General features: G+C 38.6%; 1 protein-coding gene, 1 long non-coding RNA gene and 1 pseudogene across 5 annotated transcripts; 1 reads left to right on the top strand and 2 right to left on the bottom strand.

The window, feature by feature from the left end:
• Positions 1–601: 601 nt before the first annotated feature.
• PJA2 (praja ring finger ubiquitin ligase 2) lies at positions 602–69,741 on the bottom strand. Of its 4 annotated transcripts, none has more exons than XM_070462678.1 (11): positions 69,620–69,741; positions 66,255–66,367; positions 50,112–50,229; positions 46,490–46,690; positions 43,791–44,841; positions 32,136–32,321; positions 23,279–23,464; positions 18,904–19,015; positions 6,808–6,922; positions 6,297–6,418; positions 602–3,721 (listed from the first exon to the last, which is right to left on the bottom strand). In XM_070462678.1, exons 3-11 carry the CDS (start codon positions 50,140–50,142, stop codon positions 3,578–3,580), a joined length of 2,148 nt encoding a protein of 715 aa, XP_070318779.1. In that variant the 5' UTR covers positions 50,143–50,229; positions 66,255–66,367; positions 69,620–69,741; the 3' UTR covers positions 602–3,577. The 4 variants fall into 4 exon arrangements, with proteins under 4 accessions (XP_070318779.1, XP_070318780.1, XP_070318778.1 ...); XM_070462679.1 differs by lacking the exon at positions 66,255–66,367 and adding an exon at positions 68,583–68,675; XM_070462677.1 differs by lacking the exon at positions 66,255–66,367.
• LOC110142794 (uncharacterized) lies at positions 60,215–61,646 on the top strand. The gene is made up of 2 exons (XR_002315412.2): positions 60,215–60,286; positions 61,486–61,646. It is a non-coding gene; the product is annotated as an uncharacterized lncRNA (long non-coding RNA).
• A 2,435-nt stretch (positions 69,742–72,176) lies between the features above and the next one.
• LOC139033476 (U1 spliceosomal RNA) lies at positions 72,177–72,328 on the bottom strand (annotated as a pseudogene).
• Positions 72,329–109,751: the final 37,423 nt, after the last annotated feature.

The following is a 109,751-nucleotide window of genomic DNA, read 5'->3' on the forward strand; positions in this document are numbered from 1 at the left end:
TACCAGCAATACCTTGAGGTTTAGCAAAAGAGAATAATGTGATACATGTGCCTAAAAATGATGGTAATGATAATAATACTGCCAACATATACTAGTCGTAATGGTCATATGAGAATCACCTCAATGATGCTAATAATGCTTCTGGATCCTGCTTTAGTCAGACCACAGAACTGTGTTTAGTTCTAAGCGATGCATTATACTTGAGAGACTGAAATAGTCAATGCCAGCTGGTCTAGAATAGGTACCATGCCCGATCTGAGAAAACTATGAAGCCTGAGGGGAGACATGAAGAGGTGGCCACGTAGCTTCACATGTGTGCTGTTTACAGGAACGTGTGGGTGACACTTCTGTAATAATGAAATCCAACTCTTGTAGGGGTGCTGAATGGCTCAACCTCTGGAAGGCCATCAACCACTTCTGTATAGCCGAGTTCTCTTTAAGCCTCTTCTTTCTTAGATCCCAGTGGAAGGGCTATAAAATCATGTGTTCAGGAGCCTATTCCAGACTTCCTGTTAAGACCTGTGTTCTTTGCTATTAACACTAAATGCTCAAGGAGTTTATGTTATAGAAGTGATATGACTACACAATTAAATACTAGAAATGACCACTGGGTATATCCTGTTTATTGTTTATGATTTACACGAAAAATGATGGTCTGGGGTTGTAGAACAATAAACCAATCATTACATTTAGACCTGGGATTTTGAAAAGCTTGCATTCCATTTTAACAGTTCACATATATTTAACAGCTTATATATAAATCCAGATCACAAATAATCTTAAAGAGTTAAGTTAGCTTAGAGATAAACAAGAAACACAAAAGAAAACCACACAGATTTACCTTTAAATATCAGCATTCATATTACAAGAAAGAAAATGTTAAAAAAAAATAAAATTAGGTCAAGTCACTTAACATATAATAGAGAAATAAGAGAAACAATATTTTAATTAATACTAATACTTCTAATTTACCATCATACATTCTTTACTTTTTCAAAATTTAGTTGCCTTAACTTGTCAGCCTCAGATTATACCAGCTTGTTACAATGACAATTCTAAAACCTCAATTTTCTTTTTTACAGAATTTTTAAGCCAGCTCTTATTGAACTTTTCTCCTTCACAGCAGCTGTTTATAGATAGTAGGGAGCCAAGAACGAAGGGTGGAAACAGATGGAAAGCAAAAAGTACAACAGCTATCTTAAGTTCAGCTCTCAACACTGCTGGTTGAATTTGGAACCAAAACCTCTTAACAACTGGCAGATAATAGCTAAATCTTAATAGGCAAAGAAGAAATATTTTCTTTCTGACAGCTGCTATCTAGAAGAAAACCAAGGTCCCATTATACTGCCTAAATATAATGTGTGGCTTATTACAGAGAAACCTGTAACAATGTCAGTTTAACCAGTAAGTGTCACAACTGATCATTATTACTTAAAGGAAACAAACAACAACAACAAAAATCACACTAACCACAAATTTCCACAATATACACATGAGAATTAACTTTAATCTGATTTGACCCCTTGACACTAACTGATTATCAATGAAATGTGGTATGGAAAGATCACAGAGTAGAAAACAAGCAAAGATTGTTTATACAACAGTGACTATATACATCAGAAGAAAACATGCTACCTAATGCAACATTAAGGCCTGAATGTAAGCATTTCCAAGTCACAGATGCCCCAAAGAACCTCTAAATTACAAAGTCACCACATTACATGCATGCAATGTTCAGTTTTGTTTTACCCATAAAAGGATACACAGTATTTTGCTGTAAATACCGACACATTTACAATATATGCAAAAATTAGAATGCAAGTTTTATGTTCCTTATATTTAAGCCTCAAATGTGCCAACAGTGAAAATTCATTTATTTTTAAGAATGGAGAAAAGAGATGGAATATAAATACTCAGAGAAATTACACAAATAAAACGTAAACTTTGCATTTGGGAAACCATATAAACCATTCCTTTTTGTGTCCAAACTAAATTATCAATGTACTACTTGGATGGATGTACACTCACTATGTGCTTTACTATTTTACTTGCTCAAATGTGGCATTCTAAGACCCATCATCATTCTCCGGTCTTGGTATTTAAAGCATCTGTAAGTTAAATATCATGTCCATGTTGATATATACTTGCCTACTGGGTGGGACCACCTAAACAGAGAGCTGTGCAGTCTTAGTTTGGTCACATAATTACAGAGATGACTCTGTGGTCACGTTTCTCTTTAAAAAAAAAAAAATACTGTGAGGAAAGCAGATTTCCTCTCTTGTGTAAAAGCTGATGAACAGGTCTCTTTCAGAGGATAAATTTGAGGTCAGCATCTTTTTTCTTCTATAGACAGGAAATTAACACCAGAGCTGTGTTACCTGTTCAATTCTGTTCACACAGTTACTAGGGAATCATACAATTTATTCCTTTTTCATCCACAGCTTCATTTGACACTATTTCCATTCTGGGTGAATAGTTTTACCAAAATATATTAGTGCAAAGAAACAAAGGCTGATAATGTAATACGAATAATCTCTGTCCAGCAATACTTTAGAATAATAAATTATAACAAAGGAAGGTTTAGACATGCTGTAAAAAGGTATGGTCAAATCTGTCCTGAACTTCATCAGTTTGATGCTTTATATAAGATAGTACAATTAACTTTCTAGTTTTTTTAAGGATTCAGATTTTCCTTTGGGATATAACAGAATGAGTGTTTTAAAACACTTCATGCTTTTTTTTTCAGACTTTCCAAAATATTACAGAGTCAAAATTACCTTTAACTATATCCAATATTTGTTACACAAATGTGCCATGAGTGTTCTGGACCTTTAAGTATAACTTTAGACATACAGAAAGGATCTCATAAGGCCATCTAATTCATCTCACTGCACCAAGCACCGAGTCCAGGAGATTGTTTATATTCTTTACTAACTTTACTTTATGCACATCCACCAGTTCAAATATAATAATTAATTTTCTACCTAACCATTTCAAGACTACAATTAAGACATAAACATTTTGTGATGCTCTAGCCAGAAGTTTTGTTTGGCATTCTAGAAAGTCTTAATTTGATAGAGTAGATACCTTCTTACAAAACCACTCAGTATTACGAACTAAGAGGTTTTGATGAAGCAAGAGCAAAGGGACCAAAGAAAAAGCATGCTTTAGAATTCATTTTTATTTCCAACGAAACCAAATTTTACTACTGTTGTGATCACAATCTTCACATTTGATGCAAATAGGAAAGCTTAATTATAATCACTTAGTGGCAGTACTCCAGACAAAACCAATAATGTGTGCCACACAGATGATTATTTCTTCTGGAGAAAATTAACTGATAAGCTTGACTTTACAATTAATAACATGTTAAACTAAAGAAAATGGATGCACTACTTCAACATTCAGCTTGAAAACGTTTAGTACTTTCTGCAAACCTAACTTAAGTTTAGAAAGGTTAATATTCTCTTTCTAAACTATGGCATAGACTATATATAGCATTTTTAATATATTTATATATAATTATTTGCACATCAGATTTAGAAGGAATCTGCAGATTTACTTTGATAGACCGATCTCATTCCAGTGGGAAGGTTGAGGGGGCTTCTGCAACACTGTCGTTTGCAGGGGGGGCGTCACGATCAGGCTCAGAGGAAGCAGCTGCAGGTGTCTCCATCACAGCGGGCGGGAAGTGCCGGCGGCACACGGGGCAGGTCCCGGACTGGAGGGAGAAAAACCAAGGGAGAAAAAAGCAAGTTCGCAGCCAACAAACGGCAAGGTCTGAATTGCTACCAAGTATCAGAACAGTAGCATTATCCTAAACAAGTCAAATAATGTAAAAGAAAAATGAACATCAGCCTACAAAATACAGAGAAGCAGAATTCTGAGGGGATTTCCCCTCATCCCAATTAGACTCTTACTTTCTTTGAGGGGAACAATGTCTCCGCATCAGTTTTGTATGTTATATGGGTCACTAATCTTTTCTTCAGTGAGTCTTAACTGAGTATCTACTATACTCTCCACTTCGGACTGGTACTACAAGGGTGAGCTAGGAGTCGCAGGGCATGTCCTCCCCTGAAGTGAATTATTATGAATCTATGATGTAAGTATTAAGAGAAAGCAGAGACCTAGTTAATTCACGTATTTATTAGGTCAAATCATCCCCCTAGGATCTTCCACATACATAGTAAAGCCTCACTCTGGTGTGGTAGATACATCAGAGCAGATGGACTGCAGCCCTTCTTTATAAGCCATACACTTCCTTTTCAGAAAGTTAAGAAGAGTTAGGTGCCTTCTGAAAAATAAAACAAATCAATGAGGGAAGGTGGGACAGGGAAAGCAGTTAAGACTGGGAGTACATGATTTCAGGACCAATGGCAGATTACAGAGATTGCCATCTGGTGATAGATAATCCCCTCACAAATCTTCTTTTTCCCAGAGATCTCCCTGGTAGAAAACAGGTTGAAGAAATCATGCTGTTGAAGGTGACAAAGATATGTATCTTGGGAACCTTCGCCCCAGAGGAAAGGCTTCACACTATGCTGCTTCCTGACAGGAGAGAGACTAAAGAAAGTACGACTTTGGGTTAAGGCAAAATCACTGACAATTCAAGACTGTACAACATAAGTAATATTGACAATTCAAGAATTTAATTCAGCAAACAGGTACAGTGCACTTGCCATAGAGATGGAACCAAAAGAGCAACATCTGAGAGTCAAGTAGAGGAGTCCAGTCTCAACCAAGCACATTCCAGGCATGGAGCCTTGCATGAGTGACAGCTACTAGGAAATGAGAGTAAGGACACCAGGATGTTCCAGAGTTGTTATCAGGACTAAGTGGGAAAATGCACATGAATCATCTAGGAGTGACACACAGCAGGCACAGACAACCCGAGAGCCTTCTTGAGGTTCTGATACTATTGTGGAAGTTTAAAGGAAGGGGATGCTAAGAATAAAAAAGGTGGAATTTAAGCTGGACTCCCTAGAACATCTATTTTTATAGTAAGGGGATGATCACACCAGGCTAGGCAGACATGAGTAAAGGTACAGAGGAGTAAATCTGAAGGACAGACTAGATCCCAGAAGGCCTTGAAAGTCTAGACAGAAACTTAAGATATTATAAAGGAATAATGAACACTTCTGAACTGGATTTGGGAGATATTAACCAGAATTTTGACAGAGATGAAGTGGCAGTAGAAGGGGAGCAAAACCAAAGCAAAAGAAGGGAAAGAACAGGGAGGAAGGAGAGGGTGGAAGTGAGAGAGGGGAAATGAAAGGAAGCGGTTATAGAGGAGACAGAGAGCCGTATCTGTAAGTAATCAAGCTGGGAAAGTGATCTGGGAGCTTCTACTGAACTGCATGTAAATATCCTTTATGCAAGAATAGAGTTCACTGAGATTTAAAGAGTACTTTTTAAAGTAATTCAAATATACTTAAAAATTATTGGGTAAACATTAAAAAACAGTATATAAAAATTCACATCAGAGGTACTTGGTCGGTTATTAAATATCATACACATTTTTACTTTACATTTTAAATATTTTATTGAAGTTAGTTGATTTAGAATGTTTGTTAATTTCTACTGTATGGTGAAAAATGATTCAGTTATGTATGTATTCTTTCTCATATTCTTTTCCATTATGGTTTATCACAGGATATTGAATATAGTTCCCTGTGCTATACAGTAAGACCTTGTTGTCTATCCTCAGTTTTGGAGATACCGTCTCATATTAGCAGAATATCTGTACAATGTTACAGTGAGTAGTCCCAAACACTTCCTGGCTTAAGATATTTTTGAAAACATCAAATTTCAGAGATATAATCAAGATCTAACTAGTTTTATCCTAACGTCATTTTCTTATATTGTTTTTTAGAAAACTTTAGTATGTTAAAGGGATTCCCTGATGGCTCAGGTAGTAAAGAATCTGCCTGCAGTGCAGGAGAACCAGGTTCAATCCTGGGTAGGAAGATCCCCTGGAGAAGGAAATGGCAACCCACTCTGGTATTCTTGCCTGGGAAATCCTATGGACAGAGGAGCCTGGCAGGCTACAGTCCATGAGGTCAGAGAGAGATGAATACGCCTGAGTGACTCACACTTTCACACTGAGTAAGGTGAAATAGCTTGACATTACCATTAATCTGTAATCATTAACAGGTAGCCAATTTTAAACACTAAATTAAAAAATATTTTGAGTATGTAGCTAAGTATAACAGGCTTAAAAAACACTACCTATCCTCATTAACTTGTAGAAGAAACCATTAAAATTTTAATTCTAAAAAAGTAAATCTGCAACTCACCTTTTGTAGCCAAATTGAGACACAAGGTTTGTGAAAGAAATGGTGACAGGGTAACTCTGTTGCTATATCATCCTTAATATACTCACTGCAACAGATTGGACAGCACTGCTCCTGACCAATAGCTGAAAACAAATGATGTGATTTGTCAATCCCACAAAGTTCAATTTTAATAAAACTGAAATCCAACACATTAACTCATAAATGATAACTACAGAAGATGAAAGAACCAGAATTTGATCGATTAATTGGCAAATGTATTTCTGCTTAATGCATGACAATTTGGAATTTAATAAACATTGCTTTTGTAGAAAAGGTGACTAGAGAACATTTGTCCCAACCTATCACTTGATAAATTTAAAAATTCCATTAGGTAAGTCTGTCAGAACTAAGTTTCGTAGGAAATCTAATGAAAGTGTCTGACAGTATTTTTATCTTCTATGTGCACTGGTAACATACTTGAATATGCAACATGTCATTTGACACGTTTATTAGACGTAAACTTTGCTCTTACCAGTGTGATCTTCAAGAACAAGCGTCTCTGGAAGACCGTCAATGCTCTCCTTACTGGCTGGTGGATTGGCCACTTCAACATCCACTGCAAGAGACTCTAAGTGTGCCAGGGCAGTCTGAAAATGGAAAGTCATGTCACTTTGTTAAATACACTTTTTAAGCAGCAATGAAAACCATGTTTAAAGGTGTCACCTAAAATCACATCCAGCATTACGCCTCATCCTGTTGGTTTCTTTTGCTGCAGTTCCTGCACTGAACCAAAAGTATCATAAACATAGGGGAAAAACCAAATAAACAAATCTATTTCTCACAAGTACAACAAAAATCTATTTTGTCTCAATAACAATTTATTTGACCATCATACTTTTATTTTCAAAGGAGTGGTTACCTCTTCTACCGTGTGAGTTCTGTGAGAGGTCAACCACATGGAGGAAAGCAGCATCGTGGATAGGTCCCACTGGCGACAGTGGACACAGCCAAGGTCACAGGACGCGCAAGCAGGGAAGCAAACGAGGCACTCCTCAACGGCAGCGCCTGCTGCGGGCACAGAGTCCGTGCACCCACGCTGCCAGGTCACGAGTATTGGCACAACTTGTTTTACTGCTCTTGGCAGATACTGCTTTTTTTACGCACCGAAGATTTCTGGCAGCCCTGCCTCAAACATATCTATAGTGCCACTTTTTCCAACATCATTTCTCATTTCATGTCTCTGTGTCAAATTTTAGTAATTCTCACATTTCAAACTTTTTGATTATTATTATATTCGTTACGATGATCTGAGATCAGTGAACTTTGCTGTTACTACTGTGACTCACTGAAGGCTAAGATAATGGTTAGTATTTTTTAGCAATGTAGTATTCTTAAATTCAAGTATATACATTTCTTTAGACATACTGCTACTGCACACTGAATACAGCGTAGTATAAACCTAACTGTTATGTGCACTGAGAGACGCCAAATTCATGTGGCTCACTTCACTGTAGTGCTCCTGGACTAAATCTGTAACCTCACTGAGACATGCCCATACTCTCAGTTATCTGGGTTGTGAACTTTATCTAGGGACTCAAATGTCTTGGAAAACTCACTATTCTAAGAAAGACAGGAAGACCAGCAGATCATATGACCATCTAGTAGCAGTCAGCCTCATCCTTTTGTGGCTTGATTAGCCCTTTTGACTACAATTAAATTAGAACTTTAGACAGGACCTATACTCACAAGATCTAAAAGGGAGAAACAAACCAAATATCTACTGATGAATGAAAGAACAAACTTGTTAGTAAAGGTAAGTATATCATCAAATTCAGAATATTTTGATAGTGTAATATGGTAGTATATTAACCATCTTACTGAGTATTAAGGTTAAAGGATGTGCTCATGTATGGATGTGAGAGTTGGACTATAAAGAAAGCTGAGCGCCGAAGAATTGGTGCTTTTGAGCTGTGGTGTTGGAGAAGACTCTTGAGAGTCCCTTGGACTGCAAGGAGATCCAACCAGTCCATCCTAAAGGAAATCAGTCCTGAATATTCACTGGAAGGACTGATGCTGAAGCTGAAACTCCAATACTTTGGCCACCTGATGTGAAGAGCTGACTCATTGGAAAAGACCCTGATGCTGGGAAAGATTGAGGGCAAGAGGAGAAGGGGACGACAGAGGATGAGATGGTTGGATGGCATCACCGACTCAATGGACATGGGTTTCGGTGGACTCCAGGAGTTGGTGATGGACAGGGAGGCCTGGTGTGCTATGGCTCATGGTGTCACAAAGAATTGGACATGACTGAGCGACTGAACTGAAATGAAGGTTAAAGGATAAGAGTATTAAAAATAAGTATACTACAATAACTTGCTAATGAACACTCAATGTACAAAGAGAAACTGGGACATCAAAAACCTAAGTGGGGAATAAAAGGGCAGAGTTTTTTGCATGCAACTGAAGCTGTTACCAGCAAAAAATAAGGTTATTAAGATGTCTTATTTAACCCTCACATAAATCATAAAGCAAAAATCTACATTATAGACTTTTGTATAGATAATACATCTACATTATCTACACAAAATTTTGATAATGAAAAGCAAGTCACAAAGAAGACAACAGGAGAGGGAGAAAGGAACGCGGGAGCTGCAAAACAGCCAGACAATAATGAGTCAGAAAGAATCAGTAGCTTCTACCATCCTCCACCCTGGAGAAGGAAATGCCAACCCACTCCAGTATTCTTGCCTGGAGAATCCCATGGACAGAGGAGCCTGGTAGGCTACAGTCCACAGGGTCACAAAGAGTCGGACACGACTGAGTGACTTCACTTTCACTTTACCATTCTCCAATCAAAAGGCATACAGTGGCAAAAGGAGAAAAAGAAGACCCAACTCACCACATGCTACCTCCAAGAGACTCACTTCAGCTGTCAGGAAACACACAGCCTCAAAGTAAAGGGATGGAAAAAGATATTCTATTCCAGAGAAATCAAAGAGCAGGGGCAGCTCTACTTGCATTAGATAAAAGAAACTTTGAGCCAAAAACTGTAATAAGAGGCAAAGATGATTATCATATAAAGAATCAACTCATCAAGAGGATGTAACAATCATAAAAAATATGTACCGAATAACAGAGAACCTAAGCATAGTAAGCAAGTAAAAACAGATCTGAAGTGAGATTAGACAACAGTAAGGTAGTATCAGGGGAGTTTAGGAACTCACTTACAGATACATTACTCAGATACATTACTCAGACAAAAACCAAAAAGGAAACACTGGACTTGGACTCTATTTTAGGTAAAACAGACCTAACAGACAGATACAAAACATTCCACAAATAGCAGCAGAACACACATTCTTCTTGGATGCACACGGAACATTCCTCAGGTTAGGTCCTACCTCAAAGCGAGTCTTGACAAATCTGATAAGACTGAAGTCACACCAACTATCGTTTCTGACCAAAATGGCAAGAAATTAAAAATCAAAAATAGGAAGACACTGGAAAATTCACAACTATGTGGAAATTAAACAAAACACGTCTGAACAACCAACGGGTTGTTCACATGTTCAGTATGCCAAAACTTACAGGATGAAGCAAAAACAGATCTAAGAGGGACGTTTATAACAAAAAAAGTCTACATAAAAAAAACAAAAAAGGAATTACTCAGGCAACCTAACTTTACACATTAAAATTTGTATAGAACCACAAAAGACCCTGATCGTGAACAGCCAAAGCAAAGAACAAAGCTGAAGGCATCACATTTCCTGATTTCAAACTATACTATCAAAGTACAGTGATTAAAACAGGATGGAACTGGTATAAATACAGCACACATACCAATGGAACAGAGTCAAGAACCCAAAAATAAACCCTGGAAAATACAAGACCTGATAAAGGATCCAGGAATACTCTCTTCAATAAATGGAACTGGGAAGACTGAAAAATCACATGCAAATGGATAATCACATGCATAAAACTGAATCCCTAGAAGAACTGATGCCTTTGAACTGTGGTGCTGGAGAAGACTCTTGAGAGTACTGTGGACTGCAAGGAACTCATATTAGTCCATCCTAAAGGAAATCAACCCTGAATATTCATTGGAAGGACTGACGCTGAAGTTGAAGCTCCAGTACTCTGGCCACCTGATGTGAAGAACTGACTCAATGGAAAAGACCCTGATGCTGGGAAAGACTGAAGCTGGGAGAAGGGGACAACGGAAGATGAGATGGTTGGATGGCATCATCAGCTCAACGGACATGAGTTTGAACAAGCTTTGGGAGATGGTAAAAGACATAGAAGCCTGGTGTGCTGCAGTCCATGGGGTTGTAAAAAGTCAGACATGACTCAGTGACTGAACAAGCACCTTACACCACTCACAAAAAGTTAACCTGACACGGGATAAAGACTTACACCTAAGACCTGAACCAGCAAACTTCCAGTTATAAGATAAGTCAGTCGTGGGGATTCAAGGTGGCAAACTGACTATAGATGACAACACTGTATTATACACCTGAAATAAGGTAAGGGAGTAAATTTTAAGTGCTCTCACCACAGGACAGAATGGCAGCTATGTGAGGTGGCAGAGGTTAACCATGCTCCCGTGATAGTCGCTGCGCAATATGTAAGTGTATCAAGTCCACACGCTGCATGCCTTGTGTGCCTGTGTGCCAGCTCGCCTCAGTCACGTTGGACTCTGTGTGGCCCCACGGACTGTAGCCCGCCAGGCTCCTCTGTCCATGGGATTCTCCAGGCAAGGACACTGGAGTGGGTTGCCATGCCCTCCTCCAGGGACCATCCCGACCCAGGGACTTTACCACTAGCACTACCTGGGAAGTCCTACAGCCCACCTTAGACCTACACAATGTTACATGTCAATTGTATCCCAATAAAGCTGGAACAATGTGGTACATACACACAGTGGAGTACAATTCAGCGTTGAAAAATAAAGGAATTCTGATACATGTTAAAACTGAAGGCAATTTGCTAGGTGAAACAGGTCAATCACAGAAGGATAAATACTGTATCCCTGATATGACGTACTTAAAGTAGTAAAATGCATAGGACAGACAGTAGGATGACAGCTGCCGCAGAATGAGAAGCGGAGGGATGTGGTTATTGTTTATGTACTTAATGCCCCTTAAGTGTATACTTAAAAATGGTTAGAATGGTAAATTTTACATTATATGCCTGTTACCACAATACAAAATAAACTAGGCTTTCTAGGCAGGAATAGGATTCTGCCTGATGGTTAACACTGTGTTGTCTTGGATGGCAAACATAGTCTTTTGTATACTCCTCATAATCCAGCCTAGGTATTTCAGCAACCATCTTTCCAAAAAGAATTTGAGAAGACTTATAACAGAGTATAGGGCCAAGGTCAAAGCAAAGTCAGGACTGAAAAAAGAAAAAGCAAAGAAAGCTTTTTTGTGAAAGGTAATAAACACAGTTAATGACACTGAACCCCAAGTTTGACTCTGGATTTGCAGGCAGATACTGCAAAAAGAAAACCAGTGTGCCAGTAATAGAATTATTGCCTCTCAGCTCCAAATTCACCTTTCATTTCCATTCTGTGAAAACAGATCTGGGCCTTTTAAATATTCTTCCTTTGTCACAGGCTCAGTCAATAGAGGGTGCTGTAGAGACAGGAGGAAAGGACTGCTGCTTAGTTCCAGCGGGCTTGCCCCCCCACCGCAGAGAGGAAGCCTTCCTGTCTCTATCCTTACCTTGGTATCTGCACCACGGGCTTCTGCCCCGGCTCCTCCAGTGACAGGCTTCCCTAGCACCTGGCTCCAGAAGCACACGCACTCTCCCCAGTGCCCCACAGCTGCAGGGTAAGGTGGCCAGCAGCCTCCCCTGGCACTCGTCTTGGGTGGTTTTATAGCAGGAGTGCTTCCAGTTAGTCATTTCCCTGGGAACAGCTTCTCGAGCACTCCAAAGCCAGATTTTTGCCAAAAACCAGAGGGCAGATTTCCAGCAAGCTCTGCCAGCCCAGCAGTACAAACACTTCTCTAAGAACCATGGCTGTGTCCTCTTCAACAGTGTCTGGACCTTAACCCTGGGGGCAGAGAGGTAGAGTGCTTCATCTCAGCCCTAAGGTTATCCCTGAAATCTGCTATTCCTATATTCTTCAGAGTTCACTTTACTCGGGCTTCCCAGGTGGCACAGTGGTAAAGAATGTGCCTGCCAACGCAAGAGACACAGGAGAAGTGGGTTTGATCCCTGGGTCAGGAAGATCCCCTGGAGAAGGAAATGGCAACCCCCTCCAGTGTTCTTGCCTGGAGAACCCCATGGACAGAGGAGCCTGGCGGGCTACAGTTCACAGGGTCACACAAGAGTCAGAAACAATCAAGTACACACAGATGCAGCCTTATCTTGTTCAAATTACTGTTTTCTCTCTTGTGACTGAGCCCAGCCTGACAGAGAACTAGTGTCAGGCACGGTTCCATGAAGCAAGAATGGGACTAGTGTGGCAGCATCTTTCAGCTTGAGCTCAGTGCTGAGCTCCTTACCAACTGGAATGGGATGCTCTCAAGGCACAGGCTGCAGTGACATCAAAGTTAAACTATCTGTGGTGGAATGCAACGAAGTGCCAACTGAGGCACGTCTTGGGAACCCAGCTGTCTGCCCCATCTGACCTTATGGCAGTAACAATGACTATATAAACTGTGATGTGTGATGGACCCTTCTGAATGTCCCTGCAGGCTCACAAGGAGAAAAGGACAAACCTGGGCCCACTAACTTTCAAAGGGAAGCACAGTATGAGAACCAGAGTGTGCCCGTGATAGTCTTGGAAAAAGATCTCTTATTTCTGAAAATCAAACATACATTTCAAATTAATTCTAAGTCAAGTTTCTCAAAAATTGTACCACTGACTGGTTAAAAAACAGCATGCTAAAACTCAGAACAAGGATATGTGGCTGAATTCAGATGGAACGGTTTTGAATCCTCATGTCACTCTGAGTGTCCTTTACCAGCAGGAGCAGCTGACCACTTTCCTCTACTTGAAAATTCTGGGATAACTGTGTACAGAGCGCTCATCTCTCAGTACTTCTACCCCCAACAGTCAAGTTACCAGAAGACTAGAGCAACCAGAAAAGGCAAGATGATTGAGGACACGAGAATCCTGAGAAACACAGGTTTGGGTCCCACCCCAAAGTAAAGAGTCCTAACCAGGTAGATCCTTGCTTAAGAAAGGGAAAATAAGGAAAAAGGACACTGTAGCTATCAATTACAGCCTGTGACCAAACACAGAAAGGACTAGCGGCTTTGCAGATTTTCTATCTGCTTGTTATATGTGTATGTTTATTTGCATCTACTAACCATTTTTTCCATCCTTCCCATTTTTATTTTATACAACAATCAACTTTACAATTTAATCTTTATGTAAAAGAACATTCAGTATGACTGACTTAACTTGTGGAATCATTAACATAGCCAGCAATGAATGCAATGACCCTTGGGGCTCTTCATCTGCTCATCAGGGGAAAGAGAGAAAACTTATGTTGCATCCTGTTAGACAGAAACATAACTGCTGTGTATTGGATGGGAGTTCAAATGTTTGCTGAAAGGGGTATACAGAGTCCAAGCAGTCAAAGATACATGGACTGTTCCTATGACCAATTATCATTTCTCGGGTCTAGATTCACTACTTCTACGAGCTCTGTGAGGATGCGTCTGGGCCGTTTACGTACTTTCCCTCCTGACAGCTATCATGAGGATGCTGACGAGCCGGCAGAGCAGGGAAAGGCCTTGGCTCCCGATCCTCGTGAGAAGCCCAACCAGCTTCTGGGGCACCAACAGCCTTCTCCAGCAGCAGATTCCTGCAGTGCACACAGCTTCTCTTGCACCCAGCTCTTGCAGGGCATGCGGCCAGTAGGCTTCCTCAGCCCCCACCACGGACAGAGCCTTCTAGGCAGACACCACCCTCCAGGGCTGATCTTCCCCGAGTCCGGCCAGCTGAGGACCACGGTGACTCCTCTGCTATTCACTGAGCCACGGCTGTGCCGTCTCCACCAAGGTGTGGATGCCAGACACCAAGCCCAGTGCGGACTCTTCCCTAGGTGCTGGCTGCTCCGTGTGTGTGCTTTTTCTATATTCTTTAGAAAGCTCTTTGTTACTAAACACTCCCCTTTCATTCTAATCCCTTGTTATAGTGATTTTTACATATATTGAAATCTCAGGTATTTATTAGTACTACAAATATGCAGTCATCAGAAAGGAATAATTAACGCATTGACACAAACATGTATTAAAGCACAGTTAACCTGGAATAACCTCCCCAAATGGATCTTCCTGTAAGTAGTATCCCTTCTTTTTGCTTATATGTAGCACAGATGAGTTCTCTTTATATGAAAACTTTCCCATAAAGAGAGAGGGAAATGGAAAGTAAGAGGCTGTTACTTGTCTCTTCTTTCTCATGAGTAACTACAGCTGCAATCATGAATGTCCTTCAATTCCCTATGTACTTCTCAAGGTAAACTCTGCAAGAACTCATCTGTAAATTTCAATATATGTAAAAATAATTTATTGTCTTGGCACTTACATATATTTAAGATGACCTTGGGTCACTTATAAGCAACAAGGGCAAGAAAGACCACTTTATAGCCACTGCTATGAAAATCCATAAAAATCTGTCTACATCTAGTACAATATATATTCAAACGTTAGTCCAAGTGTCAGAAAGACAACTGGATGGCCTAAACAGCCTTAAAGCAGCACAATCCTTTGTTAGCACAGAATCTAGTTTCTAAAGAATAAAATAATTTAGTTTTTTTTTTTTAAGGTTTCAATGCTATTCTTAAGTAGATTTTGTTGTTTTTTTTTTTTCCATTTATTTTTATTAGTTGGAGGCTAATTACTTTACATCATTGCAGTGGTTTTTGTCATACATTGAAATGAATTAGCCATGGATTTACATGTATTCCCCATCCCGGTCCCCCCTCCCATCTCCCTCTCCACAAAGAATGAAGATTTATACCAAATGATTTATCACGGACTTTGAAGGACTACTAATTCCAGACTTGTTGGATTATTACCACTTGGCTGACTGATCATTTGAAGGCATTTTTGAATAATGCCATTTACTGAGAGCTTGTGACAGCACCAGGTATTTTGCTATGTTCAAAATTTTGTTATTTGCATTTTGTAGATGAGGACCTACAACTTAAAGAGGTTAAGTCAACTATCCAAGGTCACATTGCCTAAAAGAATTGCTCTAACTCAAAAGTCTATGTGTTTATCTCATTTACTATCTTTCGAAGGCCTACACCCCAGTGTATATAAGTGCTCTGTAAAACTGTAAAGATTTTCCTCAGGGCTTATGGGTAAGGAGAGTCTTAAGAGACCAAATTTCAATTAACTTTCTTATGTAATCTTTCTTCAAAGGAATCTGCCTAACAATGTATCTCCAATCACACTATCATGCTGGCTCTCTTACTCTACATTCCTTTTTTATACTCACCTTTTTTTCCACTTTATAAATAAAAGCATACTTCTTTCCCATTCAGAGGGGCAATCTGAAATAGTGGGGTCAAACTGAACTATAATGACTGAAAAACAAATCTTTGCAGATGACTTCCAATTTTCCACTTTCAAAAAAAAACTGAAGAAGGCTCTCAACAAGTTTTGGGGATTTTGGCAAATACCTCAGAAGAATTCAGTGACAATGCTATGATAAATTCCGTCCATCCCTACCAACTGATTTATCTGAATAAGGTTTCTCAACCTTCATTCATAAAGATGAAAAGTAGAAATAAAGTTCATGCTGACTTATGTCTCATTCTATAAATAAGAAAAATTCACTCAATCAGGAAGGATAAAAAAAGCCTCCATGTCATTAAGAGATGCATTTCTAATGAAAAGTTTACTTTATGTTTAAGTAATTATATATAAAATTTGTATATGTTTGTTCTTAATCAGTAGATACCACAAACAACTTTAACTCAATCTACACCAGTTTTTTTACATTTAAATTCTTGAAGATAGTTTTACTGCAAACTGGTATAATTGGTTAAATAATGTTACTTAGGTTTTATGCTAAAAATCTTGAGATGTCAGTGTCAAGGTGTACAAAGGAATACTTAAATTTTGGGGAGACTGAGTAAAAAGTTTTAATACCACTGTTTCAAACAGTTAAAAATCTTAAATATTTTGCCCTATTTCTCACTCAAATCTGAGAAAGATATGAGGAAAATGTTTATTGCCAATATATTAACCAATAGCTACTACGCAAAAAGAAAGGTCAGTCTAGTGTTGGAAAAATAACAGAAATGAAAACAACCACTGCCAAAGAGAGATAGTGTTGCTAAGAAAACAAAAACAAAATGCTCAGTTTGTCTTATTATTCACTTGTTTTTCACTTATTTACAAAATGTTAGTGTTAAATCTAAAAGGAAAAATCCGAAATTATAAATTATTTCAGTTCATTTTTCAAAATTATTAAACAAGTGTATGCTAGACCTGGACAAATAAAGATTTCTAGAGTCTGACAGGAAGAAGGAACTGTACTGGTTCTCTAGGAGTGAAATATGTCTCAGTCAAATCCAAATAAAGTAAAGCTGAGCACTAAATCTGAAGACACAGTTATGCTGTGGGGAAGGGAGACATTTAACGCCGCTAACCTGAAACACAGATAGGTAAGAACGACTGAGTGCGTACAGCCACGGGGGCCCCCTGAGAACAGAGGGCGGCAGTGAGAGTCTAAGCTCCCTGGACATGCGATGCTCTTCCCTGCCTCCTGTCTTTGCAGCGCGCCATGACCCTCATGACAAGCCTCTCTGGCTCTTCTTTCAAGATGCCAAGCATCACATTTCTCATCAATAACAAGTAATAAAGTTTTTAATTTTCAAAGCTTCTTTCTAAAGATATTACCACATTGTAGGAGATCATAAACCACTAGCATAATGGGAAAAAAACTATCTAAGCACTGCAAAACCAGACTCTAATACTGATGTATTCCATGTGGTCACTTAAAATTTGTTTAACTCAAGGAAGTTAGTAATCTTCAATCTTTATATATTCTATTTCTGATGGAGGTTATCATGCTGTGCCACTGTTTTCATGTCAGCATTTGGCAAGGCAAGTTACATAACCTGGGAAAAGTCCTAAGAATATATAATTCTGTCTCATGATGTTCTAACTTTTCTTCTAGTATAAGTATTTCCCACCCCTCCAAGTTTTACTGCAATATAATTTATATACAGTACCATGTAAATTTGATGCATATAGCATGATGATTTGACATAGATTACATTATGAAACCATTATCCCAAGAAGTCTAGTCAACACCCATCATCTCAATAGATGAAAAATTAAAAGAAACAGAAAAAAATTATTTCTTTGTAATGAGAAATCGTAAGATTTACCCTCAACAATTTTCACATATAATGTTAATATACAGCAGTGTTAATTATATTTATCATGTTGTACATTACATCTCCAGCAGTCATTCATCATGTAACTGGGAGTTTATGCTTCTGACTGCCTTTATCCAATTCCCTCTTCCCCGCAACCCCTTGCCTCTAGTAACCACACACCTCATCTCTTTTCCTGAGTTTGTTTGTTTTCAATATATAATTGACCTACAACAGTGTAGTAGTTCATTAGTACACTACCAACATAGTCATTGGATATTTCTATACATTTCAAAATGACCACCATGATACATAATATTTCTGCTATGATCACTTTGAGAAAAACATACAATACAAAGAGTAACTAAGAACAATGATCTCCATGGGAGGTTACACACGCCTCAGTGGCACCAAAGCAGTACACGAGAGGTAACTTTTGTGTGTACACATGCAAGTGGGCGTGCATATGTGTAGGTAAACAGGTCTGTCTCTTTCTGTTACCTACGTTACAAATCTAATTCATGAGATTTCAAGATACCATTACAGTGTTCCTGAAAAGTTCTCTCAGGAACTTTTGGTTCTTTTACTTTTGACTCATTCATGTTATTACTATTACTATTAGTTATTACTAATCACTATGGAGACTGATTAAAAGACTTCTTAACAATGACATTCACTGGTGCAATGTCAGTCCCCAAACATGAAAAAGCTTGGGCTTTGGATCACAGCCACATACAATTTTGAAGAAGCTATTTGTGTTTTGGTCAAACAAAGCAAAGAAGGCAAGACAAATAGGCACCAAATGTGCCATGTTTATAAACCTGTGTATGTGTGTGGGGATGAGGGGGAGTAAATTTTCCAATTGCATTAAGCAGCTAGATAGATTCAGAAGCCATACGAACCAAAAAAGAGAAGTAATTTGAAATATATCTTTAGATATCTTTAATTTCATTTAACAAATATACTTGTGTGTACGTGTGTAAAAAATTTCAGATTCACAGACCTGTATAATTCAATAGAGGAAATGTATTTCCTAAATGTAAACAAAACAAATACTATATTCTGCAGTAGATACTGGAGAATACTGTAATTTTAGGCAAATAGGCAGGATGCCAAGTATAATTTATATACACACACTGAACCACCACTCGGTAATTGTTATTATATTGGCAAGAAAATTATTCACCTTTTCTTAAAAGCAGTTTAGAAAAATCTTTAATTTTTATCACTGTGCATCCCATCAACCACATATGGGTACCAGAGCACTAAAATACCTCCATAGCCTGGGCTAGGCGCTCTTCCAGCGCCATGTAAGTGAGGAACTGAGGATCCACGTAAGAAATAGCTTCAGCAACTCCGAGTCCATCTGCGAAGCCATCAAACAAGCTGGGGGAAGAAAAGTATAACCGTGATTTGAGAAACCTTTATAGTGAAGATATAATTATATACTAGCATACTGACAAGCCAATAAACACACAAGCAGAAAACCTTAAGAAGAACCCAACAGAAAGTTAAATGCTAGGTGTAAGGATTTAAGATACCATTCCCATCCCTAACAGGCTGCCACACTCACTGCACAAAGTTTTAAGAAAATTCTCTACTGTTTCTAGTTCTAGTTCTGGGGACTGTGTATGGCTAGGATAAAGGCAATACTTTTTCTCTACTAATTCTTTCCCATGTCCTCCCCCTTTATTTTGGTTTCCAATTTAAATTTTGGTGAGAACATGATAAGAATTACTCCATCTATTTTAATTCTATCATTGTTCAAAGCCTTTTTCTTCTCTTACCTTGTACTGCTTAATCACTCTGGGCTTAAGAATACTTTATTTTCTCAAGTTTTTCTCATCAATTTATCTTTTATTTTTCTAAGGACTAGGGTTTCTCCCCTACCATTCAGTTTGAAAAAGATCTGAGCTCCTAACTGCTCACTTCTATTACTCTGAAGGGTTGTAAGCCACTTGAAGACAAAATTATGTCTTAATCTGGTTCTCATCTTCTCCCCTCCACCTTTATATATATACACAGATTCCTCCCTTTCCTCCAGTCTTGGGAATACTAAATACTCCAAGATTCAGAAAACATAAGATATGCTCAGTCATCTTTCTAAATCTTGTTCTGTTGGAATTCCATCCCCTCAATTATCCTTTCTGCAGATAAATCCTAAGCCTCTACCTAATTTCCAAACAGATGAGGCATTCAAGAAACAGCAGAACCACTTCCTCCGTGCAGGAAACATATTGCTTTCTAAGCAGGTGCATGTGGTATAGGAGAACCCTCATTAGAAGTTTGAATGAAGTGCTCTACTTCTGCCTGCTGAAGCAACAAACTATGTCCACTTTCCTCTTTCAAGTGATGAGAGTCAACTATCCCCTAATAATTCTTTTCATGTCTAAGCTAAACAAATCTAGACACTCAGAGCATAATTTGGTTGTAATCTGGTAACTGAGGAATGATCAGCGAACATTAAACATTCCAGTATTGTTCACTTGGTAAACACCATGGTAATAACTGTCTTAGTAAGAACCACCAAGGACACTAGAATGAGTAGTTTGAGAGGAAACAGGTTATCTTCCCATCCGATGCTTATTTAATTATAAAGGTAAAAATGGCAACCAAAGTGATGAGATCTGAGAGACAGTTACCTGCACCAAGTGATCAGAATTAATATCATCCTGGGACAATCCAATACCACATGCCTTCTGAAATGCACTGAGAACAGAACACTGCTTCTATGGTGTGCCTGCTAAAAATGTAAAACTCAAATCTAACTATGTCATCAGATAGAATTAACCGGAGTCATTCTACAAAATAAATGGCCTGCACTTTTAAAAATACCAAATTCATAAAAAAACAAAGACTGAGGAAATGTTTCAGATTAAAAGAAACGAAAGAAAACAAGTTAACTAACATACCCTGGACTGCATCAGAAAAGAATTTCTCAAATGGCATTAGTGGGGCAATTATGGACATTTGAATAGTCCTGTAGATTAGAATAGTACTTGTATCAGTGTTGATTTTCTGATTTTTACAATTTTACTGTATTATATAAGAAAATGTTCCCATTTTAATGAAATTCATTCTAGGTGATTTATAAGTAAAGAGGCAATCATGTCTGCAACTTACTAAATCAATCAGAAAAAAATATAAATAAAGGAAAGAATGGCAACATGAATGTGGTAACAATATTTACAGAATCTTAGTGAAAGGTATATGGGAATTTTCTGTACTGTTGTTTGCCATTTTTCTGTAACTCTGAAATAATTCCAAGAGTTTTAAAAATTCTACTCTTGAACCATGATTACAGCCATAAAGAATTAATTTCTCACAATCTAATTAGGTTAATTATTATGCCTCAACTTATTAGGTTGATTATTAAAAAATAATAGTTGCAACCCAATTTCTAACCAAGAGAAAGCTTAAATTGTTACCAAAGAATAAATAGATGGTACATTTGGGATGTGTCTAAATCTAAAATCTGTTTTCTCCACATCAACTCCTGCCACACAAATCCATGAAATAGTCTCTGTGAGACTATTATTTCTGTGAGTTAATGAAAACAAACACGCAAACTTTTGATAGAGGATTTTTTTCCATTTTCCTTTAAGCTAAAATAAAAAACCAAAGGCTTTAATTTTTTTTTTTCTATGCAGAGGCAAAACTGAAAAAAAAAAAAAAAGTGTTAAATTTTGGAGTTACATAAGAATTGCTGCTGTTTACCATGGCTATTCCTTTAAGATGCCAAAATGACATGCTACTTTAATGTGAAAATCAAACCATATTTTTACCTTATCAACACTTAGCTACTATCACATAAATCAAAGAGAATACCACCAAATCAAATAACGAGGTGTTGCCATATTTAGACAAAATTCAGAACAATAACTTCAAAAATTTTGTCTTAAAAATTAATGCTAAATTGTTTTCCATATTAAAAAAAAACAAACTGCTTTGAAGCTTCACAACTTGCGGAGCAATCAGTAATGTCTTTACAATCTTAACACAACAGCCATATCTAGAACAATCATCAGTGAATTAGAAGCTTTCAAATTTAAGTTAAAATTCATTCAATAAAGACCTCAATCATTTCTTCAAATTTTTATGAGAAACCTTTTTTGAAGGTTATTTAGAAATATATATATCAAGATCTTAAAAAAAATAATCACATTAGTAATATCACCTCTTATTAACCTGTCCTAAGGAAACAACCTGATGTACAGACCACGTTTTAAGGGTGACAAATTTACTGCACTATTCAACAAGGAAATCATCAAGTAAATGTTAGTGCCTCTGTAGGATGGAGCATTTATAGTGTTTCTCCTATGAACCCTGTGTCTCCCAACATGCAGAGACAATGCTGAACAGACAACCCTGCTGAGCACTGTCAGAGACGGCTGTGCGTGAGGTCATCAGGAAACACGGCAGGAGGAACAAGCTCAGTATCAGGGGAGTGGGCAGAATGAAGGAGGGAAGAAATCAAGGGGGTGCTCAGGGTCACGGACGAGGACTAGGTCAGGTCACTGACTCCATTATGCTTGGGGAGACAGGACACAGGCCTCAGAGAGTCTTTAGGATGAGTTACAAGCTAACTGTGTGGCTGTGAGGAAGGCCCACTTCTGCTTCTGTAGCAGGGTCACTAAGGTCTGCTCCGATTCTTCCCCCGGGGAGGGAGAGAGATCAGCAAGGAGAATCATGGAGACACTGAGTTTCGTGTCTGGAACAATTTAGACAAGTACAAAGAAAAACATTCAGAAAGAGAAACTGAAGGCACAAAGAAGGCCCTAAAAATATATTATCAGGGGTCTGAATGAGTTTCTTATCTTTATTTTTCTAAATTTTCTGTAATGGAATTTTAACTGGAAAAACAAGACAAATTCTTAAAAATATATCTGTGCAAAGATGAAAATAAGGGTAGCATCAAGCCATAATTTTTTCCAGAAAATAACAAAAACGGAGTAGCTGGAACAAACATTCTCTCTACATCTCAGTAATTATTTCAGAGGGCTCTGCACACTTGGAAAAAAAAGTCTAAGTTTATAAACCAAAACAGATAAATTCTGATCATTCATTCAATCACAAACAGTAACAATTCTATAATCCATTTAATGTGTATGTTACTTTTATTTGAAGCTCACTATTCTTTGCAGCATGAAGTAAATTTAATTCATTCAACATCTCTGGGAAGGTACAATTGTATCTTCCATATTTTGCAAATACAGAAGGAAAACTACAGTCTTGATTCTGATTCAATCACAGGTTTCGAAATTCTTCAAGTAGTATTCATCATGGACTTTTATTTTTTACAGGATTATATCAAGTGCTGTATTAAGGGGATCAGGACACACAATATATATTTGTCATTAAAAAATTTTTAACACCAAATTTAAAAGTCATAAACCTGAAACAAGTATGTAAATAACTAGGATGTAAGGCAAGCATCCGTAGAGTTAATGGTCAAAGAATGAATAGGTCAGTGACTACAGTTCATGTAGGAAGCAGTGTCTGAAATGAGCTTGGAAGGAGAGGAAGACTGACAGATGAGAAAAATGAAAATATTTCTTAGCTGTCAGAGATGCAGGTCTCATAATTTAGACTCATGAACGAATTCTACTCAGTGATCAGTGAGCACGGTGAGCACACTGTGCTACATACCTCCAGTCCACATCCAAGTCTTCACTCACACTGGAGTCATCCTCAAGGTTATTGTTACCATCCAACATGAAAGCTTCTGGCTGTGCAAATTCGTTAGCGGGCTCATTCCCTTCATCACTGCTGCTTTCATTGACTTCATTGTACTGTAACCAAGGAATTTCTCCCTCTTCCAAGGATGTTTGTTCCCTAATACAAACATTTTCATGGAAGAAAAAGTATTATTATTTTAAAATACATCATAAATTTTTTCTTTAAAGAGCTCTCTTTAGTGCAAGTAGATACTTTATTTGAATTCTAAATTCTTGGTACTTACATGATTCTTAAAAATCTGCCTTCTTTAGATGTAGAATTATTTTAAAGGGAAGCAAATTTGTTATTGGGTCATATGTATAAAGAAATAGCTCCTAATTACCTAAGAATATGTTTATTTGATACATATTATCTATACTCTATTTTCTTTTTGCAGGAGAAAAATAAGAAAAACACCCTAGGTAATCTGAATTGTTAGGTCCCAATCTTGAGTAGCTTCCCTCAGTTACAATAACCGCCGCCCCCACCCCCCCCATTACTCTCCTGCTGTTCTCTCTCCCCAGAGCACAGGGAGATCAGCCCACCTTGCAGACACTCCCTCTACCTTTGAAATGCACTTTCACCAGATTTACACACTGCCACTCCCCTGCCTGGTTCTCAGATCAGAGGAAATGTCACTTCTTTAAGGGAAGCCTGTCTTGACCACTCATTTTAAGCAGCTCACCAGTCACTGCTGATATATAGCATTCTGCTTATTTTCCTTATAGACCTTCCTTTTACTTATCATTTTCATGTTTACTGTTAGTCATTCTTCCACTAGAAAATAAGCTAACAGAAACAGGGATAGACAAGTCAATGACACAGATAAAGAAAATAAGAAAAATGAAAGTATTTCAAAACAACAGGGGAAAAGACCACTTGATAAATGACACTGAGATAACTGGGTATCCACATGGGGGGAGGGAGGGACATTACATTTTGATGTCACTATTTAGCCTTAAATAAATTCCAGATCTGTTTTATAAAAATGCATGCCTGCCTTCAATACCTCTAAAAAAATCAAGTACTAGAAGGACCGCAAAAGAAATTTTCACAAAAATCTGTGTCGTTCTAAACATGATACAAAATTTTGAAGCCAAAGATAAACTGATTGCTAAACTTCACAACACACACAATAAAGAAAATACTCATGGAAAAGTCAAAACACCAAAAACTTGGACACAAAGACCAAACTGAGAAAAATTAATAATTATAATACATAAGAAAAAATGGCATTTCAAGGCTGCAAACACTGAACAAAAGCTACTTTCAAATTCACAAGTAAGACAATTATACTAGTAGAATTTTCTTATTCATTTTATTTGACAAAAATATACCTTTTAGTATACCAAAAGGAGGTTAAATAAGATAGTCTCAGGAAAGTTTCATTTTAGTTTGGGTTTAAATGAGAAATAATGTTATACAACAATTTTATGTATCTCAACTTGCAGAACGGCCAATTAAAACTCTATTCATTCTAATGTGCAAATTTAACTTTAGGGATAAAAACATTTATGAAAGAGATGTAGACAATGCCCACATACAAGAATCAACCCATTTTCAATACAAAGAAACTATCTCCTTCTACACCTAAATCCATAAATGTTTAATTTTTGCTCCTCAAGTACATGTCAGAATAACATGTTTATACAATTTAGTCTAATAAAATGAGAGAAATGAGCATACCCCAAAATATGCTTGTTTTGTTAAATTTTTAATGTCTAATACATTAAGACAGTAGATGCTTTCTTGTGCATAATTTAGTTTCAGTAAAATTAAGCCTCAAACAATTTTAAAGTACAAATCAAACTAAAAGTCCCTGCACAGCAGGGAAGTGTCCCCTAACTCTCCTGGGACTCACTTGCCTCCTCCTAGACTGGCAACTTCTCAAGGGCATAAACGCTGTCTCTCCTCATTACCCTGGAGCAGGGCATGGCAACCCACCGCAGCGTTCCTGCCTGGGGAACCCCATGGACAGGGGAACCTGGTGGACTTCTGTCCATGGGGTCGCACAGTCAGACACGCCTGAGCCCAGCGCACTCATTAGAGCCTCACTCCCTGAAGCATGCGCTTGACACTTAATAGGTTCTCTCTGTGTTGCAAATATAATAATAAACCCTTGAAAATCTTTTAAAAGTCAAATAATTTAGAGATTAAGCCTAGAATAGTCCTTGGAAATGTCTGTTATTTCAATGTACACCTACAAGAAATACATTTTTAAAAATTATACAGCTATCAAAATGACTGTTATGCTGTAATTCAGATATCATAAAACTCAAATCCTTGGTTGAAAATTATTCAGTATAAGAAATATTAATTTATGAGTTTTTTAAATTCAAAGAAGAAAAGTAAAATAAGAAATTATTCTGAATCTAAACGATAATGTCATTAATACTATTTCAACTACATAGATAATCCTTGGCTACATATTTTGCTTAAACATTTGTTTCTGTCTTTCACAACTCATGATAACACAGTTAACAGAAAATAAGTGCCATGTGGCACATGCTCTCAAAGTATTACATAAAGTTCATTCATCATTCAACACAAAATTGATCAGGCTAGAAGAGCGGCACTGTGGTTGGACCAGAGTTGGCCTGATAGCATAACAAAAGGAATTTTGATCTTAAAAAAAAAAAAAAAAAAATTTTTGAACAACAGGACAACAGAAGTACCCAGGACCACCTGTTTCCTCCCCACTACTAAACAACAGGGTCAGAAGTACCCAGGACCACCTGCTGCCTCCCGACGAGCTACAATGGAGGAGTCTTTCTCTGATCCTAGAGGCCGTCTTCCTGAGGTCTGGATCATCTTCTCAAGAACCTCACTTACCTTTAGTCTAATTATCAGTCAGTTACTTTCTCCTTGAAAATTCTATAAGCAAACAATCATGTTTCTAGGTTTTTAGGGGTGAGGACAGCCCTTTTCTAGGTCCAAAATCCACTTGGAATCTCTTCCCTTTTGTAAAGAACTGGGTTATCTTCGTTTTCTCATCTTCAATTCCATTTTTTAGTTCCTTTTTTTCCCCAATGCAAAATACATACAACCTATTTTAGTTATACAGTATATTATACTGAACAACCACAGACCAACCACCCAGGCCAGGAACTAGACTATTACCACTGACTAGGATACACCTTGTGTTCCACATTTTTTCTGCCCCCTTGGCCGGACACTCCAGAGCAAAATACCATCATGTTGATGCTGTTTTCATTCCACTGCTTTGTGAAAGATGTATTCTATACTTAAGATATTTACTATTGCCTGTTTTTAAACTTTATGAAATAGGTATGATACACATTTTCCCAGGAATGGTTATTCTTACTCAGCATTCTATCTTTAAGATTCATCCATATTTCTGTATGTAACTTCATTCATTACCACTGCTGTGTAATACTCTATGTATGTATACATTGACTTTGCTTATTAATTAATACTTGGGTAATATCCATCTCAACAAGCAGTGTTTAAGAACTGATTTACATCCTCCCAAACACCTGACACTGTTGATACAGCACATGATTAAAAGAAGACACCTCCTTGTGATCCTTCTGTTGTTGTTGTTGTTGTTTTTTGGCTGCACCACATAGCATGTGGGATCTTAGTTCCCCAACCAGGGATTGAACCTGCACCCCTGCATTAGAAGCACAGAGTCCTAACCACTACACCACCAGGAGGGGCCCTCCTTGAGTTCTTAATATACACCCCCTGATTACTAATGATCTAAGCATCTTTTGATATTTTTATTCACTGTTACTATTTACTCTTCAATGAATTATCTGCTCAAGGTTTTGATACAGTCAGACTAAGTTTCGCTCACTGACCTCAGCTCACGATGCACTCTGCACATTAAGACTCTATACTGTAAGCACAGTTCCCTAATTGGGCTCTCTCCTTTTCTATCTTTGTTATCTCTTATTACTCTCCCATCCTGCCATGCTAACACTTCCTCCTCAATGGCCAAAGAAACGGTACACTTGTCTTACTCCTGATCTTAAGGGGGAAGTTTTTTTAATGCTTCTTTATTGAAAATTATTTCTATTTTTTTAGATAGGTTTTATGAGGGCAAGGAAATTCTGTTCTGATTTTAGTTTCAAAACTTTTATCATGATGAGATACTGAACATTACAAGTGATTTTGTTTTTTCCCCACAGAAAAAAAAAATCTACAGAATTTGTCATTTGAATTTTCTCCTGTATTTTGCTAATGTGGTGATAACATTTATAGCTATTCTACATAAAACTACTTTTACATACCTGGAATAAACTCAAACTGGTAACTGAGTTTTATCTGTTAAAAAAATACACTTAACAAATTCAGATTTCCAATAATTCTGTTTAAGAGTCTGATGCATACTTTAATGAATTAAAGTATAAAGCTTATAATTTTCTTCACATACTCTTTTGGTACTAGGGTTATACTGGCCTTATTTGAATGACTTGGAGAAATAGTTGTTTTCTCATTCTCTTGAAGAGTAGTGTGATATGACCTTTGAAAGTTTAGAGAGAAATTTAAGAGAATTCAGCTCTAAAACCATTTGGATCAGTTATTTTCTCCATGGAAAGATTATAAACCACTGATTACGTATCTGTAATAGTTATCATATTATTTAGGGTAGTGAGTGTTGACGAATTCCATTTTTCTAGGAATTTGTCAACTTCTAAGTTTTCAAATGTACTGATTCTAAGATCACAGTGTTCTTCTTGGTCCATATAACCTTCACTGGTTTTGCAGCTCTGTCCCCTTCCCACATCACTCACCTGTGTCATCTTTATTTTCCTGTTCACTATCAAGTGGAATGTCTTCTTGTTCTTATTTTTTCAGAGTATCAGCTTTTGGCTTCTTTGATTCTCTCTACTGTTACTGTTTTCTAATTTTATTGACTTTTGTTCTTATCTTCTCCCTGATTCTTATCTCACCTTAGTTTATTTATTCTAACATTCCTTTTCTATTTTTTAAGTTAAATGCATAGCTACTCCATCTTCAGCTTTGCTTTTTTTCTAACATAAGTATGTATAAAGATAAATTTACCTGTAAATATCAATTTCACTATAATCCCACAGTTTTTGACTGGTGGTATTTTCATTATCATTGAGTTGTATGCTTTTTAAACTTCTAGTATGCTTTCTTCTTTGTCCTACTGTTTTTTTAGAAGCATGGATACTTTCAAATGCAAAGGGGGTTTTATATATATATATATATACACACACACACACATATGTATTATTTATTTATAAAATTAATTGCATTATGGTCAGAGAAAACTGTCTGCAGGATACTGATTCTTTGAAATGTGTTAATCTGTGCTTTGCAGTCTATAGTACACATTCACTTTTTGTGTGTTTTTGTATTCCACAGCACGCAGTGTTCATTAAATCATGTTTAAATGAGTTGCTCAAATCTGCAATTAATTTTTTGTATCCATAAATTAGAAATTCAGAAAGGTATTTAAAATTTTTCTAATATGACAGAAAATCTGTCAACATTCTCTAGTTTGATTAAATTTTGATTTATATATTTTGAGTCTATTTTATTAGGTACATTCAAGTTTAAAACTGCTACACTGTACTGGAAAATTGGACTTATTATGTAGTTACCTTCACCCTCCCCAAAAGTGCTTTTCTGTCTTTAAGTCTACTTTGCTAATGCTCGTATAATTAGTGCATTTTCTTTTAGTTAGTATTTCCCTGAAATACCATTTTCTGTCCTTTAACTTTCAATCTTTTTGTATGCTAATGCTTTAAGTGTGGGTTTTGTAAACAACATTTAACTTAAAAAATCTAACTGATTTGAAGCTTTATCTTTCACAAACAGAGAGTAAACAGTTTATGTTTATTACAGAACTTTTTCTTATGTGCTGCTTTTTTTATCTCTATTTTTCTTCCATGTTTTAATGCTTTTTCTTCCTTTCTTTACTGTTATTTGGATTGACTTTAAATGTTTTTCATGTCTCAAGTTTCTTTTTCCCTTGTCTACAGGTTTTTAACACATATACTCTGTATTTATTCTTATAATGGCTACCCTTAAAATTTTACCATACAAATTTAGCTTATGTCAAAAGCTAACTTTCAGACTTCTCTCAAACTATACACTTCAACTCTGATCTTTTCCCATCAACTGAAATACTACTGCTCTACAACGTATTAGTTCTGCCCTTCTCACCAACTGACTTCTATTTTTTTAAATCAAATTTCTGGATCTTTTATTGCAGGATACTGATGCAAGCACTAGATGACTTCCAAATGTGTTTCTGTTTGTACTCATTTATCTGTACATCTAACTACAATTCAGGACACCTCCCTTAAAGTTACAAGCTAAATATTCACGTGCCTCCTGCCATCTACAATGCATGTCGGCTGCCGCTAAGTCGCTTCAGTCACGTCCGACTCTGTGCGACCCCATAGACGGCAGCCCACCAGGCTTCCCCGTCCCTGGGACTCTCCAGGCAAGAACACTGGAGTGGGTTGCCATTTCCTCCTCCAATGCAGGAAAGTGAAAAGTGAAAGTGAAGTTGCTCAGTCGTGTCTGACTCTTCGCGACCCTATAGACTGCCGCCTATCAGGTTCCTCCGTCCATGGAATTGTTCAGGCAAGAGCACTGGAGTGGGGTGCCACTGCCTTCTCCACAATGCATGTCTAACACACTTAAAATTCTGGAAAGGAGTTCCTACTTCCAAATTCTCTCACCAGGCTTCCTTATCTTAGTCCATGACATGAACGTCCACCTAAGGCACAAAGAGAATACCCAGTCATAACTGACTGGTTTCTCCCTCATCTCACACCCAATATATTTTAATATTTATAACTCAAAAATAGTCCCAAACTTGTTTACCTTTTAAAATTCTCACTACCAGATAACCCCTGACAGCCTAACTCACTCTTATCTTCTTTTTTACTTTAGTCCCTTTCCAAGTCAATCTCCACGGAGCTGTTTGATCTTTTAAAAATGTGTGTTAAATCAGTTAATTCTCCACACTTAAAATCGCATTGCTCTCTGAATAATTCCAGCTGCTGTATGTTCTTCAGTCTGGTTCCTGCCCACTTCCTCTCATATTACTCTTTTTCACTCATCTGCTTCAGCCCCACTACTTTCTGACATGCCAAGCCCTCTCCTTTTCACTGTACCTCTGCTCTCCTCTTTCCTACTGCCTAGAAAGCTCTCCCTCAACTAATTGCTATTTCTCATCTTTTAGAACTCAGTTCAAAAGTCAATTCCTAAGAGAAGTCCTCCCTGACTACTCTAATTAATGTAAGCACCTATCGACTGCTTTATTACATCTGTGTTTTACTCCCTTCACCGTTAATTATCAGTTTGCGCTTTACAATTATTTCTATCTTACCTGCCGCTCCCACCACCACATAAACATCATGAAGGAACTTTGTCTTGTTCACTGATACAATCCCAGGATCCAGTACAACGCTTGGCACGTACTGCATGCTCAGTAAATGTTTGTTGCATGATAGTTACATACGAAAAATTACGTACAAAATTCTTCACAAATTACATACAAAAAATTTAATACTTAGTAAACTAACTAATTGAAGGCAGGAGGAGAAGGGGACGACAGAGGGTGAGATGGTTGGATGGCATCACCAACTCAATGGAGTAAGCGCCAGGAGATGGCGATGGACAGGGAGGCCTGGCGTGCTGCAGTCCATGGGTCGCAGAGTCAGACACAACTGAGCGACTGAACTGAACTGAAACTAATAATAATTAAAGATGATCAAACATAAAGTTAGGAAGAGGGAAAAAAAAAGCCACCTCAACCTACCACTATCAAAACCAATTGTTTGTAAATTCCTTTCTTCACAAATTTTCTAATGTTTTTTATTTCCAGATTTTCATATAGAATTAATCTCAAGCTGGAAATTTATATTTTTTGAGAAGTAAAAATTTGATGTCTGTACAAATTGAAATAGTTTTTTCCTAAGAAAATATATTTACTAAAATAGATTTCATGGACTAAATTAGAACCAACCAATCATCATCATAAAGAAATTTTAATTATCAAAGAAATACTCCCTCAAAACAAAATACCAAGCCTGAAAGGTTTCACAAACAAATACTAACAGCCTTTAAAGAAATAAAAAGCTATTTAAACACCAAAAGATACAATGTATATAAATATATTTATATACTCTTTTAGCAAAGCTGAGTATCAATTTTACTGGAAGACAGCTCCACCCATTCATTTACCTATCACCTGTGGCTACTTTTACACTGCAACAACAGAACCGAGTAGCTCCAGTAGAGACTGGCACACAAAGCTGAAAATACTCACAATCCAGCCCATCACAGCATAAACCTGACAAGCTCTGTGTACTAGAGCATTCCCATTAAAGTGAGGAAAACACAAAGAGATTTAACATCAAGCGACTAATTGAAAATACCACCCAATGCAATCAGACAGCAAGAGTAAACTTCACCGTTTACAGCTGCCTGCATTCCCAAGAACGGCTGTCCCTTCTGCCTTGTCACTATCTCCACTGAAGGCCAACGGCAGCTCTGATTCCCTCCTACCTGACTTAACCAAAATGATCGTTTAAATGTCCACGGTTTCTCTAAATAAAGCAAAATGGAAACTGTATTTCAACTGAAGACACTGTAATTACCAGTATTTTCAAGGTAATTGCTCTTTGGAAAATAACAAAGAGCATAACAGAATTCATCAGGACCTGCTGGTCCTACGTAGGGCTTGTGAACGTGACTGACAGCATAGCACCCTTTGAAGGCGATGCGTAGCACCCCACGCAGCACGTGGGAGTCACAGACCACACTGCTAGCATACCCTTCCTGAAGAGACAGTTCTGGGTTCTCCTCTTCCGGGCCACTGCTGTCACTGCGTAGCTCAGGCTCGTTCTCCTCTTTTCCTGGCAGAGTCTCCCAGCTCTCGTCACTCGAGGACTGATCTTTCTCTGTACCAGAAAATCGATGCGGCAAAGAAGCAGACCATTCTCCATCACTGCATTCTGAACTGCAAATTCAGAACAGAAAAAACTGTCATGACAAGTGTATTTGCCACTTGCAGTGTTAACCAGGCATTAAGGTAGAGAACAGACTACTAATGCTCTATGTGTTTCATCAGGAGCTGATTCAATTTTAACACATTTAAAAATAAATACAGAGACAAATATTCAGCAGAATGTAACATTTTCAAATGAATATATTATATGGAAAGTTATGAAATTATCAATTTATTATTTTCTTCATTAAAGTAACTAATTCCATGGTGTTTATAGACATAGGTTCTTTATATTTTAGACATATTCTAAATAAAATTCTATGTATTCAGTAATCACAATTTAAATGTTATCTGGAATATATAATAAGTGTTATTACTCACCCAACCTATCCACACAACTTTCTCATTACCTACTGACAACTGATATCACATCGTCTATGAAGAAATTTTCACTATTACCATGTTTAAAAATCTTACCTATTTTTTTCTCTTCCTTTTACAAAAAACACTTTGCAATGGAGAGATTCAACTTCATACAAAAGAGCACTGACAAATCTTTACTGAAGTCCTTTCATAGGACTATGAACACAAAATAAATCTCAACAGAATATTTAGATAAGGAATGAAATAAGTGATAAAAGGGTTAACGAAAAAATTTCACAAAAGTTACTTTAAGTTATATGTATTTAAGTGGTTAATTTGGTTATATTCAACAACTTGCAAAGCATTAGCCATCTTGTATTTGCTGCTGTTTAGTGACTAAGCCGTGTCCAGCTCTTTCACAGCCCCATGGACGTGGCCCGCCAGGCCGCTCTGTCCATGGGCTTCCCCAGGAGGAAACACTGGAGCGAGCCGCCACTGCCTCCTCCAGGGGGCCTCTCTGACCCACGGGCTGGAACCTCTGTCTCCTGTACTGACAGTGGGTTCTTCACCACCAAGCCCCCAGGGAAGCCACGTCTTATATCACCAAAAGCTACAAGATTACTTAGCAGTGTTGAATATAAATCATAAATGTTCTTTCCAGTCACATCAATCATTCTGCTCAAGAATTCCCTTAAAGATTACCTTTTGCACTGACTTTTAAGAAAACAAAAAAATAACAAACTTTATGTTTTTGAAGGAAGTGGTAATTGGTACTGTCTTCTTCTATAGGCAGATGAACCCAAGAGATCAAGATGCAGTTAACAAAGAGCAGCACTAATCTGAGCTCTGAGAAGGTAACGAAGTAAAGAAATAAAACCAACTTCCAATTTTCAGAAGACAATGTGCAGCAGGACACAAACATCCTGGAGAAGGAACAGAACAAAGCCCTGGCACAGCAAGCAACAGGTGTGCCCTCACTGGGCATGAGCCAAAACTGCTTCTGTCTGTAAAATCTCTGTGATCCGAATAATCAATTAAGATCAAGTAAATCATTTTCAGACTTGTATCAGTGTCAAAATCTCACAAAGAAATAGTTTTAAAGGAGCTTACCGAACTAACTTTCCTTGACCATGAAGCTTCTCAAATTTATAGCTAAATTACCAACTCCAATTTTGGTATGTCTTTAAGAAGCAGGCTAAGATTTCTACATTAGTTTGTGGCAATTTTTAACACATTTGCTTAAAAGTAAACTTCATTATTAAACATTTCTCTAAGAGTAAGGTCCTGTCCAGAAAGATAACATATGAAATTTCTGAACTTTTATGAATTAATGAAATAACTGATGGAATACCTCCAAATGTCAATATAAATAGGACGCTTATGTTGAGGACTGATAAACTATGCATCTCGTTAGCCAAATCTGGCCCTGCTGCCTGTTTTATTTTTTAATAGCATGTGAGCCACAAATGGTTTTTATATTTGATTTTGCCTTAGCAAATCCTAAAATATCTAATATCTGACCCTTTAAGAAAGTTTGTAGACACCTGGCCTACATCACTGCTACTCCTTATGTATTAACACTCACCTCTAAGTAGGTAACTTTTTAAACATATATCCCCAGCCCTGACCACCATACTAAGGGCCACGAATAAGGAATAAAATAAGTGATAAAAGGGTTAACGAAAAAATTTCAGAAAAATTACTTTCTTAACTTTCATAACCACTAATTGCCCATCAAATATTTTTTAGATTTTCACATTCCTTTTAAAAATTATATATTTATAACAAAATTCATCTGCTATTTAAGTTCCTTTCTTGATTTTCTCTCTGCTAATGGTATTATCCTGCTCTTAAGCTGGATAGATCTCTGACTCTTCACAAACCCCCCACAACTCCTCTCTTACTTCCCATTTTTTCTGTTCAATGGCTCTTATATCCTAGCTCCCTTTTCTCCATTTCCCCTAAAAAACTCTGGCTCAGGTGTTTTCTCCAAAACTAGACTTAACACAATCAATTATTAACTGGTGTCCCTAAATTTAATCCCAACTCCCTCAACTCAATTACAAAACATATTCTGAATATTGCTATTACTTCAATTTATATCAAACAGTACATTTATAATGTTACTCCAAAAATATAATAAAGCACTATAAATAATAAATTTATATTAAAACAATATAGGAACTTCAACAGTTCCTCTCCACTAAGGCTCTATTTCACACAGGTAAGCCATCTGCCTACAGCCCTCACAATTCTTGCTACAGCTGTCCATTAACATTGTGCCTTAAGGTAATGAAGTTGAGAACACAGGTTCTGAAGCAAGTTGGCCTGGATCTGAATTCACCAGTTATTAGCTGCGGAAAAGTTATTTAATGTCTTTGTGCCTTCACTGCATCACCTATCAGAAGAATATGATGATAGTATCCACCATCACACTGAGTTTTTGTTTTTGTTCATTTATTAGTTGGAGGCTAATTACTTTACAATATTGTAGTGGTTTTTGCCATACATTGACATGAATCAGCCATGGATTTACATGTGTTCCCCATCCTGAACCCCCCTCCCACCTCCCTCCCCATCCCATCTCTCTGGGTCATCCACAGTGCACCAGCCCTGAGCCCTTGTCTCATGCATCCAACCTGGACTGGCGATCTGTTTCACACTTGATAATATACATGTTTCAATGCTGTTCTCTCAGATCATCCCACCCTCGCCTTCTCCCACAGAGTCCAAAAGTCTGTTCTATACATCTGTGTCTCTTTTTCTGTCTTGCATATAGGGTTATCGTTACCATCTTTTCTAAATTCCATATATATGCGTTAGTATACTGTATTGGTGTTTATCTTTCTGGCTTACTTCACTCTGTAAAATAAGCTCCAGTTTCATCCATCTCATTAGAACTGATTCAAATGAATTCTTTTTAATGGCTGAGTAATATTCCGTGGTGTATATGTACCACAGCCTCCTTATCCATTCGTCTGCTGATGGGCATCTAGGTTGCTTCCATGTCCTAGCTACTATAAGCAGTGCTGCGATGAACACTGGGGTACACGTGTCTCTTTCAGTTCTGGTTTCCTTGGTGTGTATGCCTAGCAGTGGGGTTGCTGGGTCATATGGCAGTTCTATTTCCAGTTTTTTAAGGAATCTCCACACTGTTCTCCATAGCGGCTGTACTAGTGTGCATTCCCACCAACAGCCTAGGAGGGTTCCCTTTTCTCCACATGGGTTAATATATAGAAAATATTCTAACAGGGCCTGGTAAATAGTAAGTCATCAGCAACTATTAACAAATCATTTTTTAAACAATATTTTTTTGTGTAACCTAAATATATTTTAGTTATCTCCTAAGCAATATTTGTAAAGTTTCAAATTTGATGTGCCAGCCATATTTTTTTTCTGATTCACATCAAAATAAATATATAATGATAAAAATTAAGAAAACTTGTCTTTGTGCCATTCAGTGTATTTTAGCCACTCGAAAAAATACTAGTGTATAGAAAAAAAAAGTTTTAACCTCGAATGGCACTGATGATTTACTACAGTCTGATCCCAGTTATGAGTACATTCTCACATCCAACACTTGCCTTCTAATATGCTCTATTCCAAATACTGTCCCTCAAATATGAATTTTCATCACAATTATTGCTCCCACCACCACAAATGTTTTCACAATCACCTCACCTTCTTTTTCATTTCAGGGCCAGATCATTCCTTCAAGATCTTCCCCTACAACACGGTTTCTTTTGTTTTTCAACTAATTCACAGACTAGCCTTCTTATTCATTCAGTCTGAACCACCAAAATGTAGCTGCTTCTTTAGCGCTACATTTAAAGGTATTTTTCATATGTGCAAAAATCACAGTTCCTTTTATCAGAAAAGCATCCAAGAAGATTTGCTTGTATTGTGATGTATCTGTAAGCTCTTACTAATAGCTAAGACTGTATTATCAAATGATTTTAAATAGTGAATTTTCAGTGATATTAGTTTATTTAAAAAGGACCAACAATCCTCTTTAGTGTTTGTTCTCCAGAAATTAATACACATGGATGATATAAATGGTAGAAAGTAATATATCAATAATTCCCTATTAATATTTCATTCTGAACATTATTATCTATGACAAATTTCCCAATTTAATGTCTATTACTAATTTGTAGCTCTAAAAATCCAAACTGCTTCAGAGGGCTAGTCAAAGGAAATTTAACTATGATTAAGAATTTTTACTATGAAAAGCAAAAAACCTACCATAAATTATTTCTTTGCTGAAGAAAGAAGCTATCATATTTAACACCAGGTGACTATGACAGCCTTTTGCACCCTGACGGTGGAATACTGTGATGGCAAGACCAAGTTCTGAAGTCTGACAGAGTTAGCTTATGGTCTGCTCAGCACTTACAGTACAAGCCTGGACAATGTATGAACTTCCCCGAGTTCACTTTTCCTCATCTGTAAAATGAGGACATTAATGTTTACCTTTCAAGTCTACAGTGATGTTTAAATGAATAGCAGATAAAATGTTTTGCACAATTTTCAGAAAATGGCAAACATTTAATAAAAGTGGTAGTTACTTCTTTCATTGTATAACCTAACTATTTAAAAATTTCAATAGGATTTCCTGCCAGCACACCACCATTTTCCTCCTTTCTCTATCAAAGAACATCTATTCAATATCTTCTGGTTTGTCTTACTGAAGAGACAAACTGACAGTATTATCAGTCTCCTGGCCACCTGACAGCTTTATACCAGAGGTCAGCAAATTACGCTCTGGTGCATAAGCAAAATCTGGCCACCCGTCTGTTTTTCAGTGGTCTGGAAGCTAAAGGTGTTTTCTGCATTTTAAAATGCTCGTATTAAGTATTCACATAATATCCTCAATTTTGCCTTTTGGTCCACAGAGCTTAAAATATTTACTATCTGGTTATCTTATAAAAAAAAGTTTGCAGACCCCAAAGAAGACGTAGCCAAGAAGTATCCAACACAGATCAGTGGAAGAGAAACCGCGGAGCAGAGAAGTGCGAGCAGACAGCTCAATGGCAGCGCTGAAGTCAGAGAAGACGGGTAGAGTAAAAGATCAACTAGCTATGGAAACTAGAGAATACAGAAACAATAAAGGGAATTAAGATTCTGAGGCATTTAATAAGAGTGGGTAGTGAAAAAGAAGCAGCAGTGGATGTGAAACGCTTCTTCTGAAAACTCAGCAGTGGAAAACATAAACAGGCAAGTAATTAAAAGAGAAAGCAAGATCAATAAATGTTGCCCCCAGGATTCAGAAAAATTGAAGGAACATAGGGATAAAGACAATAAATAAGCAAGGTATCAGACACAACTGCTAAAGAAAAAAATTTCAGAAGAAATTTAAAACAGGAACCAATACCAACGTATTATGTTAGTATGCTAATATGTATTCTTATGAAGGAGAGGAAAACAAGATGGATCACATTCTGCTATTTCAGTATCTCCAAGAAAGCAGAGACATAGTGTATCGACTGAGTGACATGATAATAAAGAACTAAAAGAAAAAAGATCTTAAAAGAATTTTTCAAGAACAAGCAACAGAACCAAATAGGACACAAATTAATCTGGGACTAGTGAGGACTCATTTGTTCTTGATTATAAAAGCACATGAGTTAAATAGTTTAAATTCCTCAAAGTAAAAACTAAAATACCACTGTGAATTTCACATGGTCTTTCACTAGTACTGCTTCCATTAGCATTTAGAACTATATTCAAAAGCAGAAAACTGTAACCTACTCAAATACTATACTATGCTCTTTACAGATTTAACTGTGAACCAAGAAATGTTTTTCATATAATAAAATTAAATGTGGTTTCTGTTGCTGTTCATTGTTCAGGTGCTCAGTCGTGTCAGACTCTTTGCCACCCCATGAGTAGACTGCAGCATGCCAGGCTTCCCTGTCCTTCACTACCTTCCAGAGTTTGCTCAAACTCATGTCTATTGTTGATGATGCCATCCAACCACCTCAGCCTGTCTTCCCCTTCTCCTCCTGCCTTCAATCTTTCCCAGCATCATGGTCTCTTCCAATGAGTCAGTTCTTTGCATCAGATGACCAAAGTGCTGGAGCTTCAGTTTCAGCATCAGTCCTTACAATGAATATTCAGGGTTGATTTCCTTTAGGATTGACTGGTTGGATTTCCCTAAAGTCCAAGGGACTCTCATGAGTCTTCTCTAGCACCACAATTCGAAAGCATCAATTCTTTCACACTCAGCCTTCTTTATAGTCCAACTCTTACATCCGTACATGATTAATGGAAAAACCACAACTTTTGACTACCATATGGACCTTCGTCAGCAAAGTAATGTCTCTGCTTTTTAAAATACCGCCTAGGTGTGTCATAGCTTTTCTTCCAAGGAGCATCTTTGAATTTCATGGCTGCAGACACTGTCCTCAGTGATTTTGGAGCCCAAGAAAATAAAGCCTCTCATTGCTTCCACTGTTTCCCCATCTATTTGCCATGAAGTGATGGGACCGGATGTCATGATCTTAGTTTTCTGAATGCTGAGTTTTAAGTCAGCTTTTCCGCTCTCGTCTTCCACCTTCATCCAGAGGCTCTATAGTTCCTCTTCGCTTTCTGCCATGGGGTGGTGTCATCTGCATGTCTGAGGTTATTGATGATTCTCTCAGCAATCTTGATTCCAGCTTACGCTTCATCCAGCCTGGCATTTGGTGTGATGTACTCTGCATGTAAGTGGTTTTTCTATAATAATTCAAAAAAGATACATGCACCCCAATGTTCATGGCAGCACTATTTATAACAGACTGGACATGGGAGCTACCTGTCGTCTGTCAACAGGTGAATGGATGAAGAAGTTGTGGTGTATATATATGGTGGAATATTACTCACCCATAAAAAGGGACAAATTTGAGTCAGTTGAATTGAGGTGGATGAACCTAGAGCCCATTAAGCACAGTGAAGCAAGTCAGAAGGAGAAAAGCAAACATAAAGGCACAGACACGTGGACTCGAGAAAACTGGCGCTGATGAACCTATCTGCAGGGCAGGAACAGAGATGCAAGCACAGAGAACGGACTTGGGGACATTGTGGGGGAAGGAGAAAGCGGAAAGAACTGAGAGAGCAGCATTGAAATATACAGACACTTAGTGGGCAGGTGCTGTGTGACAAAGGAAGTCTAGGCTTGGTGCTCTGTGACCATCTAGAGAAGTGGGGTGGAGGTGGTGGGGAGGAGGTTCACGAGGGAGGAGACACGTGTACTTACAGCTGACTCACATCTGCTGTACAGCAGAAACCAACACAACATTAAAAGCAATTATCCTCCAATTAAAAAACTGCATGTGGTTTCTAGACAAAATACTTTATGTACAAATGCTAGTTAGAAATAAGAAGTAAAATCAGCCAAAATCAACCTCTAGTCCCTAAATCTCACAAGGAATTGATCTGTCTTCTCTGATATTTATATCCAAAATTCAACTGTATAGAAGCTTAAGGAAGAATGAAATTTTAGATAGTTTTCTTATCTGACTAGCTGTGGATCAAAAACACTTTTTGAATTTTATAGAAAATCCTCTGGAAGGAAATTATGTTACAAAGTATGGTGTTGGAGAAGACTCTTGAGAGAGTCCAAGACTTTGGACTGCAAGGAGATCCAACCAGTTCATCCTAAAGGAAATCAGTCCTGAATCAGTTTCAGTCCTGAAGCTGAAACTCCCAATACTTTGGCCACCTCATGCGAAGAGCTGACTCATTGGAAAAGACCCTGATGCTGGGAAAGATTGAGGGTGGGAGGAGAAGGGGATGACAGACGATTTGGATGGCATCATGAACTCAATGGACATGAGTTTGAATAAACTCCAGGAGTTGGTGATGGACAGGGAGGCCTGGCATGCTGCAGTCCATGGGGTCATAAAGAGAAGGACACGACTGAGCGACTGAACTGATTATATAATTCCTGGCATTCTCAAAAATAGTATACTAAACATAATCTAAGCACTTCGGGGCTTTTTTACTAGTACTAACACTGAACTATGTTGTGATAAAATGATACAATAAAAGTTGTTCTAATCTATAAGTCTGCTTAATTTAGTAAATAAGACCCAAATAGTTAGGCTTTTTTTTTTTTCCTTTTTTTGGCCTCATCACATGGCTTGTAGGAGCTTAGCTTCCCGACCAGGGATTAAACCCAGGCCCATGGCAGTTAAAGTGTGGAGTCACAACCACTGGACTGCCAGGAAGTCCCTAGTTTTTCTTTTTGAATTATGTCTGCCTTTTACAACTTCTGGTCTTTCCCTTAATATCAAAATATTGTAATCTATGACTCCCTAGGCATGCCTGAGGAACAAAATTATTTATCCCCAATTTATTCCTGCTAAACTATGAACTTGTAAATAAGATAAAAGGTTTTGCTAAAATATTAGAGTATGTGCTTACAGATCTTTGCTTTGGCTGTTCAGATATTTTACTTGTTGGGAGATAGTACGATCAGAAGAACTTTCTTCACAGCTTTCAACTAACACATAGGAGAGGAAAGGAGCTTCATTTAGCCTCACAGTAACTATCTGTATATTCTGTCTTTCTCATAAGGCTGGTGAAGATCAAGGCAACAGGGATCATTATTATTTGTATTTACAGAGTACCTGGAACAAAATGTGACCTTTAGGAGGATTTCAATAAATTCTTTTTAAATAAATCAAATCAAAATCAACTATAACTAATATTCCTTTCATTCTCCCAAAGTCATCAACAAGAAAAAGTTGTCCTGACATGTTTACATTAGGTAAGGTAAGGTTTCTTACCTTTTAAGCAAGGGTTAAGGCCTAGGGACAGAAAAACTCTGAAAAAAAAAAAAAACTTAAGTGCTGTAAGAAGTGGTCAGGAGATGGCACACCTATCTATTTTCAGAACAATTAGGCCCAAGGTTAAAATCTGCTGCTATAGCCCAAAGGCTCTTTTAAACTCAAGATCTTGTTCTCAAACCGTTAACATTCCCAGGGTATATTTCAAAAGAGCCGAGTATGAACCTCAGCTCTTTGGTCTAATTCCAAGTCTGGTAATTATATGCTGCCTATTAAAATTCCCCTTGCAGTTCTAATTTAATAAGGTGGTGTTCAATTTCTGTCAAACAGCTCAGAGTAACACTACCAGCTGCAATGCTCATCCCATAAAGTATAATGTTTCAGATGTGATTAAATGATCATTTAGAATTTTTCAGGGAAGCGAACATACATTCTTTAAAATATTTTCCACTTACAAAGAATAAACTATATATTTTTAAGTGGCCAAAAAAATCCTATACCTTAAAATGTCACAGTAAATTTTAGTTTATTTTCTTGATAAAAGAGTTCTACTTGTAGCTATTATAATATTAATATGATGAGAAAACTCTTCAAGTATATCATCTTTAAGTTTTATAAAGCAGAGAAAATACAAAAACCTGAGACTCAAAGCTATCCTTTTTCTTGTGGTTGGCAAATAGCGTAAATATATCAGCAATTTCATTAAATGACATTAGGCTTGACTACAAAATGCAAACTAAGGAGGTTTTTATTTTTGATTAATGTATCTATAGTGGAGAAAGCATAGCCAAGCTAAATGAATTCCTTCAAAAAAGCCAAAATGTGGTAAAAAAAGAAAAAAAGTACACCAACCTTATACTTTCAAACCATAAGATACCTAGATTATGTTATTTTTAATAGTAATCTAAAGGTCTAACAGAGGTTCACAATCCAATCCAAAAACCTTAGGGCTGAGTATGTTTCAGAATTTAGAATTTCAACTGCCCCGCCTCAAGATTTAGAAATATTACTTAACATTACCAGTGGAATCTAAGTCAGCTCCCAGAAATCAAATATTTTCATATTTCTTCAGTAAAATGTATGAATACTTGAAAAGGGTCTAATTTTAGTTCAGATCTAGATCTTCAACCAAGTAAGTTAATACTAGTCAGGTTTTGTGGTCAATTTCTGCTTTTAGAACTTTATGGATTTTGGATAAAAGGCTGTGGACCTAAACTGAAACAGCAGAAGTCAGGAACAAGTTCTTAACTTCAAGATAACAGTAGAAATATTTCAATTGTTTCTACAAGTTACATATGCTTTATTATAAAAGCTTAATTCATACATCCAAAAAAAATAAAAGCAATTTATTAATCTTATGATGTGAAAGAAAATATATAAAATGCATTCATATTCGTAAGGATAAATTTCTTCCTTTGCAGAACTTTCTAGTTAAAAAAAAAAAAACCCACTATTTCTTTACATTGATAAAATCTTGCAATTGCACTGGAATTGAGCATTGCAAGGGTTACCACAAGCTTAAAAGAATAGACAGAAGTCTAGACTCTGGGGTACTGAAAAGTCAGCAGCTGGACAAAGAAATTCTCCACTTCTCCATTCTTTCTGTTGTCTTATAGTATGGGAAAAAATGAATCTATGTAAGAGGAATCATAATGCTTTTTATAAGAAAAATTTTATGTTCTCTTCAAAACAGTAAACTACAGTGGTGAAGAACAGAGAGACTGTAGTTAGTAAGGAGACAATCAAATTCCAGGTCCACCTTTTACTAGCTTTGTGACCTTAGAAGTTAGTAAATACTCTTATGCCTCAGTTTCAGCTACAAATGTGGAAAATAACAAATGTACCACATAAAGTTACTAATGAAAATTAAATGCTAAATAAAAATAAACTGATAGGAACAACAGGAAGAATAAACAGGTGATATTAATAAATACTGGCAAAGTTAATACAATATTATCAACCAAAATTTCCTTGATCTTAACCACATTTTAAACCCAGACTGGCTTAACATAAGAAATTTTTTAAAATACAACAAATGTTTACCTTGCATTTTATCCGTATTAACTGAAATACCATAAATTGAAATAATTAGTATCACTATCCTTTTTTAAATAAAGAATAGTTATTACCTGAACTTATAAGTTCCACAAACTACTGAAACACCTCAGTTTCTATGAAAAACTAACCAGTATGCATGGTTAGCAATTGGTAAATAAAAATATCTGATAAGTCAAAATAGCTAATTCCATGACCATGCCAGAGAGCCCATCCACCAAACATAAATGGTACTAGAAAATAAACCACTTTGCTCACTACACAATCTCACAAAGCAATGCACAAAACTTACCTATCTTCATCTTTATCATACAGTTGGTAATAGTCTCCACAGCCATTCCAAAATGTGTTATCCACAACCTCTGGCCTTACTGTGGCTCCACTTTCTGTTGTTAGTTGGTTATCTTCTGTTTCCCTCTGTGTAACTCTTGCGAAAGGCAGATCCAAGAACATACAATCATGTTCTCCATCATACTCATCACATTTTATTAAGAGGTCATCTGAGCCATTTTCTTCAACTTCCAAAGCCTCTCTCCACCTCTGAACACTTCTTTGTTTGGCCTCATGCCTATTAAAACCTGTTTCTTGGTCCACCTGGCTTGAACTTATCACTTTCCTAACTTTGGGCCTCACCACCTGCTCAAGAGAACTTCCCTGGTTTTTGCCCCTATCATTGGTGTTTTGTTCACTGCAAATATGCCTGGGAGCACAGGCTGAATCTTCAGTTGAATTTTCTCTTTGTCTCTCCTGGCTAGTATTATTTTGTTGTTTCTTTCTAACCACTTCATCTTCAGAAGAGGACCTCTGAAATTTCTGATTGTTCTCATTGACAAACTCAGTATTATCAGTAGAACTTTTCACTAAAGGTGCTGAATCTACCTCTTCAAACTCATCTCTTAATTCACAGTTGAAAGAGGGAACTGTTGGTGAAAGACCAGTGTATGCCTCTACCTCTCCATTTTCCAACTCAAATACTGTACTGCCCAGTGCTTCCTGATAGCTACCACCTTCCAAAACGTCTGCAGAGAGCTGAAGATGGTCATTATCCTCTCCATGTCTGCTGTCTGGATCATAAGAGTCAGTATGAACCAATGTGACTCCATTTTGGACACTTGAAGCATTACAAATTCCTGGAGCACACTCTCCCTCAGAGTGATGGTGAAGATCTGCACTGCTTCCTAAGGGCTCCCTGCCTTCCTCGCTATGATGTGCTGCAGCAAAGGATGGAGTGCTCTCAATGGTTTGATTCAATGCTGTATCACAAATGGGAATTTCTGCTTCACTTTTTTCAAATGAAGGGTCACTGGGTAAAGAAGAATGAACTTGATCCAGTGGACTGGAACCTTCACAGAGAACAAAAGAAAACATATTTAGAGGGGCTAATTTAGATAACATTTAATAATGATTCTTTAACTAGAAACCATACCAATTATTACCTATTTGAGAATATGAGTGAATTTCTCTGACTGGTGCTTCCACACTCCCAAATTTAACCGAGAGGGCAGACTGGTTACCCTATGAGTTCATTTACACCACTGTATAGCCTCTCAATATTCTCTCTCTCTGGACATCTTCTGTAGGTTTTTCACCTAAATCCTAATACTTAAAACATTCTATACAAGATATTTAAAAGAGAGACTAATGAGAGGCTTGAGAGAAGTCATAGGATAATCAATCTACTCTTCCAGTTGTTGGAATGGGCAATTCAAACTTAAAATTATTTTATTACATGTAGATTTCTTTAAAGTGTTTATAATAGTTATAAGAACAGACAACAGATCTAACAGAAATGAGACTGTATTGTGTTCTATGTCAATTCAGTAGATTATCTCAGTCACTAGATACATAATATTAAATTTCTATCCCCAAAATGAACTGTTATAATATATCTACAATGAATTAACTTCAGTTATGTTACAGCTATGACTGAAAAACAACAGAGTCAATATATTGATTCTCTTTGTCACAGTTTCTAAGAACTATGAGACAAGAGTAAAATGCTATACACCCTACAAATTACTTTCAGCACAACTATCTTTTACACTAATGTATAACTAAAAAAAATAAAGACACCAAGACCTGTTGAAACAAAATTTTATAAATTATAAATAAGTAAATGTAAGTCTTGTCATATCACAAAAAGGCTTCTTTAGCAAAATGACCTTAGCTAATAATTCATATTCTTGTATACAAATGACAGAAAAAAAAAACAACCCACCCTAGAATTATCAAGTTTGCTCAGAATAAGAGGAAACTGACATTCCAGTCCAAAAACGTATAGTTATAGTACACGGATTGTTGTTATTGTTTAGTTGCTAAGTGTGACCAACTCTTTTGCGACCCCATGGACTGCAGCCTACCAGGCTCCTCTGTCCATGGGATTTTACAGGCAAGAATACTGGAGTGGGTTGCCATTTCCTACTCCAGATCTTCCCAACCCAGGGATCGAACCTTCCTCTCCTGCACTGGCAGGTGGATTCTTTACCACTGAGCCACGTGGGAAGCCACAGTACATGGATACCTGCCAAATACTTTTTGAGTAATGAATAATTAAGGAATTTTAATTAAATAACTATTACTTGACATTTGTATTTTTTATAATGATTCTAAAAATATCAAATTAACCAAGTTAAATTATTTAGAGATACAAATAAAACCAAACAACAAAAAAAGCTATTTAAATTTAATATGCAGGGGAGAATATACTCAGTGCACATTAAAAAAATAATTTTTTTTCTTGAACATTTTCTCTGGCGAAGTGATGTGACAATGTAATCACTGAAATGACAATGCAGTTATAGATTAACAACTGACCATCTTCTATGTATACACTATGAAGTTCAATAGAAAATTTTAAAATAGAAATTCTTGATAGGAAATGTACAGCATTTATACTCAAGACACACATAAAACCCACTCACTATTTCAAGCATCACAAGATCAATTCTTACATCGCTATTAGCAACTTTTAAATAATTCCAGGCCGCATACCTGAGGAATTTTCTTTTGGAACATCATCCAGTTCCAACACTTCATAGTCATCACCAGCCCGACCTAAGCTTCTTTCATGCCTGGTCATACACGGTTTGAAACTGACATATGCATGTCTTCTGCCATATCTCCTGCCTGTAATTGTCTGATATCCTCCTGCTGGTTTGGGCCAGGCAGCCTTGGTAGAGTCTTGATCCATTGCTAAAAAAACAGAGTTAAAAATAAGAGGCGCAGCAATGGCTTTCGTTGTGACATTTGGGGTAGTGTTTCAACATATATTGCTATATCTGTCAAATCATATGCTACTGAACACCAAGTGTCCCTTACTAGTAATACAAAACATACTTGAAAAGTAAGCATATTACTTTATGAGATTTATGTGACCCCCTTCATCCCTCCCCCAAATATCTTTTTTTGGTTCCTTTAAGATACTGCAGATTTTTATAACATAACCTACCCCCGATTTTTTCCACATGCCAAATTACTATACTGTAAAAGCTCCTAAAGGATTGGAGAATGATCCTTCAAATTATCTAAGTACCTTATGTACAACTGCTCAATACAGATTTGTCGAGTGAAATACTCACATATGATATGATGGTTTCAATTACATTTAAAGTGAATAAATTCCAGTCAAATTGCTGTTCAGTTGTTCAGTCGTGTCCGACTCTTTGTGACCCCATGGACTACAGCATGCCAGGCTTCCCTGTCCTTTACTATCTCCCAGAGTTTGCTCAGACTCATGTCCATTGAGTAGGTGATGTCATCCAACCATCTTGTCCTCTATCATCCGCCTTCTCCTCCCACCTTCAATCTTTCCCAGTATCAGGGTCTTTTCTAATGAGTTGGCTCTTCACATCAACTGGCCAAAGTATTGGAGATTCAGTTTGAGGATCAGTGCCTCCAATGAATATTCAGGACTGATTTCCTTTAGGATGGACTGGTTGGATCCCCTTGCAGTCCAAGGGACTCTCAAGAGTATTCTCCAACACCACAGTTTAAAAGCACCAATTCTTCAGCGCTCAGTCTTCTTTATAGTCCAACCCTCACATCCACACATAATTACTGGAAAAACCATAGCTTTGACTATACGGACCTTTGTCAGCAAAGTAATGTCTCTGCTTTTTAATATGCTGTCTAGGTTTCTCACAAGTAATTTCTTTAATGGTATCTGTACTATCACAAAGAATCAACTGGACCACAAAAAAATATATCCCAAAGATTAGGATCAAGTAAAATTCTCCAAAAGAAAACAGAGATGAGCCAAGTCAAACTTTTCAGAACTACCAATGTTATACGCAGGGTAAGAAAAGTCAAAAACATACAAACAACGTAAGTACCTACTTCTGATGCCTAAGGGATATATAACAGCAAAGATTAGCATCTTTAACTAAGTAGGACATTATCTCACATCTACATATAGAATAAGTTTGCTTAGTCAACTGGATTTGACATATTACGCAGGAACTAATAAAATATTTCCTCACAGTATATGGAATAGTCAGTAAATGAATGTTACATATTTCCATTTTAGGGCATTAAAATAAAAAACATAATTGCTTCTAAGCACAAATTCCAATCCCAAAGAAAGGCAATGCCAAAGAACACTCAAACTACCACACAATTGCACTCATCTCACATGCTAGTAAAGTAATGCTCAAAATTCTCCAAGCCAGGTTTCAGCAATACGTGAACCGTGAACTTCCAGATGTTCAAGCTGGATTTAGAAAAGGCAGAGGAACCAGAGATCAAATTGCCAACATCCGCTGGATCATCAAAAAAGCAAGAGAGTTCCAGAAAAACATCTACCACTACTTAACTGTCTATGCCAAAGCCTCTGACTGTGTGGATCATCACAAACCATTGAAAATTCTGAAGGAGATGGGAATACCAGACCACCTAACCTGCCTCCTGAGAAATCTGTATGCAGGTCAGAAAGCAACAGTTAGAACTGGACATGGAACAATAGACTGGTTCCGAATCGGGAAAGTACCTCAAGGCTAAATATTGTCACCCTGCTTATTTAACTTATATGCAGAGTACATCATGAGAAATGCTGGGCTGGATGAAGCACAAGCTGGAACCAAGATTGCTGGGAGAAATATCAATAACCTCAGATATGCAGATGACACCACCCTTATGGCAGAAAGTGAAGAAGAACTAAAGAGCTTCTTGATGAAAGTGAAAGAGGAGAGTGAAAAAGTTGGCTTAAAGCTCAACATTCAGAAAACTAACATCATGGCATCTGGTCCCATCACTTCATGGCAAATAGATGGGGAAACAGTGGAAACAGTGACAGACTTTTATTTTGGGGGGACTCCAAAATCACTGCTCATGATGACTGCAGCCATGAAATTAAAAGACGCTCTCCTCGGAAGAAAAGCTATGACCAACCTAGACAGCATATTAAAAAGCAGAGACATTACTCTGCCAACAAAGGTCCGTCTAGTCAAAGTTATGGTGTTACCAGTAGTCACGTATGGATGTGAGAATTGGACTCTAAAGAGAGCTGAGCGCTGAAGAACTGATGCTTTTCAACTGTGATGTTGGAGAACACTCTTGAGAGTCCCCTGGCCTGCAAGGAGATCCAACTAGTCCATCCTAAAGGAGATCAGTCCTGGGTGTTCACTGGAAGGTCTGATGTTGAAGCTGAAACTCCAATATTTTGGCTACCTGATGCGAAGAGCTGACTTATTTAAAAAGACCCTGATGCAGGGAAAGATGGAGGTAGGAGGAGAAGGGGAAGACAGAGGATGAGATGGTTGAATGGCATCACTGACTCGATGAACATCAGTTTGGGTAAACTCCGGGAGTTGGTGATGGACAGGGAAGCCTGGCATGCTGTGGTTCTTGGGGCCACAAAGAGTTGGATACGACTGAGCAACTAACTGAACTGTAGCACAAAGAAAAACGCACATGTATTTACAACATATAATACCAAGTGTTGCATTATTACTACATCTCTTCACAAACCTGATGAAGTGGATACTGTATTTTATTTTAAAAATTAAAAAATTAGGGTTAAATGGATTATTTAAGTACCCTGTCCAATGACCCAGTATGACTCCAGAATATTCACTGGAAAGACTGATGCAGAAGCTGAAGGTCCAATATTTTGGCCACCTGATGTGAAGAACTGACTCATTTGAAAAGACCCTGATGCTGGGAAAGATTGAGGGCAGAAGGGAACGACAGAGGATGAGATGGTTGGATGGCATCACTAACTTGATGAACGTGAGTTTGAGTAAACTCCAGAAGTTGGTGATGGACAGGGAGGCCTAGCGTGCTGCAGTCCATGGGGTCACAAAGAGTTGGACACGACTGAGCAACTGAACTGAACTGATGACTCCAGAACCAGTACCTTTAACACCTCCAAAAAAATAGTCTCCAAAGTATAAACCACAATAGATGCTAAGGGGGTAGAAAAAGAAAATATAAAAATTTCTAGCTATACTCATTTTTGTATCAAAAATTATAAATTAAGCTTTATAAATATTCAATACATGGAGTGAAACTGGCCATAAATAAGACCAAGATTAAACATTATATACAGTACTCAAGGAATCCAGAGGGGAAAATATGAAGTCCTCAATCTAGAGTAAGTAACGCAGACTTTGCTTACCTGCTGGCTCTTTTTCAGTATACTGTGACATATATGGCAGTTTCCTTGTGCCCAGTTCAGTGGAATTATGGATGTGACTTAATTTTTACTCACACAATGGATAAGCTGCAGAAGATTCCTACAAAGAAACCACAGATTAAACACAACATTAATAAAACAGAAGCACAAAACAAAATGGCAAAACTAATAGTTCTAGTGAAGTTCTTAGCTTGCCCATAGCAACACAGAAATATGCATTGGATTTGATAAGGCAATCAAAAAAATCTGAAAAGTATGAAGATGGCTATTTGAAAACATTTAGATATCCTCTTGGAAAACCTTGCCTTAAGTATGTATCATCCTTAGGAAAGACAATGATGATAACACAAGAATAATTTATAAGTATATAAGCAAATATATTAGGAGAAGTACATATTAGCAAATATATTAGGTCACATTGGGGTATGTGACCAAACTTACATTACATAGTACTTTGGGCATCTACTACAAACTACGCTACCTTTGCTTCTCCATCAAGCACTAAAGTTCCCTTAGCCCTGCCACTGCTAAAAGAAGTTAACTCTAAGAACACAAACTTCATTTAAAGAATGTATAATGGCTTATGACAGTAAGTGTAAAAAATGATATATTGACTATTTTTTAGAAGAGTCAATTGACCAGATATTTTAATCCCAAAGAAGAACCTATTCTAAATCAGGAAAACTAAAGTTTACCATTTAACATATGAAAACTTCATGTTTTGAAATTAATCCATTTATTTAGTATTTTAAAAGTTACAACCTGTGCCTTTTTTTAAAGTCTGGCAAGAGCTAAGCTTTTTATTTAAACGCCTTAACACTAGAGCTACTGCTAACTGCCCACCATCAACTTAAAGTTATTAGAAGATGACAGCTCTGAAAATTAATTTAAATCTATATGCTATCTGTCTAGCCATACAGCTAGCTATAAATTAACACATATAAAAGCATACAAACACATCCTCCCATATAAATTATAAACCCAGCAACAGGCTGTTTACTGCTCTAATACTGCTGAATCAAGTCAGACTGTTAACAATAGTTAAAAGGTAAAGGAATATAAAAAAAATAATCCTGCCATACTGGCAAAAATACAAGCTCTGATTAATATTGTTTTAATAATAAGAAAAATAATCTGCAATAACTTGATCTTAGCAGAATCACAGTACAATACGTGCAGATTTAAAGGATGGCCATGGATTTAAGTTCATGGATATTTTATCCAAAGCCTTTTCTCTGAAACAAGGCAATATTCGAGGCACTATTTTCAGTGCTGAGGATATAAAAATGAACAAAATAGACAAATACTCCTGCCATCTTAAGCCCTTCTAAAATTGTAGTACGGGGTACAGACACTGAACAAAACACACAAGAAATAAATGTTAGACAATTCACGTGTGTGCACGCGCTCACTCAGTGGTGCCAGTCTTCTTGCAACCCCACAAACTGCAGCCCACAAGGCTCCTCTGTCCATGGGACTTTTCCAGGCAAGAATACTGGAGAAGGCTGCCATTTCCTCCTCCAGAGAGATCTTTCCCATTCAGGGACTGAACCTGTGTCTCCTACATCTACATCCTACATCTCCTGCATTGGCAGGCGGATTCTTTACCACTGAGCCACTTGGGAAGCCCACAGCCAACATCTGGACCAAAAGAGAGCAGGGACTCCAGACCTGCGAGGAGTGTGCCGCTTAAAACAGCACAGTTAGGGAAGGCCTCACCGAGGAGGGGTCACTGGGCAAACACCTGTGAGAGAAGGAGCCACATGTGCGGGAAAGAGCATCCTCAGCAGTGTAACAGGAAGACTCTGAAGTCAGGACTCCCAGAAGTGACCATGGCAAGAAGTCTGGGATGGAATGAGCAAGAAAGTAACAGATGAGGTCAGAAAGTAAATTAGAGATGAGGGAGTAAAATGGAACTGATCATATAAGTCTTTACAGGGTAAGACAACACAAGTGAAAGTTGCTCAGCCGGGTCTGACTCTTCATGACCCCATGGACTGTCCATGGGATTCTCCAGGCCAGAATACTGGAGTGGGTAGCCTTTTCCTTCTCCAGGGGATCTTCCCAACCCAGGAATTGAACCGGGGTCTCCTGCACTGCAGGCGGATTCTTTACCAGCTGAGCTATCAGGGAAGCCCAATACAAGAAATGTAGGTGTTACTCTGAGTGAGACAGAAAACCACCAAATAGTTCTCAGAAGAGACATTACCTAACTTGTTTTAAAAGGAACACTCTGGCTACTGTGTTTAGACTGAAGGGGAACATGGTCAAGGGCAGGGAGACTGGTGAGAAAGCTATGAAAATACTGATAAGAGATCACAGTGATTTGGACCAGGGTAAAAATAGAGGCAGTGAGAACTTACCAGATTGTGGATATATTCTGAAAGCAGAGGCAACAAAGTTTTCTGATATAGATTATGAAGGAAAGTAAGAATCTAAGGTTGATTCTTAAGTTTTACAGCCTAGGCAACTAGAAAAACAGACGTGCCATTACCTGATGTAGGAAATTTGTGGAAGCAGCAGGTTTGGAGAAAGTATACTGAGTTTACTTCTGGATGTGTTAAATCTGAGATATCTACTAGATATCCAAGTAGAAACGTTAAATAAGAGGCTGGAGTTGACTGGAGAATTCTGAACTGCCAGTATAACCTGGGAGTTATTAGGATATAGATTAATACTCAAAAAAGGTTTGCTAGAGATGGCTTCTAAAATTAAGAGGTCAGGGAAAAAGAAGTATCTGGAAAACTAAGCAGTGAGAAAGGCAGGTGAGAGAAAGGAAAAACTCTAGGAGTATGGATGCCAATGAAGCAAGCACTTCAGACCAGAGAAGTGATCCACTGGGCCAAACTGCTGCTAAAAGAACAGTGTGGCAAGGATCTGTAACTGACCCTAGACCTAGCAACAGGGAAGGTTACTGGAGCTCTTGACAGTGGCGTCTTTGGTAAAACGGCAAACACAGAAGCCTCATCAGAGCATGTGGCTGAGAGAGAGAGGTGGTAAGAGTATAGAAATCATGAAAATCTCCCTGTTTCTTAATCATACTTCTTTTCAACATAAATCCATTTCTTTCTAAAAGATTCTTTTTGGAGCCCTCCAACATCCTGATAAAAACTGAGTCTACTTGCTCTCAAGATCCGACTACTTCTGGGCTATCTTGTGGTTGTGTTTTGAATTAGGTCCCCTGATTTGAAACCCATGTTCTCCCCTCTTTTGTTTCAGGAACAGGAGTGTGTTCATTTTGTCTTTATTAGAAGATTCTCAAGCAATTGTTTTAGGAATTTTACATAAGTAGGTAAAAGTTGAGTCTTTCCATATCAAAGTATTTCCTCTATCACACTCTTGACTTATGTTCAAAACAAGATCATTTTTCCAACCTCTGCTTGATTGAAGGCACTGCTTTCTAAGCATCCCATGTTGCTGTTAGGAAACTGCACTGTCAGTTTATTTCTCATGCTTTTGTAAGTAAAGCAATTTTTCTCTCTGAATAACTAGGATTTTCTCTCAAGAAATGGCATTCCGTATTTCACAAGGACGTTCTTTGGCCATTTAAAAAATTTCTATCACATAGCACTTGAAAGACTCACATAAAATTTTCTCAAAGTTAATCTTTTTTCTTTCCTTATTTTCTGTGTATTTGGCCCACAGAGTTTAATTCTTTGTCTCTAAACTTTTCTTTCTCATTTTCAATGTACAGAATGATAGATTTCATGTACTGTTTTACTTCTGGCTTTCTAATATTCTCTATAATATTTCAGATTTCTTGCGTTTCTTGTTCCCTGCTTCTTCTATCATTGTCATTTTCAATAGTGGTTCTTGTCTTATGAATAAAATGCAAACTAGAATCTCTCTGTAGATACCAATTATCTCTATTTCATCTAGGCCAGCTATATAGATAAGTTCTACAACAGTGCTACTCATTCCTATCTCTGAAGTATAAAAGAGAAAAGAAAGTAGAACAGGGAGGAGAGAGGATGAACAATAAAAACCAAAGTCATAAGTCAAGATTAAAATGATTAATTAATCAGAGGCAGATTTGTATGTAAAGTTTATTGGGAACATTTGGTCTCTTGAGTTTTCTCTAAAGAAATGTTTCCTTTGCTAGTACTATTCATCTAATAACAACATATGATTCCTCTCTACTTGTGACAATTATTCATTTCAAATTCTTTAGTTTTCACATACTTCTTCCTAATTGCAAAAACAAAACAAAAAAATTATACAAATGTGCTGTTGTCTAAGAATTAAAGGAATTAATCAGGGAAGTATTAATTCTAGATCTTCCAAGTATTAACTTAGGTGTCATCATTTTACCCCTTAACGAGGATAATATGCCAGCAGCTCTAGACAGGAAATGGGAACAATCTTCAAAAGAATACAAGGAAAAGCCCGAGTATGGGCTCTGCCGTCCCAAGGCAGAGCTGAAAGAGTGAATGTAAAGACAAAGACCTTGCTTTAAGTGTGTGATGTCTATTAAATGAACTGTTTCGGTATACTGTCTAACATAATGATACATATTTAAACACCTGTCAATGAAGGGATGAATGAATGCATCACAATTCTGTGCCCCTTTCTGATGAAAATATGGAAATATAGTGCAAAGAGACTAAGAGTTGGGAATACTTAGATTCAAGTTCCAACTCACACACATTAAATGAAAGCTAGCAGTAGAAGTTATTCAGAAAACTAAAAATCTAAAATAGTAATAAAGCAAAAGACTTAAGCAAACAGAATAACGAGTGCTCATATACCTAAACGAACACAATACACACTGAAGTTGATACATACCAAGCTACACCTTTAATTGCCTTCAAAATCAGTTCTCCTATACATGGCAACTCTGTCCAGAATTCCATGGACAGAGAAGCCTGAAAGGCTACAGTCCATAGGGTCAGAAAAAGCCGGACACAAATGAAATGACTTAGCATGTACGTATGCATGCCATGCACACACATACCACTGAGTAGTCAATTAATACTCCAGCCTGTATAATATTCAAAGTTCACATTTATTACTATTATTTTTGCAATGTAGGCTACACATTTGTGTAATATCACCATACCTGTTAGAATAATGTAGTGGTTTTACAGCATGTCCACAAATCCTCTGATACTTCTCCTTAAAGAAGCAGAACCTAATTTGCTCCCATTAAGTGTAGGCTATACTTAGTAACTTGTTTCTAATGAAGACAAAGTGAGAGAAGTGACTGTGTGATGTCCAAGACTCAGGCACAAGATACTGTGGCTTCCTCCTTACGCTCTCTTGGCTCACGCTCTCTGGGAGAAGTTAGCTACTACACCGTAAGATCACTCAAGTAGTCCTACAGAATGGCCCATGTCATGAGGAACTGGCAGTTTCTGCCAAAAGACAGAAGAAACCAAGGTCTCCTGGAAATAGCCATGAAAATAAACCACCTAGGAAGCAGATTCTTCAGCCTCATTCAAGGCTTTTTATGACTGCAGTTCCATCTTGATTGTAACCCTCATGAAGCCTTGAGCCAAAACCATCCAGTCAGGCTGTTCCTGAATTTCTGACCCACAGAAACTATGATATAATACACATCCTGAGCTGCTAGGTCTATTACTGCACATACCTATCCTGTATTAGATAATAAATACAACCAATTTAAATTACCTGTGTTTAGATTCTGAATTTTCTTATACTTCCATCTACCACCACAGAGATTTTCTAGTACCACCTGATGAAAGTACATTGTCTCCCTGTAAGAGATCTACTTGTTCTCACCCCGGGAGGTGCCATGTTGGGGATGACAGCATAAAATGAATTACAGGCGTCATTCGCTTGTTGAGAATGTCTGCACTGCTGCTTAGCACCTACACTCTGCATTTTTCCATGTGTCTGACATCCATTTGAATGTCTTCTTTGGAAAAATGTCTACTTATTTTTTGCTTTTGAGTTGCATGAATTATTTATACATTTTGGGTATTAAACCCTTATCAAATACATGATTTGCAAATATTTTCTCCTATTCAATAGACTGCCTAGAAATAATCTACTTTAAAAGTATCCTTTTAGAAACAAAAGAGTTAATTAAGGGGGTGGGCAAAATGGGTGAAAGGGGTCAAGTATATGGTAATGAATGGTAACTAGACTTTTGGTCACGATCACTTTGAGAAATGACTCTCTGCGACCCCATGAATCGAAGCCCACCAGGGTCCTCTGTCCATGGGATTCTCTAGACAATACTGGAGTGGGTTGCCACGCCCTCCTCCTCCTAGATCTTCCCAATTCTAGGGATCGAACCCAGGTCTCCCTCATTACAGGCAGATTCTTTACGGTCTGAGCCACTGGGGAAGCCCATTCATTAGACTGCCTAGAAATAATATACTTTTAAAGTGTCCTTTTAGAAACAGAAAAGTTAATTAAGGGGGTGGGCACAAGGGGTGAAAGTGGTCAAGTAAATGATGATGAATGGTTACCAGACTTCTGGTGATGATCACTTTGTAATGAACATATATGTTCAATCACAATGTTGAACACCCAAAGCTTAGATAACATTATATATTTAAGAAAAAAAGGAACAAAACAACAATAGTTCAGAAACAAATACAGCTTGATACAACTATTTTAAGGGGGGGGGTCGTCTTAATTTTTCTTCCAAGCTCACTGGAATATTTATTTTGTTTTCTCCCATATTTAGTTTTACATATATCAAAGTGCCCTAGAAATGGTTCTTGAAACTTCTCCTAAGACAAACTTTTATAATTATCTAGCCCATATTTCCTTTCAGTAAAATACTTTTTTAGTCACACAAAGCTTTGTACTTATTACCACACTTAAGCTATGAATTAAAAAATAAAAACTTCATGACAAAATACGTTTATAACAAACTCTGACAAATGCCACCAGAAAGCAGTTTCATATATGCTGGAACCAATTAAATTTAAACCTAGCTTCCTAACATTATCTCATCCTTCCATTTTCAGCTGCTAAGGCAAAGTAAATGTCCCTTAAGATTAATAAAGAATTCACTATTAGCAACTTAAGCTTATACTTTATGTCTGACACTTACATATTATTTTTAGTGTATCTCCATATTTTTCATGTTTTCTATCAACAAGCACAAATGATTGCTTATACATATTTACAACTGCAAAATATTCAGTGCATCTAACTAGTATACACACAATAAGTAAGGACTAAGGTGATATTACCTCCATATATCACTGTAAGCAACTGTTCTCATTACTAAAATTAACTGCAGTAAATCAAGCAACTAACCACAGACTTAAAGTGCTTCTGCTTCATTGACTATGCTAAAGCCTTTAACTGTGTGGATCACAACAAATTGTGGAATATTCTTAATGAGATGGGAATACCAGACCACATTACCTGCCTCCTGAGAAACCTGTATGCAGGACAAGCAGCAACAGTCAGAACTGAACAAGAACAATGAACTGGTTCAAAATTCACAAAGAAGTATATCAAGGCTGTATACTGTCACCTTGCTCATTTAGCTTATTTGCAGAGTACATCGTGTGAAATGCCTGGCTAGATGAAGCACAAGCTGGAATCAAGATTGTGGGAAGAAATGTCAATAAACTCAGATATGCAGATGACACCACCCTTATGGCAGAAAGCAGAGGAACTAAAGAGCCTCTTGATGAAGGTGAAAAAGGAGAGTGAAAAAACTGGCTTAAAACTTAACATTCAGAAAACTAACATCTTGGCATCCGGTCCCATCACTTCACGGCAAATTGATGGGGAAAATGTAGAAACAGTGTCGGATTTCATTTTTCTTGAGCTCCAGGGTCACTGCAGATGGTGACTGCAGCCATGAAATTAAAAGACACTTGCTCCTTGGAAGAAAAGCTATGACAAACCTAGACAGTGTATTAAAAAGCAGAGACATCACTTTGCTGACAAAGGTCTGTATAGTTAAAGCTATGGTTTTTCCAGTAGTCATGTATGGATGTGAGAGTTGGATCATAAAGAAGGCTGAGCACCAAAGAATTGACACTTTCGAACTGTGGTGCTGGAAAAGACTCTTGAGAGTCCCTTGGACAGCAGGGAGATCAAACCAGTCAATTCTAAAGGAAATCAACCCTGAATATTCATTGGAAGGACTGATGCTGAAGCTGAAGCTCCAATACTTTGGCCACCTGATGAGAAGAGCTGACTCACTGGAAGAAGACCCTGATGCTGGGAAAGACTGAGGGTAAGAGGAGAAGGGATGACAGGATGAAACTGATAGGAGTTTGACTTGATGGACATGAGTTTGAGCAAACTCAGGGAGATAGTGAAGGACAGGGAAGCTTGGCGTGCTACAGTCCATGGGCTCGCAAGTCGGGCATGACTAAGCGAATGACCACCACCACCACAGAGAAACTTCCAAGGTATGACTAGCAAATTCTGCAAATGAATAACTTTAGAAATGATAATACCTAAATCAGACAGAAATTTTAAGGGACAGCTGTCAAAACTTCTGAGATGAAATGACTTTGCTATTCTTAGTAACAAGAGATAACCTGATAGAAGGCTATCCTTGATTATCTACTATCTTTCTCTTAACTACTACTCTTCTCTGAAGATATTTTTGCAAACTATTGTAAAAAAGGAACAATAAACTCAGCACTGATACAGTGAAAATTACATTACAAAATGTAACTCAAACATAAAACATACATAAACAATCTAAAAATTTTATAGACAAAAAACTGTATTTTCAAATTCTGTTCTGGTAAAGCCTGTATCTCACCAAGTTTTTTATAAACTTCTCATTCTGTTACAGAAAAGTCTTGTAAAAAAAATTTTTTTTAAGACTATCAATAGCAATCTTTGAGGAAAGAAGTGAAATATAACTCTCAACACACTAGAACAATAAATAATTTTTGTGGTTTACCTTAAGTATAAGGAAAAGGTTAGAGTCAAAGAAAAGTGAGATGAAAGAATAAAATATCAATTCATTAAAAAAAAAAGATAAAGAACATTCCTCAAATTTACCTCTCACTTAGATAGGAAGATCCCTGATTCATGTGTCACAAATAACAAGAATGCTGCTCAACCTACCCTCTTTTGAGATACACAAATTTATCAGCTTTAAGCAGAAAAGCTGGAAAGAACATCACATTGTAAATCAACTACACCTCAATTGAAAAAAAAAAAGAGCTGTAGAGATTTATTTTCATGTCAATAAGCCAGAAAAAGAAAAAACCAGGGTACAGGAAACAAGGAAAATAAAAAATTCAATGTTATGCATACCAAAAGGTAACAAATGTCATTTGATGCTAAAAATCACAAAATATGCTCAGAATAATGTACCTGTGATAGATACTGAGATGTGTGCACTATCAAAAAAAAAAAAAAAGAGAGAGAAACATGACTGAAGGTTGAGGAGATACAAAAAACTAGCAATCAAAATACTGAAGCAAGATTGTTTGTACATGGGGGTTCCTTGTACTCTACAGACATGTTTGGAAATTTCCATGATAAAAACTTAATTTCCCTTTTCTTTGCAACCATTTATTGAAGAAATGTTCACATACAAAACTCTTAAGGATACATTACAATCCAAAGAATTTTTACATATATATATATATATATATATATATCTAACTACTCACCTAGATCAAAATTATTTACCATTACTTCAGAGGGTTTTCTCTCATCCCTTCCAAGACACTGACTCCTCTCAACCCAAAGGCAACCACTCTCCTGACTTCTATTACCCCAGTTAAGTTTTTCAGATTTTAAACTATAGAAGTGGAATCATGCATCCTAAACTCTTCTGTGTCTGTTTACTTTTGTTTGACACAACGTTTCTGAGATTCATTCCTGTTGTTATAAACATCTTTGTACAGGCTTTTTTTTTTTTAAACTTTTCTTGCGTATACATGACCTGGAATTACTGGGTCACAGTACAGAGCTAAGTTTGGCTATAACAGATCCTGACAGCTTTGTAAAGCGGCTGAAACAACTTACATTCCCACCAGCAATATATGAGAGTGTTGTTTCACATCCTTGGCAACACTTGATATTGTCAGTCTCTAATCTCAGCCATTTGGTAGGGGTGTGATGGGATGGTGCCTCATTGTGACATTTCCCTGATGAGTAATAATGTAAAGTACCTTTACCTACACACATTGACTTTTGGATATCTTCTGTGAAGAACCTGCCTGCTTTCTTGCAGACTTTAAAAAGTGTGTTGCTTGCCTTTTTCTTTTTGATTTTTAAGAGTTATACTTTCTGGATACAAGTCTCTCAACAGATTTACTTATGAGTATATTCTTATAGTCTGTGGCTTGCCTTTTCTCTTTAATGACATCTTCACGAATAGAAATTCATAACTTAGTCTAATTTACCAACTTTGTTTTATTTAAGAAATTTCTGTCTAATCCAAGATGATCAAGACATTCTGGGTTTGCTTCTAGAACCTTGATAATTTAAGCATATACAGATCCAACTCAAATGAATACAGTATCAGGTAGAAATCAAGGTTCTTTTTTCCCAAATATTCAATATCCAATTTACCTAACACAATTTAAACATGTTTCTTAACTTTAGTGGAGCTTTTGTCATAATCCAAGAAACTACATATGTGAAGGTTCCATTTCTAGACACTCATATTCTTCCACTGGTCTTTTTGTCCATATTGTTCTAATATAATACTATTTTAATTACTGTGAATTTATAGCAAGTCTTGAGACATTTACATTTTGATATAAATTTTGCAATCCATTTCATAATTTTTTAATTCTGGGATTTTAACTGAAATCGTATTAAACCTATAGCTCAACTTGGAGGAAACTGACATTTTAACAATAGTGAGTTAGTGAGTTCCTACTATATAAAGGTGAAATATTTCTCCACATACTTAGGTATTTTAAAATGTCTCCTAGCACTGTTTTATAATTTTCAGTGTAGAAGTTTTGCCAAAGTTTTTATTAGATTTATTCTGAGGTATCTTACATATTTTGATGATTTTCTAAAAGTACTTTTCTAATTTTATTTTATACTTTTTGGTTGCTAGTACATAACTTACATTTTTGCAAGCTGTCCTTGTATCCTTGTATCTTGTTAAATTCACATATTCTGTGAATATGTGAAAAACTTTACTGGCAAACACTTTAAATTTTTTTCCCCATTTTTAAAAATTAACCTTTTCTAACCTGAGGGCACTGGTTAGGATTCCAATGTAGTTAAATAGAGAAAAAGATATGTGACATGAAACAAGGTTTTTCACTGAGTATTTTATCAGCTGTAGCATTTTTTTGTTGTGATACTATACAGAAAATTAGCACTGTTTTCTTCTACTCCTAAACTGATGGGGATATGCTAACTGTATCAGTGAGAAAACGCTACTGGACAAGCGGTACTAATAACCTCTTCACTCTGTAAGGAAACACAGGATCCGTGAGTGCAGCGCAGCAGAACACAATAAAACCTGAAGTGTGCCTGAACGGAGAGTCGAGCGCTCTCAGAGCGCTGCTTCAGCTGCATCAACAAGCTCGGATGTAATCTGTTGGTTATTTTTCAGATAAAAATGTTTTCTAATATTCATCATGACTTCATTTTCATTCATGGACTATTTAGAAATGTCTTGGTTAATTTTCAAACATGTGGAGCCTACTGCTGCTACTGCTTAGTCGCTCAGTCGTGTCCGACTCTTTGCCACCCCATGGACTGTAGCCCCCGCCAGGCTCCTCTGTCCCTGGGATTCTCCAGGCAAGAATACTGCAGTGGGTTGCCATTTCCTTCTTCAATGCATGCATGTATGCTAAGTCACTTCAGTTGTGCCCAACTCTGTGCAACCCCATGGACCTAGCTACCTATTTTTATGTTGCTGTGGTTGTTCAGTCGCTTTTTACTTTTGTATCATGTGCGTCTTTAAAGTGTTTAATCACTAAGTCTTGTCCAACTCCTTTGTGACCCCATGGACTGTAGCCTGCCAGGCTCCTCTGTCTAAGGGATTTCCCAGGCAAGACTGAATTGTAGTTAATTCCACAGGGTTCAAAGAATATATACTGTATAATTTTCATCCTGTGAAATTTGACGATACTTTTTAAGGTCCACAATATTTTGACAGATGTCCCATATGTCTTGAAAAGAAAAGCATAGCCTTCAGTTGTTAGATAAAATGTTCTATTAATGTCAATTATATTATGCTGATTAATCATGTCATTCAAATTTCCTATTTCCTTACTGATATTTTCAAATATTTGTTTTATCACTTAAACCAAATGTATATTTAAAATCTCCAGTTATGAATGCATACCTATCTTTACTAATTATATTAACTTCTATATTCAGAGGCTATGTTATCAGGTAAACGCACGCTTAGGATTATTATGTTGTCTTGATGAATTGACCTACTTATTATGATATTTTCCTGTTTATTTCTTGCAATATTTCTTCCTTTATGTCTATTTTGAACAATACTACAACTCATACAGGCATATCGGTTTTCTTTTAGTGAGTACTTGCAAACAATACTTACTCAGTCTTTTTATCTTCATATTATGTGTGTCTTCAAAGTGTCTTTTTAAATAAATAACTTCAAAAGTTTTTAAATCATGCAATCACTAATCAAAAGAAAGATGGAGTAGCACTATCAATATCAGAAAAGTAGTCTGCAGAAGAAACATTACCAGAGATAAAGAAGGATACTACATCATGATAAAGGGGTCAATTCACCTAGAAAACATAACACTCCTAAACAAGGATGTACCTAACAACAGAGGTTCAAAATACATGAAGTAAAAACAGTTGGAAGATGAAGCAGAAATAGGCAAACCCACAATTACACTTGGAGACTTCAATTCTTTTTGCAATGACCAACAAAACAAGTAGACAAAACCTCAGTAAGGAAACAGAAAACCTAACAAGCATCACAAGTCAACTTGACCTAACGATTACAGAATATTTAATACAAATGATTAATTTAGTATTTAAAATGGAATGCAGACTTTATAGAATATCCTGCCCCAAAGCAGCATGACATACATTATTTTGAACTGCACAGACATTTACCAAGACTGACCATATATAGAATATCCTGCCCCAAAGCAGCATGACATACATTATTTTGAACTGCACATAGACATTTACCAAGACTGACCATATTCTGATTCATAAAACTTCAAAGAAGTCAAACAAAATTATACAAAGTATGCTTTCCATCTATAATAAAATTAAGCATAGAAATCAATTATAGAAAGAGAGGCAAAAATCACCAAATAATTGGGAATTAAACAATATACATCTAAATAATCCATGGGTCAATGTGAAAGTCACAAAAGAACTCAGACAATATCAACATTAAAATTTGTGAGACCATCTGATGTAGTACTTAGAAGGAAAAGAAGAAAGGTCTCAAATCAACAGCCTTTTAAGCTTATACCTGAAAAAACTGAGTGGATTTAAACCCAAAGCACATAAGAAGAAACAGTAAAGAGTTAAAATCAGTATAACTCAAAACTTTTTTAAAATAATAAAATAGACAGCTGGATCTTTGGAAAAGTTAACACAATTGATAAACCTGGAAATGAACTAATAAAGACAAAAGAGAGGTCACACTGACAACATCTAATGAAAGAAAAAACATCACTATGGATGCCACAGTGATTAAAGGGACAATAAGAAACAACTTCATGGCAATTAATAAAGAGACACACTCTCTGAAATTCACAAACTACTAAAACTCATATATTAGGTGACTCACATAGTCAAAACCTGAAAGTTTTTAGGACAAAATTAGGTTATCCTTACCACCCTATACCTATTAAAGTAATTAAATCCATCCTTTTTCAACAAAGGAACCTAGGCCCAGATAAGTTACCTTGCAAACTCTGATAAACATTTATGAAAGAAATAGTAATCCTATCCAAAATTTTTCAGGAAATACAGAGGAAGAAACACTTTAGCCTATGAGACCAGCATTATCCCGATACAAAAATATTACACAAAAAGGTATCTTTCATGGACACAGATACAAAAAAAATACTCAACCAAATATTAGCAAATCTAATCTTCTAACTTATGAAAATGATAATACATCATAACCAAGTGAGGCATATCTAGATAATGCAAGGCTGACTCAACATTTGAAAATAAATCAATGTAATTCATCTTATTAACACACCAAGGAAGATAAATCATAAGATCACCTCAATAAGTTAACAGTTAAAACATTTGAGCACACTCAATGTCCAATCATGATTAAAAAATTCTCATCTAAAAACAGAACGGGGACATCCTTAACTTGATTAAAGGATTATTTTACTTAACTATAATAATTGTAGTATATAATAAAACTTGATCAAAAGTCCTAGCAGACTTACTAATGAAAAGACTGAAAGATTTTTTTCCCTAGGATTACGAATAAGACATCTGTTCTCACCACTCCTATTCAACATCATACTGGAGGTCCTAGTCAGTGCAATAAGGGGAAAAAAAGGTACAGGGGAGGTGGTTACATACAAATTGAAAACAAACAAAAATGCTCTATATTCACAATTGATGTTAACTTTCTACATGAGAAAATCAAAAAGAATTTACAAAGGAAAAAAAGGTTATTAGAACAGGTGAGTTTAGCAAGGTTGTGAGGTCAAGGTCAGAATACAAAATCAACTGTATTTCATACTATCAGTGAACAACTGGACATGGAAACTTTGGAAAATTATCATTTACAATATTATCAGAAGTGATGAAATACCTGGATATAAATCTGACAAGAGCAATAACTTATCTATCTTGCAACTATAAAATATTAATGAAGGAAAATGAAGACCTTTGATTAAAACCAAATAGAGATATCTCATGTGCTTACATGATTATTCAATATTAAGATGTCAATTCTTAATATTGATCAATGTACTCAATGTAATCTAAATTAATATCCCCTCAGTATTTTTTGTAGAAACCAGCAAGTTACTTATAAAAATTTTTATGAAAAAGCAAAGGGAACTAGAATATCCAGAATGATTTTGGAAAATCAAGTTGAAGAACTTACATTATCTGATTTTAAAACTTATTAGAAAGCAACGATAATCATGAATGACAAAGTGGCACTGGCGAAATGAAAGATAACAGAGATCAAGGGGATAGTCCAGAAACACACTCACATACATGGTCAAACTGACTTTTGACTAAGTGGTGCTGCTGCTGCTGCTAAGTCGCTTCAGTCATGCTAGAACCAGGAAAATAAACTTGATCCTTATTTCACATCATATACAAAAATAACTCAAGACAGACTGATACCCCTTGACATAAAAACAATAACATTTGTAGAAGAAATGTAAGAGGAAATATGCCTGACTTTGTACTGAGCAAACTTAGAACACAGAAACACAAACTATAAAAGGAAAAATTGATGAAGTGAATTTAATCAAAATTAAAAGCTCCTCTGGGACAATGAAAAGGTAAGCTTCAGACTGCATTGAGTGTGTATGCATCTGTACGGGTCAAAGTCAAAGGACTTCTACAGAAAACTGTATAAAGAATTCCTCTAACTCAATAGACAAGCAACTCAATGTTTAAAATGGCAAAAGATCTGAACACATACTTTACAAAGGAAGACATACAAATGATCCAAAATAAATGATAAATTCTCAGCATCATTAGACATCAGATAAATACAAATTTAAAATACAGTGTCATACTACTACATACCCACTAGAAGGGCTAAAATTAACCAAGTTTGATGAGAACATAGAGCAACTGGAACTGTAAAATGGGAAACAGTTTGACAGGTTCTTATAATTAAACATTCATTTACAATACAACCCAACAAATCCATTTGTAAGTATTTAACCAAGAGAAATGAAAATGTATTATACCCATTCATGAATGAATGTTTGTAGAGCTTTATTAATAAGAATCCCAAACTGGAGACAGTCCAAATACCCATACATAGGTGAAACGGTCAATTATTGTGGTAAATCAATCCACCATAAACTATTACTCAGCAACAAAAGCCATGAACCAGCTAAACATACAAACACATGGATTATCCTCAAAAACAACATAGTGAAAGAAGAAAACATGGACACAGAAAACTACACATTACATAATTTATTTACATAAAATTCCAGAACAAGTGAAACCCATCTAGAGTGAGAAAGAGAGAACAAACTGTTTCCTAGAGCCGAGGGTAAAAAAGTGACTTACTGAAAAAGGGCAGAAGGGAACCTTGGGGGATGAGAGAAATATTCAGTATCTTGACTGTAGTAATGAAAATATTCTACTCTTGATTGTGGCAGTGGTGACATGACTGTATACATCTGTCAAAACACACCGAGCCGTACATTTTAAATCTATGTATTTTATTGTAATTATCCTCAATAAAATTGATTCTGTAAAAAACAGCTCTTTTGGGAAAATATTAACCAGGGAATACTGGTGATGCCCGTATACAAATACTCAAAAGGTATCAAAAACATCAACAAAATTCAATACCCATTTATGATTTTTTAAAATGTCATCAGAAATTAAAAACAATAAAATCACTTGAAAAGTTAAGAATACAAGAAAATATTTTAACCTATTATACTCTCCATTTATCAGAAAGCTTCAGTAAACATCATGCTGCTGCTAAGTCGCTTCAGTCGTGTCCAACTCTGTGCGACCCCATAGTCGGCAGCCCACCAGGCTCCCTGTCCCTGGGATTCTCCAGGCAAGAACACTGGAGTGGGTTGCCATTTCCTTCTCCAATGCGTGAAAGTGAAAAGTGAAAGTGAAGTCGCTCAGCTGTGTCCGACTCTTAGCGACCCCATGGACTGCAGCCCACCAGGCTCCTCCGTCCATGGGATTTTCCAGGCAAGAGGACTGGAGTGGGGTGCCACTGCCTTCTAGTAAACATCATAATTGATGCTAAAACATCAGAAACAATCCCCTTAAGGTCTAAAACACCACTAAGTAGTGAACTATCACTGCTATTATTTAACATTATGTAAAAATATATACTAGCCAAAGTAATGATTAAAAAAAGTGAAAGTGTTAGTTGTTCAGTCGAGTCAGACTCTTTGCAACCCCATGGACTGCAGCCCACCAGGCTCCCCTGTCCTTGGGGATTCTCCAGGCAAGAATACTGGAGTGGGATGCCAGTCCCTTCTCCAGGGGATTGTCCGAACCCTGGGAACGAACCCAGTTCTCCTGCATTGCAGGCAGATTCTTTACCAGCTGAGCCACCAGGTAAGTCCTAATGTAATGAGGAAAACACAAATTATAAAATTTAAAAGCCACTAAACTGTGAATATTTTCAGATAATCAACTCAGTAAAGTGGTTAGATACATGATAATCAGAAAAAAATTCAAAAGTTTTGGTATAACTGGGGGGTGGAAGGGGGAGAAACAAATGTTACTGCAAGTTTCTATCCACCAGAGCTACCAAAATGGAATACCATACATAGACTTTTATGGAATAAAACTATAAAACTTTCCTTAAGCAAGATGTGAATTAAGAGGCATGCTATACATACATATCTATCAGAGGGGAAAGATTCAGTATCACAAAGGTCAATTTGCTCCATATTAATCTAAAATTTCTGTATGATCTCACTCAAAACACCTAAAGGATCTTTTATCTAATTTGCAAGTTGAGTCTAAAGTTCATTTGTAGAATGCATAAGATTAACTTCGAAAAGAGTAATAAGTAGGGAGAAACTGTTATCAAAATTTAAATGCATACTGTTTTTAATCTAGCAATTCAATTTCTAAGAATCCATGCTCCAGAAATAATCATATAAAGAGGAAGTTCACTGAACAGCTGACTCTTATCATGAAGGCAGAACTAGAAGGGGAAGTGGGAGGTGTACTTTTTACCTTACAGCCTTTCCATGCTGTTTGAAATTTTAAAATTTAAAAACATTTAAAGGATATTATTAAAAACAAGTAACTGTAAAACTTGGCTTCAAATAAAGCATTATTTGTGGTAAGAAAAAGAAACTAACTTAAATGTCTTTCAGTAAGAAAACAAACGGTTAAGTAAATTACAGCCCATTGAAATTATTTAAGTATCATTTAGCTTTTAAAAAGTACCAAGGGGGCTTATAACTTACAAGGGAAGATGGCCAAGATACATAACTTGGCAAAAGAAAACAAGTGATATATCAACGTGTTTAGTATATTCCCACCAAACTCTCCCAACTTTACATGTATGCATGTGTTTAAAAGTGTACATTAGGAAGACATACAGTACTGTTAACGCTAAACACTGGAACGAGACTGGAGGATAAAAAGGAATGTTCACATTGTAGTTAATGGTTCATTTTCTGTATTGCTGAAATTTTACATCTAGTTTGCATGTTTGTAACTGAATTTTAAAAATCTAAATTATTTCATATAAAAATAATAAATTCCAGAAGACATGGGAAAAAAAAAGACCAAACGTTCGTTAAAAATCTCTTAAATGTTTATCTTCGTGTTTATTTACATACTCGGCGAATGATTTATAGTCTTCACCAAAAGGAGCTGCCAATGTAAAGACATTTAACTTACCAAACAGGTCATGATAAAAAATAAGAATATATTAGGTCTTTAAAAAAAAACAACTTTCCCGGAAGCAGCCGACTCAACGCAGTGCCTATGCGTCTGTCAAAAAAAAAAAGAGAGAGAGAGAGAGAAAAAGCCTGGAGAGAGAAGTCTTCTCAACAGCTCTTCCTCTGTGAGGAAGGCTGCCCCTCTCCTGTTCGGCTCGGTCCGAGCGGCGCTCAGCGCCTGGACGCGCGCAGAGCCACTGACGAGCCGTCACCGCCGAGCGAGGCCGGGGTCGGGGTCGGGGTCTGCCCTGACCCACCGCGCTGACGGGGGCGCCGGGGGGCGCGGGGCTGCTATTCGGGCGCGTGATGGCCGCGGCCTTGGCGGGGATCTGCGCGCCCAAGTCTCGGGGACGACCGCGGGGCAGGGGGGCGACGGCCACGGGCGGCTTTCGGGGCCGCGGAGCCGCCGCAGGCTCGCGGCGTCCGACGGCTCGGCTCTAACCGGGTGCCTGACCTGGGGTGCGCGGGGTCTCCACACGGGGTGACTGAACGGGGGTGCGCGGGGTCTCCACACGGGGTGACCGGGAGGGGGGGTATTCACATGCGGTGTGAGCGGGGGTTTCCACACGGGGTGACTGAGCGGGGTGCGCGGGGTCTCCACACGGGGTGACTGAGCGGGGTACGCGGGGGTCTCTACACGGGGTGACGGCGACGCGGTGAGCGCGCCGGGGGAGACGGTCTCCTCACACAGCCGCGCTGACGGAGAAAGGCAGCGCTCGCGGGCCCAGCCGCCAAGGGCAGCGAGGAGGAGCGGCCTGCGGAGGCCCCGCGGCCGGCGCTGGAGGAGCGGGCCCAGGCGGCGAAAACTGCCTCTCCCAGTCAGCGACCCCACCCACCATGGCCGGCGCGGCGGGCCGCAAACCGGCCCCGCTCGAAGGCCGGGACGGAGAGACGCCGGCGACGGAGGCGGCAACTTCCCCGCCGTGACCCTCGCCGACACCGTGACCCGACACCGGGACCAGCCTCATTTAAAGAAAAGGAAAGCAATCCCCTCACCGAGCTGAGAAGCGGCTCCGGAGCGAGGACGGAACCCGGTCCTCCACCCGCCGCCGCCGCCTTCTTCTCCGCCTCCGACTCCTCCCCCGCCCAACGCGCAGCAGCCAGCGGCGGCGGAAACACGGGCGGCGGCGGCGCGCCCCGCCCCTTGCGCCGCGGCGCAGGCGAGGGCGGGGGGGCGATCAAGCCCCGCCCCCAAAGCGGACTCCACCAATAGGCTTAAGAGGCCGCTGCGGGGGGTAAGCCTCATGCCCAATCGGAACCTGAGGAGTGGGTGCGCGTCAGTAGTTGGGACGTGGCGGAGAAGGGGAAAACACTCGTCGGGTCTTTGCGCCCCGCTCCCCTGTCTCGGCAAGGGGGAACCTCGCCTATTGGCCCTAGAGCGGAAGGACAAACCCCACCCCCGCCCGGCCCCGCCCACTTTCCCTGCAGCACTGCGACGTTTGAGGGGGCGGGGCGCCATGCCGGGCCCGCAAGGCCTTCAATGGGTTGAGCCGGGAGGCAAGGGCTGGGTCTCAGGGGAAGAGAGGCCGTGCGGAGAATTGGAGAAGGACTGGCGCAGTTAGGCTTTCAGAAATGAAGGCGCAGCACGCGAGATGGAGGTGTCAAAATCAATCCTGTCAGTCCAGTCGTTCAGTCGTGTCCGACTCTTTGCGACCCCATGGACTGCAGCACGCCAGGCCTCCTTGTCCATCACCAACCCCCTGAGCTTGCTAGTCGGTGATGCCATCCAACCATCTCATCCTCTCTCGTCCCCTTCCCCTCCGGCCTTCAATCTGTCCTAGCATCAGAGTCTTTTCCAGTGAGTCGGTTGTTCGCATCAGGTGGCCAAAGTACTGGAGTTTCAGCTTCAGCATCAGTCCTTCCAACGAATATTCAGGACTAATGTCCTTTAAGATGGACTGGTTGGATCTCCTTGCAGTCCAAGGGACTCTCAAGAGTCTTCTCCAACACCACAGTTTCCAAAATCAATCCTAATTTGACTGTAGACCTAACAAGAAAGGTCTCCCGGGGTCATGGGTAGGCCGAGAGAAGATAGCAGAAGGAGGAAGGGCAGCTCTCCCTCTTTTGCCCACCTTCTCCCCTCCCACCCCACAGTCCCGCAGACAGTCCTCTGTCCCCTCATTTCTGATTCTGTTGGGGTAGGGGCGGGTCATATGGAGGTGCTTGCATTTCCTCTGTATAGCCACAGCCTGACCAGAGGCTTCCAGTTTGCACCTTGGGGCTGATGAGTTGTCAAGCTGGTAAGTATCAGCTCCCATCACTTGCAACCAAAATAAATACAACAGCTGTAGTCCTTGGACACCTTAATTAATTTAAACATGGGTAACAGTTTAGTCAGTTGTGTCAGTGATGCTGAATTGTTTCTTCGTCCTGCACGTGTCCTCTTTTCATGCCGAACCTGTCTGCTTCTGTGATTACAGTCCCGCTCTCCTCCCATCTTACTGCAAGCCTCTTCACCCCCACCACACATATGCCCAATGCCAAGGATACATTTATCTTATCACCTGCGCGAAGAGTTAAGAGCCCCACTTTTTGTGCTGTCCCTGGCAACTGCAAAATCTCCTGCCAGTGAACCCAGACTAATTTTTTTTGCTGTTGATGAAAACAAAATTATCCCAACTTTAGTATAAAAGTTGGACTATGAGAATTGGCTAGGCAGTTTGTGGAACAAAACTCTCAGCCCACTGATGTAGTACATTTCTTACCAAGAAACCATTTCCTGCTTCACACCTGTTGCTCTTTCTCCATCCAAGTCTCTTCCTCTTTGAAGGAGAACTGATACTTTAGTCACATTTCCCTTGTCTCCTTTTAGGATGTTGTATACTGATCCAGTTGGATACACAAACCTGTTTGTTGGGGCAGGGTTTTCCGAATTTTAATCTCTTTCATATGATATCTGTGTATACATTCACAGTAGTATTTATTTTCTTTAAATAAATGTGTTTTTCCTTCAGTTTCTTTAAGAGGAAGACTTTGTAAATTACTATAAATTGAAAGCCTGTATCACCTCTCCCAAGTTGAAAGTGACTGAAGGAGAAGTGAACATAAAGCAAAGTTTTTAAATTCTGGGAATTAAAGAGCATTTTTTTCTACTAAAGTCTCTAAGCCTAAAGCCTATTGCCTGTAAAAAATGGAAGGTTACCAAGCACTAGAGACATATTTTAAAAGCAAGCAGGGAAATGGCATTTTTATCATGATATAATCAAAGGAGAGAAAAATTGAACCAAAATAGGAATCACACTCTCACTATGTGAGTCTTTTTTTTTTTTTAATCCTGCATGCATGTCCCAAGGCATCAGAATTGATCTATGTTACTCTTTGAGAAACACTCCATGTATTCTAGAATCAAGAGGCTACACTCTCACTATACACTGGCTCCTGTGGAACTGTCATGGTGCCTCTGGGTTTGTCATTTAGCTTGTTGATGTGTTACAGTGAGCATATATTGAGGATTAAGGTCTAGTCAAAATTGACTTATCTGACATCTTGGACCCATTTTATTATAATCTGTTTATGTTGTGTCCTTGGGCTACGTTTTTCTCTTTTTCCCTTGGGGGGAAAGTTCCCCACTACCACAAATTGTGCAGTCAAGTTTCCCACATATAGGGAAATTGCAGGGGCCAGCACATCTGGAGTACAATGGATGAGCCTCACTTTGAAAAAACTACCTTTGTGATCATTGTATCTCCCCTGTCAGGTAAATATGGGCTATGTCACTTTTTCAAAAGTTGTGCCGTGTCCCCTTCCCCATTTCAATACCTAGCATGTAGTAAGTACTGAACACTTAGGTAGTGTATTTTATATAGATAGATAGATAGATAAATATAGGTATATCAGTTCAGTTCAGTAGCCTAGTTGTGTATGACTCTTCGTGACCCCATGGACTGCAGCACGCCAGGCCTCCCTGTCCATCACCAACTCCCGGAGTTTACTCAAATTCATGTCCATTGAGTCAGTGATGCCATCCAACCATCTCATCCTCTGTCATCCCCTTCTCCTGCCTTCAATCTTTCCCAGCATCAGGGTCTTTTCCAATGAGTCAGTTCTTTGCATCAGGTGGCCAAAGTATTGGAGTTTCAGCTTCAGCATCAGTCCTTCCAGTGAATATTCAGGAGCTTCAGCGTCAGTCCTTCCAGTGAATATTCAGGACTGATTTCCTTTAGGATGGACTGGTTGGATCTCCTTGCCATCCAAGGGACTCTTCTTGAACACCACAGTTTAGATATGTAAAAATCATATGATTTTTATGTATTATTGTTGATTTCAGAGGGGGGAAGCACTCCCTACGGCAATGAAATGAAGGCACCACTTTTCATTTCTACAGGATGTAATGCAGTAGTTATTGAGGTGTGATCCCCATACCAACAGAATCAGCATTAATGTCTCTAATATGCAAATTCTCAGGTAGGTCCAACTTCAGACCTGAATTGGAAACTCTAGGTGTGGAGTCCAGCAACTGTATTTTAGCAAGCCTTTGCGGTGATTCTGATGCATGTAAAGTTTGAGAACCACAGATGTAATAGGTAGAGGATTGGTCAGCGAGGGAGAGGGCCTGAGTTTGAATTATATCCTTAGAGTGACATCACAAAAATGGAGATGCAAGCACCTCTGAAAATTATTTTCTCCATAAAAGCGACGAGAAAGCTGGCAACATTGTCAGAGCCAGCTTTTTCAGAACTCTGGAAATCAACCAAGGGCTTGCAGCAACCCAGGGAGCATTTCTTCAAGAAAACAGCTTACTCTAATCCAGTCTCAACTCTAGTTCCACTATCACGCTGAAAAATAATAGCTGACAACCATGGTGAAAAGGAGAATCGTGGCAGATGCCAGACAAGGCAGAATGAGGCTGGGATGCTTTCAGAGCCTATTTCCAAGGGGAGAGTCATCATTTGAACTATCTGCTGGTTCCCCAGAAAATCTCACTTGCAAGCCTGGGAAAGCTTTTTCCCCAGAAGCATTTGTCAAAAAACAAGCAAACAAACACTGAGAGGGAATTGATTAACTCTGCACACCTTAGGCAGTGGAAGCAGTTTGGAACAGCAAAACTGGTTAAACATAAAGCTTCAAAGGAAAAGCTAGAGAATGTCTGTAGAGCTTCGTAAGCTCCAACACATTCATAAGCATCCAGAAACCAACACACATGCCGAGGATTGTGCTAAACAGTGCATAAACTTGGCAGAGACTTCAGAAGGCCCTAAACATTCGCTCTTGAGAGTCCTTGGGACTGCAGGGAGATCAAACCAGTCAATCCTAAAGGAAATCAACCCTGAATACTCATTGGAAGGACTGATGCTGAAGCCGAAGTTCCAATACTTTGGTCACCTGATGTGAAGAGCTGACTCATTGGAAAAGACCCTGATGCTGGGAAAGGCTGAAGACAGGACGAGAAGGGGACGACAGAGAATGAGATGGTTGGATGGCATCACCGACTCAGTGAACATGAGTTTGCACAAGCTCCAGGAGATGGTGAAGGACAGGGAAGCATGTTATGCTGCAGTCCACGGGGTCGCAAGGAGTCAGACACGACTGAGGGACTGAACAACAACAAAGGCTGATCTTGAGGCTTTGCATAAGTAAGGAATGGAGACTAAGGGGAAACTGTCGACAGCCTGGCCTGGTGTTGAGCCGTGATCCAAACACATACACCAGGTACCCAACAAACCCTGGGAGACATACTGTTGACAGTGTACTTAATCCAATTATCTAAGCATCATCATGGTCCCTTACAAGTCTAGAAGCAATGTTATCTTTTAAGGAGCTGTCTTACCGATGCCAGGAAAATGTTGCTGTTTATGGTTGAGCAGGTATTTCTGCTGATGGGGGAGGTTTGGTCAATGTGTAATGTGCTGTAGAGGGGAGAAAGAGACGAAACCAAATGGTAAAGAAAAAAATTTTTATATTTAAATGTTTCTTGTCTTGTCATAAAATATGAATTTTATTTCACAATTTCCCCCTTTTGATCATTGATCATTTGGTAGAAAGCAGTAGGTGAGCAAATATTTTCTAGGGTAGTTGCTTTCCTGCCCTTGGTCTGTCATATCCCTTGATACCAAGTCCTAATAGGTTAGTTCGCTGTTTTTGTGGGGGTAATACTAGCAGAATGTTTGGCAAGGACTGACAGTCAATTCTAGGTTGTCCAATAAGACTTAAACCAATTTTTCTCACATGTGCATTGTGTATGCTTATTATTTTATAGAGAACTATTGGCATAATCTATATTTTCATTTGATTGAAAATATAAATGTACTATCTTAGTATAAGCAAGTGACACATAGCATAAAAGAAACTACTATTACCTTATAAGTTGCACAAAATGTAACTAAAATTGCCTGTAGGATCAACAACATCATTAGCAAAAACTTAAGCGAAGAGCTCCTAAACCAAAGCATTTTCCTAGTGCTTCCTCTAAACTGGGAAAAGAATTGTTCAGAGCAGAAATGTGACATTTCCCTTGGGTTATAAGATCAGTTACATCTGAAGACTCATTAGGTGTAAAGATACAGCATTCAGTACATGCTACAGCACCAATTCCCCATTCAGTTCAGTTCAGTTGCTCAGTTATGTCTGACTGTTTGCAGCCCCATGGACAGCAGCATGCCAAATTCCCCCTTGGGAAACAGCTAAAATATTGAGGGCCATGAAATTCTGTGAGACTGCTTTTCTCATCATGGAAATTTCCAAACTGAGAACCTAATGGGTTGATTACTATCATTCAAAGCTTGCTGAGTGAATTTTGTTAAAGCCTCTACATGAATAATATCTTCTGTTCCAAGTGAAGGAACAAATACTGCGATCAAATGATCATACTTTTGGAAAACAGATTGAGCCCAGTGTGCCTGTATTAAACGCAGATTGGCAGATTGGCTGGGGCTGTTTCCAAGATTACCTGTAGGTGACCTTCAGCCCAAGGGAAACCAATTACATATCTTCCTAAACAACCTGGGGAGACTCAATGTCATAAACTTGTTGCAAAAATCCACTGGGGCCTGTTAGGAGCTACCCAAAATATAACACCTAATGAAATGGAGTTATTTATGGCCAGGTTGAGAATAGGTATTATTAATTGGCTGGATCAGAAAGTCTCAGTTATGCTGGTGATAACATTAGCTTGTGTGGAGCTAGAGTTTCTTTTCTTTAAAATAAAAATTTCCAAGAGCCATCCAGTTAGGGCCCTGGAGAGGAAAAATCCACCAAGGCAATTGAGGAGTAAAGAACATAGGTATTTGGCCATAAACAGCAATTTGATTTATTTTTGAAACTTGCCTAAGACTGAGCACAAAGACAAAATACATTTGGTTCATAAGCACAAGTGTGAGCAACTGTCAAAGTTGTCAGCATACAGGTCTAGTCCCGCATCTTGAGTTATCTGTCTGTTTCAGATGTCACCATCAGCTCATCGTGGTGTGGTTGCGCCTGTCTGAGTTGTAATTAGGTGTCAGAAACAGGAGTTGCAGTTCATCCAGGAGAGGCCTGGCATGGTTGCCAAGGTGGTTACAAAGAGTCTTTTACCTGATTTCTTTTCCAGGATGCATTATCTCCCAGTTGCAGGTCATGGTGAATCAGATCTTCATCCAAAGTTAGATTACTTTGCTAAACTTCAGAAACAAACTTAGGGTGTCCGTTTAAAAACTAAACTTCACAAGCAGCTGTCTAGAAAGTGAGTTTTAGCCAGTAAATACAAACCTCCATGGATAAAACTAAAATTTAATATTCACTAAAACATCTTTTTTCTCTTGAAAATTACCCTTACTTCTACTAAATATAGCCAAATTAAGACTAATCTGTTTGTGAAGTAAGTCTGTGGTTAATTGATCATGCAGGCTTTTTAATTGGTTGTGTTGAAACTTTTCAGAAGCGATCAGATTGAACTTAAAAAAAAAAAAAATCTTTCAGGACCAGGAAAGTGACAACAGGGATGTGTTACAGGTTCCACCTGTGATATCTATAAATTTGAATGATAGATTCGAGTGAATTCTTCTCATCTGGAGGTCCTCAAATACCTTGAGATTCTGGCACCTGTTAGAAGCTGACCTTCCTTATACCAGAGAAGGGGCTTCCCAGGTGGCGCTACTGGTAAAGAACCTGCCTGCCAATGCAGGAGATGTAAGAGACACGGGTTTGATCCCTGGGTCAGGAAGATCCCCTGGAGAAGGCGCGCATGGCAACCCTCTCCAGTATTCTTGCCTGGAGAATCCCATGGACAGAGGAGGCTGGTGGGCTACAGTCCATAGGGTCACAAAGAGTTGGACATGGCTAAAGAGACTTAGCACACACATGCATATCTGAGAAAGCTTCTGGGAGCCTAAGAGTTTCCAAATTCTGGAGAGTTCAGGTAGAGAGAAAAAATAATTTCATTTCTACTTGTAGAGGTGTAATTTAAAGCCTTCCTCATATCTGGAAAACACAGGTTAAAAAACAGTACTATTTCAGACAAAACCGAAAAATTATAACCATACTTATAGGTTCACTCAATCCTATTTAACTAATCCCTGATCTTAATCTTCTGTTAATAGTTTAATGAAGTCATCAGATTTTCCATTAGGATTCTTTAATTTCTTACCCAATTCAGTGGTATGATCTGAGAGTTATCAGAAACCTGCACTTGTCACAAAGTCCTTTCCATGAATCTTCTTGAAGATAAAGAAATTTGCAAAAGCATCAGAGCACAACAATAAATGGTAAAAGACTTTTAAAAAGTCAACTTTAAGGATCTAGTTACAGTGCCATTGAAACCTGGTTACCGCTATGACATACAGTGTGTGTGCATGCTCAGTCACTTGTGTCCAACTCTTTGCGACCCTGTGGACTGTAGTTCGCCAAGCTCCTCTGTCTATGGGGATTCTCCATGCAAGAATACTGGAGTGGGTTGCCATGGCCTCCTTCAATAGATCTTCTGGATGGAACCTGTGTATCTTATGTCTCCTGCATTGGCAGGTGGGTTACAATTTAAGATAATTACTAGAAATATGACTAACAACATTCTACCAACATAACAGAGTTTTAGGAGCTCTATATAATTTCTATATTAATAATATTTTTATTTAAAGGATTATACTTTCTAAAAATAGGAAGGCTAAAAAGTTTGAAATTTTTACCAAAATTTAATACAATACTTGGTTCTTTACAACAGTCACAAGGTTTTTAGCTCTGGACACTCAGGTTATACAACAACCTTGTTGCATTGATTCAACCAGAACCTTCACACTTTCTCAGTAAGAACAGGGTCAATTTTTTTCAAGAGGCCTTGCATTCCAACTCCACAGTTGAGAAATTCCTGTAACAGGGCAGAATGAACCAAACTGAGATCAGGCTGCAATCAACCTGCTTTCCACCCTGATGCTCACAGGGCTCTGGGCCAATTCTCTCCCAATCCTGGGTCTATCATGGTCCGTTGAGTCTGCTTTTGCCAACAGTGAACTCCAGGATATTCTACTCAACAAGATTATGATTTAGAATTGAAGAAGTGACAATGAATTTCTCAGAATAAAAAGAGTTCATCAATACTAAACCTACCCTAAAAGATACAGAGAGTCTTCTCTAAGTGGAAAAAAAAAATAACTACAAGAAGAAGTAAGAATCTACAGGAATGAAAAATCCCACTAGTAAAGTAAATGTATGCTGAAGGCTACAAATCAACCACTTAAATAGATTAATACAAAGATTAAAAGACAAAAAAGATCAACAATAACTACAATAAACAGAGAAGGGATAAACATGAAGATGCAAAGTACGACATCAAAAAACACACAATGTAGGGGAGAGGAGTAAAAAATATAGATATAATAGATGTTTTCAATTCTTTTTGACACTAAATGACTACCAGTTTAAAACAAGCAGATATTGTTGTAGGTCAACATATTTGGATCCTTTGGTAACCACAAATAAAAAACTTATAATAGATACACAAAAACCATAGAAAAGGGACCAAGCATACCACTAAAGAAAAACCTCAAACCACAAGGAAAGAACCTAAAGCAATGAACAGGGGACTGTAAACATAAGCAGAAAACAAGTGAAGAATGGCGTATTTACCTTTCAGTAACCATGTAGTTTTTTTGGTACTTGTTTGGCTGTGTCAAGTCTTCTAGTCTGTGGGATGTCTTTCTTTGGGGTGGCATGATCTAGGTTCTCTCGTGGCGGGTGGGATCTTAGTTCCCCAGCCAGCCATCAAACCTATGTCCCCTGCATTGGAAGGTGGATTCTTTTTTGTTTTTCAATTCAAATTTAATTTTATTTATTTATTTAAAAAGTGAAACAAAGATGAATATTTTTAATAAAGGCTACAATTCACAAAGAAGACAGACAGCATAAACCATTAGACACCTTAAAAAAAACAAAGATACATAAAGCAAAAATCAGAAGAAATATAAGGGAAAAGAAAAAATATATAATCATAGTGAGACATATTAACATTTCTCTGAGAATATTTTATCAAGTGCAGAAAAAATAAGAATAGGAGCATCTTGAATGATGTCATTAATAATTTAAATATAATAGATTTATATTTAATTAATTTATATTAATCATATCCTACACAAATATATTTAAAATTTTGTATCTCATATGTTATTATCCATAGGACATTTTAAAAAACTGGCAAAAGGATAAACAGTACTAAATTTCAAAAAGTTACTTTTTGTGTGTGTGATTCAGTCATGCATAAACATATATAATATTTTCAAAATTATTTTTCATTATAAGTTATTACAAGATATTGACTACAGTTCCCTGTGCTACACATTGTTGCTTGTTACATTTCTATTCTTTATAATTAGAAATCTAGCATTCTATTCATACTAAGTCAAACAAGTGGAATCAAAATGTCATAATTTTTTTAGTTAGGCAAAAATTCATAAGTTTTCTAAAATATATATATTATACATATTATTTATATATATGTATACAAAAGCTTTTCTACTATGCTTGATAAAGGCTTGAGAAAGAACATTAAAAAAAAAAAGAAGAGATGGAGAAATTGGAAAACAAAAGTGAAATGGGAGCACTGAATATGAAATAGAAAAAGTGAAACAAACTAGAAAAAAGTAAAAGATCCTCATATAGCCCAGTTGTTTCTAAACATGGCTGCTCATTAGAAATATATCTGGAGCTCTAGCAAAAAAGAAAAAAGCACTGGGCATTTGTATTTTTCAAAAAATTCCAAAATAATTCTGATATGCATCTGGATTTAAAAAAGATTGATGATACAGGTTTTTCTATTAAATGGTAGTTTTGGTGATATAGAGTTCTATAATTTTTCTGTTGACCAAAAAATGATACAATGGTACTAATTAATAGTTACATAATCACAATAGTAAAAGATGTTTAACAGTTTTCACAAGCAACAGCCAGACAAAAATAAAAGATAATTACAGCTGCACTCCATAATGGGAACATGATTAACTTAACAATATAAAATAGTTATATACAATACGGGGGGTCAAGCAGAATTTGTGGTAAGTGCAAATGCCTACATGCACGTGTTTTCTGCTCAGTCTATGTCTTTTGGTGGTGTACTTAATCCATTTACATTTAAGGTAATTATCGATATGTATGATCCTTACTGTTTTCTTAATTTTTGGGTTTATTTTCTGTAGGTCTTTTCCTTCTCTTGTGTTTCCTGCCTAGAGAAGTTCCTTTAGCATTTGTTGTAAAGCTGGTTTGGTGGTGCTGAATTCTCTTAACTTTTGCTTGTCTGGAAAGCTTTTGATTTCTCCATCAAATCTGAAGGAGAGTCTTGCTGGGTAGAGTATTCTTGGTTGTAGGTTCTTCCCTTAGTCAGTTCAGTTCACTCAGTCGTGTTCAACTCTTTGTGACCCCATGGACTGCAGCACGCCAGGCCTCCCTGTCTATCACCATCTCCCAGAGTTTACTCAAACTCATGTCCATTGAGTCGGTGATGCCATTCAGCCATCTCATCCCCTGTCATCCCCTTCTCCTCCTGCCCCCAATCCTTTCCAGCATCAGGGTCTTTTCAAATGAGTCAATTCTTCACATCAGGTGGTCAAAGTATTGGAGTTTCAGCTTCAGCATCAGTCCTTCCAATGAATATTCAGGGATGATTTCCTTTAGGATGGACTGGTTGGATCTCCTTGCAGTCCAAGGGACTCTCAAGAGTCTTCTCCAACAATTCAAAAGCATCAATTCTTCAGTGCTCAGCTTTCTTTATAGTCCAACTCTCACATCCATACTTGACTACTGGAAAAACCATAGCCTTGACTAGATGGACCTTTGTTGGCAAAGTAATATCTCTGCTTTTTAATATGCTGTCTAGGTTGGTCATAACTTTTCTTCTAAGGAGCAAATTGTCTTTTAATTTCAAGGCTGCAGTCACCATCTGCAGTGATTTTGGAGCCCAAGAAAATAAAGTTTGTCACCATTTCCACTGTTTCCCCATCTATTTGCCATGAAGTGATGGGACCAGATGCCATGATCTTTGTTTTCTGAATGTTGACTTTTTAAGCCAACATTTTCACTCTCCTCTTTCACTTTCATCAAGAAGCTCTTTAGTTCCTCTTCACTTTCTGCCATAAGGGTGGTGTCATCTGCATATCTGAGGTTATTGATATTTCTCCCAGCAATCTTGATTCCAGCTTGTGCTTCATCCAGCCCAGTGTTTCTCATGATGTACTCTGCATATAAGTTAAATAAGCAGAGTGACAGTATACAGCCTTGACGTACTCCTTTTCCTATTTGCAGACAGTCTGTTTTTCCATGTCCAGTTCTAATTGTTGCTTTCTGACCTGCATAAAGAGTTCTCGGGAGGCAGGTCTGGTGGTCTGGTATTCCCATCTCTTTCAGAATTTTGACAGTTTGTGGTGATCCACACAGTCAAAGGCTTTGGCATAGTCAATAAAGCAGAAATAGATGTTTTTCTGGAACTCTCTTGCTTTTTCAATGATCCAACGGATGTTGGCAATTTGATCTCTGGTTTCTCTGCCTTTTCTAAATCCAGCTTGAACATCTGGAAGTTCACGGTTCACGTATTGTTGAAGCCTGGCTTGGAGAATTTTGAGCATTACTTTACTAGTGTGTGAGATGAGTGCAGTTGTGCAGTAGTTTGAGCATTCTTTGGGATTGGAATGAAAACTGACCTTTTCCAGTCCTGTGGCCACTGCTGAGTTTTCCAAATTTGCTGGCATATTGAGTGCAGCACTTTCACAGCATCATCTTTTAGGATTTTAACTAGCTCAACTGAAACTTCATCACCTCCACTAGCTTTGTTCGTAGTGATGCTTCCTGAGGCCCACTTTTGTTCTCATTCCAGGATGTCTAGCTCTAGGTGAGTGAGCATATCATCGTGATTATCTGGGTCATGAAGATCTTTTTTGTACAGTTCTTCTGTGTATTCTTGCCACCTCTTCTTAATATCGTCTGCTTCTGTTAGGTCCGTTCCATTTCTGTCCTTTATTGAGCCCATTTTTGCATGAAATGTTCCCTTGGTATCTCTAATTTTCTTGAAGAGATCTCTTGTCTTTCCCATTTATTGTTTTCCTCTATTTCTTTGCACTGATCTCTGAGGAAGGCTTTCTTATCTCTCCTTGCTATTCTTTGGAACTCTGCATTCAAATGGGAATATCTTCCTTACATCACTATATCGTGCCATTCCCTTCTGGCTTGTAGAGTTTCTGTTGAGAAATCAGCTGAGATCCTGATGGGAGTTCCCTTGTAAGTTATTTGTCCTTTTCCCCTTGTTACTTTTAATAGTTTATCTCTGTCTTTAATTTCTGTCAGTTTCATCACTCTGCGTTTTGATGTGTTCCTCCTCAAGTTTATCCTGCCTGGGACTCTCTGTGCTTCCTGGATTTGGTTGATTATTTCCTTTCCCGTGTTAGGGAAGTTTTCAGCTATTATCTCTTCAAATATTTTCTCAGGTCCTTCCTCTCTCTCTTCTCCTTCTGCTACCACTTTAATGAGAATGCTGGTGTGTTTAATGCTGTCCGAGAGGTGTCTTAGGCTGTCTTCATTTCTTTTCATTCTTTTTTTCTCATTCTGTTTTGTGCATTGATCTCCACCATTCTGTCCAGCAGGTCATTCTCCCATGCTTCTGCCTCAGTTGTTCTGCTCTGGCTTCCTTATAGTGTATTATCCATCTCTGTTTATTTGTTCTTTAGTCTCATAAGTCTTTGGTAAATATTTCTTGTATCTTCTCAATCCATGCCTCCATTCTTTTCCCAAGATCCTGAATCACATTCTCTATCATTATTTTGAATTCTTTTTCTGGACAGTTGCCTAAGTTCACTTCATTTAGTTGTTTTTCTGGGGTTTTATCTTGTTCCTTCATCTGGGATGTATCTGCTTTTTCATGGTGATGAAATGTAATGTGGTTTTGTTTCAGTCACTGTGGGATTGTGGTTCTTCTTGCTTCTTCTGCCTGCCGTCTGATGGAGGAGGCTAAGAGGCTTGTGTGAGCTTCCTGATAGGAGGGACTGATGGTGGTGTGAAAAACTGGTTCTTACTCTGGTGGGCAGGTCTTTGCTCAGAAAAGCTTTAATCCATTTATCTGCTGGCGGGTGGGGTTGACAAGGATGGTAGTTTTTTGGCCTGAGGCAAGGGGACCTTCCCAGACAGCTGCTGCTAGCCCTCTTGTCCTTGGGGCGAGCCCCTGGTTACCCACACCTCTGCAGGAGACCCTCCAACACTAGCAGGTAAGTCTGGTTCACTTTCCTGTGGAGTCACTGCTCCTTTCCTCTGGGTCTTGGTGCATGCAAGGTTTTGTTTGTACCACTCCAAGACTGGAGTTTCTGTTTCCCCCAGTCCTGAGGGAAGTCTTGTAATCAAATCCCACTGGCCTTCAAGGTCAGATTCCCTGGGGATTTCCAGTCCCTTTGTTAGGTCCCCAGGCTGGGAAGCCTGACATGAGGTTCGAAACCTTCACAACAGTTCAGTTCATTTCAGTTCAGTTCGGTCACTCAGTTGTGTCTGACTCTTTGCAGCCCCATAGACTGCAGCACACCAGGCCTCCCTGTCCATCACCAACTCCTGGAGTTTACTCAAACTCATGTCCATTGAGTCGGTGATGCCATCCAACCATCTCATCCTCTGTCGTCCTCTTCTCCTCCTGCCTTCAATCTTTCCCAGCATCAGGATCTTTTCAAATGAGTCAATTCTTCACAGCAGGTGGCCAAAGTATTGGAGTTTCAGCTTCAACATCAGTTCTTCCAATGAATATTCAGGCTGATTTCCTTTAGGATGGACTGGTTGGATCTCCTTGCAGTCCAAGGGACTCTTAAGAGTCTTCTCCAGCACCACAGTTCAAAAGCATCAATTCTTTGGCACTCAGCTTTCTTTATAGTTCAACTCTCACATCCATACATGACCACTGGGAAAACCATAGCCTTGGGAGAACTTTTTTCATGTTATTGCCCTCCCATTTGTGGGTCACCCACCCAGCAGTTGTGGGATTTGATTTTATCGTGATGCTTCCTTCCTGCCATCTCGCTGTGGCTTCTTCTTTGTCTTTGGACGTGAGGTATCTTTTTTGGTAGGTTCCAGCATCCTCCTGTAGATGGTTGTTCAACAGCTAGGTATGATTTTGGTGCTCTCATTGTAGTAGATGAGCGCATGGCCACCTACTTCACCATCTTGAACCAGAAGCCTGGAATGTGGATTCTTAATCATGGACCACAGAGAAGTCCCCAATAATCACTTTAAATGTCAAAGGAGTACATGCTCCAAACAAAGGACATATGGTGAGTAACTGAATAAAATAAAATGAAACAAAACCTCACCTATATGTTGCTTTTAAGATATTTAATTTTGAACTAAAAGCATACAGAGACTGAAAATGAGGAGATGGAAAAACATATTTCATGCAAACATATGACAGGATGGTGGGTTTAACAATACTCATATAAGATAAAATAGAATCTAAAACAAAGTCTAGTAAAAAAAAAGACAAAGAAGGGTATTATATCATGGTAAATAGATCAGTATAAGAAGAGAATTTTTTATTTATTAACACATATGTAACAGATACAGGAACAATTAAGTACATAAAGCAAATATTAATGGACATAAAGGGGAAAATCACCAGTAATATGATAATAATACTACTAGATGTGTGGTTAATCATGTCTAACTCTACAACCCCGTGGACTGTAGCCCACCAGGCTCCTCTGTCCATGGGATTCTCCAGGCAAGAATACTGGAGTGGGTTCCCATTTCTTTCTCCAGGGAATCTTCCCAAACCAAGGATCAAACCCACATCTCTTATGTCTCCTGCATTGGCAGGTGGGTTCTTTACCACTGGTGCCACCTGGGAAGCCTAGTATGATAATAGAGGTTACTTCAGCACCCCAGTAACATCAAAGGAGAAGTCATTCAGACATAAATCATTAGGGCAACAGTGGTCTTGATACGAAAGATCGGTTGGACTTGATATCTATAGGACATCCCATCCCCACACAGCAGAATACACATTTCTTTTTTTCAACTACAAGGGAAATGTTCTCAGAGATAGATCACATACTAGGGCACAAAATAAGTCTCAATGAATTTAAGAGGTTAAAAATTATATCAAGCATGATCTCTGACCACAACATTATGAAACTCGAATTCAATTACTGGGGAAAAAATGGGAAAACACAAACGTGGAGATTAAACAGCATGTTGCTAAGAAACAAATGGGTCAATGAAGAAACCAATGAGGAAATCGATATACTTTGAGAAAAATGAAAATGAAATCATAGCGTTCCGAAGTCTAAGGGCTATAGCAAAAGCAATTTTAAGAGGGAAATTTATAGTGATATAAGTGCACCTAAGGATGTAAGACAAGTCTCAAATAAACAAGTTAACCTATCATCTGAAAGATTTAGGAAAAGAACAAACATGGCTCAAAATCAGTTGTAGAAAGGAAATAATAAAAATCAGAGAGGAAATAAATAAAACAGATCCCAAAAGCAATAGAAGTACCAATGAAAACAACTGCTGTTTTTTTAAATAGATTAACAAAATGATAAATCTTTATCCAAGCTCATCAAGAAGAAAAGAGGACCTAAACAGAAGATAAATAACAAATATCATAGAGATCCAAAAATAATAATATGAGAATACTATGAACGGTTATATGCTAACAATTGGACAAAATAGAAGACATATATTTCTAGAAACATACAATATTCCAAGGCTGAATCAGCAAGAAATAGACAATCTGAATAAAACAATCTCCGGTAGTAAAACTGAGTTTGTGATTTAAAAAACTCCAGGGAAACACAGGTCCAAGACTGAACATCTTCACAGAGGAATTGTACCAAACACATAAATAAGAGTTAATGCTATCTTTCGCAAATGATTCCAAAAACTTGAAGAGGATGATACACTTCCAATTCATACTATGTGGCCACCCACATTTACTGTGATACTGTAAACAAAGACATCACAGAAAATTATAGGTTAATATCGCTGATGAATATACATGCAGAAACCCTCAACAAAGTACTAATGAACTGAATTCAACAATATATGGAAAGGATCATACACTGTGATCAAGTGAGGTATAGTCCAGGGAAGCATGGATGCTTCAATATCTGCAAATCAATCAGTGTGATACACATTAACAAACTGAAGAATAAAAACTATATGATCATCTCAATAAGTGGAAAACTTTTTTGACAAAACTCAACGTCCATTTATGATAAAAATGCATCAAAGTTGGTATAGAGGGAACATATCTGAACACAATAAAAGCCATATATGAAAAACCCATAGTTCAGTTCAGTTCAGCTGCTCAGTCATGTCTGACTCTTTGCAACCCCATGGACTGCAGCACACCAGGCCTCCCTGTCCATCACCAACTCCCGGAGTTTACTCAAACTCATGTCCTTTGAGTCAGTGATGCCATCCAACCATCTCATCCTCTGTCGTCCCCTTCTCCTCCCTCCTTCAATCTTTCCCAGCATCAGGGTCTTTTCTAGTGAGTCAGTTCTTCACATCAGGTGGTCAAAGTATTGGAGTTTCAGCTTCAGCATCAGTCCTTCCAATGAATATTCAGGACTGATTTCCTTTAGGATGGACTGGTTGGATCTCCTTGCAGTCCAAGGGACTCTCAAGAGTCTTCTCCAGCACCACAGTTCAAAAGCATCAATTCTTTGGCACTCAGCTTCCTTTATAGTCCAACTCTCACAGCCATACATGACCACTGGGAAAAACCATAGCCTTGACTGTATGGACCTTTGTCAGCAAAGTGATGTCTTTGCTTTTTAATATGCTGTCTAGGTTGGTCATGACTTTTCTTCCAAGGAGCAAATGTCTTTTAATTTCATGGCTGCAGTCAACATCTGCAGTGATTTTGGAGCCCCCCAAAATAAAGTCTGTCACTATTTCCATTGTTTCCCCATCTATTTGCCATGAAATGATGGGACCGGATGCCATGATCTTAGTTTTCTGAATGTTGAGCTTTAAGCCAACTTTTTCACTCTCCTCTTTCACTTTCATCAAGAGGCTCTTTAGCTCCTCTTCACTTTCTGCCATATGGGTGGTGTCATCTGCATATCTGAGGTTATTGATATTTCTCCCAGGCAATCTTGATTCCAGCTTGTGCTTCATCCACCCAGTGTTTCTCATGATGTACTCTGCATATAAGTTAAATAAGCAGGGTGACAATATACAGCCTTGACGTACTCCTTTTCCTATTTGGAACAGTCTGTTTTTCCATGTCCAGTTCTAACTGTTGCTTTCTGACCTGCATATAGATTTCTCAAGAGGCAGGTCAGGTGGTCTGGTATTCCCATCTCTTTCAGAATTTTCCACAGTTTGTGGTGATCCACACAGTCAAAGGCTTTGGCATAGTCAATAAAGCAGAAATAGATGTTTTTCTGGAACTCTCTTGCTTTTTCAATGATCCAGCGGCTTTTGGCAATTTGATCTCTGGTTTCTCTGCCTTATCTAGAGCTAGCTTGAACATCTGGAAGTTCACAGTTCACGTATTGTTGAAGCCTGACTTGGAGAATTTTGAGCATTACTTTACTAGCGTGTGAGATGAGTGCAGTTGTGCAGTAGTTTGAGCATTCTTTGGGATTGTCTTTCTTTGGGATTGGAATGAAAACAGACCTTTTCCAGTCCTGTGGCCACTGCTGAGTTTTCCAGAGTTGCTGGCATATTGAGTGCAGCACTTTCACAGTGTTGTCTTTTAGGATTTGAACTAGCTCAACTGGAATTCCATCACACCCACTAACTTTGTTCATAGTGATGCTTCCTACCTAAGGTCCACTTGCCCTCACATTCCAGATGTCTGGCTCTAGGTGAGTCATCATACCATCGGGATTATCTGGGTTGTGAAGATCTTTTTTATATGGTTCTTACAGCTAACATCATAATGGTGAAAACTGGAAGGTCTTTTTCCCTTAAAATCAGATGCAAGACAAGAATGACCTCTCTTGTCACATCTATTTAACATAGGATAGTAAGTTCACTACATCCGAATGAATTCTATTCTAAGGGTGTGTTTGTAAGTCCAATTCGTTCATAAGTTAAACAAAATCAGCCTAGGTACCAAAGTAACACAATTGGCTATACAGTATTATAATGTAATAGGTTTGTAATACTTTTCATGAAATTCTATTGATACATAAAAACAAACACACAGAAATAAAGGCCTTTAATCTTATAGTATAATACTTTGAAAAGTACAGTAGTACCGTCCAACAGCTGGCATATAGGGGCTGGCGTCAAGGGACAGGAAAGAAGAGCTGCGGATTGCCGGAGGGAGAGGAGGTAAGAGGTGGCAGAGCTGAAGTGTTGTCAGCAATAGGAGATGAAGGGCAAGTGCGATTTCATCATGACTGACGTTGATGGCACAGGTTCTTGTTCCTTGCTGGATTCAACTCTATCTCCACTCTTGAAGAAAATGATGTGATGTCTGGGTAGTAGCTCTCTTTTGCTCATCATAGACGACATGGGAGCTCTGAATTGCATTCTGCATGACTGCCGCAGCCTTTGTGTACCCTCTTGTGTTCGGGCCCTGTGCCTCAACAGCACAGAGTGCCTCCTCAAATAAAGAAACTCTCCTTGCCGTTTCTTGTGTCATGAATCTCTCCACTTACTTTCTTTTCCCTCCTGTCTCTCTTCATCCTTTCTCTGGGACTCCAATTCCAGAAGGGCTTCATTAGTAAACTCCATGCATGGTGCAGCAAGCAGTTCAATGAATTCATCCTCTTGCATATCTAGCTCCATCTTCTCACTGAGTGTCCCTGAGTTGCTGAATAACTTTTGGACTCCTCATCTACCTTTTCAAATCCACGAAAATTGTGAACAAACTGTGGGCAAAGGTTCTCTCAGTCATGGTGACAGTCATGACCTCACACAAAGCAAATTCAATGTTTTTTTTTTTTTTATGGCCTTAATTATGTTATAATCCTTTCAGAGTTGTTGCAGAGTTGTTTCTGATTCATCACTCACCTTTACTGCCAGACAGAAAGTGTGATGTGAATGATAGCTCTTGAAAGATGCTATAGCTCCCTGTTCCAAAGGTTGGATGAGAGACACAGTATTTGGGGGTAGATGCACTACTTTGATGTTGGATGAAGGTCACCCATGGATGGAGGGTGGACCAGAGGGTCATCAAGCAGCAAAATATTGAATGTCCTTCTCTAAGCAATAGTTGTCTTCCTCTGGAATAAAGTGGTGGAAAAACCAGTCCTGGAAAATGGCCTGTGTAACCCAGGCTTTGGGGTTACTCTTCCACACAACAGGAAGAAAGCCCTTGGCTATGTTTTTAAGGGCTCTTGGGTTCTCTGAATGATAAACTAAGAGAGGCTTCAGCTTCATATTGCCAGAAGCATTGCCACCAAACAAGAGGACTAACCTGTCCTTTATAGCCTGCCTGCTTTATAACCTGTCCTGCTTTATAGCCTGGCATCAACTTTTCCTCGTTAACTTTGGTCTGGCATCCTCTTCCAGGACGGTCCTGTCTCATCCACATTAAAAACCTGCTTGCATAAATATGTGCCTTTGTGAGTAATTTCTTGAAGTGTTTCAAGAAATTCCTGGGCAGCTACCATATCAACACTCACTGCCTCACCACTTTCCTTTATGTTGCAAATGTTGGCTTCAGCCTTGAACTGATGAAACTAGCCATGACTAGCATTAAAATATGTGCCCTCTGATTCTTTGCTGTGTTTCTTTTTCAAATCTTTATAAAGGCTTTTAGCTTTCTCTTGAATCTGCATTAACCTGAGAGGAACTTGATTCTATGCTGATCCCGTATCCACACACGGAGAGGTTTCTCCATCTCTTCCATCACTTTTCCATGCCTCTTTGATACTATTGTAAACATCATCTGCACAATAGACTTTACATCTTGTCCTTTTTCATTAGAATCGTGCTGATGGTTGAATGATTCATGTTATGAATGAGCGACTTCTACATCTTTTTGCCTCACTCCACTCTAAATTATTTTCACTTTTGTTTCCATCATTATTGCCTGGTACCTCTTAGCAGTACACCTATATCACTGCTGCTTTTACACTTGCTTCTAGACATCCTGGGCTTGAAATAAAGGTACTGTACTGCCATAGTCTCTATAGAACAGTAAAGGACACCAAACCACAGCTATTGTAGAGGATGCACATACCGTGGCAACGTGCGCCAGATATGTGAACTAACTTATGTGACTGGATACACAGATACATGCTCATATCTTTGAAAGTTCACAACTTGATGGTTCATATGTAGGGGACTTATTATACTGGAAGTCATAGCCATAGCAATCAGAAAAGAAAAAGAAATATGGGGCACACAAATTTGAAAGGTAGAAATAAAACTGTCACTCTTTGCTGATGACATGGTAATATATATGTCTCGGCATTGGCAGATGGGTTCCTTACCACTGGGGCCACCTAGGAAGCCCCAAAATACCATGTGCTGTGTGCATAGTCACTCAGTCATGTCTGACTCTTTGCAAGCCCATGGTCTGCAGCCCACCAGGCTCCTCTGTCCATGGGATTCTCCAGGCAAGAATCCTAGAGTGGGTTGCCATTCCCTTCTCCAGGGATATTCCTGACCCAGGAATTAAACCCAGGTCTCCTGTACTCCTGGCAGAGTCACCAGAGATTTTTCTCAAAATACCATACGATTCAGAAAATCCACTGCTGGGTATATATCCAAAGAGAGTGAAAACACAAATTCCAAAAAATACATGCAACCCAATGTTCAGAGATGCATTATTCACAATAGCCAAGATGTGGAAGCAACTTAAGTGTCCATCAACAAATGAATGGATAAAGGAGATGTGTTATGTGTATATGCCATCCCACTGAGCACTGGATGATACAGCCTGCACTAGTGCTGAATTTTGCTCTTGGCAGCTCTGCATTGAAAAACTGATGGCCCTTGTTGCCAAAAGAATTCTTCTTTGGCTATGCTGCTTTACATCACCAGCTCCTGAGTCAAAGTCCCTGAAGGGGGGGTCTGATTACCAGAGCCTAAGTCATGTGCCACTAGAGTAGGAAAGCAGGTATCTGGCATTTTCTGCTACTGTAATGGAAAGTTTTGCCTCCGCTTAGGATTTGTATGGTAGGAAATTCCTCAAACAGCAGAGAGGTTTGCATTCTAGGTAGTCAAAAGACAGAATACATGGCCACCTCCAACCACATAGCTGATATTCAGAACCACCATTCAGCATGACTTTTAGAAATGCGAATGCTTAAATGTGTTTAGAAAATAGATTCTTTTTTGGCAACCTGATGCGGAGAGCTGGCTCATTTGAAAAGACCCTGATGCTGGGAAAGAATGAGGGCAGGAGGAGAAGGGGACGACAGAGGATGAGATGGTTGGATGGCATCACCGACTCAATGGACATGGGTTTGGGTGAACTCCGGGAGTTGGTGATGGACAGGGAGGCCTGGCGTGCTGCAGTTCATGGGGTCACAAAGAGTTGGACACGACTGAGCGACTGAACTGAACTGAACTACAGTTAACAGCAAAATGAAGAGATAAATAGGCTGTGAGATCTATACTACTATATCAAATGATTTCTGAAAGATAAAAAAATCAAGGATTTAGAAGAAAGAGTTGATACCAATGGTTCAGCTTCTTAGTCAATGCCGAAATCTTTCCCCACGATCCATTTCAATACTTGTAGTATTTGAGGAGCTCTTTGAAATAGGGTTTCAGTCCAACTCTGACATGTTAGTAGTGTAATGTTAGAAGTTTCCTCTTTATATAGGATGAACTTTCTCTCTTATAACATCCACTCACGAATCCTAGATCTGATGACTCTAGTTATTCAGAGTGGAGTGAAGTACAAGTTTTATTTTAACTAGTGGAGTCAGACCAATATTTGATTCTGGACTTTGTTTCTTTTTCACTGGGTGACCACTCTAATTCTTGTTTTCTACAACTGAAAAATGAGGATATAGCAGTATCTACCCTAGAGAGTTACTGTGAGATATAAGGCAATAATTTAGTGTGTAGATCAGTAACCAACAGAATGAATGTTCAACAAATATTAGTGATGACAACGATTGCCTGACTGATCATGATGATGATGATGGAGACAGCATTTCTGAAGTTAAAAGTCAGCTGCATGCAAATACAGAATGAAACCAAGAAAGAACATTGAACTGTTGTGAGATTCCAGTCATAAACCTTATTTTATCACTGGCCAATTCCATAGTCTAAAAGAAGTTACTGTATCATTTTTTTTCTGCAAAATGAAATATTTGGATTAAATTATCCTAATAAAAGGGCTTCCTTGGTAGCTCAGTCAGTAAAGAATCCACCTGCAATGCAGGAGACCAGGGTTCCATCCCTGGGTCGGGAAGATCCCCTGGAGAAGGAAATGGCAACCCACTCCAGTATTCTTGCCTGGGAAACCCCGTGGACAGAGGAGCCTGGCAGGCTACAGTCCATGGGGTCGCAAGAGTTGGACATGACTTAGCAACTAAACCACCACCACCATCCTAATAAAATCCCTTTCAGCTCTAAATTTCTGAGATTCTGTTTACACATGCCAACTGTTTTTTATACTGAACATTGCCAGTTCCCTCAACTGTACCTTGTATAAGTTAACAGACTCATCACAGTCTTGGTTCCCTTTCCTCAGCAATGCTTGCCGGTACTCAGACTATTATTTTAATAGTAGACTTGTTTTTCAGATAACTGAAATTCTTAGTCATATTTTAGAAACTGAAAAGAGAGCATAAGGAGATAAATAAATAAAGATATATATATATATATATATATATACACACACACACACATATATATAGCATGTCTGACTCTTTGCGACCCCATGGACTGTAGTCTGCCAGGCTCTTCTGTCCATGGGATTTTTCAGACAAGAACACTGGAGTGGGTTGCCATTTCCTACTCCAGGGGACCTTCCTGACCCAGGGATTGAACCTGCATCTCTTGCGTCTCCTGCACTGGCAGGCAGGTTCTTCCCAGTTGAGCCACAGGGAAAGTCATATGTTGTTGATCAATTGCCCAGTCATGTCTGACTCTTTGCGACCCCATGGACTGTAGTCTGCCAGGCTCTTCTGTCCATGGGATTTTTCAGACAAGAACACTGGAGTGGATTGCCATTTCCTACTCCAGGGAACCTTCCTGACCCAGGGATCGAACCTGCATCTCTTGCGTCTCCTGCACTGGCAGGCAGGTTCTTACCAGCTGAGCCACAGGGAAAGTCATATGTTGTTGTTCAGTTGCCCAGTCATGTCTGACTCTTTGCGACCCCGTGGACTGTAGCATGATGGGCCTCCCTGTCCCTCACCATCTCCCAGAGTTTGCCCTAGTTCATGTCCATTGCATCGGTGATGCCGCCCAGCCATCTCATCCTCTGACGCCCTCTTCTCCTTCTGCCCTCGATCTTTCCCAGCATCAGGGACTTTTCCAGTGAGTCATCTGTTTGCATCAGATGACCAAAATACTGGAGCTTCAGCTTCAGCATCAGTCCTTCCAGTGAATATTCAGGGTTGATCTCCCTTAAGATTGACTGGTTTGATCTCCTTGCTGTCCAAGGGACTCTCAGGAGTCTTCTCCAGCACCACAGTTCGAAGGCATCAATTCTTTGGCATTCTGCCTTCTTTACAGTCCAGCTCTCACAACTGTACATGACCACTGGGAAGACCATAGCCTTGACTATACAGACCTTTGTTGGCAGAGTAATGTCTCTGCTTTTCAACACACTGTCTAGTTTGTCATATAGCTTTCCTGCCAAGAAGCAATCGTCTTCTGATTTCATGGCTGCAGTCACCATCTGCAGTGATTTTGGAGCTTATGTATGCATATATATATATATATATATATATACACATATTTATATATATAAACAGTATATAACTATGAACCGTATGGCTTGCATTAACTCTTTATGAAAAGAAAGTAATCTGACATAAACAGAATTTGATTACTTGTGTTTTAAACAGATCTTATATGCTTAGAAATACATCTGTATTCTACAGATAGTCTGTATGTTTGATCACACTCATCTGTAAACTCTATGAAGGCAAGATATATGTCTTTTTTTCCTCCACTGTATCCTGGCATTTAGCAAAGAATATATAAACGTACACACACACAGAGATAGGCAAACATGATAAACTGAAAACTTGCAACATGTGCGCAACCCTAAATCTTATCTCAAAGCAAAGACAGACATTTATCTCTTCAAGTGCTGACTTTGCTTTTGAGGAATGGTGTTATGAAGAGTTTTGAATGGCACCTCAAAAAAATATGGCACTAAAATATTTTGCTAGATTAATTTAATCTAAGCTTTTCGGTCATTACCAAGCCTTTGAAAAGTCAGTGCTGCCTGGAGTCTATACTGCCAAAAGTTTGGAAATGTTGACTTAGAGGTGGGAAGAAGTAGCCAGAAATTGCTTTTGTAGAATACCCCCTAATTTTGTTTTGAAGAAAGACTCAGTGTAGATGAGGACACTGAGAAAGAGAGATATTTTGGACTGCAGGGCCATCATTATGCAGATAATATTCAGCTTTATTCAGCCATACATCTCTCTTTCCTTCAGCCAGATGGTGAATGACTCATCTATTCCACTGGCCAGCAAAACAAGGGAGACAGAAGAGGAGCTGTTATAATCCAGATAAAAATGGATGATGTTTCAGAAGCAAGGGGAAAATATTTCTAGGCAATGATGATGGTACATTGATAGTACTTGTTAATACTTTACATTCCTTTTCAGATTCACAGCTTGAGTCTCATATTGCTTTCAGGACTCCTAAGGAGTAGTAGTTCTGACCAGGAATCCTTTTTATCTTTGTCATAGATGTAAGTTGCAAGTATTTTTGAGCATCATTTTACTTTAGTGATTTCTCTTTGTGAAGCCTAAACAGCAACCTTCAAATGTGTGACTTTTAAAATTAGCTTCTTTGAAAATCATCTGGCAATTTTCTGTGGAGCACAGTCTTGTCAAGGATTTGGCTAGGATGAATGTATAAATTTCTTTACTGAATAACTGTGAAAGAATGGCTGCTGGGTACAAAGAACAATGAGGCAGATAATTGCGGGGTTTGAAAGACGAAACCAAACGGAGTAGGATAAAGAAGGTCTGTGTGTTCTTGCTTCTGTGGCTGTCATTATGAGAGGTTCTGCTGAGTCACTCTGTAGGAGTTCTTAGATACGCCGTTCCTGGGCCGGGAAGGTCCCCTGGAGAAGGGCTAGGTTGCCCACTCCAGTATTCTTGGGCTGCCCAGCGGCTCAGCCAGTAAAGAGTTCACCTGCAGTGCGGGAGCCCCGGATTCAATATCTGGGCTGGGAAGATCCTCTGGAGGAGGACATAGCAACTCACTCCAGTGTTCTTGCCTGGAGAATCTCCACGGATGGAGGAGCCTGGTGGGCTACAGTCCATGGGGTCACCAAGAGTTGAACATGACCGAGCGACGAAGCGCAGTACAGAAAATCATGTGTCTTGCCTCCTTCCCCCAAAGACCTGAAGAAATAATGGATCTCTAGGAAATCGGACTTGTCTTTCACTAAAGAGAGAATGGAAATAAGTAGGTAAGATTTGTTCTTACCTGCTAGTGGCATAACTACATTGTGAATCTAACTTCCTATTCTCTTTGCTCCCAGAGCCATTGACCTGAGTTTCCTTGGCTACAGACTCTATTAGTATTCTTCAACATTAAAACATTTGGTAGCTGCCTACGCCTACGACATTGGGTAAAATCTCGCATGTGCACACTCTGGGACGCGCCTGCCGGCTGAGTCCACTTTCCTGTTATCTGGGGAGGGCTATTTACACGCCCCATGCTAGCCAGATGAAACTTGTTCCTACCATATACACTTTATTATGATGCCACTACGATCTAGCTGACTCTGCTATTATTGCTCAGAATACCGTCCCATACTACAGCAGGCATCTCTTATTTTGCCTGCCTAGCATACACTTCTTCTTCTTTTGGTAATAATGTCTGGAATTGGCATTGGGGAAGAACCTCCTCTCGTTGCATACAATCTTTGTGGGTTCATTAATCAAGGTGTTCATCCCAATTTTGGCTTAGGAATGGATACATTACTTATGAAAAGCCAGTCAGAGTCTATTTCTCCCTGGAATTTCAATCTTGAGCAGCATAAGAATAAAGCATAGTTAGAGCTATTCATCAAGATAGTAGTGTCTATTAAAAAGATTGTCAATCATCCCCTACTTTCTAGATATCCAGAGCTGCTCTGTTTCACATCCATTCCAACACAAAGTTATTCAGCTTCTCTGTAATTCTATGAGCTAAACCTTTATTCGCCTAATAAATTCTCTATCTGCTTAAGTTAGAGACAATTTCTATTGCTTGTAAACAAGGAATACTGATGGTCTTTGTAGAGAGAAAAATGGCTCCTCAAAGATGTTCATAACCTAATCACCAGAACCCATGAATATATTCTGCTACATGGCAAGGAGGAATTTGGTTTGCGGAAAAAATTAAGATTGCTAATCAGCTGATTTTAGGATGAAGAGACTATTTCAATTGACCCAATGTAATCACACAGCATTAAATGGGGAAGAGGGAAGCAGAAGAATTGGAAAGAGAAGACATCCTGAGAAACACCTGATCTGCCCTTGCTGGCTTCACAGATCGAAAGGGGCTATGAGCCAGCGAATGTGTGCAGCCTCTGGAAGCCAGTAGTGGGACATCATGTGGAATACTGGCTAGTACTACAGCTGCTCTAAAACAAAGTCTGTATTAAAAATGAAATAAGATGAAAAAAACAGAGGGAGAGAGATGCAAAAAGCATTAGGATAATGAGGGAAGGACAGAAACAGGTAATTCCCCAGAAAAGTATAAAAATTGCCCAGAAAGATGAGAAAAGTTGTTCAATTTCACTTATATTATATTGTTGCTGTTGTGCCGTCCCTCAGTCATGTCTGGCTCTTTCGACCCCATGAATCGCAGCACACCAGGCCTCCCTGTCCATCACCAACTCCCGGAGTTACTCAAACTCATGTCCATTGAGTCAGTGATGCCATCCAGCCATCTCATCCTCTGTCGTCCCCTTCTCCTTCTGCCCTCAATCTTTCCCAGCATCAGGGTCTTTTCCAATGAGTCAGTTCTTTGCATCAGGTGGTCAAAGTATTGGAGTTTCAGCTTCAGCATCAGTCCTTTCAATGAATATTCAGAACTGATTTCCTTTAGGATGGACTGGTTTGATCTCCTTGCAGTCCAAGGGACTGAGAAACTCAACTTAAAACATTTCTAGTGAAAGTGAAAAGTGAAAGTGAAGTCGCTCAGTCGTGTCCGACTCTTAGCGACCCCGTGGACTGCAGCCCACCAGGCTCCTCCGTCCATGGGATTTTCCAGGCAAGAGTACTGGAGTGGGTAAATTGTTATTTGACTTTTAGCAAAATCCATATTTGAGAAAATTTCCATTCATGGACAGCTTGAAATTGAAACACAGTTCCTTCCTAGGTCTTGGGAGCCTGGAAGGAGGGTAATAGTGACCACAGTGGGCATTGTGGAGGCAGCAATCCATACGTCAGGATCCTCTCCTAGGTCAGGCCCCGGATACATCGCTACATGAAGAGGCACTCTGAGTCTGCTCCTCCTTCCTCACTCAGATGGTCGATGTCTGCCATACTGGCCACCACAGTGACGACTGTGACTAGATGTCAGTTTGACTTGTAGGCCAGACATCAGGAAAGTCTATGTAGCCTCTCATACGCTTGCACATGGACACACACACACATTGTTCACCATGAAATTAGGAGTGATGAAGGCACTATGGAATCTAGAAAGATGGTACTGATGAACTTATTTTCAGAATAGCAACGGAGATGCTTCCCCGGTGGCTCCCAGAGTTAAGAATCTGCCCACAACGCAGGAGACCTGGGTTCAATCCCTGCGTCAGGGAGATCCCCTGGAGAAGGAAATGGCAACCCCACTTCAGGCAGTATTCTTGCCTGAAGAATCCCATGGACAGAGAAGCCTGGCGGGCTAGAGTCCCTGGGGTCTCAAAGAACTGAACATGACTCGGCGACTGACGACGATGGAGATGGAGACAGAGAGCAGGCTTACGGACGTGGTGGGGAAGGTGAGAGGGGGCGAGCTGAGAGAGTAGAATGGAAGCAGGCGTCACCCTGAGTGAAACAGATAGCCAGTGGGAGGTTGCTGGCTGATGCAGCGAGCTCAGCCCAGCGCTGTGACACAGGGCGGCGGGCTGAGGTGTGGGCTGGGAGGGAGACTCAGGAGGGAGGCGGCGTATGTGCAGCCGTGGCTGGTTCGTGCTGATGTGTGGCAGAAACCAGCGCAATGTTGTCAAGCAAATTATCCTTCAATCAAAAGTCAATGAATTTAAAAAAGAGTTGTGCAAGGAGGAACGTCTCACTTCAAGGCCGTCTTGTCCCACATTCGCCTATCCTGGGCTCTGAAAAGATGCTCATCGCAGCATCATCTTTCAGTTGATTGGCCCACCTGCACGGTGGTGGCTTTTGAAATCCAGCTTGAGATATCACTTCTTGCCAATTCTTTTTTCTTAGAAAACTGTGGTTTCTTGGTTTAAAGACCTTGGTTTGGTTTCTAGTATTGCAGCTATAGCTTAGTTTAGGATCAAGTATAAAATCCCCGGATAGATCAGTGCTTGCAAGTGGGTTTAGGGAGAGGCCACTGATGATGGTCAATTTCTACAAGTCCTGAGACACTGATGAGAGGTAAGCTGCCCAGGAGATCTGGGAGTCATCAGAATGTAAATTTATTAGCTTAAAATGAAAGATAACTGTCATGAGAACTAGAAGGCCCACAGTCAGAAGGAAGAGTTTTCCCTTCTTACAATCAAGATCATGTGACTGAAAGTTCACCTACACATAAAGATTTTAATAAAAAGAATTACATAAATTAAAGGTCCGTTACTAACAGGGTTGATGTGTCCAAAATTCCATGGGTATAGTTTTGTCCTAGGGACGGTATTTAAAACGTGATGCCTAAGACCCTCTCTCATTAAGAATCTGCTGAGATGGACATGGCCAGTGTTACCCTTGATAACGCTCCTTTGTGTGTGGGGGGAAGGACCCCAAACCACCCTCCATGGCCCTCTTTTTCTGGGTTTCTTGGCTGGCCTGACAGGTAAGGTTATAAACATCATCTACACTTTATCGTTCTGAAGACCTAGAAAGTTATCGCTTCTGCAGGAGAATCTGTCCATCAAAATATGGTGATTATACTCATTTTACAGTTTGTCTCATAAAGCAATCCATTTCCTTCATTTCTAAGTTCTTGAGGGGCCAACTCTATATATAGTTCTCTGTTCACATTACATCTAGCTTCTGACAGGCACAGTATTTTCAATTTGTTGCCATATGGAGAAAAACATGCAAGAAACTGACAGATAATAGCTTAGAAATTTATCTTTATATTATGAAATGCAATAGACAGGTGCGAAAATGTTGAGTTACCAAGTTAAATTAGTTATAAAAGATGTATCCTTAAAATAATCACAGCAGAAGATTTTTCTTAGTCTAAATGGCATTCAGTCCTTTCTGATCATTCATCACGTTTTCTGTAACATAATTGATTTTTAATATTTGATGTGTTCATATCTTATTAACTGTATAATAGCGATCAGCATCAGATGAGGGTAAATTTGTTTCTAGAATGAGTGATTAATGTTAAAACCTTTTTGTGAAGACCATAGCACATATTTGAATGAGAGATTGAAACATGTTCACAATACCAAAGGAATTATGTTATCAGCTATAAACTGCTCAGATGCTGCCATCTGCACATTATTCTTCTTTCCTTAAACTATTCATGTATGAGGTAGTGATACATCTCAATTATTTTTCAAATAGGCAAAGTTTAAAAATTACAAAATATCATTAACTCATTTGCAATTTTATGTTTTGACTATTTGCCGAGTTAGCTTCCTTTCTCATGTGGCCCTTATTTTGGAGCATTTTTAAAGGCTCACAATGTGGTAGTTGTATGGAACAGCTTGTCTGCTGGAAGGATTCTGGGAAGGAGCGTCCTGTTCCAGCTTGGTTTTGGTTCTTACAGGCTAATATTCTGACTCTGGATAGGAGGCAGGCGACGCTGAAGTCAAACTAAGCTCTGCATGTGGATAGCAGAGCAACTGGGTATGTATTTAACCAGTAACTTCTGCACAGTCACTCTCTCCTGGAGCTGTTGTTCGGGATATTTGTCATGGTTTTGGCCCAGCATATTTGAACAAAAGCCCCAAGTTTCACAGAATTTCTGCTTTATGAGGTCTGCATCACCAAGGTAGAAGACAGAAAATCCAGTCTCTTTAGCAGTGAAGAAATCGGCATATGACCTATGTGCCTTCATCAATCAGTCTGTCCTGTGAAGCTTTGATTGCGAAGTCAACAACTCAAGGAAGGACGCTCTGGGGGTCCTACTGGGCTGGTGAGGATGATGAGCAAGATGAAGGCTTTGAGGGTGGCGGTGGCTGCAGGGACGAGTTTCTGGACTGGGGCTGGCTTTCCCCCCATCAGTGTCTGAGCTTCTGGCACCAGTGTGAAGAGAGCGTTCAGTGCTGGTAGAGCCGGGGCAGCTTTGTGGCGGTTTCTTTAGACCATTCTTGTTGGAAGCTTGGCCGCAGGTGTGGTTCTTGCCTTCACAGTTCTGTAGCTTACAAACTAGTCTTTTAATAAACTCATTTTCTGTTTAACCCTCAGAGTCAGAGTGTATAGCTGTAAGGAAGAACTCTGATCATAATGTAAAACTTCCAGATATAAATCTGAAAATTTTAGGGCCCCTGATGTGAAGGTAATTTGAAAATAAAGTTAGCATGAAAGAAAGGATGGCCGAGTGGTCAAGAGTTAAGAACAGATTTGATGAGTACCTGGATCCCGCCTTGCCTGAAGCTAATATGAATATCTATAAGTGAAAATTGTGAAAATCGTTCAGTCGTGTCCGACTCTTTGTGACCCCATGGTTTGTAGCTGGCCAGGCTCCACTGTCCATGGAATTCTCCAGGCAAGAATACTGGAGTGGGTTGCCATTTCCTTCTCCAGTGAATACCTATGGAAAGAGATAAATCCTTTTTTTTTTTTTTCTTTTTGCAAAAATCATTTTGGGTTGGATACTTTGTCACTGAAGCTGAATGAATTCTGATTAATACAGGTTCTTGATTAATATGTATATTTGTGGCAGGAGTGTCAAAGAATTTATGGGTGTTTTAAGACAACCACAGTGATACAGCTCATCAGTGAGAGAATTGGGATTCAAATCTATAAGTGTGACTCTTACCTACTACGTCAAAGGCATCTATTAATCGGAATATGATACATATGCTGTTGTTATTTAGTCACTAAGTCATGTCCAGCTCTTTGTGACCCCATGTGCTGTAGCCTCCCGGACTCAACTGTCCATGGAATTCTCCAGACAAGAAGACTGGGATGGGTTGCCATGTCCTCCTCCAGGGGACCCAGGGATTGAACTCACATCTCCTGCATTGCAGGCAGATTCGTTACCATCCAAGCTACCAGGGAAACCCCATGATACACATATATGTGCTCAAAATCATAGTCATTAAAACTTATAGAGGGCTTCCCTGGTGGTCCAGTGGCTAAGAATCTGCCTGCCAGTGCAGGGGACGTGGGTTCCATCCCTGGTCAGGGAAGATCCCACATGCCGTGGGGCAACTAAGCCCACGTTCCACACCTACGGAGCCCTGTGATCTTCAACAAGAGAAGCCACAAGAAGCCCATGCGCTTCTGCAAAGAGCGACTCCTGCTCCCACAGCTAGAGAAACCCCGCGTGGCGCAGTGAAGCCCCGGTGCAGCCACAAATAAACAAAACCGAAAACAGACAGACGGCAGTGGTTTAAAAGTTTCTTTTCAGCAGCAGAATCTTTTGAACGGAAAGGTTTTTTATTTTTATTTTTTTAAAGTAAAGCATCTTTTTGAAAGTCTGCTATGGATGAAGGTTGGATTTGGGATGGGGTCAGGGTGCAGAGGCCCTCTGTCCATTCGGCTTCAGTCCAAACCCTGAAAACCCCTCAGAATCTCAGGAAAAGTGCTGGGTCTCCTCAGAGCACCAGTGTGAAACTGGCTGTTCATACTTGTGAAATTCAGGGACTGTGAGGATATTCAACATGCAGTGTTGGTGAGAAAAGCAAATTAAAACGCAGTTTATTTTTGTTAAAAAACAAGCAACCCCACATACATATGAAAAAAATACATAGGAAAACACATGAAAATATTCATGGACTGATGGGTTTGAAAGTGGTTTTACTTTTTAAATTTTTATTTATCTGAATTTATTAAGATTATCTTTGTATGGAGAAAATCAAAGCTTATTTTTTGTTAAGTTCAACCTTCCTAAGCTGACTTTCCCCTAAAAATCCCTGACCTCACTACTTTAAAATAATGTGTTGACAATGTCTGATGCCGAATCAAATTAATTTTTCAAAGTTAATGGAAAACCGAGAGACATAGTCAGTTTTGTCTATGTCTTTGATAACTGAGAAAATTACGCATTTAGCATATATTTAGCAGTCTGCTGACACTCAGGAGTATTTCAGTACTGAACTGAACTTAGAATTCTCAGTTCTTCCCTTTCAGTCTATTGAAGAGAAACCCCAAAATGGCTTCATAGCTTTTGAGCTAGCTAAGAAATATTTGTCCTTTTCAAAAACATGGCATTTGAATAGACACCATGGCTTTTAGATGCAAATCGATAATTTATTTGATATAGAGGCCTCATCCCCTCTCACCTCCTCTCCTATCAATGCCCGTTGCAATCTCGCTGAGATGGACGTTCAGGCCTAGTCATTGGATCGGTTCTGGTTCAGTGGTACACAAAATTAGCCTCAATGTGGCTAGCATCCTTCTAAATACATCTGCATGAAGAAGAGAAATTGTTATCGGTCCTTCATTAGCACCACTAAAGATTTTGCCTTTTTGATTAAAAACTGTAATTTTAAAAATCATTGAAACAGATAGACTGAGAAATTAAAATTCTATTTTGTTATCCCCTCCAATATATGACATCAACATTTGTACATTTAAAGACAGCTGTCACGAGAAAAATCATGGTTTGTTTTGAAATTGTAAGGGGTCTTGGAGATCATATGGACTTATTTTGCTGGTAAAGAAACACGTCCTACAAAGGTTGTGACTTGTCAATGTTACACAGTGCAAGGAGGCCGATCAGACTAGAATTCAGCTCTTCTTACCTTGGCAATCATGTCATACTACTTGTTACGAGAGAGCTTCCTAAAACTTCCAAATGGGCTTGAGATCTCTGGCATTTCCATCTGATGATTTTCTTTTTCTTATGGAAACCTGGAATTCTTAGCTCATGACCATTGTTTTTCAGCAAAGTATGCCAGGGTCACAGAGCCTTTTTCTGGGGGAAAAAAAAAGACTGTAGGTCTGGAGTATGGATATGTGAGTAATATCTGTACATCCCCTGAAATGAATTTATAATTGAATTTTTCATTGAGGTCACAGTTTTACCTCATGGAAAATAATAAAAAGGGTCAGAATATATCCTTCTTTATGAGGGGGACCCCCATAGAGGCTTGGATTTAGAACTATGAAAAGGCATTTTCTGTCAAAATGCTCCCCAGTTGCCAACTAAGAGACCTCAGCTCTGGGGCTCAGGACAACTCAGGCAAGATTCTTACCATTAGACAAAGAACTAGGAGCAATTATTAATTGTTTATTCCTAATTGGGAATTCACAGGGAATGAAGGCAGTATGAAATGCTCTATTATTATCTTGTTAATTCTTTCTCATTGCAATAAGAAGAAATCTAACCCAAACCAGAGGTATGTCCAAGTTTAGGAGACTTCTACAGCAACTCTATGACTGCATTCTATGATTTAAAGAAGCAATTTTTCTATGATTCTCCTACCAGTTCTCTGATGAGGATGACAGATGAGGATGACAGGGTCCAGAGAAATGAAGCAATAGGACTCGGTCATAGTGCTGACTCTGCACGGGGACCTGCTCCTCAGGCCCTTAATCATTGCTGATGCAGCTAGAGGGATCTTACAGACATGGAGACAATCAGTTAAAAAAAATGAAGATTAAACAACAGAGAAGGTGAGGGTGGGATGATCTGAGAGAACAGCACTGAGACATGTACATTACTTATGTAAAATAGATGGCCCGTGCACGTTTAATGCATGAAGCAGGGTGCTCTGGGACAACCCAGAGGGGTCGGGTGGGGAGGGAGGTGGGAGTGGGGTTCAGGATGGGGAACACATACATACCCGTGGCTGATTCGTGTTGATGTGTGGCTAAAACCATCACAATATTGTAATTATCCCCCAATTAAAATAAATAAATAAAGTTTTTTTAAAAAAGATTAAACAACTGGAAGTATTCAGTTAAAGACAAAATTCCTGTGACTGGTTCAATCCCTGGGTCGGGAAGATCCCCTGGAGAAAGGACAGGCTGCCCGCTCCAGTGTTCTGGCCTGGAGAATCCCTTGGACTGTATAGACCACGGGGCTGCACAGACTCAGACGCGACTGAGCGCCTTGCACCCTCACTTCGCCTTCATGCAGTCAAATGCTGTCCGCAAGAGGCAGAGATGTTGAGTGGCTTCTTATCGTTTTGGCTTTTGGCCATGAATTTGTGACTTTGGGAGACTGTTCTATTCTCTCAGCTGGAAGAAAGCAGCCGGCCTTTGACATGCCCTTATGGTTGATAGACTTAAACAGTGGTACAATTAAAAATGAACAGCTTCCGCTCTCTGGTGAAGTACACTCTAAGGGTCTGCTGTAAAATCTTCTATAGCATCTGGAGAGAGGCTCACAGACTCTGCAAAGCTGTAGACGAGCTCCCCACACATCGAGGTAACCTAAAGCAGGGTGCTATGTTGACAGTGACCAGCAGATTGAGACACTAGTTTACCAGTTAGAACATTCAAATGGTTTCACTTTTATTCGTTCAATTTACTCACAGATCCAGTTCTTATGGGTTCCATTTAATTTCATTCAGATTGTATAATTTGCATGGATGATTTAGCAAAATAATTCCTTATTTTCTGTTAAAAATGCCTTTTATAATATTCATCCTTTCAATCAATATTCACAACAAATATTTACTGTTAGACATTGAGCTGATCACTACTTGCAAATTTTGTCCCTCTTTTATCTGTATTTCTTTCTACTTCCCTCCATCTAGAAATATCCTTGCACACGCGTGTTCAGTCGTGTCCGGCTCTTTGCAACCCCATGGACTGTAGCCTGCCAGGCTCCTCTGTCTAGCAAGAGGGGATTCTCCAGGCAAGAACACTGGAAGTGGGTTGCCATTTCCTCCTCCAGGGGATCTTCCCGACCCAGGGATTCTTTTTCTTTTCTAGCTAAATCCTCCTTATCCTGCAGACTCATCTCTTCTGAAAAGGCTTACTTAGTCCACAAATTACTTTGATGCCAATACTTTATTTACACCCAAATGGGTATAGATAATCTTCACTGGGGAAGAATATGTCATGTGAAAACAGAAGTGGTTTGTAATAGACACGCAAAGGAAGGCATGTCTGCAGGTGAGAATTTAAAAGAGTGGCCAGAGAGACAGGAAAACCAGGAAAGACGCCAAAGGACCAGTGTTTCCAGACACAGAGCCTAGTGAGGCTTGTTCACTGCTGCAGAGAAGACAGGTAATCTAAGAAGTGAAAGCTTTCACTGGTTTACATTTGTATCCGCTTCAGTGCCCATAGTGGCACAGTGGTAAAGAACCCGCCGGCCAAAGCAGGAGAGCCGGAGACGCGAGTTGGATCCCTGGGTTGGGAAGATCTTCCGTAGAAGGAAATGGTAGCCCGCTCCAATATTCTTGCCTGGAGAATCCCATGGACAGAGGAAGCTGGCAGACTACAGTCCATGGGGTTGCGAAATAGACCGACTTTAGCGACTGAATAAAACAGCAACAATGCATATATAATATACTGGAATGATTCATAAAAGTCTAAGAACAGTAGTTACCTACAGAGGAGAGCAGGCTCTTGGCGCATGAGGACTACGGACAGAAGGTTGGCTTTCACATTTTGCAAACCTTCTGAAGTTATTGAGTTTTAAATTATGTTAATGTAATACTTATTCAATATATTAAATTAGCAGTAATTAGACTAATTGTAACTCATTAATGTTCATAACAAATTAGCAAAATATACAAACTTCTAAAATTTTTATGTGAAATTAAAATTGAGTTTAATGGGTCAAATGATCTAATCAACATTTGCATGAAATTTATATAATACATCCTTTTGCATTTGCCAGTTATACTGCTTTGGAAAACAGAGGATGTTTTCCAATCCATTTGAGTTGAGAATCAAAATATACTGAAATTGTATAAGGCATTTTCTTGATTTCACAAAACTTCTGGAATCCTTTAAAGGAAGTGAAGTGCACCAGAAAAACAAGATTTATGTATAACTAGTGAAGGATAAAATCTGTGTGTTCATCATGAAGTTTATCTAAGAATGAAGAATGTTTAAAAAAAGAACTTTCCCTTGGGGAAAGGAAATAATGAAAATGACAGAATTATTCCACTTGCCAAAGAATGTTTGTCAAAGTATTAGCATCAAAAATATGTCATCAGATAGGCTAGAACATTTTTATAAAACATGAAACACATATAAACAAGGACTCTATCATTATGGGTTTTTAGTGCTGTCTGTAGAGATACTTGTTTAATGTATTGGTTATATATTATAATTTCTGTGTATTAAAGCTTTCATAATGTCTCTATGCCATTTGCTGTAACTGCTTTCTTTTTCTGTATCATACTCCCTGGGATGAAATCTAACCTGTCAGACCCTCTGTTCTGGACTTATTTGTAGCTAAACAAGAGATTGCTTTTCACTGTTTTTAGCTGAGCAGCCTGAAATAAATTCCAATTTATTTGTAATTCACTTAAAATTAATTGGAATTAGGAAATATCCTGAAGTTAAATAAAAATGATAATACCTATTCTTTTTAAAAAGTATGTAAAATATTTGTTTATATACCAAGTTTTCTAAAACGTCCAAAAGAATTTTCCAAGAACTTAATTTAAATATTTGCTAACTTTGAAAAAATAAAACGTTCCTCCAATGGTTAAATTTCACATTTTACCTAAGAGAAATCCTTAGGATGTGTATTACATATCAATTTAGTAAGCCTAAAAGATTATAAAGGGACATAACTCTATCCTTAGAGTAGATTTTGAAGACTAGTAGCCATGTATGCGTTCTTTAAGGGAAAGATGGCAATAATCCAACATTTGATTCATTCTCTGTTTTAAGCACAATTATTAATATAACATTGTGTGTGTGAAACTCGCTCAGTCGTGTCCGACTCTTTGCAGCCCCATGGACTGTAGCCCGCCAGGCTCCTCTGTCCATGAGGATTCTCCAGGCAAGAATACTAGAGTGGGTAGCCATTCCCTTCTCCAGGGGATCTTCCCAACCCAGGGATCAAACCCAGGTCTCCCTCACTGCAGGCGGATTCTTTACCAGCTAAGCCACCAGGGAAGCCCAATATAACATTATAATTTATACTGTATTAACCATTAGGAGAAAATAAACTGATTTCCATAATTTTTCTTTTTAAGATTAGTCCCAATCAAATAATTTTTTCCACTATTTATACTGAAAATTTGTTTTTCTGATTAGGACACTTAGAACAGGCTAGGTTATCTTGCAGTGGCAAATTAATCCTGAAATCCCCATGACTCAACATGACAAAAGTTTATTTCCTGTTCCTAATGCAAGAATAATACTGTCTACTGTGTTGTGACTCAGGCAGCTCCCATCCTGTGGCTTTGTCATCTCAGTAGGTGGCCTTAAGTGCTGTGCGAGAGGCACCTTCCACCCCAGCTACGGGCTCGTGGCCAGAATTGCCTGCATGGCCACAACTGACCACAAGGAGCATTGTAAGATGCTGTTTTCTGTCACGTTCAGGAAGAGAAAACGAAATAGAGTAGGTGAACACAAGCATTGCCTTTGCCACAGTTTTAAGTATAAACCCTTTGAAAGTACTTTTGCTAGTACCGAATATTCTTGGAAAAGGAGAAGCTGTGTGATTGAAACCAAATTAGAGCTGTTACTCATCTCTGATTCCTTGTGTTTATGATGGAAATGTTTCAACCAAACATGTACTCACATATAACTGACTATCCAATCATGGGATTTGTGAGCACCCCTGGTGTCTTATTGCCTTCAAGATTTAATGTCAAAATTTGTTTTAATTGGATATTGCAAATGAGGAGGGACTGCAGATGTAAGAGTGTATCAGTTTTTAGTATTGTCAGGCAGAGAGCATCTCTCATCATGACTTTAGTGAAGCTTTTAAAAATATTACCATCAAAAATGGTTTGCATACCTCTGACAATAAATATGGCCTTAAAAGTTTTATTGCATTAAGCATTTGATGGAGTTGAGAACCTACATTAACAGAAATGAAATTATATCTAATAAAAATACTCTATAAATGTCACAGAGATAAATGAGGTGTTTTTATAACCCCAGATTCTCTTTCATCTGGGAGCATTTTTAACCTAAAATAAGAGCCAAAATTTCCCCAAATTTTATGGTTTCAGGCTATTTTGAGTTTCACCAGAATGAGTATTTTTTTTAAACAAAAGTTTCCCTTCCAAACTTTGAAGTGCAGTCAAAGAATGTTGAAATATTTGCTGTTGGTTTGCTTTATTAATGTGAAGACATCCTGAGTACAGAAGAGAATCAATGGCCATATATCTAGCATACCTAGACTTTTCCTTGCCACACAGGGCACTTGGAACGGACCATATAGCTGTCAGTTGAGGTCTGTGGGTTGGCCTACTGGGTATAGCATGAGGGTTATATATGGTAGCTGGCCTGGCAGGTGTGAGCATTGGCATAATATTTATGAGTTTCAGCGTGGTTCCTGGACCCTTTATAGTCTCAAATAAGTAACGGGTGAAACTCTGAAAAGTAACTTCATTGTTGGAAGTGAGGCAAACTTACTTTAGTCAAAATAATAAATAAATAGGAAAACACAGAAGCAAGAATATAAAGCTTTAAAAATTTCCATATAAGAGATTTCTTATCTCACATTGCCATTAACAACACTGATAGAAAAATCTAACTGTGAACGAGAAACATGGGAAAAAGCACATTTTGAATTTTTAGCTCCCGTTGACTCAGAAATAGCCAAAAGATAAAGATTTCTGTTTGTTAATTCGTGCTGGAAGCCTTAGTTGCTAAGTCATAACTTACAGAGAAGAGGGAAAAAACTCAGAGAAACTAGCTTTCTTCTATAAGAAAGTAGTTTTCTTCTTCCTAGTCTCAATTTTTGCACTGTACTAAAATATAAGGGCTTCCATGGTGGCTCAGATGGTGAAGAATCTGCGTGCAAAGCGGGAGAGCCGGGTTCGATCCCTGGGTCTGTAAGGGAGTCTCTAAGAGTCCTTAAATTTAAGGCTTAAAGATCGAATTATGGACCTTCTAGATGGTGGTCCACTCTTGTGGTCTCTTTGAAGATCAGGCACCTGTAGGAGAAGTTTCAGTCATTTACCTTCTAATATTTATATATGTATATGCTATTATATGTATTTCACTCCCAGGTAAAGTGAGATTAATGGTTATAAGACCATACCTATATTAGACATGTTCATTATTTTCATAAATAAATCCTAGGAAACATTTGAGTTATATATACATAAACAAGGGACTTCCCAGGTGGTACTAGTGGTAAAGAATACGCCTGCCAATGTATAAGATGCAAGAGACGTGGGTTTGAGCCCTGTGTCGGA

Source organism: Odocoileus virginianus, unplaced genomic scaffold (assembly GCF_023699985.2).
Source record: "Odocoileus virginianus isolate 20LAN1187 ecotype Illinois unplaced genomic scaffold, Ovbor_1.2 Unplaced_Scaffold_8, whole genome shotgun sequence".
Taxonomy (NCBI): domain Eukaryota; kingdom Metazoa; phylum Chordata; class Mammalia; order Artiodactyla; family Cervidae; genus Odocoileus; species Odocoileus virginianus.

What these genes read in the sequence shown, in the direction of transcription:
- PJA2 (XM_070462677.1), bottom strand. Translation starts at nt 50,142, where the DNA reads ATGTCACAGTATACTGAAAAAGAGCCAGCAG. An exon ending in TATGATAAAGATGAAGATAG is followed by an intron (nt 32,322 to 43,790) that starts GTAAGTTTTGTG and finishes CTGAATTTGCAG; the next exon opens with TTCAGAATGCAGTGATGGAG. An exon ending in TGTTCTTGAAGATCACACTG is followed by an intron (nt 6,419 to 6,807) that starts GTAAGAGCAAAG and finishes ATTTGTTTTCAG; the next exon opens with CTATTGGTCAGGAGCAGTGC.